Genomic DNA, 141,900 nt, shown 5'->3' with positions numbered 1-141,900 from the left:
ACGTCACTTCTTCACCTGCAAGAGACCCTGCGAGGAGCCCCGGGGGAGGGTTTTTTTTTTTTTTTAATATTTATTTATTTGACACAGAGAGAGAGAGATCACAAGTAGGCAGAGGCAGGCAGAGAGAGAGGTGGAAGCAGGCTCCCTGCCGAGCAGAGAGTCTGATGTGGGGCTCGATCCCAGGACTCTGGGATCATGACCTGAGCCGAAGGCAGAGGCTTTAACCCACTGAGCCACCCAGGCGCCCCCCCCCGGGGGGGGGAGTTTTGATGTCTTGGCTCTGGGGCCCCTCCCCTCTAACACCACACCCATGGTCTGTGCAGCAGGACGTCGACAGGAGAGCCTCGCACAGCCTGCAAGTCTTCCCGTCAGCCAGGTCTCCGGAGTAGCCAGAAGGCAGAGGTGGGCAGGAATGGCCAGTGAGGCCTGGGGAGGGGAGGAGACCTAGCCTTCGGAAGCCCTTGTTCTGGAACTTGACGGGGTGCCCTCAGGGAGGGAGGAGGCTGCGTGCTGGGGAGAGGTTGCGCCCTCTGGGGGCCTGTGGGAGCCTCCCCGGGCCTGAGCCCTGAGCAGCCTGTATGTTCCGGGTCTCCACTCTATCTCCAGCTTGCCTGGCGGGGGGCTGGTGCCCTCGCCGGGTCTGGGAGATGGGGTGTTTGTGCATGTGTGCCCGCACATAAAGGGGGCAGAGAAGGACTCAGAGAGGAAGTACACAGAATTCAGAGGGAAAGCCATAGGAGGAGAGGAAGGCAGCACGGAAGGAAGGAGTGGGGAAGGGAGAGAGGCAAGTGAAAAATAATATCCCTGCATCTTGCAGAGGGGAAGGGGACCACCCAGCATCCCGCAGCTGGGTGGGGGCGGCCGACTCTGGGCTGTCTGTGGGCTCCGCATCTGGTCTTGCAGCTTCCCCTGGAGGAAGCACCGCTGGTGGACCTGGTCATTGCTGTTCTGCTCAGAAGCAGGATGCTGCGGACCCCCAGGGGGAGACTCTTCCAGCCTACCAGGCCCAGAGCCACCAGCACCCTGGCAATGACACTGACCTAGGAACAGCAGCAGCTTCCTGTGCTTGGTTCTTGGGGTGCAGAGCGAGGGGCGAGCGGAGGCAGGGCTGAGCAGTGGGCACCATACCCATGAGCTGCTCCGTCGGAGCCCAGCCTGACCCTTCCCGCAGCCCCTGGAGAGGGGCAATGAGATCAGAGTCTTGGTGGGGGCTGAGCTTCCCACAGCCTCTTCTGGCCCGGGGCATGGCCATTAACTGGCCTGGCAGCACGGGGTCCGCTGTTGCAGGAACAGCGCAGCTCCCTTCCTCTCCAGCAGGTGTGGAAGGTCAGGAAGCAGCCCGGTGCCATGGGGAGAGCAGGGTGTGGCCAGGCAGAGCTGGAGTCAACATCCCAGCTGGACCGCCTTCTAGCTCCACATGTCACCGCACTGCCCTGAGTCCCTGCTCTCTCCTTCGTCATGGTGGGGGGGGGGGGCGTGGAGATGATCACAGTAAAAATGCATTTGCTGACATTTGTGGAATACTTATTATTCCAGATGCTGTAGGGCATTAACTCTCATTTATCCTGCTAACAAGACAGTCTGGGTTTCTATTTCTGCCGAACTTTGTGGTGTGATCCTTGTCTGCCCCACTTCTGTGGGCTGGCTGGGCTCAGCTGGTGCTCCTGGCTTGGGGTCTGCCGTGCAGGGGTGGGGTTAGATGCCCCTGTGGGGCCAGCTGAGTCTGCTCCCAGGCGCCGTGGTGCTCTTGGCCGCTCTCTGCATGGGCTCTCAGCCTTCCGGAGACCTCCCTGTGACTCTGTCACAGCATAGTGGCGTCTTCCTGTGACAGATCACCACCAGCGTAGCAGCTTCCATAATACCCATTCATCAAGTCGCAGTTCTAGAGGCCAGAAGTTTGGGTACGGCTGGCTCAGAGAGGCCGTGGTTTAGAGCCTCACAAGCCCAAAAATCAAGGTGTGGATGGGTTGTTCCTTTTGGAGCCTCTGAGAGTGAATCCACTTCAAGTCCTTACGGGTCGTTGGCTGAATACAGTAACGTAGGTGGGGTCCCTGTTTCCAGCTGGGGGCTGGCCTGGGCCCCCAGAAGCTGCCCCCCACTCCTCTCCACGTGGCCCCTCCAGCAGCAGCGGTCTGAGTCCCTTTCATGCTCCGAACTTCCCTGACTTCTCTTTCTGCTGCATGTCTGTGCTTTGAGCTAGAGAAAGTTCTCTGCTTTAAGGGCTCATCCAATAGACTGGACCCACCTGGGTGGTCAGGATACTCTCCCTAGCCGGACGTCCATAACTTTATCACATCCGGATAGCCCTTGTGTTATTTAAGGTAACATACAGAGTCTGGGGATTAATCTCCGGACGACTTTGGGGGCCATTCTGCACCCCCCCCCCTCAAGAGGTCTCTACGTAGCTGCATTTCTACCTGGCAGCAGATTTGCACACGGCCAGGCCAGTGAAAGGCTTTGTCTACGGCCCAGGGTTACTTCTGCTGTGATCTACGGGGCGGAGCATCATAGGCCCCAGGCAAATTGAGGAGGGCAGAGAGGTAGACCCTGCGTCTTGGTGGAGAGTCGCACCGCAGGAGAGCATGCAAGCGTGGGGGGGATATATTGTTGGGGCCAGCGCTAGAATACAAAACTCGCAACGCCGCCCTGGATCCTTCTTATCTCCGTCTCTAAGTGGGGAAACTGAGACCCAGAGAGGTGACAGTCCAACAGTCTGTAAATGACAGGTGGGACTTGGAACAGGCCGGCTCAGCACCCGCACACGACAGCATCAGACAGATAACGAATGCACGCGAGGGTCTGAGCACAGGGCCCGCGTGAGCCAAATGTGTGACCGTTAGCTGGAGTGTCCTTTATTAGCGTTCGCAGGCGCCTTGATTTTGGACTTCCAGCCTCCAGCACTGTGGGAGACCGAGTTTCTGTTGTTTTAAGCCACCACAAAATTTTTTTTAAAGATTTTATTTATGGGGCTCCTGGGTGGCTCAGTGGGTTAAAGCCTTTGCCTTCGGCTCAGGTTGTGATCCCAAGGTCCTGGGATGGAGGAGCCTGCTTCTGCCTCTCTCTCTGCCTGCCTCTCTGCCTCCTAGTGATCTGTGTCAAATAAATAAAATCTTTTTTTTTTTTTAAGATTTTATTTATTTATTTGACAGAGAGAGATCACAAGTAAGCAGAGAGGCAGGCAGAGAGAGAGGCGGAAGCAGGTTCCCCACCAAGCAGAGAGCCTGATTCAGGGGCTCTTGTACCCCAAGAACCAAGCCAAAGGCAGATGTTTAATGGCTGAGCCCCACAGGTGCCCAAAACTACCACACTGAGGTAATATGTTAAAGCTGCTGTGGGAGACCAGCCAATACAGCATGGCCAGAGGGCCTGTGGTTCCAGGCCTTGAGGTGGAGACAGGCAGGGCCGGGGTGTAGGGGGCGGCGGGGGTTTGCATATGAAAGGCGTTCTCTAGGGCATGTCATTTGCTATGAGGAATTAGCTCTCCCTGGCCAGGCCCATAAGATCCCAGAGGCCAGGGCATCATGAGGACAGAAAACAAGCAAATAGACTAATCCATAAGGGAGGAAGGATCCGCTTCAACTTACCCATGAGAGGACCATGAATCCAAGACTTCACCAGGGGCCATCGCTTGTAAATGAAGGTGCTGGGTCACATCTCAAGCCACTTCAAGGAAGTCCTTCCTGAATGAATAAACGTGTGAGCGAGTGAGTGTTGGGATCCCGTTCCCTGCAGAGAGTGAGGCTTCTTGGTAAATAGTGGGGCTAATTTGAGGGATATGTTGGCTATAGGTGTCTCTGCTTTGGTTAGTAAATCTCATTGGCAGAGACTGCCTTGTCTGATTTGGGTTTTGTTTTACTTTGCTAGCACAAGCTAGGTTGGGCCTATAGTCAGTGAAAAGTTTGGCTCTGTAACTCTCTCTACGTATTTTGATTCCTTGGACACCTTTGCCAATATGTCGGTTGTCTTGTTAATGTCTGTGTGGAGTAATCGTAATTATAAACATAGATATTATTGACTGAGCTTCTGTTATGTGCTAAGTGCTTCAGAAGGGTCATCTTGTCTGGTCTCTGTGTTGTGCAGTGATCTCCATAGTAATGACAGTAATATGGCCGCAGCAGTGGTTGGTACTCACAGGAGCCGTAATGACAATATTTAGGGAGCATGAGGCATGAGGCCCCGGGATGTACCCTCTTGTTGTCCCCATGCCCATGTGGACATTCGGGTGGAATCTCAGATTCTTCCCAGTGCTCTTGGCCTCCTGAATGAGATGGCGTGTTTTGCAGAAAGAGAACGGGCTATCCTTCTGCCACTGCCATCTCCCCCACCGCCCCCCCCCCCCGGGACTGGGAGGGCCCCTTCCCCGCTGGCCTCCGTCTGGAAGGTACAGAGAGACCCGCTGGACTTGGGGAGCTGCCGCTGTTCTGATCAGAGGGTGCCCTGGCTCATGGGCAGACCGCTCGGAATTTCTAATAAAAGCAAAGGGCCCCTGGGGCACCTGGATGGCTCAGTGGGGGTAAAGCCTTTACCTTTGGCTCAGGTCGTGATCCCAGGGTCCTGGGATTGAGCCCTACAACGGGCTCTCTGCTAGGCAGGGAGCCTGCTTCCCCCCTCTGCCTGCCTCTCTGCCTACTTGTGATCTCTGTCTGTCAAATAAATAAAATCTTAAAAAAAAACCCACCACCACCAAAAAAAACAAACCCCCCAAAACAAAGGTCCTTGATGCCTTAACCGCCATGTCCTCAGCCCTTGGGACTGGAGTGACTTTGGGGCTCTTGGGAGAGACCTCATGCTCTGCCCCCCTCATTCGTGGCACCAGCTCTGCTGTTCCCCAAGAAGACAGCAGGCACCAGGCTGCCTCCGCTGCTGAAGACACGGTGTCGGGGGTGAGGGAGGAGGCTAGCTGTCCTTCACTGATCCGCCGCTGATTCCATCCATGCTTACGGTGACAGGCTCTCAGAGCGACACTACAGTTTGAGAAAGAGAACCCTCTTGAGCCCTCATTCCACGGCGATCCTTCTTCCCACTTCTCTGCTTTCCTTCCCAGCCTGTTCCTGGGTAGTTAGAAAACCCATCTCGCTTTGGGCACCTGCTGTTTGCTAGCAGAGCAGGACACACATGCGGGAGCTTGGCTCTGTGGGGTCCTGGGGCTGCCGCTCCGTAGCTGTGGGACTCTGGGCAAGTGACTGGCGTCCCTGAGCCTGAGTTCGGTCACCTGCAACGTGGTGCAGCAGCATTGCCTACATCCTAGTTGCCAGAAAGGTTAAATGAGACGGGTGGGTTAACGCCTGGGCCTGGTGCCCGGTGTCACGTCAGTGACCGTGGATGGAGGCTCTCGGTGCGTGGGTAGCTGCTGGCCCCCTGCAGGCCATGGCCCACTTCCACCCCATCCACTCCACCTCTTCCTTCAGATCTCGGCTCCAGCAGCGCCTCCTGGCGGATGCCCTCCTGGTGAGGGCTGCTCCTTCACCTCTGCCCTCTCCTGGGCTGCACTCCCCTCACTGGGCGATGCTCTAGTGCCACGATGGCAGCGTTGCCTGCGGAGCTGGGCTTGGTTTGCATTCAGAGGCCATCGGCTGGGCGTGCACAGTGAAAGACCAAAAGAACCCCCCTGGCTAGAAGTGCATTTTTATCCTGTTAACCAGCTAGTTTCGCTTCTGTACGAACCCTTGCTTTTCCGCGCACGCGGGCTAACTGGCCAGTTCTGCTTCTGTAAGACTGCTTTGCTTGTTGCGCGCGCGCGCGCGGGCCCTCTGAACCAATCCGCTGGCGCCAAGTATGCCTGTTCAAACTGTCAACCAATCAGCTCAGCCCCACCCGAAACTTGTTTGTATCTGTCTATAAAAACCCTGCACCAACCCAGCTCTGGACCTCTCTGCGTTATCGGCAACGAGCGGCACAGAAGTCCAGGTTCGAACCTGCAATAAACGACCCTTGCTGCTTGGCTTTGACTCACGTCTCTGGTGGTCTTTTAAGGTGGGAGTAATACTCTGTTGGCATTTCATTTGGAGGTCCCACCGAGATCTCCCCTTCAAGCCCACCAGACAACTGGTCAACGGGTCGCTGCAACTGATCGGTAAGAAAGCCGGCTTTGTCTTTTGTCTCTGTTTTTCGTATGCTTTGTTCTTATGTCCTGACTTTGTGTTTTGTCCTTTCTGTGATTATTCCTGGGATAGAGTCCCAGGGCGGTGACTGGCAAATACGCCCTGGCGGACGCGCTATAGGGTTGCCAGCGGGCCGATGGAGACGTCCCTCGTGCCCGGCGGGAACGGCCCCTCAGAGATCGTGGGTTCAAGTCCCACCTCAGGGGCCGGCAGGGCCTCTCAGAGATCGTGGGTTCAAGTCCCACCTCAGAGGCCAACAATGTATGTCTTCATGTATGTCTCCATGTTATGTCTTTAAATGTAGTTATATGTTCCTTGTACTGGTTATGAAGGTTACATTCTGTTTAAGGGGAGGGTGTCTAACCCGTTTGAATCTGAGGAATGCCTGAATGAATGTGTTTGTGTGGCTCCACCGCCTTCGGCTACGGAGTCTGACTGGGCTGCACCCTGAGTCTCGCGGAGTGTCATACGGCATAACGGTCATCTACTCCATGGAGTAGCCTGGTCCAGGGTTTATACGGATAGACCTTAGCTAAGACGCTCCTAAGTTCCCGCGAGGGACGGGAGCAGGACAGCACCTGAAAGGTCTCCCTCCCCTTGTCTGCGACATCGTACATATCGGGAGGGAATATAAGAGATAGGTATTAAGAGCTAAAACCAGATTCAATGAGTCAATGATAGGAGAGTAAACAAATTATGAGAATCCTAACGTTCTGAATACCGCTGGTCCCTTGTGCCTTAACAGCTGCTCCTCCAGGTTGGAGGAAATTCTTTCCCTAATTATCCTGCCCACACTCTCCTAACCCATGTCACTTTCAGGTTCACCCTGGCGGACAGAGGAAAAGAATTCCTACTCTCGCCGTCCGAGGATGAAACTTGCCTAGCTCCTACCCCCAGGCCACCGAAGGCTTTCATCCACCCCTTCGGGCTGGTTGAACCGGAACCCACACCCTCAACTCGCCCTTTCGAATTCCTCACTTGCTTGTGCCTCTCGCACCCCTTACACCGGTGTCTCTGTCGCTTTCTGCCTATTCTAGGCGCCTTTCTTTTCGTCTCAACTATTATCTTGATCTGGGAACAACCTACTCTAATGGGGCAAACTCAGAGTACCCCGCTCCCCCTTCATCCTTAAGGATGTTCGGGCGAGAGGCAATAACATGAGCCTGGATATCCGGAGATCAAGACTTATCACTTTCTGTCGCTCCGAATGGCCAACCTTCGGAGTAGGATGGCCCACCCAAGGCACGTTCTGCCTCCCCATAATTCTTAAGGTTAAGGTTCAGGTATATCTCCCAGGTAAAGAGGGACATCCAGACCAAGTCCCTTACATTACAGTCTGGCAGGATCTTGTGGAACCCCCCCCCCCTTGGTTGGCCCCCTTTCTGGTCCCAGAAAGCTGCAAGGTTCTCGCAGTCAGGCCGACAGAAGCACGAGGACCTCGTGCCCCATCTGCACCCCCTCTACCCGTCCTCCCTGAGAGTCAAGACTTACTTAGTCTAGATCCGCCCCCTTATCAAACCCCTCCCCTAGCCGCCGCTGCGGCTGAGCTTTCTCCCCCTGTGCCCGCCCCTGCTGAAGGCTGAAGCCGAGGCGCCGGGCCCTGAAGCAGAAGGTCGAGAAGCAATTGCTGCAGTCCCTGCCGCTCATGGAGGGACTGACGGCCCTGCCGGGCACACTAGGGGGCGCACTCAGAAAATCCATTTCGCCCGGCAGATTCAACTGTGGCTTTGCCTCTTAGAGAGATTGCCCCCCCCCCCCCCCCATGATACTGGTAATCCCCGATCCAATATTGGCCCTTCTCAACTAGTGATCTCTACAACTGGAAAGCCCAAAACGCGCGCTTTTCAGATAATCCAAAAGATCTCATAGCCCTTCTAGATAGCATCATCTTCACCCATCAGCCCACCTGGGATGATTGTCAGCAGCGCTTGCGTATCCTATTCACTACCGAAGAAAGAGAGAGAATCCAGGTGGAAGCAAGGAAGCTGGTTCCCGGAGACGATGGCAGACCAACCGTGAATCCAGACCTCATCAGTGCGAGTTTCCCTTTAACTAGGCCTAACTGGGACTACATCACGGCCGAAGGTAGGGGACAGCTACTCATTTATCGCCAGACTCTAATGGCGGGTCTCAGGGCTGCTGCCCGCAAGCCCATCAATTTGGCCAAGGTATATGCAGTATTGCAAGGTAAGACAGAGAGTCCAGCAGCATTTCTAGAGAGATTAATGGAAGCCTTTAGGCAGTTTACCCCTATGGATCCTGAAGCCCCTGAGAATCAGGCAGCAGTAATCATGTCTTTTGTAAATCAGGCAGCATCAGACATTAAAAAGAAATTACAGAAACTAGAGGACCTAGAGGGCAAACAGATTCAAGATCTACTCCGCATTATACAACGGGTTTATAATGCCCGAGATACCCTGGAGGATAAGCAACTCAAAGTAACAAAAGAAATGTCCAAAGTCCTAACTGCCTTTGTCCAGGAAGAATCAACCCCTCGAGGGGAACCTCAAAAGGCCCAAGGGTTCCAACGCAATCTGGACCCAGATCAATGTGCATATTGTAGAGAAAAGGGACATTGGGCACGTAATTGCCCCCCCAAAAATAAGCGTAGGCCGCAATCATGGGGGACGAAACCCAACCCCACTCTGGTTACCCGAGGTTCAGACTAGAGGGGACGGGGTTCGGATCCCCTCCCCGAGCCCAGGATAACCCTATAAGTGGAGGGGAATCCTGTACAATTTCTGGTTGACACCGGAGCTCAACATTCAGTATTGACCAGACCCCATGGAGAAGTTTCAGACAAATTTTCCTGGGTCCAGGGAGCCACTGGGACTAAAAGGTACCCTTGGACAACTCAACTTAGGTACAGGAGAAGTAACTCATTCATTCCTCATCATCCCTGATAGCCCTTGCCCTCTGTTGGGAAGAGACTTACTCACCAAGATGGGAGCGCACATTTATTTTCAACCCGACGGCCCCACAGTAACTAGCTCTCAGACCTTGCCATTATCAATACTCACAGTGCGTTTGGAGGACGAACATCTACTCCACCAAACCACCCCCCCTTCCCAGGAACTCAACATCGAATCCTGGCTTCACCGATTCCCTAAAGCCTGGGCAGAAACAGGAGGCATGGGGCTGGCTAGACATCAGCCGGCCCTCTTCATAGAGCTAAAGCCTGGGGCTGACCCCGTCCGAGTCAAACAGTACCCCATGCCCATGGAAGCCAAATCGGGCATCACCCCACATATTAGACGTCTGGACTCAGGTGTGCTACGCCCCTGTCACTCGCCCTGGAACACACCTTTGTTACCGGTGTGTAAACCCAACAGTGGGGACTACCGACCTGTACAAGACCTAAGGGAAGTTAATAAACGGGTTATGGACATACACCCTACTGTCCCTAACCCCTATACTCTCCTCAGTGCCCTGGGGCCCACCAGAATATGGTACACAGTTCTTGACTTAAAGGATGCTTTTTTTAGCTTGCCTTTGGCCCCCGAGAGCCAGGATCTTTTTGCCTTTGAATGGACAGACCCTGAGAGAGGTATAAGTGGACAGCTGACATGGACTCGCCTCCCACAAGGGTTCAAAAACTCGCCCACCCTGTTTGATGAGGCCCTCCACGAGGATTTAAGTGAATATAGAAAGCAAAACCCTGATATAACATTCTTGCAATATGTAGATGATCTCTTAATAGCTGCAGATTCCCAACAGGCCTGCCTACAAGGAACTGAAAACCTCCTCCAGGCTCTCGGCGACCTGGGGTACCGGGCCTCAGCGAAAAAGGCCCAAATTTGCAAGTCTGAGGTAATGTACCTGGGATACTTATTGAAAGGGGGACAAAGATGGCTCACAGATGCCTGCAAGAACACTGTACTCCGCACTCCCCGACCTGCTACACCACGGCAGGTAAGAGAATTCTTGGGGACGGCAGGGTACTGTCGGTTGTGGATACCGGGCTTCGCTGAGATGGCCAAACCCCTGTACGTAGCCTCTAAAACTCAGCAGACCTTTGAGTGGACAGAAGAGGCAGAACGGGCTTTCCAACAGATGAAAAAGGCCCTCCTTTCAGCCCCGGCGCTAAGACTGCCGGATGTTTCCAAACCATTCTACCTATACGTGGATGAACATAATGGGGTGGCTAAGGCAGTGTTGACCCAACATCTAGGCCCCTGGCCTAGACCCATAGCATACCTGTCAAAGAAACTAGACCCGGTAGCAGCAGGCTGGACCCCTGCCTCCGAATGATAGCAGCCACCGCCTTGATGGTAAAGGACGCTGATAAACTGTCACTGGGTCAAGAATTACGAGTGACCACTCCACACGCCATTGAAAGCGTCCTCAAACAGCCCCCTGACCGATGGGTGAGCAACACTCGCATGGTCCACTACCAGGGACTATTGCTCAATCCTACGAGGATAGTCTATACTTCCCCTCAGGCCCTAAACCCCGCATCACTACTGCCTGACCCAGACCTGGATGCTCCCCTCCGTGACTGTATTGACATCTTAGCCCAGGTCCATGGGCTACGGGAAGACCTTCAGGACTATCCCCTAACAGACGCTGAAGTCGTTTGGTTCACTGACGGCAGCAGTTTCGTCCGCGAAGGACAAAGGTATGCGGGGGCCGCAGTCACCTCAGAGACGGAAATTATCTGGGCTGCTGCATTGCCTCCGGGCACCTCAGCGCAAAAAGCCGAGCTAATCGCCCTGACACAGGCCCTCAAATTAGGGCAGGGCCTCCGGGTGACTGTATATACAGACAGCCGATATGCCTTCGCCACGGCCCACGTAAGTATCCCAGATACATTACCTCAGACTTGCAAATTTGGGGCAATCTGTAGGGAGAGGGGGATCACTCACCGCCGAGGGAAAGGACATCAAAAACAAGGACGAAGTTCTGGCCTTACTAGCAGCCATCTGGGCCCCTAAGAAACTGGCCATAGTCCACTGTTCTGGACACCAAAAACCAAACGATCCAGTCTCTAGGGGAAACAATTTTGCTGATCAGACTGCTCGCCAAGTAGCCTGTAGCAAAGTCCCGACGCTACCAATACAACTACCCAACCCGGGACCCCGAGAACTGCCACCTCATCCGGAATACTCCGGAAAAGACATCGCATGGATGAGTAAACTCCCAATGGCCCAGGTTAAGGATGGCTGGTGGCGAGATATGAAAAATAACATCATCCTCCCCGAGGCCATGGGACAAGAAGTTCTAGAGCGAATTCACCAAACAACTCATTTAGGTTCCAGACGGCTACAGGACCTTATGTGACAATCCAAACTATCTATCAGAAACGTCGTTGAAAAATCAGAATTGCCACCGGATGTGCAGCTTGCCAAACTCCAAAATGCCTGCCCACACTCCTCTACAACCGGATCCCGAGAGAGGGGAACCCTGCCGGGAGCCTATTGGGAAATAGACTTTACAGAGGTAAAGCCTGGGAAATATGGCTATAAGTACTTACTGGTGTTTATAGATACCTTTTCAGGATGGACTGAGGCTTTTCCAACCAAGCATGAGACTGCACAGGTAGTGGCAAAGAAACTACTCGAAGATATTCTGCCCAGGTATGGCTTTCCTTTTATGATGGGATCAGACAATGAACCAGCCTTCATCTCTAAGGTAAGTCAGAGTCTGGCTTCCATACTTGGGGTTAATTGGAAATTACATTGTGCATATAGACCCCAGAGTTCAGGACAGGTAGAAAGAATGAACAGAACCTTAAAAGAGACCCTTGCTAAATTGACCATGGAGACTGGCGCTAACTGGGTGGCTCTGCTCCCCTACGCTCTGTATCGAGTGTATGCAACACCCCATATAAGCTGGGGTTCACACCTTATGAGATCATGTATGGTAGGCCTCCTCCCATCATACCTAAACTCAGAACTGACCTTACCCAGTCAGATCATGATAACGCCTTTTTATTCTCCCTCCAAGCTTTACAACGAGTCCATAAACGTATTTGGCCAAGACTAAGGGACTTATATGCAACAGGACCTCCGTCTGTACCCCATCAGTTCCACCCTGGAGACTGGGTTCTTGTCAAGCGACACCGAGCCGAGACCCTCGAACCTCGTTGGAAGGGACCCTTCCAGGTTATCCTGACTACCCCTACAGCCATCAAGGTGGACCACATAGCAACCTGGATACACCACACCCACGCGAAGCCAGTTGACCCACTGTCAGATCTCATCAGAAAACCCAACCAGGACATCAGTTGGACAGTGGACCGCAGTAAGGACAATCCTCTTAAACTAACCCTGCGCCGAAAACCTGACTCCCGTTTCCCCAATAATTAATATGAAACCTTCTCTCTTTGCTCTGCTGTTTACACTCCTGCCATGGTATGGGGCTTCCAGTCCCTATGCCCCAGCCATTTTGACTTGGCAAGTCACTAATAGTGTGGGCTTAGTAGTTTGGAACATGTCACACACAGCTACTCCCTACACCTGGTGGCCTAACTTATACCCTGACGTCTGTAAGTTAGCCATGGGAGCCCCAGCCAACTGGGACTTAGAAAATTACTTTGACCTACAGAAGCCCCCTTCACAACCATCCCCCCGGGGGCGACTCGGGTTAGACCCTTGGGGAGGCTGTGGGGACTGGACTCAGCGGAGCATGTTAAGCACACTTACCTTCTATGTGTGCCCCGGGTTTCACAGGCCCAGGGAATGGACCCACTCATGTAGTGGGGCAGCCCACTTTTATTGTCGCAATTGGGGCTGCGTAACCACGGGTGACACTTATTGGAAACCCACCTCAGGCTGGGACTACATAACCGTGACGGCGAATTATTCTCACGCCAGGAGCAGTCCCAAATGGACACAGAACCCAGCCTGTAAAGACCAGTGGTGTCACCCACTCAAAATAGCCTTTACTGAGTCGGGAAAAAGACAAACTAACTGGGTGAGGGGATATACCTGGGGCCTCAGATTCTATAAAGAACGTTATGACGACGGTCTAACGTTCACGATAAAACTTTCTATAGAAACCTCTAAAGCCACCATAGGGCCCAACTCCGTACTTGCCCCACCAAACGACCTATGATAAGTACTGAAAAACCTAGATCAAGAAACCCCAATGACCACCTACTTAAGTTGATCCAATATGCCTTTCAAGTCCTGAATTATACTAATCCCAGTGCCACTGAGTCCTGTTGGCTATGTTATGACATAGCGCCCCCTTTTTACGAGGGACTGGCCACTCCAGGAGGTTACAATCTATCATCCGCACCTTCCATGTGCCGGTGGACAAGTCGAAGCCCCCGCCTAACCTCAGCAGCCGTACGGGGCCGGGGGACATGCGTAGGAAAGATCCCGCCTGAACACATGCACTTATGTAGTCAGAACCTTACTATAAATAACAGAGCAATATGTAATACCTCCCCAAGATGCCTGGTGGGCCTGCGCCAGTGGGATAACTCCATGCATCCACCCAGGAGCATTAAACCGAAGTGCAGACTACTGTGTAATGGTCCACCTGATTCCTCGCTTAATCTATCATCCTTATGAAGATTTAATGTCATATTGGGAAGGAGGATTACGTAGAACTAAAAGAGAACCCGTAAGCCTAACCCTGGCACTTATGCTAGGCCTAGGGTTAGGTACCGCCGGGGTGGCTACCGGGGCATCAGCCCTAATCTCACAACAACATCACTATCAATACTTACGAGAAGCTATTGATATAGATATACAGGAATTAGAATTATCCATTTCTAAACTTCAGGAGTCTGTCAGCTCATTAGCAGAAGTTGTCCTCCAAAATAGACGGGGACTGGACCTCCTATTCCTCCAACACGGTGGCTTATGTGCTGCCCTTAAGGAAGAATGTTGCTTTTATATAGATCACTCGGGAGTAGTCAAAGACTCGATGGCTAAGGTACGGGAAGGATTGGCAAAACGAAAAAAGGGACGTGAAGCTGCGCAAGGTTGGTTCCAGTCATGGTTTAATTCATCCGCTTGGCTGACCACCTTAATATCCTCCTTACTAGGACCCCTTTGTATTCTGATCCTTTTACTGACCTTTGGCCCATGTATTTTAAATCGTCTGGTGGCCTTTGTCAATCAACGCCTTCAGACAGTACAAATCATGCTCCTAAGACAGCAGTATCAGCCCCTAGACTTGAGCAACAACGACGACCTCACTGATGACAACCAAGGACCCAAGATTGGCTCCTCAGGCACCTGAGAGAAGGGGGGAATGAAAGACCAAAAGAACCCCCCTGGCTAGAAGTGCATTTTTATCCTGTTAACCAGCTAGTTTCGCTTCTGTACGAAGGCTTGCTTTTTCGCGCGCGCGGGCTAAACGGCCAGTTCTGCTTCTGTAAGATTGCTTTGCTTGTTTCGCGCCCACGGGCCCCCTGAACCAATCCGCTGGCGCCAAGTATGCCTGTTCAAACTGTCAACCAATCAGCTCAGCCCCACCCGAAACTTGTTTGTATCTGTCTATAAAAACCCTGCACCAACCCAGCTCTGGACCTCTCTGCGTTATCGGCAACGAGCGGCGCAGAGGTCCAGGTTCGAACCTGCAATAAACGACCCTTGCTGCTTGGCTTTGACTCACGTCTCTGGTGGTCTTTTAAGGTGGGAGTAATACTCAGTTGGCATTTCACACAGCAGCCCCACCTGGGGGAAAGGCAGCCCAAGTGGGACCAAGTTGATGACTTGTTGCAGCTGACTGAGGAGAGCGTGGAGGCAGCCCTGCTCCCCCAGCTGGGGCCGGCACTGCCTTGGGCCCAGTCGGGAGACTGAAGGCAGGGCTCTTGGAGGCCCCCGGGAGAGGAGGGTGAGGAGGGAGGAAGTCGGTTCTTCATTCCTTGCCGCGACCACTCTCGAAGGGTGAGAGTCTCCTGGGTGGGCTTCATTCCCTCCCTACAGTCCTGGGAGACTGACAGGATTGGTGAAGGCTCAGTAGCTTCTACGGTGCTCCTGGGACAGACTTGCCAGGGACTGTCTCTGCTTAACGACTGATGATAATGACACCGGGTGGAGCCCAGTGCATATCACCCGTTGGTAGATTTCACTCGCAAGATCCGCTTCTCCTGCCGTCCCTTTGGTAACACGGCAGTTTGGTAGCTAAATTTTGCACCCTGGTCTTAGCCGAGTCACAGCAAACCAGTTATCCAGGTTCCTGGGGACACATTCATCCCAGCCTCCTTTGGACTGTCCTGGGAGACAGTCAAGGATCGAGGTTGTGGGCTTTGGGAGAGGGAGACTGGGTTCCAGTGTTGGCTCTTCCATGTTCCAGCAGCCTTGGACAGGTGCCTTCGTCTCTCTGAGGCCCATCTTGCTCATCTGTAAAACGGAATCATTAGCAGGAGGAGCACGGAGCAGTGAGTTCAAGAAATTCTGTTTCTTCACTGAAAAGTCAGTCAGGCTCCACTGCATCTCTTGACCAAAGGTCACAGCTTCCTGTCCAGATAGCGCTCGGCTCACACCTGTCCTTGTCTCCAGATTCTGGGAACTTCTTTCTTCCTCCTCCTCACCCCGGGATTATTGTTCAACAAACTAACTTTGTCTCTCGTATCTTTTTGCCCTCCTTACCCCCTAAGCCCTGGGTCCTTCCTCCCTCCCTCCTCTTTCCTGGGGCTCCCCCCCTGGGGTCCACACGTCGTCGTGCAGGATTTCACATCTGTCTGCATTGCTGTAGGCAGAAGGCCCATGGCGTCCACATCTCACCCCCATTCTCGAACCATAAAAATGTGAATTAAGAACCCCCAGATCTTAGGTATCTATCACTTCTCCCGGGATCATTAGATTTTTCACAGATGACTTTGAATAGCCAAAAGAATGAATCTTTAATGGTGGGAGCACAGGGATGGCAAGGCGGGGTGGGGGGGGGGGCCGCCAGGAGCCTGCTCAGTTGGTCCTACACCGGCCACGCTTGCCTGAGAGCTGTGCTCAGTAGCTTAATGTATAGCGACCAGTTTTATTATCCCAACGTGGGAAAATGGAGTCTGAGAAATTCATGTGGGATTCTAAAGAGACCAGATTTACTATTCTCTAAAACTTTCCCAGAGTGAAAGAGGACAATGCTAATAAAAAACAACAGGCTCAGTTAAATGAACCAGAGAACAGATAACAAAACAAATCTCAGAAACCAGGGACTTTGGCTGGCCGATGTAGGCTGGGGAATATTTAAGTGGGAAAAACGGGTAGAGAACAGGAAAGGGGAAGTTTCTCCCTTTTTGGCTGGGATGATGCCATCTCTGCCTCTGGAAACTAAGAAGCAGAGGGCACATACCTTCCTTTCTTAGTGACCTCAACCGGTCTGACATCAGGTGGAGGGTAGATCTTTTTTTCTGTCTCTTTGCCTTTTCCTCCTCCTCCTGCTCTCTCCTCTGTCTGTTTTCTGTTTTTATCTGTTGCAAAAAGCCCTGACAAGATGCTAGTTGTGGCGGGAGGCAGTTTTACTAACATTGTCTTCGGTTTGCCACTTGCCAGCTCCCCCGACCTTGGGCAGGTGATATTAAGGGAGCTGAGATCTAGTTTCTTTTGTGGGTGGAAGGGCTGTGGAACTTGCTAGAAATGACACATCTAAAGCCATTATATATTGTCTGGGAGCCATAGTCAATTAATAAATGTTAACTCTCCTCCTTGTAACAAAATTAGCCAGCCCCTACTGCATCTAATTAATAAAAGTGCATTTGAGTGAGAGGGACACAGTGAACAAGGCACTGTCTGTGTCTGTTTTTTGCCTCTGAAAAGAGGTACCTGGAAACAAAGGGGGTGAAGCTGCTGTTTATAAATGTTGGGTGGGATTGTGATTCTGGTTTTAAGGTGTGGAGTAGGTAGGGGTGGTTTTTGAAATGCAAATGTGCATTGTGTTGCCATGACAAAGACGTGGCAAGGAAATAGAAAATCACAGAACTTAAGTGGCAGAACAGACTTTCAAACAAAATACCTCTATTTTCTGAGCCCAGAGTGGGACAGAGGGTCGGGAAGGGTGCAAATGTTCTTATCTGGACAGCAGGACAATAAAGCCCTATTGTCTAGAGTTTGAGATGCTTTCTTTTAAACCTTTTAAGAGCTCTGAAATTAAAATGTCTTTTGTGTATATTTAATGTAGATTTTTTTTTTAAGGCTGGAAAAGCTGTTTATAATCCTCACTGTATATCTTACAGGCAATAGAATCTTAAAATCAAGCAAGATTTGGTTCTGAAACCAAAGCTGCCCCAATCAGTGATCAATCCAGAATGAGGCTCCTTTTCCTCTTCTGTGCTATAAAGAGGTAGACCAGTTGCCCGCTCAGTGTCCTCCAAGCACTAGAGGGCAGAAGGTGTTGGTGTTCTACCTCCTTTTGGCGTCCGTCTCTACATGCCTGTCTTCCTGTGTTTGTACTCTGAGGGCCCTTGGGGCCAGTGGCACGATCTGGCTGTGCATGGGAAGGCCGGAAGTGCAGGGAGTGGCCACCACTGGAAGCAGCCCCCCCACCAAGGGTGGGCAGTGGGTGGGAAGTACTGCAGATTCCTCACCCCTTCGGTGGGAGCCGGAGGGGCGTTCAGCACGGTCTGCCGAGAGTCACCCAGTGGTACTGAGCGCCATTTTGTATTCAGGGGATCTTTCTGGATAATGCATGCTTGGTTGTCTGTCTGTCTCTCTCCCGGCCTCACTTCCTTCCCCGTACACCAGCCATCCCCTTCCAGATGAACTACATTCACTAGAAAACCTGCGCAAAAGTTCATTTTATGTGTCTGCTTGATTGGGCCACCAGATGGCTGGAAAAAAACCAGGATTTCTGGGTGTGACTGAGAAAAGCAAGTGGCCTTCCTCCATGTTGATTGGGCATCACGCTGTCCATTGAGGGCCTGCACAGAACCAGAATGGTGGAGAAATGAGCTGCCTTACCGCGGAGCTGCAGCAGAGCTCTCCTGGCCTCGGTGCTCCTGGACCTGGAGTGGAATCTCCACCCTCAGCTCTCTGACCCTCAGAGCATCAGAGTACGCTGCTGACTCTCCTGGGTCTCTAGCTTGGAGATGGCGCACAGGGGGACTTCTCAGTCTCCGGAATTGTGTGAGACAGTCTGTTATCATTAATACTGTATCGTATTGATTCTGTTCTCTGGAGAGCCCTGCCTTGAACACCTTGTCTCGGGGTCTGTTCCTGGGGAACCCAGCAGAGATGGCTGGCCATCTGTGATTTTGTGGAAGCAGCTTGACCTCGGGAGCAGGTACTAGGACCTTTCTCTAGGGGTTCCTGTCGATACTGAAACAGCTGGACAGCTGTAGAGCATTAGACAGAGAGCTGCCTTTAAAGCTAGATGACTCTGTTCAGGTCCCAGAATTGCCTCTCACCACCTGTGTAAGCTTGGACATGTCTTAATCCTGGGGGAACTCAGTTTCCCCATCTGTAAAACGAAAGGAGTAACCTCCTTCACCAGGCTAGAGCAAAGCTCTGAAACAGTGTGCTTGTACGTGGAAGGACTTCATACATTGACGTGCATGCAGCACGAGCCTTGTAGTTGAGAGGCTTTGGGACTTAGGAGAAGGACACAGACCTTGGGGTCAAACACAGCCTTGTTCTGTCCCCGACTGGCTGTATCTTATCTGCATGCACTTGGTCAAGTAACTTAACCACTTTGAGACTCAGTCCCTCATCTGCCAGACAGACACACTTATTAGGGTACTAAGGCTATATTAGTTAGGGTACAAGGCTGTAACAAAGAGGCCCCTAAACACAGCGGTTTTAAGTATATAGAAGTCTATTTGGTCTCTCACACAAGAGTCAAGGTGAGTGTTTCAAGGTGGCACCTCCATGAAGCCATTCAGAGACCCAGATCCCTTCTGCTTTGTTACTCTGCTAGTATCAGCATGGCCAAGTGGGCTCCCCAGCAGTACACCAGTGGAATGGGGACTAGCAACTCCTTTGAAGAAGGGGACATGGAAACTCAGCAGCTCTGTTTAGTTCCCATTGGTCAGAGATGGTCACATGGTCATACCTGGTTGCAAGGGAGGCTGGGAAATCTCCTCTCTTACCTGAGTGCCAAAGCTATGTGTCTTGCTACAGTTTGGAGTGGGGCTCTGTTACCTCCTTGTTGTGAAGCTTAAACCAGATCTTGTCTGCCCAGAGCTGTCACATGATACATATAGCCTCGATGATTTAGTTGCTATTTGTCGTTATTATTAGAGTGGGAGACAGGAGGTTCTGGATCCTGAGGATAAGTTGAGAAGGGGCATCTGTACTAAGTCAGAGCCTCCCACTTCCCCGCCCTGCTCCTGTGCTCCAATTCCATTAGCACCCCAGCCCTGGTTCCGTGGTTTCACTTTGTGAGTCAATGTACTTTCAAGCCATGGCTGGGCAGGGCGGTGGACTAAACTGGAGGAATTCAGCGTTGGCTGGGATGATCAAGCAGAAGACATTAAATCGGGGCTTGCCTGTCTAGCCCACCAGCATCAGTGAAACCCCACCTGGGTTGGGGGGACATTTGTCCAAGCGGTGGCAGAATGAAGGAGAAAGGAGACAGATACGGTGACTAAGCCAGGAGCCTGGGAACAAACTCTGGATTCCACTCCTTCCTTAGCCTTGAACCTGCTGAGTGGCTCTAAGCATACCTTTGTGTCTCCCTTGCCCGCTCTTTCCACATCTGACTCTGGTTTTTTATGAGGCCAAGGCAGACCGACCAAAGAGTATTTATTTATTCACCTCTGCCTGGCTTTTTCCAGGTTTGTTTGGGAGGTGAAATTCACGTTTGGGTTTGGTTCAACTTCGGACTTAGGAACAGGGTCCATGTAGGCATTTATTCTAATGGTGTTTATTGAGCACCTACTGTATGCCAGGCGGTGCCGTTGTAGGTTCAAGTTGCTCATGGGTAGAGGGTGGTGAAGAAACAAGCAGGCTTCCCATGCAGTCCCATGAGTGCTGGAGGGTGGGCTGCGGGAGTCAGGGCTGACCCTGCCCAAAAGACTTAAGGCGAGGCAGCGGTTTGAATTAGCAATAGGAGGGGCTGATGTCTGCTGCATCTTTCCCATGTGCCGGTCCCTGTGGGATTGCAAGCAGTATCTCACAGGTCTTTCCTTTAGCCCCAAGAGGTAGATTCTGTTATTCACACCAGTTTACAGATGAGAAGGCTGAAGATCAGAGAGGTTAAGTAACTTGCATCAATTCACACAGCTTCTAAAGAGGCACAAATGGGATTTGAAGCCAGGCCTGCTGTCAGCACATTGCAGTCCCATAAGCCAAATCCTGGCCCATGGTTTGCTTTTATAAATGGAGTTTTGTTGGAACATAGACATGCCCATTCCTTTGCCCATTTTCTGTGGCTGCTTTTCCTCTAGCGGCAGAGCTGGCTTTGCACAGACGTTCATTGAATCCTGCTTTGTTACGTCCAGTTCTTTCATTCCCACGACGGTCTGATTATTGCCTTATACCAGATGGAGAAACTGAGGCAGCGGCACTGTTGCTCATCCGAGGTCACCCAGCAGAGTGGCGGCAGTCTGGTCCCTGAGTTGCGCAGTGACTGTCCTGTCCTTCCAGTCCTCCCTGTGAGGGCTGCTCCTTCTGTTTAATTTTCACATTTCATATAGCATGAGGAAGAGAAAAGGTACTTGTTAGAGCTGGCTATGAGCAGATGTCAAAATATTTTCTGCAGCACCAGAAATGTGCATCGGGAAGGAAAATCTCAAGGACCGGGACTTTCAATATTTTCCTTTGTGGTGACCACACGTCGGGGGCGGGGGAGCTTTGGCAGCCTGCCCCAAACGGTCTGACCACGGGAGGCTGTGAGCGGGCTGGAAGAGGCCGTGGGTGATCGCTTCGGGCGCCTGGGGTGGCTGCAGGGGTTTTAACCAAGGTGACGCGTGCAAGGAGCTCAGACCGCGTCTGACAACTCGGAGGGTCCCCACGTGCATTTGCGCTTCTGTGTACTAGAGCCATTCCCAAGGAATATTCTTCGTCGGGGGGCAGGATCTGAGTCTCTCACCTGCAAGCTTGCTCTCCCTGGTCGTGGGGCCTCAGATCGCTGTCAGGCTGCTCGTGCACGCTCCTGGTCCCCGTTCCGCTCCCCCGCCTTCCCCTCGGGGCTGTGAGCTCCCCCAGGGCTCTGGCTGTGTCTCCCTTAGCCCCAGGCTGCAGAAGGCCAGCCCCAGAAGGATTTGGCATGGCGGTGGGGCCACCTGCCTTTCTTGTCACTGTTGTTATTATTTTGCTACTATTGCTTCTACTTGGTGCAAGTGTTGTTGAAAATCTGCAGCTTTGGAAAAGGTTTATTTCCAACCCCCTCCCTGACACCCCTCCCCCACCCCATGAGCAAACACCACACTTTACATCATTACAGGAATTTAAAGAAACAAACCACAGTTCATTTCTGAAACTTTGCCCCCACCTGAAGGAGAGCCTTGGAGAAGATAAAAGGGACGCCTCTGCTGAAGCAGGGCTGTCCCCTCCCATCCTTTAGAGCGATCAGATTATGGACTGTCACAGGAGAACGGATGGCGGAGGCGGGAGGGCGCGTGCTCCCATCCGCTTCCAGATGGTGCCACTTACTAATTCACGTGTCACTGTTGTGCACGGCCCCGGGGAAGTGTCAGCCACGCTTTCATGTGCTGAGCCCGAGCAAACTGAATGGGATAAATGAGCTAAGAAGTGGACATGACTTTGCACCGTGCCAGGCCCGCAGCAAATGCTTCACACCCCCTGGTCACTATTCCTGCTCTGGACCGAAAGCGGTTCCTACCTGGGATGACTGTGTTGGGTACCCGCGATGCCTTGACAGGCAGCCCCCCCAAAAGGCCTATCCCTCCCCAGAACAAGTGAATGGGACCTTGCTTGGAGAAAGGATCTTTGCAGGGGTCATTAAGTATCTTGCAATGAGATCATTCTGGATTATCTGGTTGGTCTTGCCCCCAAATTCAATGAATGGTGAATTTGAGGGGGAGAACACACAGACATAGAGGAGGGGACACAGAAGAGACCACTGTGTGATGACAATGAAAGAGACAGGACTGGGAGGGGCATGAGCACTCAGGCCAGGGAAGGGCCAAAGATCGTGGCGGCCACCAGGCTCGAGGAGAGAAGCCTCGGAGGGAACCAGGCCTGCCGACACCTGGGTTTGGATGTCTCACCTCCAGAACCGTGAGAGAATAAGTTTCCTCTTTTGTTTTAAGCTGCCCGGTTGCTGGTCATTTGTTGCTGTGGCTACAGGAAGCCAGTGCAGTACCCAGGTTGGATGGTGCACTTTTCCTTTCAAATAAACCTGTTTTTTGCTCGACCTGGGATGTTTGGCTCCCAGTGTCACTCTTGGTCACACAGAGAGTCACTTTATTAAAAAACCCAAGGGGCATGTCCACTAAGTGCCCTGCCTTTACAGGGCTCTGGGCTGCTGGTTGACTGACTTGTGAGCTTGGTAAACTTTAAGGTGTCGTGCACATCTGAGATTCTTTGATCGAAGGGTGGAGTGGGGGCTAGGAAGGGGACATTTGAAGACTTTTCTTTTCTTTTTTTTTTTTTTAAAAGATTTTATTTATTTATTTGACAGAGAGAAATCACAAGTAGATGGAGAGGCAGGCAGAGAGAGAGAGAGAGGGAAGCAGGCTCTCCGCTGAGCAGAGAGCCCGATGTGGGACTCGATCCCAGGACTCTGAGATCATGACCTGAGCAGCGGCTTAACCCACTGAGCCACCCAGGCGCCCTTGAAGACTTTTCTTAATTCTTCATCCTCCCTTCCGTTTTCCGTCCCTGCGGACTCCCAACTTGGGGATTGTGCTACAGCTTCAGAGAGAAGCAGTCACACCGTCCAACGAAATTACAGCCCCAGCCACGGATGCAACCTGCATGTACAGTGTCTTTATTTATATAGTTTTAAAGATTTTATTTATTTATTGGAGAGGGAGAGAGAAAAAAATGAGCTGAGGCAGAGGGACAAGCAAGCTCCCGGCTGAGTGTGGAGCCCGACATGGGGTTCGATCCCAGGACTCCCAGGATCATGACCTGAGCCGAACGAAGTCCGATGCTTAACCCACTGAGCCACCCAGGCGCCCCTGCACACACAATTTAAAATTTTCTGGTGGCCACATTAAGAAAAATGAAAGGAAAAAAAAAAACCCAGGTGAGATCAACTTTTTCTGTTATCACTATGTATTCATTTTGGTTTTTCAGCGATGTGATGACCAGCTTCTCCAAGCTGATGCTAGAAGAGGTCTTTGAACATAAGGTTTGATTTTCAAAGAGAGTATTACGAAAAATAGAATGAAAGAAGTCATCCCAAATAGGAAGACTGGTGTTTCTCAAAGAGGGTAGTGTGTGCCATCCTGGGGGCACGAAGGATCATTCCAGATGGTTGTCGGACCAGACATTAAAGAACTGCAAATCTTGTGGCCGAAGATCCTTTTTCAGCTCTTTCCCCTTCCCCGATGGCTCGTAGCCGACAGTCCCGGCTCACCGTCCTCTGTCTCAAACTCCTGCTGATCTCCCATTTAAATAAGATGGAACAAGCCTCAGGCTCAGCTGCTGCTTCCTGCCGATTATGGAAAATCATGCCCGTTTTCCATTAATAGTGATAAGAGATCTTACTGGAAAAGTTATTTATTTCAGTAAGAAAAGCAATTTGGTTTGGAGGACAGTATTAGGTAAGCAATTACACGCAAATGCTGAAGGTGATATGCGCTTCACGACGTCAGATAGACGGTCCCAGTTGAAAGTGTGCGTGCGTGCATGTGTATGCACACCTTGGAGTCACACAGCCTGCAAGTTTGCTTTTCGAGCCCTAAGTCCCTGGGATGCAGGTGTTTATGAACCGAGGTAAATCATTTCGAACAGCAAACAGCAGCGCAAAATTAAAATCCCTCAGCAATTAAAGGGCAAAGCTGTCACCGGTTATGAAACACCCACTGGAATGAATAAAGCAGCACAAAGGTTATTTTAGAAAGACGTCAAAACTATACCAACAGCCCCAAACCTGAGCGAATTTTCCCTCCTCTTTGGGTAGGCAGAGGCCAGCCAGATGACCTTCCCTTGACTTTAAGCCAAGCCAGAGACACCCGCCTCGTTGTTGGCGGCCACCTCTAATGAGGGCAGTGTGTGGAGAAGAGATAGGTGCCTTGAATCCGTTTTTCACTAGAGAATCCGAATGGAGTCGGCTGTGCACAGGATGTTTACTGCAATCTCAGACTGCAGGCGGAAGAGTGGGAAAGACGTAGGGAAATCGATGTGTTCAAGCCTTCTTGAAGAGCTGTGCCCTTTCAGAAAGAGAGGGACCTTCTGCAACACCCACGACAGCTAGCCTAGAAGGAGCATCAACGCATGGAAATAAACTCAAGGCTGCCGGACCTCTCTTGGTTACGCAGACTAAGGAGACGTGATGACTAAGTGAAGTACATGAGCCTTGATTGGATTCTGGGTTAATTAATTAATTGAACGAAAAGAACATTCCTGGGCGTGTTGGGGAGATTTTCTCATGGACTGCCTGTAAGGTACTAGGATTGTCTGATTAAATCTCGTGGGCGTGCTAACAGCACTGTCGCACAGCGCTGACGCTGTTGGACGTATTCTTGAGAAATATATGCTGAGGTACTAGGGATGAAATGTCACTATGCTCCCGGTTATTTGCAAATAACTCAGCGAAAAAAAATGGTCAGAGATAATCAAATGTGGCAGTGTTAATGACTGATAAACCTAGATGAATCTTGGTGTTTCTGATCCTTTTTTTTTTTTTAAGATTTTATTTATTTATTTGACAGAGAGAGATCACAAGTAGGCAGAGAGGCAGGCAGAGAGAGAGAGAGAGAGAGGGAAGCAGGCTCCCTGCTGAGCAGAGAGCCCCATGTGGGACTCGATCCCAGGACCCCGAGATCATGACCTGAGCCGAAGGCAGCAGCTTAACCCACTGAGCCACCCAGGCACCCTCTGATCCTATTAATATTTGAACTTTTCTATGGGGTGATGATAGATTCTCGTAAAACAGAGGTGGGAAAAATGTCCCAACTGCATGAATGGGCTGCTTCGTGGTTTTCCTTGCTTCTATGGAAATGAGCATTTGGTAGGTTAAGTGTGTCAGTGGGACCCCTTAGAGGTTCTGGTTTCAGTGAATGGTTTCTTTTCTTTTCTTTTCTTTTTTTAAAGATTTTCTTTATTTATTTGACACACAGAGATCACAAGTAGGCAGAGAGGCAGGCAGAGAGAGAGAGAGAGGGAAGCAGGCTCCCCACTGAGCAGAGAGCCCATTGTGGGGCTTGATCCCAGGACCCTGAGATCATGACCTGAGCCGAAGGTAGAGGCTTAACCCATTGAGCCACCCAGGCGTCCCGAATGGTTTCTTTTTTAGTGCACTGTCTGTGCAGACAAGGCTCCTTAGGGAAAATGATTCTCTTCTGGGCTCTAGAGGCACTAACAGACCACAGAAGTTGCCTCTGCTTTGGGACTTTGTTCTCTGCTGGATGCAGGGCAAGATGATTCTGCTCTTCCTGCCTCCCATGTATCTCAGGCTGATGGCATCTCCCTCTTGAATCGGGGCAGTGATTCTGAGGGTCTAAGCTGGGTTGGCAAATAAATGGCACACCTGCTTATGCTGCTCATACTGGATCCCTGGAAGACATCACTAATCAATCCCAGCACAATGCTCCAGCGAGTCACCACTAATCAATCATGGAGAAATAATCACTTGACATTCTGGACAGCACCCTCCCCCTCAAATTTTCAAGCAAAACAAGTATAAATTTGAGTTACTCCAAACCTATTACAAATGCTGTCTTGTGGTCACTCATCCCTCCCCATAACCTTCTCCTACCAACATAATGCAACAGGACATTATCTTTCCTAAAATCACTTTTAAACATCTGGGGACTTCCGTTGAACTAATACATGCTGCGTTTCCTCTGCTAGAGCACCTCTTACCTATTTTTCTTTCTTTTTTTTCCCCCCTATTTTTCAGAAGATTTTATTTATCTGACAGAGGGATAGAGAGCACAAGTAGGCAGAGCAGCGGAGGGAGAGGGAGACGCAGGCTCCCTGCAGAGCAGGGAGCAGGGAGCCTGATGCGGGCTCAATCCCAGGACCCTGGGATCATGATCTGAGCCACAGGCAGCCACCTCACTGACTGAACCACCCAGGTGCCTCCTTATTTTTCTGATGTTGGAATTTCTCCTAGCTGATCCCCTGGGGCCCTTAAAAAGTGCCAACACTTAAAAAAAAAAAACACCTAATTGAAACATATTTTCCATACTGTATAATTCATCTGTTTCAAGTGTGTAACTCAGTGATTTTTTTTAAGTGAATTTACCAAGTTATGAAGCTACTGCCCAGCCCTAATGACAGTCCTCATGCCCATTTATTGAGGCCCTCAGACTCAGACCCGGGACTCACACGAGGGGCTCCCCTGGTTCTCAGGCTTTTGGATTTGGACTGGAACCATGCCACCGGCTTTCCTGGGCCTCCAGCTGGCAGGCGGAAGATAGTGGGACGTCTCAGCTCTAAAATCATGTGAGCCAGTCCCATGGAACAAACTTTCTTCTATATGCTTGCATATTCCCCATTGGTACTGTTCTTTTGGGGAACCCTAACTCACCCAGGGGTCACACCGGAGGACTGATCATTTCCTCTCCGTCCTACAGATGCGCTCCAGGCCTGCTTGTCTATCCTTACATGGCTGGAGTCTGCAGAAGGGCCTGGGGCTGGGCAGCTGGTGGTGTTCATAAAAGCCTCCTTTTTGCTTGTTTTTCTGTGGCTAATCCTGGGAGCAGAATGTGCCGGCGACACCCTGGCAGATGGAGGGGAAGACCTGTCAGTGCAGAGAAGTACCCAGAGGACTGCTGCGTGGAAGGGACTCAGGGTCTTCTTATCCAAAGCAAACACCATGAAATTACAGTATCTTGAAACTGGAGGACATGGAGGGCAGACTGCGGAAGCTCCACAGATCAGCCTGGAACATTCTGGAACACACAGCCCCTGCTGTGTGCTAGGCCATATAGCTTTGTTGCTCTGGGGAGCCTTCTTACGCTATCTAAGGCCAGATCATCTCTCCAGAATCCCTGAAGGATGATCTTCCTTCCTTAACTTGATCACCTCCAGAGATGGGGTGCTCACTGCCTCACCTGGGTCTGGGGAGCTGAAATGATGCGCTCCTGCTTAAATGTCACCACGTGCGGATGAGAAGCACAAGGAAAAGAATGTGTTTTTTCACCTGCTTTTCCAAATGCCAGGTTCCTATTAGAGGTGAGTGTGCAGATGGCAGGATTTGGATCCGTTTCCTCTGGCTGTGTTATTTTTTCTTCTTTTGGTAGTTTCCAGAACATTTTTTTTTTTTAAATTTTGCTGCTGCTCTTGATAATTTTCAACTCCCACCTTCTTAGAACACTTGCTTCTCTGGGTTTCAGTGTCCATTCACTCTCTTGGTTTTTTTTATCCTGTTCACTAACAGCTGCTTTATAATTCCCCTTTCCTGCTTTCCCGCCCCTGCCCCAGGCACAGATTCAGAGATTTCTGCATCGACCCCTGGTTTCTCTTGGCAGAGAGTGGTACTTAGAGCCCATAGTCTGGGTGCTAGGGGGTGCCTTTTTTGGAGATAAAAATACATCTTTAGTTTATAGGAGACTTTTAAAAATTTCTTTTAAAAATATTTATTTATTTATTTAGCACAAGTAGGCGGAGGGGGAGGGGGAGAGGGAGGGAATCTCCAGCAGACTCCCCACTGAGTGCAGAGCCCAGCGTGGGGCTCAAGCCCACAGCCATGAGATCATGAGCTGAGTCAAAAACCAAGAGGCCGATACTTAACCGACTGAGCCACCAGGTGCCCTAATACTGAGTCTTTGGGTGTCAACTCAGGACGAGCAGATTTTCTCTTAACCTCCCCAATTTTACATCCATGCTGTCTTTCTTCCATACCCAAGTTCCAGGAAAGCCTACATAATTACGCATTTGCTTTATTTTATCATGCACAGAATGGTCTCAGGAAAATAATAACATTCCCCACGATGATTTGATTAATGAAAACAGACTTTTGTTTGCTGTCCCATTTTTGTTCTTCATGTATTTCTTACTAGGGATGCTTAAAAATTAGTTTTATTTCTCCAAAGACTTTATTTATTTGAGAGAGAGAGAGAGAAATAGTGGTAGAGAGCACGAGTCGGGAGGAGAGGGGGAAGCAGGCCCCCACTAAGCAGGGAACCTGATGCAGGGCTCGCTCCCAGGACCCCGACCTCATGTCCTGAGCCGAAGGCAGATGCTTAATGACTGAGCCACCCAGACACCCCCGAAATCACTATGTTTTAAAGTCACCTGACTGGCCTTTTTTCCATATGGGGATGTCACCAAGTCGATACACAGTTAGGCTCATTGGTTTCATTTTATTTTTAATTTTGAGGAACTAAAACAATTTTGAAATTTAAATTTTTAGGGGCACCTGGATGGCTCAGTTGGTCAAGTGTCCGACTCTGGATCTGGGCTCAGGTCATGATCTCAGAATCCTGGGACTGAGCCCTGGGTGGGGCTCCACGCTCAGCAGGGGGTTTGCTTGTCATCCTCTCCCTCTGCCTCTCCCCCTGCTTGAGCGCTCGCTCTCCCTCTCTAAAATAAAATAAAATAAAATCTTAAAAAAAACACATTTAACTTTTAAGTAAAAAATGTGTTATTTATAATAGCACAATATTTTAAAGTCAAATCGAAACAATTTGTTCAGCGACATCTAGTTTCTCCCTCTTCCCCCCCCACCGTAGGAACTCATTCTTATTTTTGCTTTATCTTCCCATTAAAAAACATCTGTTCATATTCCAGCTCTTCTCTTAGGTAAATGGTAACAAAACAGACACAATTTTCTCTACCTTGCTTTTCTAATAGGACATCGTGGTGATCACTGCGTAGCAGAGCGTAAGGCTCTGCGCCTTACTTGGAGAGCTGTGTCGTGGACAGGACCGGCTCAACATACCGTGTTATTTTAACCAGCCCCCTTCTGAGGCCCCAGGACTGGGGATCCCCAATCTTGTGTCGTCATAAGTGACGCCCCAGTTGAGTAGCTTCCTGCACCCTTTGTCGTTCTGCCAGTGTATGTTGGAATAGATGGTTAGGACACGGATTTTGAGTCAGTGGACAAATGCCTATGGAATTTTGCTAAATGTTGCCAAATTCCCCTCCATAGGAGCTGGGCCCTTTTATATACTCGCCAGTAACATCCGAGAGGCCTGTTTCCCCACCACCTACCACAGGAGGTTGTAAAACTTCCGGGAAATGTTGGCCAACCGCGGCTAGGAGCAGAATCCCCTGGGCGGGCCTTGCTTTCACCCGACAGTGTGCTCTGTTTATAATGTTCCCGAGACCATGCCACTCCCTTGCCATCAAACCCCGATGGCTTCCAGTTCCAGCCTCCAGCCCTCTTGCCCTGGCAGTACAGTCCTCCGGGATCGGGTGACTTTCTCCACCTGTGACCTCATCTTGCCACTCTCTGCCCCTGGCTCTGCTCGTCCTGGCCATCCCGGCCTTGCCTCTGCTCTTCCCTCTGCAGCACTGCGGTCAGGCCTTTCTTAGGGCCTTGGCATGCGCTTTGTTCTCCTTGGGACCCCCTTCCCCCTTGACGCAGCTGCGGCCTCTCCGTGCTCATAAACCAGCACTGCTCCTCAACGAGGCCTGGCCTGACCGACCACTGAAGGCATTCCTCTAACCATATGTCCCCTCCTCACCCTATTTTTTTTTTTTTTTTGGTACTGATGTTTTGGTATTGATTGACTGATTGATTGTAAGTTGCTTGAGAGAAGAGCCTTCCTCTGACTTTGCATCATCCCAGGACCCCCGGTGCCTAGCACGTGATAGGTACTGGATGCGTGTCAGTTCAGTGGATGAATGAATTCCAGCACCTGTCTTGCCTGGGATTTGCTTCTCATGTTCATTCCCATTGTCCGCCAGCAGAGGGCGCTCCTCGAAGTCAGGCTCCCCGTTTGGATTCCTCTCCGCAGCCATACTCCCTTTCCTCCTGGCACTTAACAGGAGCTCACGGAGGGCAAATCCCCAATGCGTGCAGCCTCAAGCGTCTACAGTTTGAGGGACAACATCTCTAAGCAAAAGAGTACAGAATTACAAATAACAAAAGAGGCAGAAGGCTTTGGGAGAGACCCATCGGGGAGACAGCCCCTGAAGCTTCAAGCAGGTGACTTGCGGGGGGGGAAACCCACCTCTGGGGCTCATTCAATGCCTGTCGAATGAGTAAATGAGCCTAGGGTAGATTTGTAAATGCCTGAGTTTTACAGGTTTCGTTTTCGCTGGATAGAAGCACAAAGAAAGCTGTGGCAGCAGGACAGGGTGACCTGCTTTACTTCATCCTTGCGCGTAATTAGGGTATTTTTTATCCTTCCAATTTAAGGCTGCTTTCGACCTCAGGCTTGTACCCAATGGGGAGGAATATAATCAGGCATTGTGGCATTTCACTGAGGCCACGCTGCTAGTCTGGCCCTTCTGCCTGCCAGCCTCCTTCCTTTTGTTAAGAGCAAATCCATTTCCTTGTGGAGATTCATCCTGTGCCCCTTAATTCTGGTGGCTCAGGTGGGGGCAGAACTGCGTTCCAGGTAAAGAGGTGCAGCCTGGGCCTGCTGAAGCGGCATATTGTGACCCCCAGCTCTGGTATTTTAATTAACATTCACTTGCATAGCCTGTGGACGGTGTGTCGGTAACTGTTCTAAGCATATTACAGATGTAAAGCAACCCGTTAATTATTAATCACCGCAAGTCTTTGAAGGAAGTACTGTTATTATTCCCATTTTAGAGGTGGAAAAATGGAGGAACAGAGGTTAAGACTGTTGTCCAAGGGACACAGCGGGTCAGTGACAGAGCGGGGATTTGAACCCAGGCAGTGTGTCTCCTGACCGCCACTCTCCATTAGTTCAGGTGAGAGAGCAGAGAACTGGGGTCTCCCCCCCCACCAAGCCTTTGGACTACAGCAGAGGATTTCTCTTTTTCTCAGGAACTGCTGGCTTCACGTGGAAGCTGGAAGTGTCCCGGGTCACGGTGGAGAGCCTGAGGGGGTTGTGCTGGGTTGGAAGGAACGCGGGCACCCTCTGGGGGAGACGCTGTTGCCGCCTATTCTCAGCCCGTGAGAGAAGATCTACCACTGGGCTTCCCACACGCGTGCACCAAGATGTTCCCTTTATTGCTGAAGGGAGTTTTGAGGTGGGTTTTCCATTTTGTGCCACTAAAAACGGTGCCTCTTGGTTTCTGACCTCAGTGACCTTCCATAGAAGGATTTGAGGGCTGTTCCCCGTGGAACGCTGGAAGGGAATGATGCCTCTTACCTTCTGGGTGCCATCTTCCCGCTGGCTGCATGGTGTTCGGAGGGTATGGTTGGTGGTGGCAGGTGGCATGGGTTTGATTCGCAGCGGTGTGATGCTGGGCAGGTCACTCAAGCTCTCTGAACCCCGAGTAAAGGGCAAAACCTGGCTCTGTGGGTTGTGGGTGAGGCTTTACCAAGGTAACACAGGCAGGAGCTCATGGTGGTGGTTCATTCACATGATTCCTCTTGTCCTCTCCACCCTCTCTCTGTCTTGACTTGCTCCATTGATCTTCCAGAGAAATATATGTTATATCATATATATATAGCATTCATAAATATAAATGAAATCCAGTATATTTAAAATCTTTTTTTTTTTTTTTTAATTTTAAGGACTTGGTTCCTATTATGGTGGAGGCTGGCAAATCCCAGATCTGAAGGACAGGCCAGCGGGCTGGAAGCTCAGGCCGAAATTTTATGTTGCAGACTCGGGGCAGAATTTCTTTGCTAGGAAACTTCAGCTTTTGCTTGGAGGACCTTCGGCTGATTAGATGAGGCCCACCCACAGGCTGGACGGTAATCTTTACCTAATGTCAACATTAATCACAACTACATGATATCTTCCCAGCAACATCTAGACTAGTGTTTGACCCAAAGAAACAGGCACCACAGCTTAGTCAAGTCGACGCACAAAATTAACCATCACATTGCCAGTACACTTCCTGTGGACCTCCGTTTCCCCATCTGTTAACTGGAGAACAGACCCTCCTGGATCTTCAAGCTTGTTCCCTGCAGTGTGGGACTGATGGACTGGGAGACCCTGGAGGGATGAGTTAGGGAGAGCCTGGGAGCAGGACGGAGGTGATTTCTGGACAGCGTGTCTTCACTGTGACGGGGTGGGAGGGATCAAAAGTGCAGCCCTTTTGTTCCCCAAATCCCTGAGTTATTTCAGGGGAGGACAGTGTAACTTCAGAGCTTGAAGGTGGCTGTTGGCGTGTACCCGAGCTATTTATATGACTTTCCAGATCTTCCACGAAGACAGTTTCAGCTCCAGAAGGGAGAAAGCACAGCCCTCTTCATAGCGGCAGCTCTGAGCATGTAGACATGCACAGCTGATCTGTCATAATCCTATGAGAGGCCTCCTTTCTTGCCTGGATGCCCACGTTGGAGGGAGAGCAGGAGGAGGAGGAGGAGGAGGAGGACGAGGAGGGAAACACAGATGATTACCTATTTTGTGGTAAAGGACACACACGGATGCAGTCACACACACTTGTAAAGTGGAGACAGCAGGGTTTGCACTGGCTTCTGACATCGCCTCACTCTTCTGTCTTGGGCAGGCAAGTCAGGGGAACTCTCTGACCCTCAGTCTCTTTATCTGTGAATGGGAAGTCCCGGTAAAAACACCTAGTTTGCAGAATGGTGGTGAGGATGATGCCAGATAAAACACATGCAGGGTTTTTAGTTTCTGCTGTCTTTGCACGGCCTCATAGATAATCAGCGGATCAGAGGGTTAGGGCTGGGTTGGATCTGGTCGTGCCCACTGTCTGCCGACTCTCGTGTTCCACCCAGTGCTGCTGCTGGCCGGCTCGGGGTCAGCTTCGGCTCTCAGCCACCCTGGGTCTTGGTGTTTGTGTTTACTTTTAGCAGGGAATGTTATGGTAAAGGAGCAGAGAGCCATTAATGAACGTATCATTTAATCATGGGAGACCATGAGCAGGTGCACGAATTGTATTATGATCCTGTCACTTGAAGTTCGTACCGTGATTCAAGCTCAATGTTTGAAGTATTTTTAAGTGGGAGACCAGATTTTCAAGTACAGGGGAGGGAAAAAAAAAAGAACAATTACCTAAAAGTGGTAAAATGAGCCTCCCTTCATTCCTGGCCTACAGAAGAGCGTTCTGCCTCTGTCACTTCTGTACCTTCATGGTTCATCCAGGCCACGAGGCTTGGGGGTATGGGAGAGTTCGGGAATGGCCATGTGATCAGAAGCTGCCACAGAATAATTCTTGAGACCCGGAAAGGCCAAGTGGTGAGTGTGAACGCTTCCTGAACGGTTTGAAAGCCACAAGGCAGGTTTATCTCTGTCCCATCTGGTCCTTGCCGGGTGATGAAAATCATAAGAGGTAGATGCTCATGTGCCCATTTTTCCAAGGGTGTTCACCGAGGTTCAGAAAGGTGACATGACTTGTCTAAGGGGTAGGGGTGGTGCGGGGAGTGTCCCAACCATTCCCTGAGGCTGCCTGTGGGAGGCCCAAATACGGTGAGAACGGAGGCATTTCATCTCAGGCTGGGGAGAGTCAGGGGCAGGGGCAGGGGCAGAGGGAGAGGCAAAGACAGACTCTCAAGCAGACTCCTGGCTGCGCACAGGGACTGACATGGGGCTCGATATCATGACCCTGGGTCATGACCTGAGCTGAAATCAAGAGTCAGATTCTCAACCTTCAGAGCCATGCAGGCGTCTGTCCTATTGGCTCTTCCTCAGTGGCCCTATGTGGGGGTGGGGGGCGGGGGCGCTTGGTGTGCTTAGATCTGGCCTGGAGTTCACAGGCCAGCCATAAATCAGTTCTGAGCCCTGATTCTACCTCATCTTGTCCTTCACTGTCTCCTAGACCCTTTCCACCTGTCCAGAATGGCTGGATTTCCCTAGGGTGTCTGCATCCCGTAAGTGGGGCCTCAGCTTTCTCCAACTCAAAAAACAGGTATGCATTTATGCATTTATGTTTATAGATCCCTTCCATTTGTGGCTGTAAGCCCTGGCTCTGCAATTAGGGTAGTGATAGGCAATTTCATTTTGCAGTAAATGTGTTTATGCTTTTTAAGAATGTATAGATACAAAAATATTTAAACAGCCAGCAGGCATGGTGGCAGATACGCTAGTAACAATATGCAGAGGTTTACTGAGTGCTTGCTCTGGGCCAGGCACAACTCTCAGTGCTTTCTACGTACTGGCTCACTTAGTCTTCACGCCCATCAAGCTTGGTTTGATAATCCGTCCCACTCTGCCGCGGAGCATTCTGGAGGCGCTGCGACTTGACCATCTTGCCAAGGCTGCATGACGAGGGAGGGATGGAGTGGGATTTGAACCCAGATCCTGGCTCCAGAGTTCCACTCCTGAGTGGTTATGCATGTGGGGTATGAAGTGACGTCTGGGGAACGCTCACCGGGGCTGTGGCTGGGGTGACTGGCTTCCCTGGTTTGCCTGAGACTCCCTGTATTTTAAACCTCGAAGGTCCGTGTCCAGGAGATTCCTCAGCCTCCTCCTCCCGTCTCAAGTCTGCTGCAGACTCTAGGGAGGTGGCGTCGCTGCAGTGCCGGCACCGTGAGCCGAGCACGTGCAACCGACCCAACACGCCAGGTCTGCCCGGGTCTCGAGGCGTACACATACGTATCCAACCACATGCAGAACATCCTGAAACCCTTGCCCAAAAATAACAGAGTACAGCGCCCGATTGCTGTGACACTTGCCTTATTGGTATAAATAAGAGAGTGGAAACATCCCATATTTCTATCTACAGCAGAGGAAGAAGTGCCACATCTGCATGTGTGGAAACATGAAGCCGGGGCCTGCGGGCATGTACCATGCAGGAGAGAGAGACCTCACGGGCAGGTCGGAAGTGAGAGCGATGTTGCTAATGACAGAGCTGGAGAGAGCTGTCCTCTATTTAGCTCTGTTCCCACCGCGAGTCGAGCAGTTTATAAGTATTCTCTTAATTCATCCATACAGTCCCTGTGGTGGGCCACTAGGACAACTGTGTCTGTTTTACAGATGAGGAAACTGAGGCGCAGGAATTTTCTGACGGTCACCACGCTCACACAACTGGGAAGCTAAGAAGCAGAGACTCAGATTCAGGGAGCCTCGCTCCCGGGCTGGTGCTCCAAGCCCCAGGAGAAGGGCGGGGCCCGCTACGTAGAATTGGCAGGTAAAAATGGGCTCTTGGGCTCTGATTCCTTTTTTCCTCTTTTTTAAGATATTTTATTTATTTGACAGAGACATAGGGAGAGAGGGAACACAAGGGGTGGGGGTCAGAGAAGGAGAAGCAGGCATCCTGCTGGGCAGGGAGCCTCGTGGGGGGCTTGATCCCAGGACCCTGGGATCATGACCTGAGCTGAAGGCAGACGCCTAATGACTGAGCCACCCAGGCACCCCTCCTTGTTTTCTTCCCACACTTGTGGAATGTCCCGTTTCCTGCTGACGGACAGGCGGTGGCGGGAGGGGGGGGGGTCCTATGTTTTTCTAACTAGTTCCGCAGCCAGCACACTCGTCTCTGTCTCCTCGTGCCCATTGCGGGCTGTTTGCCTAGGACGGTGGAGGGGGCGGAGTCATAAAGATGTTCCTGGATTCCCTTTGTCCGGCTCTTCGGACACGGATCTAGGTATTGCTGGGACGGGGTATTACAGGTGCGCGCGAGTCCCGAGTCCGCTAACTTCAGACGTGAAGGTGACCCAGGCGGCCCGAGTGCATGCGCCCTTCAAGAGCCGAGCCTGTCCCCCGGCTGGGCGCAGAAGAGGAAGCGGGAAGGTGCGAATCAGGAAGCCTGAAGGGGTAGAGAACGCCACACCGGAATGAAGATGGAGGGTCCTCGTGGAGACGAGCGGCTCCAGAAGCTGAGAGCGCCCCGCAGCGGACACCCAGCGAGGACATGAGGGACCGCTTTCTGCCAGTAACAGGAATGCGCCTGGAAGAAGGTCCTGAGCTCCGGAAAAGAGCGCAGCGGCCCCGAGACCCCTCGCCTTCAGTCTGAGTGGGGACTCCGGCCGCACCAGGCTGAAAGCTCCGATCCAGGGAGCCAGGACCTGATAGGTGGGTGCTGTTTTAAGTTGTTCATTTGTTAGGCAACCACAGAAAACAAGTGCAGAGCATTTCTTAAAAAGCGAAATCAAAGGTTCTCTTGCATTTGAAATCTTGATTCTTTCAACAAAGAGGCACTGCCCATCTGGGGCAGAACTGCTCCAAACTTTGGGGGCACAGCAGGGAACAAGTAAGCCACAAAGTCCCTGCCCTCTTGGTGCTCGTGAGTGTGTGTGAAACTGTGTGTGTGTGTGTGTGTATGAAAATATGGCTCAGGATATATGTGACCTGGGACTAAACACTTAAAGGGAATGAGTCACGTGCGGAACTAGGAAAAGAGCATTCCAGGCAGAGGCGCTAGCGAGTGCAAAGGCCCTGAGGCAGGGACATTCCTGGTGATTATGAGATTTTAGGACCAAGTGAACAAGTGGGAAAGCCATAGGAACTGAGGTCAGGAAGAGAACAGCATCCAGAACGACAGTGCTCCATTCTGCCATGTTGGAGGGAAGTCCTCTCTCCATCCTCCCACGCTTGCCAAGATCTGTTGAGATCAGATGTAACATGTTTTATCAGCTGGCTGGACGATAACTGGGAATCCTTCCTGACCTCCACTGGTCATGTGCACCTCCTTTCCTCCTGGGGCAGGTCTAGCCCCAGTACATGCATCTGTGTCTAGTACAGACAAGAAAGCTTGACATTTCCGTCCGTATCTCCCAGGGCGTGCGGCACAGAGAGGCTGTCTCTAGGCTTCTTGTTCCAGTGCCCTGCTCCGGCCGTACGTGCTCGTTTTCCCTCTCCTGCTGGAGATACGTAATCAGAACGCAGGGAGTGAGGCTGATGTTCCACGGGAATAACCTTGAATCTACTTGTACATATATTGGCAACATTTGGGACTAAATTTATTCTTAGCAACAGATTACTTGGTGACACACCTCACAACTGCTCGCAACACCATACCTTGGTTGAGACTTGCTGGCAGAGCGTGGGCACTGTGGTGTGTGTGTGTGTGTGTGTGGTGCACGCGTGCATGCGCGCACGTGAGAATGGGTGAGAGAGAGAGCAGACCGGCATGACTCTTCTCCCCCAGAACCACAAGGTTGCTTCTTAGATACTGGCTATTTCAAACTGCCTCAGTAAACAGGACCGAAATGCTCTGTAACATTAGCAGTAGAATCTCTAAGAACCCACTTTAGGTGTCCTCGGGGGTGGGGGGGCTTCCCTTCGCAGCTGGCCGGGACCCTTTCTGCGAGGTCTTCCCGAAGAAGCCTCTTGGATGGGGGCCCCAAGATGTCCCTTGCCAGCGGCGGAGTGAGTACCTTGGGACCCTGGTCCTAGCTGTGTGAGGACAGAGGCGGAGATCAGTGTGAAGCCCCTACCAGCCAAGGAACACCAGAAGCCAGGAGAGAAGTCTGGAAGTGTTCATCGCCCCAGCCCTCAGAAGGACCTGACTCTGCCTCCGGCTTGATCTTAGACTCTGGTCTCCAGATCTCTAAGACAATACAGCTGTTGTTGAAATCACCCGGTTTGTGGCAGTCCTAGGAGATGAACACACAGAGAAATACAAGTAGTGGGGAAGAGGGAAAGGCAGAGTTGGGGGTTGGGTGGGGGGTGGGTCAAGGACATAAAGAAGGAGACGGGTCTGGCATGGGATCTAGAACATCAGCCCCCCATTCACAGGAAGGGGAGTTACGGAATGGGAGCAACTTGCAGGACAAAGTCCAGGCCTGGGGATCAGACTTGGATTCATATCCCGAGTCCCCTGTGTGATCTAGGGCTGCTTACTTCACTTCTGTGCGCCTCGGAGCACCCATTGTTCCTAAAAGCCTCATGTTACAAATCAAGAATTTATTCTGAAGGCCCATTGGATAACATGAAATGCTATCAAGGAACCTAATATAAAAGAGAACTCCATTATATGTTTTCACAGACATTTGGTGAGAATGGAACTGCAGGCCCTTATTATAAAGCTACAAGGTGATTGTTTCCTTTGGGGCATCTTTTCTTCTTCGATGGGCAGGGCTGCCTGCAGCATTCAAGACCGGAAATCTCCAGCCCCGTGGACTGACAACGTTGCCTTTTCTTGGTGACTCACCCCGCATCGGGAAAGTCATTTTGCATTCTGCCTTCCAGGAGTCCTTGGAACCGTGTTCAAAACTAGGGTCACCTATCTGGAACGGATCAATGTCATTCTGACATACGTGAATGTTTCTGAATGCCACAAAAGTTTTTGAATGGCAAGTGCCGGGTGGCACAGTTTCCATGGTGATGTGGGAAGCCCACGCCAGCACGGAAGGTGCTAGGAGGCGGGTATTAAACACTTGTGGTTTTTTTTTTTTTTTTTTTTTAAACTTCGGAGACTTCTTTGTAGGGAGACTAGTCCAAAAAATGTGTAGGGTCATCATTCGAGGTAGTGTGAGTTTGGGGTTCTCTTGTCCTCAGCAGCTTAGGTAGCAAGCCTCGTGTGTGTCTGTGTGCCTGTTTCCTTGTATGTATCTGTGGGTGTATGTGTACATCCCTGTGTCTCTGAGTGTGTGGGGTTGTGTATTTGGACAAGTGTGTGCATATGCCCATCTCTGCGCGTGTTCATGTGTGTGTCTCCGTGTGTATGTGTCTGTGTTCAGCGGCGTGGGTGCACGCTGTTACTCCTTCCTCCCAGAACCCAAGCAGACGTCACCGATCAATTTCATCAAGCCCCACACTCCTGTGTGGCGCGTCTCCCTATGCTAGCCACGAACTGGGTTTGACCACTAGAGGAAACCGAGGTGCTTTTCCAGGTCTCCAGTGTCTAGGTCAAGGTGCTCAGACTGACATCTCATGCTTTCAGAGCCTGTCTTTATTCCCTGCCAGAAACTTTCTGCCTCAAGCAATTCCCTGAGCTCTAAAAATGCCCATTCCTCCCTGAGCTTTTGAAGTTTTCTTCTCAGCTGACAGGGGACTTGTTAAGCATCTGCTTTCTGGAATCAGCCTCCATGGGTTTAATTCTTGCTCTGCTATCTCTGAGTCAGGCAGCTCCAAGCCCATCATTCAACGACAGAGCCTCACCTTCCTCTTCTGGAATTCGCAGAGGCTCATCCTAACACTACTTCACAGGGGTGACGAGGGCAAAACAAGATGACCCAGGTAAGGTCCCCAGCCCAGAGTCCACCCCCAGTGAGCTCCGTGTGTGGAAGTGGCAATGACTGTTCACTGTGTTCTGACACTGCATGTGGCCACTGACATACGGTCAGTCTCAGTGTGTGTGTGGGTCACCTTTACCTGCTTTGCACAAGGTGGGAGGTGCCACTGGTGACACTGCCCACATCTCCAGACATGAGGGGACCAAAGTTTGCCGGAGCTGGGAGCCTGGGTGCTCCTGAGGGCAGAGACTCTCAGCCAGCGTGTGCAGGATGAATGGGGAGCAGGAAGGGGCTGAGACGCCACTGGATCTTTCTCTTGCAGGCCTGGGGTCAGCACTGAGGGTCGGGGACCAGGAAAAATACTGGTCTAGGAGGTCAGGGAACAGCTTAACACCTGCCTGGTGGCTACCTGTAGGGCCCTCAGTGGCCAGTTACGGAGGACAGGTGTTCCAGCATCGGCTGTACTGATGTTTTGGACCGAATGATTCTCTATTGTGGGGCTGTTCTGTGCTCTGCAGATGCTTAGCAGCCCCTGAGCCTCTGCCCATCACATGACAGGAGCAGCCCCCATTGCCAGTCAGGGTAATCAGAAAGGTCTCCAGGCATTGCCAGATATTCTCTGGAAGACGCTACGCGGCCAGTTGAGAACCACTGGGTCATGACTCCAGTGATCAGCTGTGCTCCCAGATCTTGGCTGGGTGAAAGCCCCCCGTCAATAAGGCAAAGGCTGGGAAAGGTGGGCCTGTCCTTCCACCTGCAGAATAAACCAATAATCTGGAATTTTCGAGGCTTGGCATGGGGTTGCTGAGATGCATCCCACGCCCTATCCAAAATCTTAGGCACTAACTTGGACCTATGGGGACAAGGACAAAGCCTAGGAGCTCTCGACTAAGGTAATGTCCTCTTTGTGTTACCAGGTGAGTAGGGACTGGGTTGTGTTGGGAGGGGGAGGAGGAGACTTGGGATATTTCTGGGATTTGGGAGACTGTGCCGTCTGGTCTGGGGTCAGGCTGACACCTAGGGCACAGGCTTGTGTGGCCAACAAAACCTGGGTCTTCCCTTTTTCCCTTCCTTACCTGTGTAATTCAGCTCTGTGGGCCCAACTTGGTTCAGATCCTCCCGAAGGCCTCTCTGGCACCTGTCCTCTCCAGCTGCCTTAGGGTCCTTCTCTGGTTTTCCCCCATCCCCGTCCCTAAGCATAGCACGTTCTGCCTGACCAAAGAGCCACAGCCTCTGCTATCTGGTCCACTTTTGTGCACCCAGTACCTAGCAAGAGGACCTGACACAGAGGCCTCTTTATTCCCAGCAGTTGGCTGATGGCCCACTAGGGCCTAAGCCCCCCAGCCAAGCACAAATCATTTCCAGCCCCGGAAAGGGTCGCAAGGGGTGTCGGTGCATCACAGAATGGGGACATCTAGTCTGCTGGTCATGGTTGAGGTTTCGTGTCCCTCTCGTGTCCCCATAGAGGGACCAGTCGTCCCGGTTCACCCAGAACTAAGGGGTTTCTTGAGACAGGGAATGTCAACATTGAAAGAGGCAAAGTGCTGGACAAATCAGGACGAGACGGATATTCTAGTGCGTGCACCTGCCTGGAAGATTGACTCTAGCCACACAGTTTACATCCTGGAACAAGGCGCCAAGGTAGTGTCAGAGTTAAAAACCCGTTTGACAGGTGAGAACCAGGCCCCAAAGGAGAGTAGGGGCAGGGTGGGAACTGGAATCCTAGAAACTGGGAGCTGGACCCAGGGACTAAACAAAGGCAGTGACCATTTAAGGGGTTCTTTCCCCTGCGGGGGTCCTGAGTTTATCTCCATTGAGCTCCTGGAATCTTTAGAAGAATCTGAGGGTCTGGGTGGCCCCCAAGCCAGGGAATGAACCGCTAGCTCAAAAGATGTCAGATTTTTCCTTTGGATCCCCACTCAGCCTTGAGAAGCAGAAGCCATGAATACCATACCTGTTTTACCATAGAGGAAACAGACCCAGAGAGAGTCCTCGGTCTGCTCAGAATCACACAGTGAATTGGCAGCACTGTGTGGATGAACTCATGATTTTCCACTCTTAATCCATTGCTTTGTTTGAGTTCTGTGTTAACACAAAGGCTCTAGAGTTCAAATCATGGCTCTCTGCTGGTAACCAGTTTTGTGACCTTGGCTAAGTCATTGGACTTTCCCAAGCCTTGATTTTCTCACCTGTAAAATGGGTGTAACTTGTACACTTCTTCTTAGGGTTGAAGCCTCAGTGAAATGGTCCACGTAAAGAGAGATCTTAATCATACAGGAGAAAGCTCCCAAGGACACAGTAGCTGCCACCTCTAAACGCCGCACAAATACATTTTCCTTTGCAGGGCCAGGTACGGGGGCTGGAACCCAAGGGATCCATCATCTCACACCCTCATGGCCAGAACCAACCGCCAGGTTCTAGGTTCTCAGAAGCTGCCCAACTTCCTGGGAACCACGCATCCCTCCTCCCTCCCGGGAGCCCAAATTCCAAGAAATGCAGCTAAAATTGGCCCTCGAACAGCTTTTGCAGAGCACGTCGCGGCTTTTTTTGGGTCTAGAGAGCCGGTTTCCATGATGAAAGTGGCACAGAAGGAGAGACCCAGCTAAAAACAGCCACCGCCCAGACTGGTTGTTCGCAGGATGCCGCCTCCCCAGCCTCTTGCGGGGTTTGGACGCCTCACTTCCGCAGCCGCCGCCGCCGCCCGTCGCCACTAGGTGGCAGCATCGCAGCGCGCGGCGGGGACGGCGCCCCGGGCCGGCGGCCGAGAGCCGCTCCTGAAAATGCTGCCCATAAAATACGCACCAGCCACAAAATTCTCCACTAAATTATTTCCCTTTCATTTGGGGTCATTTGTGTGCTTTGCAGGAGCTCCGTGGAAGGGTCTCTTCGACGGGCCGACCTAGTGCCGCCCAGGCACCGCTGGAGTCTGCTCCCTGCGCCCCGGGGTGTCCCTGACGCGGGCCGATCCCCCCACCAGCCCCCCGGACTTAGCAGGGTCATCTTGCCTCGGGTCCCACGTCGCAGCAGAAGTTTGAAATTTTCCAGAAGAAGTGGCGTAGCCCTGGGGGAGGGGAACGCCCCCATTTGGGGCCTGTGGTCCTGCCCTGCAGAGCCCCTGGCTTCCCTGTGTGGGCCTCAGGGATGGAGTTTTGGCTCAGGAGTGTGACTGCCTTGCTCTTAGGTCCCCAAATCGTGGGGGGAACAGGGCCCCGGGGGCACCCACCTCTGAGGCCACGGTGATGTGAACGGGACGGTGCCTGCCGCCTCTCAAGGGCTCCCAGTCCGAACTACTTGTCATGGTTCCTCAGCGTCCCCAGGGGCTGGTATGATGGTCGCCCCACAAAGAGTAACTCAGTGGGTCTCACGGCCCTTGTTTCAGAGGCAAGAGGGGGAGGTGGAGATCATCTCCAAGGCCTTGCTTCTCAAAGCCTAGTTCGAGGCTGGCAGCAGGCAACACAGGTATCCTCCTTCGAAACGGGGTCTTGGCCCCATCAGGCCCACGGAGCCAGACCCTCCCTTCACAGCACCCACAGGGGCTTCGTGGCACCCTGAGGTTGAAGCTCCAAGGCACCTTCCAGCCTCGGTGGGCTGGGATTCCGCACCCACGTCCCAGGTGAGTTCTGTCTCCCAGATTCACAGCCATCAGAACAGCAACCAAGCCCAGCGTTTGAACACTTTCTCCTGCTTTTCTGGAAAGCTTTCTGCAGCTGCCTGGGTGCTCTGGTGTGACGGGAGGTGACAGGCTGCGGTGGGCCTGGCTGGGCTCCTTGCACTCCCGCAAGCGCCCAGATCTGGCTCACCACGTGCCTGCAGATCCTGCTGGCTCCCTCCGGCCTGGCCACAGCAGTCTCCATCCTCCCAGTGACTCTGGGACCACGAACTGACACTGTCTGTGAGTCCCCCGCTCCCCACCCCGCTCCTGACCCTCAGCCCTGCAGATCCCTTGGCCAGAGCGTTTCCTCACTCGGGCTCCCTGTCCTCCACAGCTCTCTGGGGAACCATCCCCACGTCTGCCTGGCCCCCTGCCTGTCTCCCCTCCCCAGCTCCCCAGCTCCCCTGACTCGCTTCTTCCCACTTCGCTCCCCGCAAGCTGGCCTCCGAGCCCAGCCGATCACTGCACGCTCCGAAGTCCCGCACCCGCTTGCCACTCCTGTTTCAAGGTCTGCTCCCCCTCGGCCTGCTAGCGACCTCCGATTTACCCTGTGTGCCCCACCTCCGCCTGCCTGCCCCTCTTGCTCTAGACCAGCGGCCGGCTCGCCGCCGCGGCCCCACACAGCCCACCGCCTGTTGCTGGAGATAAACTGGTCCGGCCCACGGCAGGCCTGTTTACAGATCAACAACCACATGGCGGGAGAGAGCTGAGCGACCACACGGTCTGCAAAGCCTCAAATATTTACTCTCTGGCCCTCTGCACGCTCCAGCCTCTGACCTCCCCTGAGTCCTCTCCCATTTCCGCCCGCAGTGACCCTGTCCACCCTGGAAGGTCCGGCTCCAAAGCAGCGGCACTGGGCATGGCTCGTCAGCACTGATAGAACCCGCCGTGTGCCGGGATGGTGTCCTTGTTCCCGGGCCGCTCACGAGTGACTAACCCAGCCTGCTGGGATCCGAAGCACCTCGAGAGCTTTCAAGGTGACAGCTCGAGGCTCCTTGTTTTATTATTGTAGCGTTTGGATGGGCTGAGGTCAGCTGCCTGCCCCGATTCCCTAGCACTGCGCCCAGCAGGTGTCTGTCCCACACGGAGGGTCACGGTCACGGTCACGGTCACATCGTGAGGGTCACACACTGTGGGTCCTTACAGTCCACTTGGATGAACAAAGGAATCTCTCTCCTCCCCGGGCCTGTTTCTGAGTTCTCCCCCATGCTTCTGGCATCTGCCGGCCAGATGATACTTGACAGCACGCCTCAAACTTTCACAGGCGCCACGAGAATCACCCGAGAGCTTGTCGGGATGCAGATGCGGATTCTCCAGGTCTGGGATGGAGCCCAACCAAGACTCTGCATTTCTAACGTGCTCCGGAGGCTGCCGAGCCGCAGGCCCACATTCAGAGCCACAGAGATTGGTTCTCACCTGAGGATCCCCTGGGGGCTTTTGCATGCCCCTGTCTGGGTCCCACCCCAGACCATCTGAATCAGGCCGTGTCTCCGGGTGATTTCGGTGGGCAGCCACAGCCACCAGCCCAGGAGCGAGTAGAAAGGCCGGTGCTCGGGCTCTTCTCCAGAGCCACGGAAGCAGAAACACTAGGAGTAAGGCACGAGAACCACAAGAACCACCAAAGCCATGAGAGCCACGAAAACCACAAGAAACCACAAGATCCACGAGAACCACGGTCCTAGGTGTGCCTGACCTTGGCTCCACCCATCATCTCCTACCTGGTCTTCCTGCCTCTGGCCACACCCATCCAGCTCATTCTTTATTTGGCCTGAATAGTACGGATCCAGAAATGACGATTTGTCTAGAGGCCTCTTCTGCTTAAAACATTCCTAGGCTCGCTGTCGCCCTCAAACCTGCGGAAGAAGAGAGGCTCTCTGAGGTCTGAACCTTCCCAGCTCTCCTCCTACAGCATCCTGGGTCCTGTTCCTCCCTCCATGCCCCCCTGCCCCACCCAGCCCAGCCCAGTGAGACATGGAACCATGCATAGTCCCCAAAGTCAGAACGCTTTTCCTCTTGCATGTTGGTATTAAAAATGCCTGGTCTCAGGGGCACCTGGTGGCCCATTTGGTTAAACAGCTGCCTTCAGCTCAGGTCATGATCTCGGGGTTCTGGGATCAAACCCCACATCAGGCTCCCTGCTCAGCAGAGAGCTTAGCTTCTCTCCCTCTGCTACTCCCACTCCTTGTGCTATCTCTCTCCCTCTGTGTCAAATGAATAAATAAAATCTTAAAAAAAAAAAAAAGTGCCTGGTCTTGAAGGACAAAAGTCAATGAAGGGATTTCTTATGGGACGGGGGCTCGGATCTGCTGACCAAGGCAGAGATTGAAATCATGCCTTTTTGGCGATCTGGAAAGAGCTGGTTGCCTGACCTTGCCTGTGCTAACTAGAAAGCCCACTTCGGCAGAACACCTATTGTCTTGCTTCCGGCAAGTGTTTTTGGGGGAAAATCTGTTTTTTTTTTTTTAAAGATTTTATTTATTTGACAGAGATCACAAGTAGGCAGAGAGGCAGGCAGAGAGAGAGAGAGGAAGAGAAGCAAGCCCCCTGCTGAGCAGAGAGCCCTATGTGGGGCTCGATATGGGACTCGATGTGGTGCTTGATCCCAGGACCCTGGGATCATGACCTGAGCCAAAAGCAGAGGCTTTAACCCACTGAGCCACCCAGGCGCCCCTCTGGTTCCTTTACTTCTTGTTCATATTACCCTTCAAGCTGGTAGCAGATGCTTTGGGGGACACATGTAGGGATAAGCCATCCACCCAATTCTGCAACCTCCAGCTTTGTTTCTCTACCACCCGTTAGCTCCAGATGTTCGAAACCTGGTCTGTCCATTGGAATCCCCAGGGAGCTTATAAAAAAAATGTTGACATCTGGCACCCATGCCCAGAGAGTCTGTTTTAATTGGTTTTGGGGGCAGCCCAGGCATTTTTTTTTTTAAGAACCTCACCCCCTACTTCTGATGATACCAATGAACCGCCACAGTTGAGATCTGAATTTGGCTAGAGACCTGTTCTTTGAGTCCAGAAAGCCCATTTGATATGCGAGAGAACAATGATTTGCTGTGCCTGAGAAATGAGGGGCCTGGGTCCCGCTGCCTGAACCCCAGTGCAGTTGCCAATTCAACACAAAGCTGGGGCTCCCGATCTTGGAGGCATTTGTGCAAGCCCACCCCCAGGGGCGGTGGCTGGATCTAGCAGTAACTGCATCCCACATATATTTACTCTTGATCTTTATGGACACTTGGCCAGGTAGAGACTATCTCGGTATCTCAGGCTGGTGAACCAGGGTTTGGAGAGCTTTCTGAAAGTTCCCTTTCATCAGCAACTCCAACCTGTGCTAAGTGCTCTACGTTCAATTCCTTATTAAATTACCCCAGGAAATAGACATATTCTCACTGAATAGGAGCTCAGAGAAGCAAAGTTACATGACTAAGGTCACACAGCTCTTAGAGACCAATGAACCTAGACTTTGGATCCCTTTTAAAAATAACCCCCAACTCTACTTCTCTAGACCGCTCTAACCTTCATCTCCAATATGGAGCAAACATTAGGAAAAAAAAAAAAAAACCAACACTTAATGTGAACCCAAGAGATCTGCAACTTAGCGTCAGGCTATCTGCATACAAATTTCCCCTTTGCAGTTTCAGCTATCAGGAGAGAGTCTAATCCTCGCCAAAGCACGCCTTCGAGGTTGTGTTGGTAAAAATTACTTTATGTAATGAACTCTTAGATCAATTCTTATTGAAATGAGCTGGAATTAGATTTTTGCTCTTCCCATATGTAATGCTTTCAATTCGGTGATGAATTACCCGAGTCGGCAGCAAGCTGACATTTCAATGCGGAGCACACCGTGTGAAACCTGCTTGTTTGCTGGCCCTTTGCGCAGCGAAAGCAGACCTACTGGAGTGCATTTTTTAATTTAGCGGGGTTGTTTGATAGAGGTGTTCCCCCTCCCTTTCTTTATTCAGGGGATATTTGCCATTTTGCCATTTGGATTCATTTCTTTTCAGAATCTCTCCTGGGTCACTGTGTGGATATGACCGATCATAGAGGCACACGGATACCTCATCCATGTGTGTGACTTACCACATCCCTGCAATCGCCTCCCTGCACGCGTTCTTCATCTTTGAAACTGAAGGACCACATCAGGTCACCGTTTGCCCAAATCCTCCAGATCCTGAGGTGCTGAGAACAAAATGCAAGAAATGTTGGATTGAGCAAAGTCAGGACCTCCGCCTTCTGAAGGCGACCTGCCCTTTCTTTCTTCTCCGTGTTTCCGTCCCCAGCCCGTAAAGGGAGGACTCATCCCAACACGCCGGGCCTCTCCCCCCGAGTGTGGCAAGCAGCTCTGACTCCAGCTCCTGGTTCCTTAGGTGCCCGGAGAGCTGAGGAGAGCCTGCCCGTCCACGGATCCTCTTCTCTGGCCGTGGACGGCCGCAGCCAAAGGCTGAGCTGGGTGTCCACAGGCAGGACCCTCCGCGGGGAAAGTGGAGAAGCACCTGCGGCACTTGGTGCCAAGTTGTTTGCTTGGGCGCCCGCTGTCTTCCAACCGTCTCTTCCCGGTGAAGTGACCCTCTCTATCCTGAGTCATTTCTTTTTTTGACTTCGAGACCGTTTTATCCAGCACGAATATGGCTACTCTATCTTTATTCCGCGAGTGTTTGCCTGATGTGACTTTCTTCATCCCTTTACCTTTCATCTTCTCACGTTTTAATGGATTAGCTTTTTTGGGGGGGTTTGTTTGGTTTTGTTATTTGTAAATAGCATGTAGCTGGGTTTCTCCTTCTGCAGTCTGACCATCTCTTTAATTGGGATGGTTATCCCATTTACATTCCTTGTGAACTGTCTCTTTCTTTCCTTCATCTATCATCTATTCATCCTCTCTATCTACTCTGTCCGTCTATCATCTATCTATCTATTCTGTCTACCTACCTGCCTTATCATTTATCCATCCATCCATCCACCCATCTACCTACCTACCTACCTATATATCTGATCTATTCTATCTACATCCATCCATCCATCCATCCAACCATCCATCCATCCAACCAACCATCCAACCATCCATCCATCCATCCAACCAACCATCCAACCATCCATCCATCCAACCAACCATCTAACCATCCATCCATCCAACCATCCATCCATCCATCCAACCATCCATCCATCCATCCATCCATCCATCCATCCAACCATCCATCCATCCATCCAACCATCCATCCATCCATCCAACCATCCATCCATTCATCCAACCATCCAACCATCCATCCATCCATCTACCCATCCAATCTACCTATCTATCAATTGGTTAATCTATATATAATTGTTTTTCCTGGTCTGTAAAAATTTGAAATTTTTTTTATTACTTCTTTCTCTCTCTCAAAGCCCCTATGTTTACTCTTTACACGATTACCTTGGGAATTTTACTCTGCACCTGCAACTCGATGCTCTTGCGTGACGATCTTAACCGTTAACCACCTCCCTGAGCTGCCCGAATGCGCAGGCACCATGGACTATTTTAACCCGGGTCACCTTCTTGCTAATTCACATGCTCTTCGGGTGTGGGTGTTAGTTCTGTTCCCATGGAGGCTGCGTATGAGGCGGATACGCTCAGTGCCCAGCGACCGTCCAGATTCACTGGCGCCTGCTTTTCTGCCCCACCTCGCAGGCCTTCCTGCATCTCGGACCTTCCTATGCGGGGGTCACTCTCATTCCTCCTGAACTGTTTCCTTTAGAAGGTCTTTCATTTGGGCTACTGGCAGCTAAAGGTTTCAGTTTTTTTTTTTTTTTTTTTAAGATCTTATTTATTTATTTGGCAGACAGACATCACAAGTAGGCAGAGAGACAGGTGGGGCGGGGCGGGGCGGGGGAAGCAGGCTCCCCACCGAGCAGAGAGCCCGATGTGGGGCTCGATCCCAGGACCCTGAGATTATGACCTGAGCCGAAGGCAGAGGCTTTAACCCACTGAGCCCCCCAGGCGCCCCTAAAGTTTTCAGTTTTTGTTCTTCTGAAAATGCCCTTATTTAACCTTTGTTCTCGAGACAGAATTCTGTTAAATGTGCCGCCATACATTGAATGTCTGTGTCCCCCCAAAAGTTCTTATTTCCAAGCCTAATCCCTAATGCGCTGGTGTTAGAGGTGGTTCTTTGGGAGGTGATTAGGTTGCAAGGGTGGAACCCCCATGATGGGCTCCGTGCCCCTCTGCCCCATGGGGCTCCCTACCCACTCTGCCATGTGAGGACACAAGGAGAAGGTGGCCGTCCATGAACAAGAGAACGGTATTGATATTTCTAGGATATTCTTCTATTTACACTAGAGATTAGCCGAAAAACTCCCTGCTAGCTCTTGAGAGACAATGATTTAGACTTAAACACTGACTACAACAATGCGCCAGGGAGGAAAATACTATACGGCTGAGGCCCTGGACCCTGCAGCTAGACGTGCGGAAGTTGCGGGCGGGGGTTGGGGTGGGGGAGGCTGTGGAGCCAGGGGCACCCTTTGCTCCTTTCATGGAACATTCTCAAGTGGGTGATGCCGAAGTGGGCTGGGGAATCCTGTTTCTAAGCAGCCTCAGAGCTCCATGCGGCATCCGGGGACACAGAGAGTTTATCTTTTTTTTTTTCTGAGCTTACCTCGTACCTGGCCATGGTTCTACGTGCGGTGCGGGAAGGATGTTCTCGCAGAGGAGATGGACACTGTCAAGGAAGGAAATAAGTCACGGGGTGATTTTAGATGGTGGTCGTGTGGGGCGGGAGGGAAGGGCGTTTCTCGTGGCGCTGGGGGCTGGAGGCTGAAGGCGGGGAGGGAGAAGAAAACCACAGTGAAGGCAGGGGAAGAGGATAAAAGTGGGGACCCCGAGATGGGAAGGCCTCCGGTGGTCCCCCCTTCTCTGTGCTCTCTCTTCCTGTGGTTTCAGTGGCCTGCAGTCGACCGCGGTCTGGAAGCAGACGATTCTGGTCACGATCCCCATAAGAAGGTCCGTGGGAGCCTGATGCTGCGTCAGAGGCCTACGTCACCCCCCTCGCTTCCTCCTGTCCTCTGAGCATTGTGGCATGTCATGTGCTCACAAGAAGCAGGGTGAGTAGGGGACAGGCAGATATTTTGAGAGAGAGAGAGAGAGAGAGCACATTCACGATAGGGCACTACAGTGTTATAATGGTCCCATGTTATTGTTATTGCTGGTCATCTCTTACTGGGGTTATTTATAAATTAAACTTTATTATACAAAGGTATGTCTAGGAAAAAACCTGGTATGTACAGGGTTTAGTGCTGGGCGTGGTTTCAGGCACCCACTGGGGGTCTCAGAACGCACCCCTGTGGAGGGGGGCAGGGGTTCCTCTGTACTTGCAACCAAGTGACAGACGGAAGACCCATGTCAGAGGCTGCTGGGAAGATGGCGGAGTAGGAGGACCCTGAGCTCACCTCTTACTGCGTGGCCGCCTCGAGAGCACCCGCACTGGCATAAATAACCCAGAAAGCAACCTGATAACTGGCAGAACAGACTGTGAAGCAGATCCGCCCCCTCTAGTCGCTCTTGGCAAGATCCCATCAAAGTAGGGCCCCAAGACTGGCTGTGTGCCAGCAGCCCGGACAAGGGTCAGCATCGCTCCCAAGTGAGTCATGCTCCGGGGAGAGGGGACGATAACCATACGCACCAGTCTGACTGTGACCCCAGCAGTGGGTTGAGGGTAGGCAGCTGGTCAGACTGCAGGCCCCGCCCACGGACAGAAGCTTCTTGAGGGACGGTGCCTGCGGTTTGCTGCTACTTCATCTCTGGTAAACATCTGCTCTGACTCAACTCAAACCCGGGGCAGCTCTGGACTGGCCACTAGCACCACAAGCGCCAGACTCTGCCCGCAACAGGCAAGGAGCCATTGCAGCCTGGACTGAGGGCACACACAGTCTGCCACGGTGGTAGGACACCCGTGTGACATGCAGGAGACACCCTTGAAGCCCCATTTTCTGGTGGAAAGGGGACACTGGGCTGTAGGACTTCTTCATAAAGCTGCTGCTTTCAAGTACGGGAGATGCAGCTGACCTTTTGGACACAGAAACAGATGCCACAATAGACAAAATGGGGAGACAGAGGAATATATCCCGAATGAAAAGCAGAACAAAATCAGAGCAAGAGACCTGAGCAAGATGGAGATATGCAGTATGTCCAAAACTGAATTCAAAGTAAAGCTCATAAAGATACTTGCTAGCATTCAGAAAACAGTTCAGGGCCTCTACAAGACCCGCCACCAAGAGACAGGCAATGTGAAAAGAACCAATGAGTGCATTTTTGGGAGGAGCAAGATGGGGGAGAAGCAGGCTGCCTAAATTTCGTCGGGTCCCAGGAACTCAGCTAGAGAGTGATAAAATCATTTCGCACACCTACAAACTCAACAGGAGATTGGAGAAGAGCAGCAGCTCCATGAACAGAAAAGCCATCACTTTCTAGAAGTCATATTCTATCCCTTCATTGTATTTAACCTTATTTTTTGTATGTATGTGTTTTTCTTTCTTTAAAATTTCGGTATACAGTTCCTTCTAACAGACCAAAATACATCTAAAATCTAGTGTGTGGCTCTGTTCTATTCACCAGCCCAATCATACTTTTTTTTTCTTTCCTTTCTTTCCCCCAGTTTTGGGTCTCTTCTGATTTGTTTAGTGTATTTTTTTCTGGGGTCTTTGTTACCCTGTTAGCATTTTGTTCGCTCATTCATCTACTCTTCTCTGGACAAGATGACAAAACAGAAAAACTCACCTCAAAAATAAAAAGAACAAGGGGCACCTGGGTGGCTCAGTGGGTTAAGCCTCTGCCTTCGGCTCAGGTTATGATCCCAGGGTTCTGGGATCGAGCCCCGAATCAGGCTCTCTTCTCAGTAGGAAGCCTGCTCCCCACCCCCACCTGCCTCTCTGCCTACTTGTGATCTCTATCAAATAAATGAATAAAATCTTAAAAAAAAAAAAAAGAACAAGAGGCAGGACTGACTGCCAGGGGCATAATCAGTACAGACGTTAGTAAGCTTAAGTTGTTGGACCTGGAGTCAGAATGACGATTACAAAGATACTAGCTGGGCTTGAAGAAAGCAGAGAAGATACTAGAGAATCCCCTTCTGGAGAAATAAAAGAACTAAAATATAACCAAGTTGAAATCTGAAAGGCTATTCATGAGGTGCAATAAAAAATGGAGGCTCTTACTGCTAGGATAAATGAGGCAGAAGAGAGAATTAGTGACATAGAAGACCAAATGACAGAGAATAAAGAAGCTGAGCAAAAGAGACACAAACAACTACTGGACCACGAGGGGAGAATTTGGGAGATAAGTGATACCACAAGATGAAACAGTGTTATAATACTTGGGATCCCAGAAGAAGAGGAGAGGGGCAGAAGGTATACTGGGGGAGAACTTTTCCAATCTGGGGAAGGAAACAAGCATCAAAATCCAGGAGGCACAGAGAACCCCCCTCAGAATCAATAAAAATAGGTCCACACCCTGTCATCTAATAGTAAAACTTGCAAGTCTCAAAGACAAAAAATATTGAAAGCAGCTCGGGACAAGAGGACTGTATCATTTAACAGTAGAAACATTAGACTGACAGGAGACCTATCCACAGAGACCTGGCAGGCCAGAAAGAACTGGCATGATATATTCAGAGCACTAATGAGAAAAATGTGCAGCCAAGAATATATACAGCTAGGCTGTCACTGGAAATAGGAGAGATAAAAAGCTTCCAGGACAAACAAAAACTAAAAGAATTTGCAAATACCAAACCAGCCCTACAGGAAATATTGAAAGGGGTTCTCTAAGCAAAGAGAGAGTCTAAAAGTAACAGACCAGAAACGAAGAGCGATAATATACAGTAATAGTCACCTTACAGGCAATTCAATGGCACTAAATTCCTATCTCTCAATAGTTACCCTGGATGTAAATGGGTTAAGTGCCCCAATCAAAAGACACAGGGTATCAAAATGGATAAAAAACCAAAACCCATTGATATGCTGTCTGCAACAGACTCATTTTAGACCCAAAGACACCTCCAGATTTAAGGTAAGGGGGTCGAAAACAATCTACCATGCTAATGGACATCAAAAGAAAGCTGGCAATCCTTATATCAGAGAAATTAGGTTTTAAGCCAAAGACTATAATAAGAGATGAGGAAGGACACTGTATCATACTTAAAGGATCTATCCAACAGGAAGATCTAACAATTTTAAATATCTCTGCCCCTAACATGGGAGCAGCCAATCATATAAGCCAATTAATAACAAAATGAAAGAAACATTGAAAATAATATAATAATAGTAGGGGACTTTAACACTCCTCTCACTGAAATGGACAGATCATCTAAGCAAAAGATCAACAAGGAAATAAATATTTTAAATGACACACTGGACCATATGGACTTCACAGATATCTTCAGAACATTCTATCCCAAAGTAACAGAATACACATTCTTTTAGAGTGCATGGAACATGTGCATGGAACATTCTCCAGAAGAGATCACATCCTGGGTCACAAATCAGGTCTCAACTGGTACTAAAAGATTGGGATCACTCCCTACATATTTTCAGACCACAATGCTCTGAAGCTAGAACTCAAGCACAAGAGGAAAGTTGGAAAGAATCCAGATACATGGAGACTAAAGAGCATCCTACTAAAAAATTAATGGGTCAACCAGGAAATTAAAGGAGAATTTTAAAAATTCATGGAAACAAATTAAAAATGAAAACAGAACTGTTTAAAATCTTTGGGACGCAGCAAAGGCGGTCCTAAAACTAAAGTATAGAGCAATATATACAAGCCTTTCTCAAGAAACAAGAAAGGTCTCAAATATACAACCTAACTCTACACCTAAAGGAGCTGTAGAAAGAACAGCAAATAAAGCCTAAACCCGGCAGAAGAAGAGAAATAATAAAGATCAGAGCAAAAATCAATGAAATAGAAACCAAAAGAACAGTAGAACAGATCAATGAAACTACGAGCTGGTTCTTTGAAAGAATTAAAAAGATCGATACCCACCCCCACCCCTGGCCAGACTTATCAAAAAGAAAAGAGAAAGGACCCAAATTAATAAAATCATGAATGAAAGTGGAGAGATTACAATCAACACGATTATAAGAACATATTATGAGCAACTATATGCCAGCAAATTTGACAATCTGGAAGAAATAGATGCATTCCTAGAGACATAAAAACTACCAAAACTGAATCAGGAAGAAATAGAAAACCTGAAAAGACCCATAGCCAGTAAGGAGATTGAAACAGTCATCAAAAATGTCCCAACAAACAAGAGCCCAGGGCCAGATGGCTTCCCAGGGGAATTCTACCAAATATTTAGGGAAGAATTAATACCTATTCTTCTGAAACTGTTCTAAAAATAGAAATGGAAGGAAAACTTCCAAACTCATTTTATGAGGCCAGCATTACCTTGATCTCAAAATCAGACAAAGACCCCATCAAAAAGGAGATTTACAGATTAATATCCCTGATGAACATGGATGCAAAAATTCTTACCAAAATACTAGCCAATAGGATCCAATAGTACATTTCAAAAGGATTATTCACCACGACCAAGTGGGATTTAGTCCAGGGCTGCCAGGTTGGTTCAACATCCGCAAATCAATCAATGTGATACAATACATTAATAAAAGAAAGAACAAGAACCATATGATACTCTCAATAGATGCAGAAAAAGCATTTGACAAAGTACAGCATCCTTTCTTGATCAAAACTCTTCACAGTGTAGGGATAGAGGGCACACACTTCAATATCATAAAAGCCATCTATGAAAAACCCACAGCGACTATCATTTCAATGGGGAAAAATGGGGAGCTTTTCCCCTAAGGTCAGGAACACAGCAGGGCTGTCCACTATGACCGCTGCTATTCAACATATCACTAGAAGTCCTAGCCTTGGAAATCAGACAACAAAAATAAAGGGCATCTGAATCGGCAAAGAAGAAGTCAAACACTCACTCTTTGCAGATGATATGACACTTTATGTGGAAAACACAAAAGACTCCACTCCAAAATTGCTAGAACTCATCCAGGAATTCAGTTAAGTGTCAGGATATAAAATCAATGCACAGAAATCAGTTGCATTTCTACACAACAACAACAAAACAGAAGAAAGAGAAATTAAGGAGTGGATCCCATTTACAATTGCAACCAAAACCGTAAGTCACCTAGGAATAAATCTAACCAACGAGCAAAGAATATGTAGTCAGAAAACTAGAGAATACTCATGAAAGAAATTGAGCAAGACACAAAGAAATGAAAAAACCTCCATGCTCATGGATTGGAAGAACAAATATTGTGAAAATGTCTACACTACTACCTAAAGCAATCTACACATGCAATGCAATCCCTATCAAAATATAATCAACTTTTTTCAAAGAAATGGAACAAATAATCCTAAAATTTGTATGGAACCAGAGAAGACCCCACATAGCCAGAGGAATGCTGAAAAAGAAAACCAATGCTGGTGGCATCAGAATTCTGGACTTCAAGCTCTATTACGAAGCTGTCATTATCAAGATGGTATGGTACTGGCACAAAAACAGACACATAGATCCATGGAACAGAACAAAGAGCCCAGAAATGGACCCTCAACTCTATGGTCAACTAATCTTCGACAAAGCAGGAAAGAATGCCCAATGGAAAAAAGATAGTCTCTTCAACAAATGGTGTTGGGAAAATTGGACAGCCACATGCAGAAGAATGAAACTGGACCATACACACACAAAAATAGACTCCAAATGGATGAAAGACCTCAATGTGAGACAGGAATCCATCAAAATCCTTGAGAAGAACACAGGCAACAACCTCTTCAACCTCAGCTGCCCCAACTTTTTCCTAGAAACATAGCCAAAGGCAAGGGACGCAAGGGCAAAAATGAACTCTTGGGATTTCATTAAGATCAAAAGCTTTTGCACAGCATAGGAAGCAGTCAACAAAACCAAAAGACAACTGACGGAATGGAAGAAGGTATTTGCAAATGACATATCAGATAAAGGGCTAGCATTCAAAATCTATAAAGAACTTATCAAACTCAATTTCCAAAGAACAAATAATCTGATCAAGAAATGGGCAGAAGACATGAAGAGACATTTCTGCCAAGAAGACATCCAGATGGCCAACAGACACATGAAAAAGTGCTCAACATCATCTGCGATCATGGAAATCCAAATAAAAAAACCTCAATGAGATACCACCTCACACCAGTCAGAAGGGCTAAAATTAGTAAGTCAGGGAATGACAGACATTGGCGAGGTTGTGGAGAAAGCGGAACCCTCTTACACTGTTGGTAGGAATGCAAGCTGGTGCAGCCACTCGAGAAAACAGCATGGCGGTTCCTCAAGAAGTTGCAAATAGAGCTACCCTATGACCCAGCAATCACTACTGGGTATTTACCCCAAAAATACAAGTGTAGTGATCTGAAGGGGCACCTGCACCCCAATGTTTATATCAGTAATGTCCATAATAGCCAAACTATAGAAAGAGACTAGATGTCTATCAACAGATGAATGGATAAAGAAGACAGGTACACACACACACAGGAATATTACGCAGCCATCAAAAATGAATCTTGGGGCGCCCGGGTGGCTCAGTTGGTTAAGCGGCTGCCTTCGGCTCGGGTCATGATTCCAGGGTCCTGGGATCGAGCCCCGCATCAGGCTCTCAGCAGAGAGCCTGCTTCTCTCTCTGCCCCTCTCCCTGCCACTCTGCTTACTTGTGCTCTCTCTCTAGCTGTCAAATAAACAAATAAAATATTAAAAAAAAAAGAAATCTTGCCATTTGCAACCATGTGGTTGGAACTAGAGGGTATTATACAAAGCAGAAGAAGTCCATCAGAGAAAGACAATTATCATATTATCTCACTGATATGAGGAATTTGAGAAACAAGACAGGAGACTGTGGGGGAAGGGAGGGAAAAATGAAACAAGACGAAACCAGAGAGGGAGACAAACCATAAGAGACTCTTAATCTCAGGAAACAAACTGAGGGTTGCTGGGGGGTCAGCAGGAGAGGGATGGGGTGGCTGGGTGAGGGACGTTGGGTAGGGTATGTGCTATGGTGAGTGCTGTGAATTGTGTAAGACTGATGAATCACAGATCCGTACACCTGAAACAAATAATACATTATATGTTAATAAAAAAAAGAGAGCCAAGTAGAGTGATTGGCCTCACTAAATAGAAAGAAAAATAGACCACCTGGAATACATAGCAAACAATAGGAAGTAGAAGAATGGATCAGCCACCCGGAAGACAGCGTACTGGAAAGTAATCAAGCTAAGGTGATGGGGGAGGTGGGAAATACACAAAATGAGAAAAGACCCAGGGAACTCATTGACACAGTCAAGCATAACAGTCTCATGATAGGGATCTCAGAAAGAGAAAAGCAAGAAATTGGGGCAGAAGATTTTTCTGAAGAAATAATAGCTGAAAACTTATTCAATCTGGGGAAGGAAAGAGAGATCCAGATCCAGGATGCACAGAAAGCCCCCAACAACCCAAAAGATCTGCACCAAGACACAAAGTAAATAAGATGGCCAAAAGTAGTAATAGAGAATTTTAAAAGCAGTAATAGAGAATTTTAAAAGCAGTAAGAGTGACATACAGGGGAAACCCCATACAGCTATCAGTGGATTTTTCAGTAGAAACTTGGCGGGCCAGAAGAGAGCGGCATGATAAATTCGAAGAGCTAGAAGGAAAAAAATCTACACTCATGAATACTCTATCCAGCAAGGTATTCATTTAGAATAGAAGGAGAGATAGAGTTTCCACAAAAACCAAAAGTTAAAATCAAAACCAGCCATGTCCCTGTCACACATGAGGCCATGGACCTGTGGGTCCCCAATTCATAGTCCAGCCTCACTCGGCCCGAGTCACCATGCACAGCCTGCCACCTGCTCAACACCAAGTCAACACACCTTCACCACAGATTGCCAAGGGCTCAAACGGACACTCTTTGCCCCAAATACCAGCTCCTTTGCTCAAGTTTGTGCAAAAAAGTGGGCATAATTATAACAGCAACCCAAACTGTGATACTAATTGTGTGGAATATATAATGTTTAAAAGGAGCATGCTAGGCTGAGAACATCTCCAACGCGCACATCAAAGGACAACGCATACAGCAGGATTCTGGTTAGTAAAAGAAACAAACCTGGGAAAAATAAAATAAGATGAAGACAGAGAGGGTGACAAACCACGAGACTCCTAACTACAGGAAACAAACTGAGGGTTGCTGGGGGGGGGTGGATGAGGGGATGCGGTAACTAGGGGGATGGGCATGAAGGGGGGCACTTGATGGAATGAACACTGGGTGTGATATGCAGCCGATGAATCACTGAACTCTACCTCTGAAACTCTAATACACTGTATGTTAATTAATTAAATTTAAATGAAAAAAAGGAATCCCCCCCTACCCACCAAACAAGAAAAGAAAAAAGAGCTGTGTGTTTGGCACTGTATTCCTTATCTGTTTCTTCCTAACACATTACGGCAATCTTGGCAGCTCAAAGCCACACACACTTATTACCTCGTTGAGGGCCAGCGGGTCAGAAATTTGATCAGGGCTCAGCTGGGTCCTCTGCTCGGGGTCTCACTGGGCTGCTGCTGGGGCGTCAGCCAGATGGCATTTTCATCGCAAGGCTTAACTGGGAAGGATCCTCTTCCAACCTCATTTAGGTTGTTGGCAGAGTCGGTTTCCTTATGGATGCATGACCGAAGGCTCTGGCTTTTTGCTGGCCTGCTGGCTGGGGGCAGCTCTCAGGTTTTAGAGTCTGAAGTTCTACATCCACCCCGCAGCCACTTGCTCTATGGTCTTCCCCAATAAGACTATCCACCTCATCATGCTGCCAAGGAGGGTCTCTGCTCACGAAGACCCCAGCCCTTCTTTTAAGGACTTTCACCTCATTAAGCTAGGCCCACCCAAGAAGACCTGGCTTTTGATGAACTCAGAATCAACTGGTTTGGGACCTTAATTATACCTGCAAAATCTCTTCATCGTGACCCTGTTCTACTGGCCACGGCAAGTCCTGCCCATCCTCAAAGGGAGGAGACTAGACAGGATGTGAGCATCAGGGGGCAGAGGTCACAGGTCCTGTCTTCCAATTCTGCCCCCATGGGCACACTGTGAAGCAGAATGGCGGCCATGTGGCAGGGGCTTCTGGTGTGGTGGTCTGCCCAGTGTCTACATCCCCTTTCTTCTGTGTCAGTAAAGCCTGACTTTTTTCAAGGAGGCAAAGTGCCCATCTTCCCAGGCTCCTTTGGGGCCACCACTGGTGATGTGATTGAGTTCTCGCCAATGACCTGTAATAATGTGAGGAAAAGTTATCCATTTCCTGATTTTATTTTTTTTAAGATTTTGTTTTTATTTATTTGACAGAGATCACAAGTAGGCAGAGAGGCAGGCAGAGAGAGAGAGGAAGGGAAGCAGGCTCCCTGCTGAGCAGAGAGCCCGATGCGGGGCTTGATCCCAGGACCCTGAGACCATGACCTGAGCAGAAGGCAGAGGCTTAACCCACTGAGCCACCCAGGCGCCCCATTTCCTGATTTTAAAAAAGACCCAATTGGCTTGTTTTTTTTTTTTTGTTTCTGTTTTTTTCTTTTTTGTTTTTGTTTTTTTTCTTTTTTTTTTTTTTTTTTTTGCTTTGCTTCTTTCCTTTCTTCCTGCCTGGAATGTAGACACAAAACATAGAGGTTGAGCCGCCATCTTATGACCATGAGGCTTCTTATTTTCTGAGGATGGCAGAGCAGGAAGATAGAAAAATGCCTCGATCTCCAAGGGCATTTTGGAACTTTTCTGGGACCACTCTAGGACTTCTTGTCATGCAAGAAAAATATCTCCCTGTATTTGGTAATATATGCAAATATACTTAAATTTCTGTTACACGGAACCAAACACAATACCTAACATGCAACCATATCAAGCAAAAGTCAGGTCATGGAGGTCCTTGTTGGATGCATTATGGAGTGTGCGTTTTGTTCTTTATCCATTAAATGGCAAGACGTTGAATCAGTCAGGTGCCTGGATAGATTTGTATTTTGGAAAAATCTCCTGGCTCCGTGGCAAAGAATGAAGCTCGAGATGGGACCTGTGTGCAAGACTGGAAGCGGAGGCTCCGGGAAGGTGAACAGGTGAGTAAGGGGTCCAAGGTAACACAGTGAGAGAAGGCAAAAATGGGATCCAAAGTGCACGTTTGTTTGTCTTGACAATCCTGGCTTTGGCTGTTGTCTCGGATTTTGATCAAGGCTCCTTGTCTGCCTGCTCTTGCTGGAGGAGCCCCAAAGCTACCACCTTGCTGGATTGATCTCTGGGTGTTTCATTCTCTGAAAAATCTCATGATTTTCACAATCATAAAAGAAACTCATTCTGGGCCTGGAAATGCTTCCAGATCAATCTGGGTCAACCTAATTAAAGCTAATGAAAGAAAGAAGTGTGTGTGTGTGTGTGTGTCTGCATGTGTGTGTGGGAGAGAACTTCTCTTTCCATTATGATTTGCTTATGATTTCTTTTAAGTCCCTATTAACTAATACCACCTGATACGAAATTACTTAAGCTTGGAAATAAAAATGATTCTGCATCCTAATCAGAACTCTAATCAGCCTTAACTGATGCTGAATGCCAAATGAGCCCGAAATGGGACACCTCCCTTGACATGGTGTTGAATTTCATCCAGGGGTCTCCAAGGGAACCATGCAAAATTTGACACCGTAAGGCGGGGTAGTGTCAAAGTATATTGGACTTCAGACCCCAGTCCCCACTGATTTACAGGGTGACCCTGGTTAGACACTTCCCCTCTCTGGTCTTCAGTTTTCCCATCTTCCAAGTGCTGCTCCCAAGCCAGAACAGAGTTTTCTAGTCTGTGTTCCCCAGAGCCCTGGGGCTTCAGGGATTGCTCCTGAGAAGGGGGCGGCCTCTTTGGATCAGCTGAGTCTGGAACTCAAGGTCGCTAGAGGACAAGGAAGGAGCTTCCGAAGTAGACACCTACAACCTTGTCCCCGAGAGAGCTCATTTGCTGTCACAGCTCCGGTGTTTTGCTCCAGAGGAAGAGGTGGGGAAGGAGAACAAAGCTCTGTAAGTCACAGAAAAAAGCATCTGCTCTAATTAGACCCTTCATGGGCGAGCAGGTGGCCTCTCTCCAGTCCTCCCAGGGGGTTGGAGGCTAGCCATCTGCTCACTTCCCATGAGCAACGTCTCCTTTGCTCTCCTGGAACTGTGGGCAAAGCTGACCTGGTGAGTCAGTGGGGAGCTGGGGCAGCTCCTGGAGAAGAGGAACGAGGAAATAATGGAGAGATACAGTGAGAGGGCTTGGAAGAAATGCCCTAGACCTTGGAAACATTAAGCCCGGAGGAGAGAAGCCTGGGAAATGGGGGTGGGGTAGATATATGGGCCGGTCCCCTGCAGGACACCAGCTCTGGAAGGTTCTGAGGGTATCATTCACTTCCTTCCTGAGTTTGATCTGGTCATGTAAAGCCAACCCAACCAACCTAACCCAACCCGCACTAACCCAACCATCCCAACCCAATCTGTTCATGCATCCACCTACTTATCCATCCATCCATCCATCCATCCATCCATCCAACCTTCCTTCCAACCACCCATCTCTCATTTCTCCACTCACGTATTCACTTATCCACTGGTCCATCCATCCGTGCATTTGCTCATTTGGTTCCCCTCCCTGCCTTATGCATTTATTATTTCAACCATTGCAAAAATACCTGCTGAGCACCTACTAGTACACCTGGGAAGGCAGAGGAGAATGAGCTCTTTGGGCAGCACATAATTCAGTGCTATAAACACACAGGCAAGCAAGTCTGCGAAGTGACTGTAATAAAGGGAGGGGCAAAGTGCCATTAAGTTTGGAAGAGGGAGGAACGGTTCAGGGAAGTGAATCAGGGAGGGCTTCAAGGAGGCCACAACCGCTAACCTGGTTCCTGAAGGAGGGGCTTCAGTTTACTGGCCGCACAACCAAGAAGAGGGTAACGTTGTGGGGGCGTGGCCAGTTTGAGGAGAGGAGGTCGTGCTCACTCTTTGCAGAGAGTATCAACGCTAGCTCCCTTCTTCCCTCCTTCCAAACTTCAAAAAAAGTCTCGGTTATTCAACTCAAATTTCTAGGCTGTTGCAATTCAGGTTTAATTCAACAGCTGATGGTTCTTGTTCAAAACACTGGAGCGGGGGGAAAAAAAACCTATTCAATGAAAAATCATAGAATCCCATAGCAGGAAGTCACCTAAGCAAACCTCTCTCTCTGTGCGGCATCCCCAGCAAGTGAGAAGCCAACGTAACAGCCACCAGACATTCATCGCGCTGAGAGGCCAGATCTGTGTGCACGTGTGTCTGTGTGTGCGTGCACGCGTGTTTCTGAGCTGTTTCTGCTTCCATCAGACTGTTTTGTAGGGTCTGGTACTATCCCATCAAAGGTGTCCCCTTTTATACTAGCATGTCACATTGTCACCAAACGTGACTCTTCAGCACACTCAACACTCACCTGTCCGCCCACTTGTCAATGTTCATTAAGTCTCTTCTGTTTTCCAGGCTTGGCACTGGATGCTGACGGCTATACATCGCTGGACAAGAAGCAGAGTTTGCCCTTAGAGAGCCCAAGGTCTAGTGCAAGGATCAGCAACCTTTTTCTGCAACGGGCCACACATTACATACTTTAGGTCTTGTAGGTCACGTGGTCTTGGTCACCACCATTTACTTCTGCTGCGGTCCAAGTTCTGCCGACTTCCCAGCCCTTGTACTTCCTCTTCCTGCACGGAGAGGCCAGTGGTTTCCGCCTTGGGATTTCGCGGCCAGAGCACAAATGCTGTGGAAGTTGAACCCGGACAGACCCACATGGCTCTGCTTTCTGCAGTGTTAAGTGAAGTTTCTGATTCAGCTCTTCAAGGCCTGATGGCCCCTCGTGAGAACGAGGCATGCAGGACAAGCGTTTCCAGAAGGGGCTTTTCAGAGCAACGCTCCTTTGAGAAGCAGCTCCGGCCCTGGTTCGGATGTCCTTGTGCAGCAAGGTCGGCCTCATCCAACACAAGCTCCGGTGGTGGAGCTGCTTTCCTGCAGGAGAACAGCAGCTCCTGCTATTAACCTGGCCCTGGGGCCCTGGGGCCCTTTTGGCCACATAGCCAGTCCTTACTCTGAGATGGGGCAGCGTCGCAGGCTTAGGGTCTGTCCTGAGATGTTGGCTTCCTGATGCCTCTTGAGAGAAAGAGGTTTGGGGGCCAGGCTCTTCAGGCACAAAGTCCAGTCCCACTCCTTGTCGCTGGGTGACTCAGTCTCTGCATCTGCCCAATGGGGGGCACCCTTCCTGGGTGAGGACCAAAGGAATCCAAGGCAAGCTGTGCTCCCAGCAGTGTCCAGCCCATCGTAAATGCTCAGTACGCCCCATCCGTTGTTACGGACCACAGACGCCGGACCTCACCTCGACTCACATCTCAGCTCGGCTTCTCCTTCTCCTTGCCTGTGTGACCCTGGGAGAATGACTTGACCGCTCTGAGCTACAACACCCTATCAGACAAGCGAACAGAATGACGATACGTGGTTTTGGGTTTTTGCATCTTCTTGGGACAAACGGGGGCATTTACATGAAGCCCACACCGCTGCTTTTTCTGTGTGGGTTTGGGTTTTTTTGTTTTGTTTTGTTTTTTAATATCAGCTGAAGCAAGGCCACCCTTACATCTGTGCGAGGATGGCGCTTGGCAAACCGCTCCTCTCCGGGAGGGTCTCCGCTTTTGTCTACAGGCACTGCTTGTGCCAAGGCCTTTAATATTTTATTGCATTTTTGCAATTACTGTACAAAACCAAGCAGAAAGAAGTGCTGATCCTACTGGTGAAGGGGCCCAGGTCTCATAAACTAAATGCAACGGAGCCAAAAAGAGAAAAAAAAAATATAGAGAGAGAAATCACAGAAACCCCCAGCCCAGCAGATCTTCACCTTTAGCTGGAAGACCTTTGGGCTCAGCTGTCTGTCACTCAGCTTGGAAAGACAAGGATAAAACAGAAGAACAAAGATGGAAATGCCAGAACTCTACGGTCGAAGGCAGCACCCGAAAAATGAGGTGGATTGAAGCGTGTGTGCAGAGCTGAGCTTTCGTTCCCTCCCCCGACAGGAACTGCCTGTCATGTCTGTACACGTTTGCAGCTGGGCATTGCCTACGTAAGAGCGCTGAAGACTGCTCTGCAGGTCGAGGCCCCCCCAGCAGTGCACGGTATGGAGGGGTGTGCCCCCGAGCCTATGAGGTGGGATCCCCATCCTCATCCTCATCCTGCTTTTCTGAAAAGATCCAGGATGAGCAGAGTACAGCTTGGAAGCATCAGCACATCAGCCATTACTTCGGTAATTCAGACACTAATGCTGATTTCCCCGACGAGTGTTCCCTCACCTTCTGCTTGGACTCCCGCAGTCTCGGGGAGCTCCTTACCTGCTCTGCGGAGTGTACTCACTTGGTGCTGGCATAGGGCTCTGGGACATTTACCAGCTCGTGAGTTTTAGGCTCCTTAGGGAGCCACGGAATTAGTGAGACCTCCTTCCACACAGGAGGACACCTTAGACAGGCTACCCTTCCCTGAAAGGCACCTTCACTCACTCACAAAACCTTCCTGAGCGCCTGCCCCTGGGCTCAGTTTTGAAGAAGCTCCAGGGCCCTCCTCTGGAGGAGACAGACAGCGGCAAACTGGAACGGTAGCAACGGGGCAGTTTCAATCTGGAAAGGGAGGGCAGCCCCGTGGAAAATCCCAAAGAGGCTCCGAGGCCAGCCGGGGGTGGGGGGTGGCGGTGGTTACAGAAGGCTTCCTGGAGGAAGGGGCATCTGAGCTGAGTTTCAAGCCACGGAGGGGGAGGCCGGGGGAGGGAAGAGGAAGGCATTTCAGATGGCCCAGAGAGTATGTGCAAACAGACGAGTAGCTCACAGACTAGTGACAATGGACACAAATGCAGGTTCAGAGTGTGTGTGTGTGTGTGTGTGTGTGTGTGTGTGCGTGCGTGCATGCGTGTGTGTCTGCATGTGTGTGCGTGCGTGATTCTGGAGGGTGCAGAGTGCCTGAGGAACAAGCCACTGAGGTCGAAAGGTCCAGGAGAGGCCTCAGCCTGGCTCCCGGCTCCCCGGAAACTTTAGTCTCCTTGCTTGTAAGGCGGGGGCCACAGCAAAAGCAGCAAACTTTACAGGCAGTTGCACTGTTCTAATCATTTTACAAGAGTTACTCACCGAGGGACGCCTGGGTGGCTGAGTGGGTTAAACGTCTGCCTTTGGCTCAGGCCATGATCTCCGGGTCCTGGGATCAAATCCGACGTCAGGCTCCTCGCTTGGCAGGGAGCCTGCTTCCTCTCTCCCTCTGGCCTCGCTCATACGGTTTCTTTCTCTCTCTTCAATAAACAAATAAAATCCTAAAAAAGAAAAAAAAAAAAGAATTACTGCATCTTCACAACAACTCCGTGAGTTCGGTACTATTATTATTCCCCTTTTACAGATGAGAAGACAGAGGCTCAGAGCCCCGAGCCTTCCCTCTGGTGAGCCGCAGGGCTGGAGACCACTAGAACCTGTCTGCTAGGGTTGACCTGAAGATCAGAGGAGCTAACACGAGCAGGGTCCTCGACGATGTGCGGCCTGGCACAGCAGGTAAGAAGTGACGACGGTCATCGTCGCGAGCGCGCCGAGAAACATACAGAATGACGTCATCAAGGACAGAGCAGTCCCCAGAGTGAAGCAAATTCTCTCCATCCAGGGGAACCCATAGAAGGCCCACTTCAAGCTGACTCCTTAACTCCAGACAATAGAAAATGACAGGTCGGGGCTTTGATGAAAAGATTGGGGGCCGCCCAGGTGGCTCAGTGGGTTAAGCCGCTGCCTTCAGCTCAGGTCATGATCTCAGGGTCCTGGGATGGAGCCCCGCTTCAGGCTCTCTGCTTGGCAGGGAGCCTGCTTCCTCCTCTCTCTCTCTGCCTACTTGAGATCTCTGTCTAATAAACAAATAAAATATTAAAAAAAAAAAAAAAAAGATTGGAAGAGCCACTGATTAGGAGCCAGACTTGTTTCTTTCCTCCCCAGCGGACTGAGCGGCTTCTGAGGGCTCTTCCCGTGGAAGTGGGGAGCTAACCGAGAGGTCAGGCATGTTCCCTCCATCGGTCACCCTCACGATGGTGGGAAGGACACGTGACGCAGCACGGAGTTCCTCCTGCCTGGTCCCGCGGCTGTAACCCAGCAAAGCCCTGCCAGGCGGGAAGAGATCTCGCACCAGGAACTGAGTTTGTCTCTACCTTGACCTTGCCCTTCCCAGCCTCCCAAACCGGGAGGCATAAACGTCTCTATTTAAGCTACGTGCTCTGTGGCGTTTAGTTAGAGCAGCTCAGCTCGGGCTGAGACAGACCGCTTCAAATAAGAATCCTGCAACAGCTCGCCCTTTCGGGGAGCTCGTGGAGCAGGCTTTTCTCCTTTCCCTTAACCCCTAATGTGCTCTCCCCATGAGAGAAAGAGGGGCTTTTCCACTAGCTAGAGACTGACGTCCGTGGGTCACACTAGCAGTGGGAGCAGAAACGGTCCCCGATGGTCGGGGGATGAGAAGCAGAGCAAGGTGCTGTCTCCCTCCGTCTCCTCCTCCCCTAGGCATGGGCGGGTGGGGATCCCGGATAATGCGGGGGCCTCATCCAATCGGCTGGACGCCTTGAGAGCGAAAGGAGATTTTTTGGAAAAGAGAAGATTCTGCCTTACGACCTGAGTTTCCAACCTCTTGGCCTGCCCTGCAGAGTGAAGATGAGTCTCTTCCAACGGCCGTCGGTTTCCTGCCTTTGGATCACTTTGCCCGATCACTTTGTTCAATGTTCTTGGCTTGAGAGATTGACAGGCCAGAGTCAAGGACCCACCCCTAGGAGTGACCCTGGATGGACAGCCTCAGAAAGGCTGCGTAGCCCTGTGCAGGGAGAAGTCCCCGAAGGAAATGGAATTCTCTGATAAGTGACGTGGGGAAGCTGGCTGAGTTAGGTTAACCCGTCCTCCAGACATTTAAAAAAAAATTTTATTTATTTATTTATTTGAGAGAGAGAGAGAGAGAGAGCCCACAAGCAGGGGGAGCAGCAGGCAGAGGGAGAAGCAGGTTCCCTGCTGAGCAAGGAGCCCGATGCGGGACCTGATCCCAGGACCCTGGGATCGTAACCTGAGCCTAAGGCAGATGTTTAGCAGACTGAGCCAGCCAGGTACCCCCTCCTAAACCTTTCTGACCTCTCTGCTGTGGAATTAATTTTTTCCTTCTTCTGGTCTTTACCTTGTACATACAAAAGGTTAATACTGTGCACACGATTTCACTGACCATATGGAATTACGTTTCTTTACGTACTTTGCTCTCACACGTGACTCCATCTTTGAGAGCCGGGTTCTGAATGCTGTACCTAGCATGCAGTAGGTACTCAGAATTGCTTGCGGCATCGAAAGAAAGAGCGGTAAAATGAAACCTCAAAATCTGGCTGTGTTCAAGGTCCGCCTTTACATATGGGCTTCTCTGAAGAGCAAAGTCTGGTTTTGACTTTGAGAGAGCAGCTTTTAAATCTGTTTTTTTTTTTTTTTTAGGAGGCTTCGGGTCTTGAAACGTCTATAAGGAGTTGGGTTTAACAAAATCGATTTGCTGAATGGTTTTAACGATTATAACTAGATGTATCGTCCCCTGCAAAAGATAATGCCTGAAGACAGAAGAAGAAATTAGGCCTTGTTCATATCAGAGAATTAAGGGAAATTTAAAGGGAATTTAAAGGAAAAAGGATCATTTTGGATACAATATGTAATAATGATGCAAAAAAAGTGATAGGCTGTAAATGCAAAGAAACCTGCGTTTATGTTGTGCTTGGAGGGAAAAGGAAGAGAAAAAAAGGAAAACCCAAGATCAAGTCTGTAAGTGGTTAGAGCACTTGCCTTGAAAACATCCTTTCTAGGGGTGCCTGGGTGTCTCAGTGGGATGAAGCCTCTGCCTTCGGCTCAGGTCATGTTCCCAGAGTCCTGGGATGGAGCCCCGCATGGGGCTCTCTGCTCAGCAGGGAGCCTGCTTCCTCCTCTCTCTCTGCTTGCCTCTCTGCCTACTTGTGATCTCTGTCTGTCCAATAAATAAATAAAATCTCAAAAAAAAAATCCTCTCTCTATCCCAACAGCCACTGACGTCTACTATGCAGTGGACATTAAGTCAAGCACTTACACACATGATCGCCTTTAATCCTGACAAATCCCATTTTACAAGTGAGGACACTCAAAATTCAGCATAGTTAGCTGGTCGGCCCCAAGGTCACGGAGCTAGGAAGTGGCAGAGGCAGGATTCGAACTCGGGTCTTCATGATGTCAAAGGCCCCAGGTTAGGGATGGAGCACTTCCCCAAAGGGGGGACCAGCAGGCTGACTCCTCGAAGAGCCCCAGATGTTGGGCCTGGGCTCCTCCAATCCAGGGCCAGGACTGGCCTCACCGTCCTGGGAGGGGTGAGCTTTCCTGTTTAGGTCGAGGGAACCACTGGAAAATTCTTGGTGGGATTTGCAGCTGAAATGGCTGAACTCGGAGGAAAAATCCTGCCGGAGAAAATCCCCTCCTGGTAGGGAGAGGATTTCTCTCTGCCTGCCTGGCGTTGATGACAGCGAGTGAGCGTGTGTAAGCGCGCAAGCGCGTGTGTTTGCATGTGTGTGTAAGCCCACGTGGGCCTGCACAAGAGGGCACGCGTGTCTCTCTGGGAATATCTATGTGTCTCCATTTGTATACTTCCGTGTGTTTCTTGGTGGTGTACATTTCAGGATCATTTACGCCCGTGTATGTGTGTGTGTGTGCGCGCATGTGTGTGTGCACGTGCAGAAAAACTTACAATGAGGAAAGGTGTACGCAGACACCTCTGACTTCCTGCCAACCTGTTTAACCGGTGCCGGAGAGCGTCCGTTCACCTCTTCCTGGAAATGCTGTCCTCTGCTCTGCAATTTCATTTTCCATTTGACCAAATGGGTTTTGTTTATCTTCCATAAATCTCGCTTTGGCAACTCCAGCCCCGCCGACTCCCTTCTCTCTCGTGGTTCTCAACCCTGGAGTGTCTTTCACGAGGGTTACTGTTCTGCCCTAACCTTCCTGGGCTGCTCGCTGCCTTCTGGGCTGTGGTTCCGTTTTGTTGGCCTGGACATGGAGGAGCCTGGCTTCCCCAGCTGCTGTCCGGACCTGTCCGATTCCCTCTCTGGACGCACAGAGGTGTGACCTTGGCCTTTGGCGCTTCCGGCGTCATAGAAGGCAGCATGATACGAGGCACAAAGACGGGTTTTTGCATTAAACGAAGCTATTTCCAATTCCGGCTCTGGAATTTACCACGAGTGACTTCGGGCAAGTTCTTTTTGTTTTCTTCCTGCAGTGAAACTTCTTATAAGAAAGAGGATTATAAATTCTTAGTCGCGGGGCTCTGAATAATATATTGGAAACACCATTAATGGGAAGGGTACTGGACAGATACGGCTAGGCGACAAACCATCTCAAACCTTAGTGGCTCCCCAAACCACAAACATTTCTTTTTGCTCCGGATTCTGCGTGCTGGAAAGCTGCTGCTAGTTGGGGTGCAGGGGCTGTCTGCCGGGCGGTCGTCCTTCTCCCAGTGGGGCTCCCTCTCATGTCTGCGATCCGCTGAGCATGTGCTTGCTGGCTTTTTCTGGGGGCCGGCCTGCCGGTGGCTGACGTGGTCTCTGGATTCCCTTCGGCAAATTCTCAGCCTCCAGAGGGTTCGCTTGCGAGTGAGGCAAGGGCCCAAGCCAGGCAGTGGAAACCTGCAAATCCTCTGGACTTCCGCTCAGATCCCCTGGCCTCTACTGGCAGATCAGGCATATGGCCAGGGAACTAAGGGGAAAGAGACTCTACCCCTTGATGGGAGAAGCCGCAAAATCACACTGGAAAGCTCTGGAAGGAGGGAGGCCATTGGGCAATCAGTGCAATCCGTCCACAGCCACGGGCACTCAGTGTGGAACCGCCTGGAAGCAAGGAGGCACTTCATAAACATGAATTAATGGCACTTAGGGTAACCTGTGTAAATTTGAACATGCATGTGGTCTAGTCTCAGCACAGATTTGTATTCGGACGAACTGAATTAAATGAATTTATGGAAGAAAATTTCATCAAGAAAAATAAAACTGGGGCGCCTGGGTGGCTCAGTGAACGGTTAAGCTTCTGCCTTCGGCTCAGGTCATGATCTCAGGGTCCTGGGATCGAGCTCCGCATCAGGCTCTCTGCTTGGCCTGCTTCCTCCCCTCTTTCTCTACCTACTTGTGATCTCTCTCTGTGAAATAAATAAATAAAATCTTAAAAAAAAAAAAGAGAGAAACAAAACTATTTCCTTGGTCTTTAAAAAGCTTTGGGGTGCCTGGATGGGGCTCAGCTGGTTAAGCGGCGGACTCCTAGTTCTTTTTTTTTAAAAAGATTTAAAAAAAATTTATTTGACAGAGAGAGGGATCGCAAGTAGGCAGAGAGGCAGGCAGAGAAAGAGGAGGAAGCAGGCTCCCCACTAAGCAGAGAGCCCGATGCGGGGCTCGATCCCAGGATCCTGGGATCATGACCTGAGCCGAAGGCAGAGGCTTTAACCCACTGAGCCACTCAGGCACTCCTACATTCCTAGATTCTTAAAATAAAATGCTTCTGACAATCATCACTCACAAACGTCCAGGCGAATCGAGGACTACAAAGCTTGAGGCCCCCGGCTCTCTCCCACAGACAGCGGGCAGACCAGCCTGGTGAACACGGAGCATGCCTAGAAAGAGAAAAAGGGACGCCGGCTGTCCCCGAACGCTGACTTAGCGAGTGTAGAAGCACAAGAGGACAGACCGCTCAGAAACGCAAACCCAGACGGCACTGCTGCAGAGCCCACGGAATGTGCCCTGTTCCAAATCAGAGGCCTCCCTCTGTCCAGCGTCTGCAAGCTCGGCCTCCTTGGGATTTCGAAGGTACCCAGCGGAGCGTGGGGGGAAGAAGCCCTCCCCTGTGTGTCAGCCACGGCCATGACTTTTCCGTACTCGACGTCTGTAACAAAGACATCGGAGGGAACAAGTGGAGGGACCAAAACCAAACGACGCAGGCACTCCGATGGCTTGGAGGCGGACAGTGAACCAGAGCCTCCGTGCCTCTCGCTGCTGGAGGCTGGTGGGCACCTGCGATATGTAGCAGAGTCAAATCAATATTCCCCCGGAGAAACAAATCAGGAAGGAGCAGTTCCATACTTAGCCAGGCATGCCAAGCTCTCCGAGGAGGTAAAAAAATGAATGATTTCCTTAGTCCTGTGTGCACACATGCCCCAAAGAACCCCGAACAGCTCCCTAGGGTTAACCCGGGAATAATGAAGACCTTTGGCCGTCGTGATGTGGTGAGAATTTCCATGAGATAAACTTAATGGGATCCGCAAAGTACTTTTTAGTCCTGATGAGGTCCGTGCTGGGAAAATAATGGGGAAAAAAAACAAAAAAAATGCTTTCCAGGGGCACCTGGGTGGCTCAGTGGGTTAAGCCGCTGCCTTCGGTTCAGGTCATGATCTCAGGGTCCTGGGATCGAGTCCCGCATCGGGCTCTCTGCTCGGCAGGGAGCCTGCTTCCTCCTCTCTCTCTCTCTGCCTGCCTCTCTGCCTACTTGTGATCTCTCTCTGTCAAATGAATAAATAAAATCTTAAAAAAAAAATGCTTTCCAAAAATTAATGAGAAAAAAATACTAGGAAGAAAAAAAAAAATTCCCTGCCGAGGAGAGCATGTTTCCGGAGCTGGCCGTCGTGCTGGGTGGCTTCTCCGTCAGCCCCGTTATGAGTATGGGTGGTTTCAAGAGGGATTGGGAATAGCAACCAATGGGAATGAAAAGAGCTGTCTGGTCACCAGAGCCCAGGGAACGGGGGATTCTTGGCAAACATCCTCTCCCTTTGGCTGCAAGTCAGCTTACGTGTTTGGTGTGTGCCTCCTGTCCCACACTGAGAACCAGAGTCACAATTTCCAGATGGGTGGGAAGTTGGACGTTGGCAGTCTTGCTTGTTCTCCAACATGGCTGCCCATCACAAGTCCTTTGGATGATTTAAAAAACGCATTCTCAGAAATCGCCGCCAACGCCCCGAGTCAAGGTCTTTGGGGTTGAGGCCCAGCAATCAATACTTTAAAAAAATTACTATGGGGGCTCCTGGGTGGCTCGGTGGGTTAAGGCCTCTGCCTTCAGCTCGGGTTGTGATCCCAGGGTCCTGGGATCGAGCCCCGCATCAGGTTCTCTGCTCAGTGGAGAGTCTGCTTCTCCCCCTCTCTCTGTCTGCCTCTCTCCCTACTTGTGATCTCTCTCTGTCAAGTAAATAAATAAAATCTTAAAAAAAATTATTATGTCAAAAGAGTCACTCCCTGGGGAGTTGTGTGTGTATGTGTGGGCTGTGTGTACCGCATGGTATATTTCAATTTAAGTAAACAATCCGGGTGATTCCACAGCACGAGCAGGTCTTTGGAAAAACAGAGCTGGTCTCTTTTACCAATAAGGAAACTAAGTCGTCAAGAGAAAGGGACTTGCTTAATACCCCCCTCACAAAGCCATAACTACAGGCTTGTACTTCAGCTCAAAGTGAAGGCCTTCTCCTGTAGGCCAGGCCACAGCTCATGTAGCAGTTCCAAAAATTTCTGGAAAATTATGCCACTCTCCACAGAGGCCCCAAAACAAACATCCATGCAGAAGCTGGCTTATCTGGCAGAATATAACGGTGTTATCAACTCTGAGAGCCGTTCTACCGGATCATTCTCCAGAAGCCCCCAAATACAGAGATATGACCTCCTCCTGCCTCTGAGTGCTCTCCATGGGCAACTGGACAAAACATACTTCTGCAGCAGCGGATGGATTAGCCTATGACATTTATCGAGCAATTACTGCCTAACACAGTTTTCTATCCCCTTGAGTATCCTTAGGATTAGGAATTGTGAACACTATTTCACGAAGAGGCTCATTGTATAAAACTTACAGAACAGAGGATCAGAGAGGTAGAGAACCTCACCCAAGATCACACAGCTCAAAGATTTCTCAGATCATTATGTTGTACATCTGACGTTAATATATTATATATTAATGATATCTCTTGGAAACAAAAGAACCTGTTTTAAAAAGCCCCACCCAACACTACCAAGGATTCAAGCCCACGTCCTACAGCTTCCTTGCCCCTCCTATATGGTCCCCTTCCTAAATCTGTCATTACACTCAAAGGATTCCAGTGACTCTCGCCTAGTTTAGAATTCAATCCACTCTCTGGGTTAAGAAAAAAAACCAAAAACTCTGCGTCTCTTTTTCAGGTGAAAACAAGCTCCAAAGATGTTATTTAATACTTTATAAAACGGGCACATGTATTGAAGCAAGAAAGGAATTGTGACCACACGGTGACCTCTTCCTAGTGGATCTCAAAGAGCTTTGAAATAAGAGAACTCTCGATGGTGAGCAGGGCCCGGTGAGCTCGGCACCCGCATTAATGAAGTTTTTCATGCTCACGACATTTTTTGAGTATCAGGGGTCAAGTTCAGGCATGTGTAATCACTTGATAAAAGACATGTGTGTGCAGCCACGTGGGAAATCTGTGCATATTATCAAATAATGATGTAGAGTATAATTAAGGTTGAGCTATTAAGCCCTTATTAATTAAGCTGTCAGATTTTAATCAAGGAATTGATTGTTTCTGTAGAGAGCAGGGATGGTTCTGCATCCTTGCAGAGGTCTGGAGCCCTGATTTGCAAAAATGAACCCATTAAAGGGCCACTCCAAGAAGCAGGGAGCGTCTGCTTCCCAGCGTACAACCCTACGATTCTTCCAGAAAGTCAAAGAGGCGAGTGGGCTCTCTTGGTTTAAATCTGGTTTTCCTACTTACTGGCTGTGAGAACTTGAACACATTCTCTTCCCTGAGAACTCAGCCTTCTCATCGGTTCAGTGGGAACCACACCACCATCTTGCAGAGAAGGAAATGCTGGAATTGCCACACGCTACTGAGCGTCCCCCGTCTGCCGGGCACGGGGCTACGTGTGGACCTTCATCCGTGCATTTGATCTTCACAGAATCCTCCGAGATGCTGTTGCCCCACAGAATGGCCCGCCCTGACGGAAGCATCCTGCACGGCTGCCCTGTCCAATATGGTAGCCGTTAGCCACGTGGGGCCCATGAGCACTTAAAATGTGTCTCCTGCAACCGAGGGATGGAACTTTAAATTTCTTTCGATTTTAGTGGATTGATGTTCAGGAGTATCCACATTTGGCTGGTGGTGGCTGTGTTAGCATGGTTCTAACGACGGGCACTCCTGTCCTTATTTGCCAGATAGAGGCTAAGAGAAGCCATGGGACGTGCCTACAGTCCTACGGCCTATAAGTGGCGAAGCTGGGATTTGAACACCGGCGAGGTGGCTTCTTACCACTGCACAGTACCCAGTGGGAGCTCTTCAGGAGGTCAGGGCTTATGGAAGCAGGGGTCAAAACATGCCTTTGTGGCCCTGGGTTGATGCACTGGGCCTCCGCCTGCTGTCGCCAGTGCTCTGGCCCTTCAACGGGGCTGAGGGACCCAGCAGGAGCCAGGCCACCATCCTTGTCCGCCCTGGGTGGGCCCTCTGTGCAGCAGAGGGGATGGACGTGGGCGGCGGGTTGGCTGCCAGGGTGGAGATGAACTGCGTGGGCTGAGTGTGCTTCCTGGCAGGGATACCCCATGCTTTGACTTTCAGTCCACTGGGGAAGGGACCTGGTGTCGAGTGAATGTTGGGTGTGTGCCAGGTGCCACGTGGGTCTTGTCCACGGACGATCTCACGGAATGCTCTATGGCAGGTGCCCCAGAGATGAGACAACCAATGCTCTAAGAGGCTCAACGACTTGCCCACCGCGTGGCAGGGTCAACGTACGGGTCTGAAGGCAGGCATTTGGCTCTGTAATAGTTTACGTCTTCACCTGCTTTATTCTTTTTTGCTGAACTTTTCATCTCGGCTGCCTGTCGCTATCAGCCTAGGTCTAGCTTAGGGTGGGGTCGGTCTTTGGGGTCCATCTCCGTAGGCAGGAGAGCAACAGAGGAAATGGGGTTTTGTTGAACTTGGCCGTGGGAGCTGTGAGCAGGGCAGGAGGAAGGAGGTGGGAGCTGAGAAGGAGCGTGAGAGATAGGGAAAAACACCAAAGGCAGTCATTATTACAGTAATAATGATAATTACGCTGATTCCCCAGCCCTCTCCCTGGAAACCTGTGGCTCCCCCGTGGTCCCACGCAGTGGCCCCCTCTGGAGCTGTCTGCAGGGACGGTAGCTGTCATCCTCCAAGGGATTATTATATAAGATCGGCTGTCATATCCGGAGCCCAGAGAATCGAAACCGCCAAGATCTAAGAAAACGCGGCTGCGTGGAATCCTTCGTTGCTTTTATGAAGAAATAGGAATGCCAAGATTTACACATTTCGGGATTCCTAATTGAATTGTTTAAGTGTGGAAAATGGGAGCTCTGGGAATCTTTGGAAACGCAGGCGGGTGGTTTGTCAATGTCAGATTGCCACCGCTGCCACCGCTGCCTCATTCTTGGATGGCTTGGGGGCCGCGCTGGTGCCTGGTGGAGAGTCTTGTGCACTGAGGCGTGTCTGTTCTGGCCCGTCGCCTCCCAGGCTGCGCTGTCCCCCTGCGGGGACACTCTTAGGAAACAAGGAGAGCAAGACAGGCTTTCCGGCCCTTGGTAGGTGGTGTCGCCCCTTCTAGCCACATCTGACTTCCAGAGCTACGGTTTTCCGAGATGTTGAGGTGGTGGGTGAGGCGTCAAAGCCTTGGGGGCTGGGACGCTGCCTCTGCTTTGTCCTGCTGCGTGACCTTGCCCAAGTTCCTAAACCTCTCTGAGACTCGCTATCCGATTCTGTACAGTGAGGAGCATTAGGGGTTGTGGCAAGTGAGAGGGCGTCCCTCCAAATGGTCTGCAGAAGTCCTAACCCCTGGGACTGGTGAATGTGACCTTATTTAGAAAAAAGGTCTTTGCAGATGGAATTTCGTGCAGATGAGGTCATGCTGGGGTAAGGTGGTCCCTTAGTCCCTTAGGTGACTGGTGTCCTTTTAAGGGGAGAAGGTGCACAGAGGACACGAGGGGAGATGGCCGTGGGAAGACGAGATAGATACGAGGGCCTGGAGGCTGCAGCCACAGGCCAAGGAAAGCCTGGGGCCACCGGAAGCTGGGAGAGGCAGGGAAGGATCCCTTCCGTTGATGACAGCAGGTGGAGGCCCAGTGCATCAACCCAGGGCCACAAAGGTGTGCTTTGACCCCTGCTTCCATAAGCCCTGACCTCCTGAAGAGTTCTCATTGGGTATTGTGCGGTGGTAAGAAGCCACCTTGCCGGTGTTCAAATCCCAACTCGACTACTTACAAGCTGTAGGACTGTAGGCACATCCCATGGCTTCTCTTAGCCTCTATCTGGCTTGGCCCTTCTTGTCTCATGTTCTGAGAAAGAGCAGAGTAGCCCCTGACACCCGGGAGCTGGCCAGTACGAGCTGCTCGGAGCTGGCTCCGTGCTCACAGCCGGAGCCTGGAATGTTCTGAGCATGAACTCCATGGAGCATCAACCTCAGGAAAGGACCCCCTGTTTTTGTGCCAGTACCGTGCTGTCTTGGTGATCACAGCTCTGTAATATAGCATGAACCTGATGCCCCAGCTTTGTTTTTCTTTTTCAACATTCCCTTGGCCATTTGGGGTCTTTTCTGGTTCCATACAGGATTATTTGTCCCAGCTCTGTGAAAATTGCCAACGGTATTATCGTAGGCCTGGCGTTCAAAGTGTAGATTTCTCTGGGCAGCAGAGACATTTTAACAATATTCATTCTTCCAGTCCGTGAGCATGGAATGTCTTCCCATCTTTTTGTGTCTTCCTCAATTTCTTTCATAAGTGTTCTGTAGTTCCTAGAGGAAAAATCCTTTACCTCTTTGGTTAGCTTTATTCCTAGGTATCTTAGGGTTTTTGGTGCTATTGTGCATGGAATCAATTTCTTTAATTTCTCTTTCTACAGTAACATGGTTAGTGTATAGAAAAGCAGCTGATTTTGTATCCTGCCACATCGCTGAACTACTTGCTGTATGAGTTCTAGTAATTTGGGGGTGGAGTCTTTTGGGTTTTCCACATAAAGTCTCATGTCATCTGCGAAGAGAGAGAGTTAGATTTCTTCTCTGCCAATGTGGATGCCTTTTCTTTCTGTTGTCCCAATGTGGAGGCCAGGACTGCTTGTACTATGATGAACAATTATGTTGTGAGGACAGCCCTGCTGTGTTCCTGACCTTAAGGGAAAGGCTCTCAGCTTTTCCCCAGTGAGAATGATATTTGCTGTGGGCTTTTCCTAGATGGGTTTTAGGATACCGAGGAATGTTCCCTCTATCCCTATACTCCGAAGAGTTTTAATCAGGAACGATGTTGTATTTTGTCAAATGCTTTTTCTGCATCAATTGAGAGATCATATGGTTCTTGTCTTTTCTTTTATTAATGTGTTCTGTCACACTGCTTGATTTGCGAATGTCTCCAAAGGCAAGGGAAACAAAAGCAAAAATGAACTTTTGGAACTTCATCAAGATAAAAAGCTTCTGCACCGCCAAGGAAACAGCCAGCAAAACTAAGGCAGCTCATGGAATGGGAGAAAATATTTGCAAATGTCATTACAGATAAAGGGCTGAGATCCAGAATTGGTAGAGAACGTCTCAAACTCAACACTCAAAAAAACAAATAACAGTCAAAAAATGGTCAGGAGACATGAACAGACACTTCTATACAAGACATACACATGGCTAATAGACACATAAAAATGCTCAACATGACTAGCCATCAGGGAAATTTAAATCAAAACCACAACGAAAGACCACCTTACACCTGTCAGAATGGCAAAAATGAACAAAACAGGAAACAACAGATGCTGGCGAGGATGTGGAGAAATGGGAACCGTCTTACACTGTTGGTGGGAATGCAGACTGGTGTAGACACTCTGGAAAACAGAATGGAGGTTCCTCGAGATGTTAAAAATAGAGCTACCCTATGACCCAGCAATTGCTCTATTAGGTACTGATCCCAAAGATACAGATGTCGTGAGAAGAAGGGGGGCATGCACCCCAATGTTCTAGCAGCCATGTCCACAACAGCCAGACTGTGGAAGGAGCTGAGATGCCCTTCAACAAATGAACAGATAAAAATGTGGTCCATATACACAATGGAGTGTTACTCAGCCATCAGAAAGGATGAATACCCAGTTTTTGCACCGACATGGATGGAACTGGAGGGGATTATGCCAAGTGAAATAAGTCAAGCAGAGAAAGACAATTATCGTGTGGAACAGAAGGAACAGCACGGAGGACCACAGGGGAAGGGAGGGAAATCTGAGTGGGGAGAAATCCGAGAGGGAGAGGAACCCTGAGAGACTGCGGACCCCAGGAAGCAAACTGAGGGTTTCAGAGGGGAGGGGGTAGCCGGGTGGTGGGCATGAAGGAGGCACGTGTTGCGATGAGCCCTGGGTGTCATACGTAACCAAAGAATCACTGAACGCTGCATCCAAAACTAATGATGTACTATCCAGTGGCGAACATAATTAAAAAAAAAAAAAAGAAAGAAAGAAAAGGGCCCCTGTAGCTTGTAATAACAGCCTTGAGTGGTGGTTACCAGGAGCTGGAGGGTGGGGGGGCCTGGGGTGATGCCGTTTCAAGGTACAAATGTTCAACTAGTGTGTAAATGAGTTCTGGAGACATTACACACAGCCTGCTGATTACGGCCAACACCACCGCACTGTCCACTTCAGAGTTGCTAAGAGACTAGGTCTTAATTGTTCTCTCTGCAAGAAAGAAATGGTAATGATGTGATCCCACCATAGGTGTGAGCTACGCCACCACGCTCATCCCAAGGCAGGACAGAAAGGTATGGAACCAGCATGGATGCCTCCCCTTGCGCTTCCCTATTATTACAGGTCCAGCATATCTCCGTAAGAGAAATAAATTAAAAAAGGAAAGGGCGCTCTGTAAGTCTGATAGCTCAAGGCAAAAGAAGCCAGACTTTGTGGTCCCCTCTAAACATGGACAAAACATAAGCATTGTCCAAACCACAGAAATGACCAAACAATTCCTTCTCCTGGCTGATAGGAGGCACTGCCTTTTTTACCCATCCCAGCCTCGGGCTTGGTTTGCCCTTCTCAGCTTCTAGATGAGACTAATGAAAATAATCATAGAATATGTCCACTTCCCGACAGCATCCAGCTCAGCACAAAGCCTGGCTTCCTTATACTCTTCCCCAAATCACCCAACAGGAGCCCAGATCCTACCACACCCGCTCCCAACAGCCCCTTCCTGAGCTCCGCCCCGATGCCCTCGTTGCCAGGACTCAACAAGCCTGCCCGTCTCAGCGGCAGGTGCTGGGTGGTCTTTGGTCCTTGTGGGGACCGGTGGGTTGGCACGCTCGTCACTCAGAGTGGTGCTTGGCACATGTCCAGTGCTACGCCAGTGTCCCCTGGAAAGGTGACTTTTGCAGTCCGGGCGCTCCGGCATGCTTCCTTCTCTTTCGGTGATGGTGCCCGCCTCTTTCGTGTCTCATGCTCTGGGGGGCTGTGGAGCCTCTTGCTGACTCCTCCACCTTGTGGCAATGACCTAAGCTCGATTTTGTCCTCTGCGTGATGGGGACGAAGGAAGGGTCGCTGTGAGGCTTGTCCGTGGCAGCAGCTTGGGAGACGCACGCCACATTGTGCTGGTGCAGACTCGCTCCCCGAGGAACAGCTCTGACTCCAGCTGCTAAGGGGTCCATTTCCTTCTGGAAATGCCAGCGATCACGCTCATGTTGGTCAGACGCTGTGGGTCATCTCTGGAGGGTTCTGGATGTGCTCTTGCCTCCAGCACAATTCCTCTGGCTAGCTGGGAGCAGGTGTGAGGGCCGGTGCTCCCCTGATGTCCTCCGCCTGCCCAGTGGCTCTGTGACCTGCCTCGTGACTCTTGGATCCAACCTACCAAAGGGCGTGGGAGGAGCTGGAGCCGGCTGCGTCCCCAGAACTCCAGAGGAGCCCAGGCACGTAGAGGGGCCGGGCCAGCTCACGGCCCTCGGACGGCCCACCTGACCCCACCTCTGCCTTCCTCCCCATGATTTGTGGCCATAAGCCCCCCAGCCCTCTTATGCCGCCTGTAGAATATTCCAGACATGCTCTTGACCCTCTGTCTTTCAGTGTGTATTCTCTCTGCCCGGAACATTCTCCCTTTGGCTTTTCCCAGGACCCCCTCTCCATGCTTCAGCTCTGGGCTCCAACGTCGCCTCTGTAGGCAAGATTTCCGCAAGCCCTGCGGAGTTCCTTGCTGCCTCCCGCCAGGCGCGGTGCTTAGGGCAAGTGCTAATCAGAGATGTGTTTGCTGACCGTCTGCCTCCCTGAACAGGCAGGAACCGTGCCTGCTTCTGCTGTCCACTGCGGTCCCAGCACTAAGCACACAGCCTGGGGCGTGTGCCCGTGTACCCACGTCCGTGAGCGTGTGTCTGTCTGTCCATGCATCTATCTTTCTATGCGTCTGTCGTAAGGTGTGCAACCTGGTGATTTGATGTATGCATACACTGGAGAATCGTCACTCCGGCCAAGCTAATTAACACATCCATCAACTTACAAAGTTACGTGTGTGTGTGTGTGTTGAGGACACGTAAGATCTTCTCTCAGCAAATTTCAAGGGCACATGGAGGATTATTAACCGTAGCATCCACTGTGCACTGGATCTCTACAACTTATTCACGTTATACCTGGAAGTTTGCACCTTTTGACCGACCTCACCCCGGCTTTGCCTGGCGCTGACGTTTGACAACCACATTCTGGTCTCTGCTTCTGTGAGTTCGGCTTTTTAAGACTGTTCAGGTGAGTAAGACCACGCCGTATTTGTCCCGCTGTGGCTGGTTCACCTCGCTTTGCACAGTATCCTCCAGGTTCCTCCTTGGTGTTGCAAAAGGCAGATTTCCTGCTTTTTTATGGCTGAATAATATTCTCCTGTATGTATGTATGTATATATACATATACATATACGTATACATATATGTATATATACATACACATACACACTGCATCATCTTTATTGAACTCGGCACTGGGAAACTATGGCCCGTGGGCTGGCTGGTCCTTTTTGTAAATAAAGACTTATTGGCACCTGCCCACACCCATTCGTTTACAAACGGTCCATGGCGGCTTGTATGTTTCCGTGGCAGCGCCCAGAGGTCGTACCAGAAGGCCAAAGGCAGGCAAAGCCTAAAATGTTTGGCCTTCAACCAAAAAAGTTTGGTGACCCTGGGCAGGGAACACGGGTCTCTTTCCACCGAGGCTGAGCAGAAGATTTGGTGGAGCAGGAAGGATGAGGCCGTGCTGTCGGCCGCGCCGATGCTGGAGAAGGCCGGGTTCGGGCCCGTCGGCCGCGCCGATGCTGGAGAAGGCCGGGTTCGGGCCCGTCGGCCGCGCCGATGCTGGAGAAGGCCGGGTTCGGGCCCGTCGGCCGCGCCGATGCTGGAGAAGGCCGGGTTCGGGCCCGTCGGCCGCGCCGATGCTGGAGAAGGCCGGGTTCGGGCCCGTCGGCCGCGCCGATGCTGGAGAAGGCCGGGTTCGGGCCCGTCGGCCGCGCCGATGCTGGAGAAGGCCGGGTTCGGGCCCGTCGGCCGCGCCGATGCTGGAGAAGGCCGGGTTCGGGCCCGTCGGCCGCGCCGATGCTGGAGAAGGCCGGGTTCGGGCCCGTCGGCCGCGCCGATGCTGGAGAAGGCCGGGTTCGGGCCCGTCGGCCGCGCCGATGCTGGAGAAGGCCGGGTTCGGGCCCGTCGGCCGCGCCGATGCTGGAGAAGGCCGGGTTCGGGCCCGTCGGCCGCGCCGATGCTGGAGAAGGCCGGGTTCGGGCCCGTCGGCCGCGCCGATGCTGGAGAAGGCCGGGTTCGGGCCCGTCGGCCGCGCCGATGCTGGAGAAGGCCGGGTTCGGGCCCGTCGGCCGCGCCGGATGCTGGAGAAGGCCGGGTTCGGGCCCGTCGGCCGCGCCGATGCTGGAGAAGGCCGGGTTCGGGCCCGTCGGCCGCGCCGATGCTGGAGAAGGCCGGGTTCGGGGCCCGTCGGCCGCGCCGATGCTGGAGAAGGCCGGGTTCGGGCCCGTCGGCCGCGCCGATGCTGGAGAAGGCCGGGTTCGGGCCCGTCGGCCGCGCCGATGCTGGAGAAGGCCGGGGTTCGGGCCCGTCGGCCGCGCCGATGCTGGAGAAGGCCGGGTTCGGGCCCGTCGGCCGCGCCGATGCTGGAGAAGGCCGGGTTCGGGCCCGTCGGCCGCGCCGATGCTGGAGAAGGCCGGGTTCGGGCCCGTCGGCCGCGCCGATGCTGGAGAAGGCCGGGTTCGGGCCCGTCGGCCGCGCCGATGCTGGAGAAGGCCGGGTTCGGGCCCGTCGGCCGCGCCGATGCTGGAGAAGGCCGGGTTCGGGCCCGTCGGCCGCGCCGATGCTGGAGAAGGCCGGGTTCGGGCCCGTCGGCCGCGCCGATGCTGGAGAAGGCCGGGTTCGGGCCCGTCGGCCGCGCCGATGCTGGAGAAGGCCGGGTTCGGGCCCGTCGGCCGCGCCGATGCTGGAGAAGGCCGGGTTCGGGCCCGTCGGCCGCGCCGATGCTGGAGAAGGCCGGGTTCGGGCCCGTCGGCCGCGCCGATGCTGGAGAAGGCCGGGTTCGGGCCCGTCGGCCGCGCCGATGCTGGAGAAGGCCGGGTTCGGGCCCGTCGGCCGCGCCGATGCTGGAGAAGGCCGGGTTCGGGCCCGTCGGCCGCGCCGATGCTGGAGAAGGCCGGGTTCGGGCCCGTCGGCCGCGCCGATGCTGGAGAAGGCCGGGTTCGGGCCCGTCGGCCTCGCCGATGCTGGAGAAGGCCGGGTTCGGGCCCGTCGGCCGCGCCGATGCTGGAGAAGGCCGGGTTCGGGCCCGTCGGCCGCGCCGATGCTGGAGACGGCCGGGTTCGGGCCCGTCGGCCGCGCCGATGCTGGAGAAGGCCGGGTTCGGGCCCGTCGGCCGCGCCGATGCTGGAGAAGGCCGGGTTCGGGCCCGTCGGCCGCGCCGATGCTGGAGAAGGCCGGGTTCGGGCCCGTCGGCCGCGCCGATGCTGGAGAAGGCCGGGTTCGGGCCCGTCGGCCTCGCCGATGCTGGAGAAGGCCGGGTTCGGGCCCGTCGGCCGCGCCGATGCTGGAGAAGGCCGGGTTCGGGCCCGTCGGCCGCGCCGATGCTGGAGAAGGCCGGGTTCGGGCCCGTCGGCCGCGCCGATGCTGGAGAAGGCCGGGTTCGGGCCCGTCGGCCGCGCCGATGCTGGAGAAGGCCGGGTTCGGGCCCGTCGGCCGCGCCGATGCTGGAGAAGGCCGGGTTCGGGCCCGTCGGCCGCGCCGATGCTGGAGAAGGCCGGGTTCGGGCCCGTCGGCCGCGCCGATGCTGGAGAAGGCCGGGTTCGGGCCCGTCGGCCGCGCCGATGCTGGAGAAGGCCGGGTTCGGGCCCGTCGGCCGCGCCGATGCTGGAGAAGGCCGGGTTCGGGCCCGTCGGCCGCGCCGATGCTGGAGAAGGCCGGGTTCGGGTCCGTCGGCCGCGCTGATGCTGGAGAAGGCCAGGTTCAGGTTCCCGGAAACAGGCTGGGATGTGTGCCCTGAGAAGGTTCTCGGGTGTCCACAATGGGGGTCAGAACGAGGACTGTCCCACCCTGGGGAGAGCTGAGAGCGGCTCTTTGGTTCAGTGGATGGGGTGAGGGTGTGACGGGTTATAAACCCGCTCATGGTGAAACTCCCTTTGAACAAGGGCGATCACAGTATCGAAATTCCAGTGTGATCACCAGAACTCGTGTCTAGTTTCTGCCTTCGAGACTCCCTTCTCCAGATGAGAATCCTTCTGGGGGACACAATGTGCTTCTCAGACCGGGGTCCGTAAAGCAGGACACAGCAGTGCCTGGTCCAGATGAGAGGTTCTCAGACGGGTGACTTTGCCACCCAGGACATCTGGTAATGTCTGGAGACATCTCGGGTTGTCACGACTCAGGGAGGAGAGGCGTTACCAGCATGTGGCCAGAGGCCAGGGACTCTGCTAACCACTCCCCTGCCCGCCAGCGCCTGAGACGGCCCCTACAACAATCACATGGCCCCAAATGTCGACAGTGTAGGGGCGGATACCGCGGACAATGGGACAAGGGACACATCTTGTGTTGTCACCTTTGCTCGATGGTAAAAGGTTTCAAACATCATATTTATGACAGATGCAAACATATTACAGAGGAGGAAGCACCATTTGCATGGCTTTTTAAACAGAAAACCTGATATTTCCAAAAATTACATTCTGGGAGTGGGCTGCTTTGGGCTCTGCTCCCTGATTCCCCCACCTCCTGCGACTAGGAATGCTGTGAAAGATGCTGTCGTACGGATGGATGAATTCTAAATCCGTAACACGGCCTAGGTGTCTTCCACACCCAGCCCTTTGTTCCTCTCCCCAGCCTCGTCTGCCCTCAGGAATATTCTGTGGCCCCTCTATGTCATACAATGATAGGAACTGACATGTTTTCTATGGGACAGGCACAAGCTAAGCATTTTATGCACGCTTTGTCCTTTTTCCAAATACAAGGAGTGCCCCCAAACAGAAATCACTTTTCTGCCTTTCAGCTCCAAAGTCCTCCATGCTCCCTTTCTTGAGCAAGTAAACTCCTATTCATCCCTCAAAACCCAGTTCAGCCAAACCCTCCTCTGCCAAGTGGTTTCGAGCACGGGCCCGAAGCCAGCTGTCTAGATTTACGTCCTCCTTGGCCTCTTACCGGCTGTGTGTTCTTGGGCAGACTGCTTTATATCTCTTTGCATCGGTTTTCCTTCTAACGAATGAGATGATGATATTACTATTTCCCTTACAGCACCGCTGTGAGAATTAAAAGATAACGTGTGTACATGTGCTTAGAAGCATAGGTGGCATGTAACAGCTGCCTAATAAATGGGAGGCTTTCTTTGACCTCTTTCCCCATCACCCACACCATCACAACTCATAGACCCTGGTCTCAAAGGGCATTTCTGGATTTGTCAGCAAGTGCCTGTAAGTGGTTGTGGGAAGAAACAGTGGGATAGGGAGGCGATATCACGGAGCCATGTGTTATAGGAGTGAGAACAAACCCCAACCTTAAACAAACTTCTGAGCCCCAAAGAGACACACTGGGCACCGCTGAGGACACCCTATGACAGAATTGGCGAGAACGGTGCATAATCTGCCCTTGAGGGCCAGCCCCAGCACCGGTGGTTAAACCTCATCGAAGAACGCTATGTGGCTAGTTGGTGCCGTCCCTGTCGTGTGGTGTTGAGAAAGCTTCTGAGGCTGTGTCTGGGCCCGGAGGAAAAGAGTGACGGAATCACGGCTGTCTTCCAGGGGCGGTGCGGGAGGGACGGCACGTACACGCGGGCGCCTACTATCTCTGGAGCGATGAGACTTTCTGGCAAATTCCTCCTAGGGTCCGGCGCTGGGTAGACGGGACACACTGAAACTGGGGAGAGCCATCTCTTGTTGTTCTTACGCAGACACCTGCTGACTCCAGGTGGCCCCATCAGTTGTCCCCACAGTGGACAGACACCACAAAGGCACACGGCAGCGTGGCATAAAGCAGACAAATTCGGGGTTTGGCATCCAGCTTGTTAGATGCACCGCCGTGGGACCCTTTCCTCCCGCGGCTCTGTTTGTCGCTGCGAATGCCCTCCTCGCGCGGCGGCCGAGTTGGCATCATAAACTCTGAAAATGCCGGGACTGATTTCCAAGCCACGACAGAACTCAAAATCGCTCCCAAGGCTTCTCGCTCCGCTTAAAACATCCCCGAGGGATTCGTTTCCTTTTGCAAATAGAAAAAATAAAACAGAGGTGGGGGGAGAAAAAAATGCTCCCTACCCACACTCTGCGGGTAAAGATCCGTAAGTCGCTCAATTGCGGGCACAGTCTTTAGCGAAGAACGGCGCGGGCTGGCCAGAGTCCCACGCTGCGTTCAAGATAATCCCCGGACAAAGCAGGTTCCCTGAGAAATGCTGACACAGGCTGTTTCCGTGTGGCTGTGTGTGATACATACAAATGCGGGGTACACGCAGGGACTGGACCCTGAAACACGGAAGCTGAGCTTGGGGTGACCAAGCCTGTCTGTTCGGCGAGCGCACACCGGTCCCTGTGCCCCGCTGAGGGCCACCGTCTGCTTCCTGGATGGCTAACCAGCCTCCCTGATGGTCCCCACAATTTAGCCTCTTTCCACTTGGAAGATGTGAGCAGCAGCTTGGAGGCGAGCAGAGGAGGCAGTGCCTCGGTCGAAGCGGTGCTCAGAGGCACAGCCCCAGGCAGCGATGGGTCCAGCGTGCATGCTTGCTGTTTCGCTGTGTGTCTCTAGACAGGTCGCTTGGCGGTTCTGGTTACAATGAACCAGAGCCTTTCACCTCCGCAAATCGGATTCTGGGTCCTAAGGTCGTGTCTCTTGAGTTCTGATGTGCACATAAATCACACGGGGGATCTTGTTAGAATGCAGATTCTGAGCGAGTGGGACCCGACACTCTGTACATTTTCACCTACAAATGATGATACTGTTGGTCCCTTGTCGCGACTCTTGACGAGCTGCGTTTGCAGACGCAGGGAGGTGCTCAGCACACAGAGCGTCTGGGCTCTTGTCTGGTGCTTTACGTGGGAAAGAGAGATGCGGAACTTTTGTCAGCTGTTCCGTGAGGCAATGCTTATCCGGCACCTTGGAGCTACCTAATGGTGCCCCAAATTCAGAAGAAATGGCCTGAGGGTAAGACACTGCCTCCCCCAGCACGGTGATGGGGGAGAGCCAGCACAAAGCTGTCGGTCCCAGCAGACCTCACTCGGTCTGCATCCCAGCTCTGTTCTTTCAAGGTTGTGTGGTGGGAAGCAAGTCAGCTCACCTGTCATGGCCTCAGTGGCCCCATCTGCTAAATGGGAATGACATCACCATCCCGGGGTGGGGGGCAGAGAGGCTGAGGCAAGACGACGCAAGCAGGCATGGGGCCCGGCCCAGCACCAGGCATGAGGCAGATACGCCTTTTGCATGGGTCACGGGCACACACCAGGGTGACAGTGCCGACCCTCTGGGATCCTGCTTCCTCAGGCCAGCGGTAAAAGGGGAGAAGGCGGTAATATCCCCAAGGCATTTTTCAGCTCTCATGGCCTTGGCCCCAGCCTGGGCGCTCCCATGGAGACCAGCAACGCTCACACCTAAGGCAACAGCCTTTGGGAGGGGACAACACGGCTTTCCGAGCCACACACACCCGGGCTCAATCCTCATCCGAGCCACTCAGTCTTCTCATCTGTAAAATGGGTTCCCCCTGCCTCCCTTGCAGAATTAGGCGAGGATCAGAGAGAACAATGATGACAATCAGGGCCGCTCCCTCCTTACGTGCCAGCCTGGGCTCCCGGCACTGGAAGAAGCAGAGTCCTCCCAACCCCCACGGCCCCGGGCTCATGAAGCCACTCAGCTACCAGTCAGGAAACTGAGGCCCAGAGAGATTCAGGAACACGCGTGTGGGCATACAGCCAGCAAGAGGCAGAGTCACCACGTGAACGCCAGGAGCCCCGGAGTTCGAAATCTCAGCCACATTCCACTGCCTCTGCATGAGTTTTCTCCAGAATTTACCCTGGGGCGGGGCTGGGCCGGGGAGGAGCTGGGACCACTGCTTGATGGGGTCCTGGGGTCACAGGCAAGTCGCCTCCCCCACCTCCTGCGGCTTTGGCTTCCCATCCACCCGTGGGCACGACGTCACCCTCGAAACACGGCCGACAGGGCTGAGCAGTACAGTGGACGCCAAGTGCCTGGCCGGTGACACAAAGGTATCACCAGTGCTTCCTTACTCTCCCCTGCCCTGGACCCCAGTCCCCCCAGATGACACTTCTGTTCCCTCCATGTGTCTAAGAGGCTGTCTGGGGCACGGCGAGGAGCAATTCCAAGTTAAGTGACCTGGGCAGCAAGACCGGCACCCTGGGTGTCTCTAGTCCTGACCGGATCCTGTACTGTCAGGGGTTGGAGGGAGAGGGCCGGTTTCCGGAGGCCCTATTGATCTTTCTGGAAAAGAAGAGAAAAAGCCTTGAGATGGCTAGGTGGTGGGCAAGGCTGCCGCAGAAACCAGCTCTCTGTGCAGCCACGAGGCAGTGGCTACGGCTTCCCAATGCTAAGGAGGTTGTGCTTCCCAGAGCCTGTGCATTGCAGCAAATCGTGACTAATAAAGCTGTCCGGGATGGGCTTCCTCCTGCTCTCTCGGAAGCCTCGCCTGCCCCAGGCTGACCACTGTGTGTGTGCCTCTGCACCCCCATCTCGCCTCTGACTCGCCTTCAGGAACCCGCAGCAAACAGGAAACATCACCACGCCGCTGGGATTTGGCTGGTGTGGGGGTTGCACTAGGCCAGTATGTAGAGCAGCCGGGGTGCAGGGCAGAGGACAGCGGACTCGGAGACCGACTCCAAGGGGCTTAACTCTATGTGGCCTCAGCTCTCTCCTCTGCAAAATGGGATCACAGACCTTGATTCCGGAAGGCAGGGCGGTAGAGGGCAGGAGCTCGGTGCGTCTGGACTTGGACCTTGGCTCGGCCACTTGTAAGCTGTGCCTTCCTGGGAAAGCGCCCTCATCTCTCCCGTCCTCGGACCTGCTGTTCGGCCAGAAGGGAGGGGACAATGGTATGAGATCTCGTAGAGTCACCGCACAGATTCAAACACAATAACGCGTGCGACGCGCGTGGTCTGTCACGCGGCAGACTGCGAATGCTTGGAAGTGTTCATTGAGTCCTTCCGGGTGGCTCGTCGGAGCTGGAGACGCAAAAGCTAAAAGGCCCCTAAGTGAACGGATGCCTTTAGCATCATCAGAGCGATTCACTGAGAGGCTGCACGGGGAGGACCCAGCTCCTGTGCTCAGGAAGTGCGTCTCCCCCTCACCCACTGTCCCCTGCTGACAACCCAACAATTACCCTTCTGGGGCTTGCTCTATGTGCCAGGCATTGTTTCCTGCACTTTATAAATGCTAATTCACCGAATTCCACATCATAAGAGGTGCGGATCACTATTATCCCCATTTGAGAGATGAGGAGACTGAGTCTCAGGGTAGTGGGGTTGCTGGCGAGGGGTACACAGCTGCTGAAAGGTGTAGCCAGGATTACGAACCTGCTGGTCCAGTTGCTGGGTCGTGCACTGAGCTGCTGCACCAGAGGCAGAGTCCATTATTTCCGCATCGCCCCTTCTGCCTCCTGCCCACAAGACCATGCTGTCCACACCATTACAGCCCGAGGAGCTGCTTGCCCCAACTCAGCTCATTACCTGACCCAGGTCCACGTGACTCAGCTAGACCCAACTCAGTTCAACCCAAGCAGGACCATGTGCCCAGGGGACCTTAGACCAGAAGTGAGAGACTCCAAGGAATGATGCAGAATTTGGGGACTGTCTTCCATGCTTGTTCCATTCCCAAGGGTCTGATGGGAACCCTACGTCCCCCATTCATACAGAAGAATACCAAGACATGATGTGCACCAAGTTTTTGAAATCCTTTTATGTGTGAAGCTTTACAACACGTGTGCTACGCCAAACCCGCTCACAGGTAGAGAAAACCAGGAGGCTAGCCAGAGCTCGGTTGATAAAAATACCTACTCTTCGCTGGGCAGCCCCTATGTTCCAGACAGAGCGCTAGGTGTTTAGCAAACATTATCTCATTTAACCTGGCAGCTCGGGGAATGAGAGGACTCTGGGTATTTTTCCGGGTGAGGCATCTGAGCTCTGGAGAGGCTGAGCAACATTTCCAAGTCACAAAGCTGGCTGGAGGCTGAGTCGTCTCTGAAGGCTGTGTCCTTCCAGAGCCCCCCTGCCTCCACGGGCTGGCCACATTCAGGGAAACCAGTCTTTAGGTCTCCTCAAGAAACTGAGGCAAAGGAATGACAAGTGGTGTGTCCTTCCATCACCGGCCACGAGCCAAGACCGAAAGGAGCTGGGAGCTCTGGGACAGCTGGAAGCAGGTTTCCCGGCCCTAATGCAAAGGTGCTTTATGGACCTACTAGTCTGTCTTCACTCCTCACTTGAGGGTATGATTCTTGCTGAGTAGATACGATGCCTCTGTTTGTGCTGCGGACGTCTTCATGTTTGGGTTGGAAGGAGGCCACAGACCAGCGCCCTTGACCTCTTGCCTTGGGCTTTGCAGACGACGGTCACGAGAGAGGAGCCCTCGGAGCCAGGGAGCCGAGACACCAGAGCCCAGACCTCCCCGCAGCGTTCGCTGGGGTTAATGCAATCAAAAGCTTTAGAAGGAAGGAGCGCCGAGGTTTGGCTTTTTTAAAAATGAACATCCATCACATTATTGATCCTTTCTTCTTTTTGTTTCCTTCCTCTTTGTCTTTGGGGTCCCCGGGCTGTGCTCGCTGCCGGCTGCACAGACGATAAAGGGGATGGTCATTAAAGGGCCAGCGCGGACGGCGAAGGGGGAGCTCGCTGTGGGAAGGGGTGGAGAGTCCATCGAGTTGAGCCCAGAAGCGGCGCGCCGCTGGCTTTGAGCCCCTCCTGCTTCAAAGGGAGGTGGTTTCTGCTGAGAACAGCTGCTCCAAGGCCGATCCACTTTAAAAAAAAAAAAAAAAAATTCTTTTGTCTGGATCCAAGTTCTCATTTTTCATTTGCTTTGAGACGTGGGCTCCGGGAGGTGGCAGGACTTGGCGGAAGAGCCACTCCGAATCCCTCGCGCACTGCCCTCCGCCCACGGGATCTTGACCATGGTTCTCACCTTCACTCGAACTTACGATTCATTAAAGGAGGATGAGCCCCCCCCCCCGCCACATGCTGGATGTCAAGGCCTGTATGATTCAACAGTTGGTCATTCATTATTAATATTAAGGCGGGGGGGAAGTGCATCTTAACAGCTCTAGCCCAACTTGATAGTGATGAGAACAGACATGCCCTTGCTGAATATTCGGAAGTTCCCTCTCAGCTCCTGAATTCTGGAACGTCTCGTTCCCTGCCAGGGCACCGAACAACGTGGCGGGGCTTCCGACCTCACAGGGCCCCAGACAGGAGACAGAGTTGTCGGTGACCAGGCCTGACTCAATGCCACAGGGGTCCGGCGGGGGCTGGAGATGCACCCCGGCTGTGCGCCTGGCTTTTCCCCAAGTTATGGGGGCTCAGCCTCCTGCTGTTTGGAGAGGTCATGGTCCCTTAGCTCTCGGCTCACGGGCGATGCCTGGTTCTCCCTCCGGTTCGGCAAGCAATCTTCTTGATTCTCAACCTGCCCACAGCTATTCTGCTCAGGCACAGAAGTTAGAGAGCCGGGGAAGGCATGTGCTATAGCGAGGCCCGGCAGAGCCTGCCCCCAGCTTCCAGCCCCGCCTGTGAGCTCTGTTACCATGGAGCCTCTGAGTGATAAAATAAGGCAGAGGAGTCCGACCTTCCCCACAGCTTCGTCCTGGGGAGTATATGAAAAGCATGTCAGACAAGCGCTTAGCTTAAGGCCTACACGCTACCTGTTATTATGACGGTCTTTTTTTTTTTTTTTTTTAATCGAGAAACTATTTCCAACTGTTTCTTTGTCCACCTTGGTAAAATCTTCTGAACACAGAGAGATCCCCTAAAAGAACGGGCCAGCAGGACCTCACTCTGCCATTGTCCTCGTGAAGAAAAGAACATTCCAAGTGGGCCGGTGCTTTTGGACAGGATGGCAAGTGTTATTTGCGGGATAAATCAGCACAGAAGAGATGTCAATGTCTTTGGCTTGCTTTGCGAGGCCTTCGTGATCTGGCCCTCACCTGCCGTTTGGCCTCCTTGCCCTCCGCTCCCACTCACGGGCACACAGAGCGACTGCAGTGGAAGGGGTCGCACGTTCCCACCCCCCTCTGTGTTGGGGTCACCCCCTGGAAAGTCGTTTTTCATCTCAGCTTTCGTAAACCCAAATGGACCCATCCCACCGTCTCTGTGTCTTCCCAGGCCTTCCCACGCAGAGGGGGCATCTGTCACACTGGCCTTGCGAAGTCCTTCTTTTGGAAACAACCCTCCCCCAGGGAATCAGCCTGGCACTGACCCCCATCTCTAGCTTGCTGGAGTGAGCCCCATCAAAACATTCCAATCCTATGGCAGCAGGAAAAGGGATGAGGGGAAAGAGCAAAGGGGGATCTTTTCGCTCAACTCCTTCTAAAGAACCTTCCGGGAACTCCCTCTCACTTCCTGCCCCGGCCCCACAGCTGCTTACATCTCACTGGCCAGAACGTGGTCATGTGGCCACCCCTGGCAAGGGAGTCTGGGAAATGTAGTCTTCTCGCTGAGAGCTGAATCTAGGTGTTGATAGTGGCCCATAGGGGAAATCAAAGAGGCACCACGAGTTGACACCACACAGAGAGCTGGAACGGTGGTAAAGGTCGGGAGCAAAGCACTTGACTTTGGAGACTGGCTGGGGAGAGAAGCCCTCTGCAGCTGGTGACTTGGCCTGGAATCTTCCTTTTCCTGTGCATGAACCTGGGGGTAGGGGAGGGTGTACACTCAACAGGAGGGACGGCTGGTGGCCTCTTCGGTTCTTTCCATCATTCTGGGATTCTAATGGAAGCACCACTGCCTATCCTGGTTCCAAGTTTCTGTTGTCCCTAAGCTTCTTACCATTGTCTTTGCCTCCCACTTATAAATGTTTAAAAATATTCACTTGACGCACAGTGGGATTATAGACTCTCTCATTTCCGAAATGAAAAGCAGCTCATGCATTATTCACGAAAAATATTGTATTATTGAACAAAGGATGTGTGCGTTCATCCCTCATTATGCATTCCAGTCTTTGCTATCTTATTAGTAGCCGTGTTCTGTGAGGATTTTACTGATGGGGATTGTAAACAAAGGCAGAGGTCAAACGTGGGTGTATTTCGATAGCCAGATTAAGAGACGATCATAAAATGATCAGATTGCAGTGCCTGGGTTCCTTCTCCATGTTCCTACCAGGTGGAAGTTCGCCCTTGCCTTAAACTCTTCCAGTGACAGGAAACTCACTACCCTGATTTCATCTTCGTGGAGTGTATGAGGAGGTTCATCTTTTTTTTTTTTTTTTTTTAAAGATTTTATTTATTTATTTGACAGAGAACACAAGTAGGCAGAGAGGCAGGCAGAGAGAGAGGAGGAAGCAGGCTCCCTGCTGAGCAGAGAGCCCGATGCGGGACTCGATCCCAGGACCCTGAGATCATGACCCGAGCCGAAGGCAGCGGCTTAACCCACTGAGCCACCCAGGCGCCCGAGGAGGTTCATCTTTTGGTGGGCTGGAATCTTTCCTCCTGGGGCTTATGCTTGGTTACTACACACAACCAGCCTGTTTCCTTTTCTCCATGACCGCTTGCACGTGTGGATGGTGACTACCATAACCCGTCCAGGTCCTTTGGAAGACTAACTATCCCTTGATTCTTCAATCACCTGCCCTTTGCAAAAAAGGAGAGTTGACTGGACCCACCAAAGAGTCAAAGAGCCGGCTCTTTGTGTTCCAGGAACACAGATAAGCGTGTGGGTAGCTTCTCACACTCTGTCATTCAGGGGAGAATTTGGATTCAACTAGCTGGGTTCAAAATTCACGGCCACTCCGTATCTCTGCAGCCCTGTCCTCCAGCACTCTCCCCTCATCCTCCTTCTTCAGCCTCCCTGACTTTCTAGTGCTCCAACACATGGAGTTTCTCCACTGAGCTCAGGGCCTTTGCACATGCTCTTCTCACTGCCTGGGATGCTTTCCCAAACTCTTCATATCTGCTGCCCGCTTCTCACCATGCAGGTGTCAACTGAAAGGACACCTACTCCGAGAAGCCTTCTTGGACTTCTGTCGAAACCAGAGTCTCAGTCTTCATTCTGCCCCATCGCTCTCCACCCTGTTACCCTGCTTCGTTTTCCTGTAGCACTCTGCTTTAAATCAGTCTGTTCCATGAATCTTTACTGAGCACCTACTATGTGCCAGCACTCGTTAGGAATCTGGGCTACACTGGTGAACGTAACAGTGATTCTAACCTTCACGAAGCTTCCATGCTCTCAGGAGGGACAGAAAATACACAGTAAACATGGATGGATGAATGATCATTTCATCATTCCAGAGATGGGTTGTGAGTCAGGACAACTTTGATATATGAAATAATCTTTTTTATCTGTTGATATATTTACTGTTTGTCTCTCCTCCCTAGAACACAGGAGCTGCACAGGCAGGAAACTTGTCTGTCTAGTTCCCATCTGTACCTGGAGCCCGGTGCATTGTAGGCATTCAGCGGACGTTCTGTTGCATGACTGTCGAATGTCTATACGATGAGATAAGAGGTTGTGGTGGACGTTTGTGTCCAAGGTACGATGTAAAATCCACGGGATATCTGTATCCTCTGCTTCTCCCTGGGAACGGTTTATTTATTTCTAAAAGGTGTTGCTTCTCTCCTTCCTTTCCCATAGAATGGCCCGAAGAAAGGAACTACAGCCACTTGTGACTGGCATATCCTGGGATGTGGCTACACAGACAAAGGCTAGCATTCCCATTCTGCAGATGAAGAAACTGAGGCCAGAGAGGTCAAGGTCACGCAGGCTCCAGTGGCAGAGTGTGGACCTGAACCAGCATCCTTTCCACCAACCGGAAGACCAGCAGTGAGCCCACTCCCACCGGCTTTTCTGCCCCCTCCGCAGACCAGAGCTTCCGTGAGCAGCGGGAACAGTGGACCCTGCACAGGGGACTCTCAGGAGAGTGGCCTCTCGGCACCTCTTCCGAGTCAAGCAGCGAGATGGAATTTTCCCGAGAGTGAACCTGCTGCTTCCGGGCTCCCTCTGAACCAATCCGGTCAGGACAAATACTGCTCAGTCTGGTGGATCCTCTTAAACAGATCCAAATAAATAAGCAGGAGGCTTTGAATAATTGGCTTTTGCTTCTCAAAGCCAACTGCTATCAATATGAATCCTCCATCAGCCTCTTTCATTACGTTTCACTAAATTGTCTTTGGGGCTCGGCAAAAAGCTTAACTCTTTCCTTCCCGGCTGTTTTTAGGGCAACCCTCCCTTCCCTGTCTACAGAATTTTATGATCAACACAACACGTCCACACCGACGGTATGATTTCAGTCCAGACAGCACGCCATCCTGCGAAGTCCACAGGCGCTTTGAAAACCTGGGAACCCATGGATGGGTGCGTAGTTCATTTTCCAGCAACAGAAAGCTCATCTCCAGTGGACATAAAAATAAAGGGAATCAACTGAGAGAGAACTGAAATATGCAAAGGGAGTACCAGTTTTGGGTGCACTGTGATCACTACGATGGCTTAATTTCTCTGTCTCTGTCTCTCTCTCTTTTTTTTTAAAGTTATTTTGCAAGTCAGATTCATTCTCAAGCTGGTTTCTTTCACGACTATAATGGGGATACAACCAAGTGATGCTTCCCGCTTTTCTCATCCGCATCTCATCCCTGGGGCAGAGGGAGCACTGTTGTTCCCAACGTGCCACGGCAGAGGCTGGGGACTCGGCTCCAAGCACCTGCGTGGGTCACATGCCCACCCCTGACCTGGGCACCGCGGTTGGGGACTGACAGACGCTGGTGGGCTTCCTCCAGCCCGTTCCAGGGTTTGGAGTCAATTTCCCCCCAAAGCCCACTGATGCTGTCAGGGCGAGGGGAGAGGGTACAGATGCTGGAGAGGTGGTCGTCACATCTGTACCTCAGATTGATGTGAGGACAGGGAAAAACAGTGGGGGGGGGTGTGGAATTTCTCCAAGGGCGTTTGGTTACTTGGTCGTGGGGCGAAGACTAGAAGCCAGATTCAAGCCTTTGCATTCAGAGATCTGTCCAGACACCCATTTCTCCTCGTCCTTCGCCGGTGCTGATGTGTATCTTCCTTTTGGTCAGGAGCTGGGCAGTATCAGCAGAGTAAGATACTAGGGGCGAGGGAAGGCTCCCTTTGTGCCTTGTGGAGACCAAAAATCCCACGGAATTACCTTCTTCTGGGTTATAGCATGGCTCATTCAGTCACCAGAATTTACCCATGGAGCTGGGAACGCTGCTGGCCTTGGCCATCTGGAAACCTGTCTTTTTAATCAAGCATCTTTCAGTTACAAGTAGTAGAAATTTATTCAAGCCCGTTGGAGAGGGGGAAAAAAAAAAGGAGGGGCTTTATTCTAAGTATAGGATTCTCCATCTCATCCCCTATTCTCCTAGGAAATGACAACACAACCTTCTAGGCTGAAATATTTACTGTGGGAGACTGACTGACCTCGAGGCCTCTGTAGCCTGTGGGGTGGCTCACATGGGTCTTTCGGGGGGAGACTCTGTTCCTGTCACTCTCTCTGGGTTTAGGCGACTTCATGTAAGACCCAACCCCATTAGCATCCCTTCCGGCTAGCTCCCTTAGACTGAGTTTGATGGATGCGTTTAAGAGGAGAGGACAGCCAGAAAGCCTTTTCGGGGAGTGAAGGGAGGGATGAAGCAGAAATCTGGGAGACGACGTTTGCTCATGTCCTTATCCGCCTCGGATTCTCCGGAGCCCAGGCCCCAACGGTGAGTCACTTTCTGCAGAGCTGGCTTTCTGGTTCCGGTCCCACTGGGGCAAGCAGGAGGCTACTCCGGGCTGCCGGGAGGCACGTTGGCTTTATAAAGTCTCCTTCACTCACTTTCATGCAAGAGCTGGGACCATGGAGAGCTTCTTGGCTCTTCAAGTAGCCAAACACCACCAAGACAGGTGAGGGGGCACATCCTTAGGAAGATACCGGACAGCCCTCTGTGGCTGCCTTCCCCTACCATTGGACTAAATCATTTTGAATGACCTTTCCAGTTCACGGACTCCATAATTCCCTTCTCCTCCCAGAAGGATTCCCAAGGTTGAGATAACCCTATGAGAAAAGCAGATGCCTTCCCCCAGGAAGGAGTTAGTCCCTCCTTTGCTTCCCCAATGAATTCTGTAGAGTTTCCTCACTCCAATGTGTAGCATCGGTGTTAATTAAGAACTTTCTGGAAATGCAGACTCTTGGAGCCCATCCTAGACTCCAAAGCAGAATGTGGATTTTAGTAATATTCTCTGAGTCACTCATCTGCCCACTGAACTTTTGAAATGCACGCAATGCTGTAGTCAAGGCATCTCTAACCCACAATCTTCTATTGCACTCATTGGATTGCTTACCCGTGTCCAGGAGAACAGCCAAGGTCATGTCTATTCACCAGTGTATCCCCTTCTCCGTGGAAACGCTGGTCTCTAGGGCGTATGCCATAGCTCTTGGCGGGATGGGTGGATGATGGATGGATGGATGGACGGATGGATGGATGGATAGACGGATGGATGAGGCAAGTTTCACTGCCAGTCACGGAGGCCACCTGCCCTGGTGGAAGAAGCAAAGGGACCGGTCACTGAGCAGTTTGGCTGCCATCACTGTTTCTTGAACATCCAAATTCTGTGAGGTGGTTTGCCGACGTTTGACCATGAACTCCGCACAGAGCATTAGCAGGGGGGTTCGGATACGACCGTTTTCACACCTGACTAAGCGACGGAGCTGCTACGACAACCTGGAACTATGTGCTTTCTCCCCCGCCGCGCTGCCGCTCAGAGTACGCGCAAGCTCGCATTGGCCACCCAACGCCCAGGACTCTCTTTTCTGCTCTGGTGCACGGGCTCGTCTCTATCCCGGCGCTTACAGTTCCTGACAACAGCTTCTGCCCTCGGGGAGAGCACAGCGCGGCCTGAGGGCACTCTCCCGGTCCTGGGAGCACGACGAGTGGCCAGAGAGCAAGGCAGGTCGGGACTGTGCGGGGAGAGAACATTGCCAGGAGAAGCCCTCCACAAACAGGAGTGGGAGTCGGTGGGAAAACTCTGGGCACGTGCTCTACCTTGCCTCCCAGAGTCTCTTTTGGGATGGAGCCCCACTAGCCCACAAGGGGGACCAACTCAAAAAATAACTCAAAAAATACCCTTGGTTCTCTTTCCTTCTCTTACTACCCTCGGATGCTTCCTAGGATCGCCTCACAAATGCACGGTATTTAAACCCTTATCTTACAATCTTCTCGGAAACCACATCTGAGATGGCGTCTTCTAATGAACACCACTGCTGCCAGCAGGCTCTGATGGTCTGACACTGTGACAAGCACCTGTGCGCCTGATCTGCAGTTTTGGCAACAGCCCTGGGAGGTGGGCACGGCTGGATCTCCAGACAAAGACGATGTGGCCTGGGCGGACAGAGCGATGTGGGAAAACTCCCAGTGGGTAATGCGCCGAGTCAAGGTTTGGACCTATTTAGGCTTGGAGTCAAATCTCACGGTCTTCCTATACTCACTTCCCAAGACTATCTGACTCATGACCTGAGATCACGGATGTGAGGATGCTTGGTGACGAGGAGGAGCTCAACTCTCATTAACGTGTTTCTACAATAGGCGAACTTTGTCAAAATCTTTCTCTCCAGGGGGTTAGGACAAGCTGGCCAGGGCTTGAGTTGCAAGGGGTGTGACGCTTGGGTGTTGGGGCAAAGCCAAAGCCTGTGACAGAGGAGAGTGGAGATAGGAAGCAGGATTTTATGTCATCCACGGCAGTCAAAGCTGAGCGCCTGGTATGAGTAGGTATTCCATGGCAGGCTGGCAACCAGCCTTTATCTCACACCTCAGCTCTCAGTGGGCCACAGTGGCTTCCCGGAGCCCTGCACAGCGGGCAACTCTGAGGCTGCTTCCCCACCTCTGAGCGAAGGCAAGTCGCAATCGATTAGTGATGTCTGCCAAGGGTAGAGGCGTGGGGAGCGGTGGTACGCACGCGGCATGGAGGCACAGACTGGATTCCAGCGTGAGTCAGAAGTCTTCCTTTGGTGGGGACGGAAGCAACATTTACATTTCAAGTAGGCTTCCACTTTTGAAAGGGATGATTTCCCCTTGAAGAGAGTTTATCTTTAATTTGAACATATGTGGCGAAACCCAGGCACTATGCAAAATTAGAGCTTGATGATAACTCTCGAGGGGCAAGGCAGAGAGAAATCAGCACACGATTTACTGAGTAGGAAGCACAGGGAAGAGGAACCCATATGCACTGGGTGACTTGCTTTCTCTCCCTCTCTCCTTCCTTCCTTCTTGCCTTTATTCCTCCGCACAGTGTCCCCTGTGCTCTGGTGGGGGAGAAGAGGGGGCTCGGATGATACGGAGTCTTATCACAGCCCGTTCCAAGTCTGGGCTCTGCACCTCCAGACCCTCCAGATCCTTGGTCTCACTCAAGCAGCACCGACAGGTCCGGAGTCCTGTTTTCTCAACTTGCTGCGGCTGGGGGCGGGAGGCAAAGTACCTCCCCAACAGGTCACGGTGAATGGTGCAATCCGCCCATGAGGCGTGCTGAAGGGGAACTATAAATAATGCAGCCCCTTCTGCCCTTGAGTTTGGAGCTCCCGTATAGAGTCTGCCGCGTCACATCACTGAACCTCGGCACAGACCTGCGTGGCGGGGAGGTTCAGGCTTAACGCTCCCAATCTGACCCAGGACTGGTGCCCTTGACTGCAAAGGGACCTTGGCCACGAGCCGTTCAGGCCCTCCTGTGTGCGATGCTTTAGAATTCGGCTCAAATTTCCAAAGGGAATTCAAATATTTAGGTGAAATCCCATGGTATGGGCTTGTGAGGAATTCACCTTGGGATGATTTCTGTTCCTATTTAATTAATCATGGCCAGGTTACATGGTTTCACAGCGGAGATTCTCTAATAGGAAGTGGCTTTTCTTTTCTTTCTTTTTTTTTAATTTTTTATTTTTTATAAACATATATATATATATATTTTTAAATATTTTATTTATTTATTTGCAGAGAGAGAGAGAGTGAGAGCGAGCACAGGCAGACAGAGTGGAAGGCAGAGGCAGAGGGAGAAGCAGGCTCCCTGCGGAGCAAGGAGCCCGATGTGGGACTCGATCCCAGGACGCTGGGATCATGACCTGAGCCAAAGGCAGCTGCTTAACCAACTGAGCCACCCAGGCGTCCCTATAAACATATATTTTTATCCCCAGGGGTACAGGTCTGTGAATCGCCAGGTTTACACACTTCACAGCACTCACCATAGCACATACCCTCCCCAATGTCCATAACCCCACCGCCCTTCTCCCAACTTCCCTCCCCCCAGCAACCCTCAGTTTGTTTTGTGAGATTAGGATTCACTTATGGTTTGTCTCCCTCCCAATCCCATCTTGTTTCATTGATTCTTCTCCTACCCACTTAAGCCCCCATGTTGCATCACCACTTCCTCATATCAGGGAGATCATATGATAGTTGTCTTTCTCTGCTTGACTTATTTCGCTAAGCATGATACGCCCTAGTTCCATCCATGTTGTCGCAAATGGCAAGATTTCATTTCTTTTGATGGCTGCATAGTATTCCACTGTGTATATATACCACATCTTCTTAATCCACTCATCTGTTGATGGACATCCATCTGTTGATGGACTTCTTTCCATAGTTTGGCTATTGTGGACATTGCTGCTATAAACATTTGGGTGCACATGCCCCTTTGGATCACCACGTTTGTATCTTTAGGGTAAATACCCAGTAGTGCAATTGCTGGGTCATAGGACAGTTCTATTTTCAACATTTTGAGGAACCTCCATGCTGTTTTCCAGAGTGGTTGCACCAGCTTGCATTCCCACCAACAGTGTAGGAGGGTTCCCCTTTCTCCGCATCCTCGCCAGCATCCGACATATCAGATAAAGGACTAGTGTCCAAAATCTATAAAGAACTTAGCAAACTCAACACCCGAAGAACAAATAATCCAATCAAGAAATGGGCAGAGGACATGAACAGACATTTCTGCAAAGAAGACATCCAGATGGCCAACAGACACATGAAAAAGTGCTCCATATCACTCGGCATCAGGGAAATACAAATCAAAACCACAATGAGATATCACCTCACAGCAGTCAGAATGGCTAAAATCAACAAGTCAGGAAGTGGCTTTTCTAAGCTGAGTCTTGCATTCAGCCGATTAACGGGAGAGAGGGGAGATATATATTGTTCTTCTGGGGCAAAGGCTGGTTTGGAAGCTCGGCTTGATGCAACAGTGCCACAGAAGGAGGACGGGAAGTGGATTTCCTTGGTTGGCAGGAGATGGTTGGTGCTTGAGTACCTGAAGACTGAGGCGGAGGCCAGGATCTGGGGGATGCAATGCCGAGATTGATTACACATGTCTGTCATGGGCCACGCTGGGGAAGCAACGGTAGCCGTGCATATGTGCCATCTCTTCTCCAAAAGGAAGTTGTCTAGAAAAACAGGGCATGTGGAACAGACACCAACCATCCTGGAAGTGAAGGAAAAAAAAAAAAAAAAAACTGGACAAGGTCCATCCTGACCACCCGTTACTGGAGGGAGAAATTTTGATTTAGACGTTGGCAGTCTCCAGAAAGAGCTAGTCTCTCCGTCCTCCACTGTTTCCTAAGAGGATGAGCCAAAAGTATTGTTTCAGACCTCATGCAAATGAGGTTTCCAGGCAGAGGAGAGACAAGAGAGAGAAAAGCAAATGCTGCCTTTTGGCACCGGGTGCTGACTAGCAGAGCCGTGAAAGAAACCGCTTTGTGGGACCACCTTAAGAATGCGGTTGTGATTTTCCCTGGCACTTGCATTTCTTCTAAAGCAGGGCGGTGGGAAGAGTTCATTCAGCTTCAGATACAGATTCAAATACTGACTCCGTCATCTATGGCCTGAGCAACCTTGGACAGGCCACTTGAACTTTTTCTTTTTTTCTTTCCTTTTTAATGATCTGTTTATTGTCTTGAGGGTGAGCGTGCGCACACAACACCAGTGTGGGCAGGGGGAGGGGCTGGGGGAGAGGGAGAGAAAAAGGATCCCGGCTGAGCATGGAGCCCGACCTGGGGCTCAATCCCATGACCTGAGATCATGACCAGAGCCGAAATCAAGAGTCAGAGTTTCAAGAGACCGGGCTACCCGGGCGCCCTGTCACTTGAATGTTCTCAGTCTAGTTTTCTTCTCGTGAAAATTGAGACTAAAAAACAAAAAAACAAAAAACATTTAAGGGACAAGATTTTCCCCAAAGTAGAATATTAATACCTTCCATGTGCAGTCAACAGGTGTGGACGCAACGAGCGAGGTGTCAGGTGCCCGGAAGGTACACAGCAGTGTGGATTCCCAAAGGGAAAATACTGGCTAATTAGGGCCAGGCCGCCCTGGTTTTACCCTCCTCTTTTGCTCCTACCCTTGAGGTTCTGGATCCCTTCTTTTCAGAGGTCATGCTTTCCAGAACGTCTCTAGAGAAAAGAAAAAGAGCTTCCGATCTTGTGGCTTTGGTCATTTTACCACCTCCCACGGATTTGGAAGACTCTGTGGGACACAGTGGTGAGTTGGTTTAAGCTTATCTCGGCGGCGATGATTCGGGTCACCAGATCTCCTTCTGCATGGATGTCCTGGATTTTCTGCGGTTGGGAGAGGGAGACTGGGGCTGCCTTCTACCCAGATCTCTATGAAGCTCCCAGGCAAAGGGTCAGTGCCCCGATGTTTTCCCACCGTCTCGTTCTTTCTGAAGTTCAAGTTCTGCATATCATTTTTGAAGGGTCTGGAATCACGCAGCCCCTTCAGACCCAAGGAGAATGAGGTTTCCGTCGGAGCCACTGAGGGCCTCAGACAGGAAGGACCTGGGGGGACTGGCAGGCCGTCCTTACCCAAACATCTCTGCTAGCAGAAGGAAAGTCTGTGCAGATGTCTGGGCCCACAACCTTCTCGGTCTCAAGGTGAGCCACGACTCTCCAGCAGCCCGTGGATGGGGAATTCAAGCATTTCTAGCTTGTGTTTTTACCACCCTCCATTCTGGTTCAATATAGCTAAGCTTCTGTGGTAGGAACACATCCAAATGGTACATCTGTCTGCTAATTCTGCACCCAAGACCCCCCCGCCCCCCCATCATCCTTCCATCCTTGGCCCCAGCTGTGTAGACACCTGGTCTACCAGGGTCCTTCCTTACTTTGGAATTTAAACCACAGTAGTTCTGTTTCTGTTTTATTTTTCCCCCAGCCTGGCTACTAAGAGAAGATCAAGGCTGGTGCCTGGCTGGCCCCAGATTCTCCTCTTGCAAGCTGAGAGGCTGGAAGTCTACGTCCAGAGTGAGGCAGCGACTGGGATGTGCGGTTGGCCTTATGCAAATGTCTTGCTCACGCAATGGAAAGGTCCCGGTCTCTGGGCCTTTTTCAGAGCCCTGAGACATGGAGCCCGGGAGGCATCTCCCCACAGGCAATCAAGGGAGAAGCTTAAGCCGATTCTTCTGTTTTCTGGCAGCAGCCTTTGCTTGCCTTCTCCCTCTGGGGAAATTAGCTTGCTGGCTCAGAGAGAGGGAAAATAAACAAGTCTAACCTGAAATATGCATTAGAGTTTAGCTATTTTTGGAGGTTCCCGAGATTGAAAATGGCTGAAAGGCTGACCACTTGGCATCTGTCCTGCATGAGCTCTCGGAGGCTCTGCAGGGAGAGAGAGGGGAGAGACGTGCCCATCACAGGGCTGAGGCGGGCGGGGGGATCTGTGCAGCTGGTCAACAGAACTGGGGCCTGGACCAGCCTGTTCCTCTTAGCGCCTGGCTCCGAGAAGAGGTGAAGGGAGGTGAGTCAGGATGGGTGTGTAAGTTTGTGATTCAGCGGGCGGCTGGGCTCTCCACCGTGATGAGTGTGTCTCCCCCGAGTGACGGAGCCGGAACTTTGGGCATGTTCCGGTCCTTCCGCATCAGAAGGGAGGGGAGGTCTCGTTCAGCCACATTAGACTGTGAGTTTGCCAAATGGGGGGGAACGGCTTCCACTGTGGACTGAAGCCTGGTCTCCCCAAAACTCCTACGTTGAAGCCCCTCAGGTATGGGGAGGTGGGCCTTTGGGAGGTGATCAGGTCGTGCCGGCGAAGCCCCCTGTGGTGGAGAAGAGAACTAACCCTTTCTCCTTCTCTTCCGTGGGGGCACCCAGTGAGAAGGCGGCCGTCTTCAAACCAGGACGAGCTTCTTCCCAGAGACCAGATCTGCCACCACCCTGACCTTGGACTTCCAGCCTCCAGAACCACAACAAATCAATGTTTGTGGTTTAAGCGCCTCCCCCCCAACCCGTCTGTGGTATTTTGTCACTGCAGCCCGAATGGACTAAGACCACCCGTCATCTCTCTCTGCATCCACAGCCCTCAGTAGGACGCCTGGCACACAGCAGGTGCTCAATATATGCTTGTTGCGTAAACGGACCTTTATCCATGACCTCACCTGCAGATCCTCTCACGGAGAAGGAAACAGAGGTGAGAGCAGGTTATGTCAGTGCCCATGCCCTCGCCTCGTGGCTCTCTGCGTGAGAGCCACATCCCCACCCACAGGCAGCATGGGGTTAAAGCCCCAGGAGCCCCGACGGGTGGGGGATTGGAGGGTGAACACCCCAGTGTCTTTTCCCTACAAGTGGGGCAACCCAGGGGCGCCATCTTGCAGAGATGCCTGCTGGGGACCAGACTGGGCACCCCCCCGGTTCCTCTCCTTCCCTGCCTCTCTTCCCTGCACCCTCCCTCGGGCTCCTGGGGTCCCCTCCTGAAGGTCTCGCCTTGCTTGCTCCTGAGGGCTCTGGCTTGAGATTCGGGGTGGGGGGGGGCTGTGTGGGCTGGCCCAGGGCAGGGAGCTGATGGACAAGGGGTCAGAACGTGGCCCGGGTGCGCTTCTCACTCTCCACCTGCGTCCTCCCCACGCGGCAGCCGAGCAGATGCGATGCCTCCCGGTGCACACAGAGCTGGCCCTCAGGGGCCCCTTTCAACTCAGCAGGGGCCTGATACACCCACCGGGCTGCTGACACACTCATCAGGGAGCAGACACACTCATGGGGAGGCAGGGGAGTCAGAGGCGAGCTTGTGTGGGAATCAAGAGACAAGGGTCCGCTCCCCGGTCTGCTTCCAGAGCCGTGTGACTCTTGGGAGCCTCCTGGGCTCACTGCACCTCCCTTCCCTGCTTTCATAGGAGGTGACGAACAGCAACCCAGAGGTCTGCCAGCAACCCAGAGGTCCGCGGACAGGCGAGTGCATAAACAGAATGCGGTAGCTCTGTACCTGGGAGACCCGCCCCCGGAGAAGGAATGACGTCCTGACACAGGCTGCCACGTGTGTGAACCTTGAAGACACGAGACCCCTGAAGGCGCCGGACAGGGAAGGTCCCAGGCTGTGTGACGTCGTCCCGGTGGGATTTCCGGAGCAGGTGAATCCACAGAGATAGAACATAGATGAGAGATTCCCGGCGGTTGGGGCAAAAGGGAACTGGGGCTGCCTGCTGAGTGGGTATGGGGTTTCCTTTCGGGGATGCCGGACGAGTCTGGGAATGAGGCAGAGGTAGTGGTTACACGACACTGCGGGATACACGGACGGCCATCGAGCAGCTCGCGTCATAACGGCTCATGGTCAATGTGACGTTAGGCATGTTTCCCCTTAAAAAGGAGGAGGATGTTGGGGGTTAACCCACTGGTGCTCCTTCTGCAGCTGCACAGTCAGGTCTCCAGGGAGCTTTAAAAATACCGACAGTGGGCCCCATTCCAGAAAGTCTGATTCCGTTAGAAATTTTTATAAAACTTCTCCCGGAGATCCTAACCTGCCACAAGGTTCAGAATCCCCGAACGGTATTGGAGGTTCCTGCCGTCTCGGCGCCTCCCGGCGTAGCATGGATTTGAGTCCCCAGACCTCTGTTTTGGTGCTATTTTAAATCTTCTTTGCTGATTGTGGAGTAAAAGCCTGAAGAACAATTCTTGTTGTAAAGACGTTAGAGGCACAGGCTCATAGGAGAGGGAAGTTTTGCCACAGGGGGTGGTTTCAGAGGAGATGAATTCTGGGCATCTGGAACCATCTCTCTAGCCCCTGGCCCCGGACGGCCAGCCACCTTCCGCCACAACAAAGTGTCCCTCCCAGTGGTGCCCTGACCCTCTGCAGAGCTAACACGTAAGGTCACACGGGCAACTCCAACCACTTAAAGATGTTAAGGCTACAATGGATTCTGTTCCATCCAAACACCCACTCTGAGGACCTACTGTGTGCCAGGCCAGCCTGGGTGAGGACCTACTGTGTGCTGGGTGGTGGAGATGAACAGGAGAGAGCCACCAAGAGTTGGGCCGGACAGAAGCGTTGTACGAGAGAGCAACAATGTTCCGAACGGTGGTTAACCTGGGTAGCATCCAAATCAGCTGAGTAAGAAGATTGCCTTCACCCATGTGGGGGGCATCGTCTGCTGTGCTGAGGGCCCAAGTAGAACAAAAAGGCAGAGGAAGGGCAGACTTGCTCTCTGTGCCAGAGCTCAGATGGCCGTCTTCTCCTGCCCTCAGACATGGGCAAGTCTGGTTCTTGGCCTTTGCAGTTGGACTCGACAGGTGCCTTTGGCTCCTGGGTTTCTCAGGCCTTTGGGTTTGGGCTGGAACAACATCTCTTGCCTCTGTGGGTCTCCAGCTTGTAGACAGCAGATCAAGGGACTCCTCAGCCTCCTTAATTGCATGAGCCAATCCCTTTTAATAAACCCCTCTCTCTCCCCACTGTCTCTCTCTCTCTTTCTCTACCGATTTGGTTCTGTTTCTCTGGGGAGCTGTAGTTACATGGCTAGGAAGTGGTCATCACAGAAACCCGGTCCCTGACCACCACGTCTGCCCTCACGGGTTTCAGGGCACACCTTGACCTTGCTGCTTGGAGACACGGGTGGTGTCGCAAAGAGAGAGGAACAGATGATTTGCTCCCCCTGAGGGAGACCTTCCTCCGCTCTCCTACCCCCCAGCCACCCACTGTGTACTCACCTGGAGCTTTGCTGTGCAAGAGGGTGGCCACGGGCAGGTGGGAGGCAAGGCTTGGTGATTTTAAAAGTGGGTGTAGGGCGGACAGAGGGAAGTCTTTCTGGAGTCAGCCGGCCTGAGTCTGAGTCTTACTTGGTGACCTCGGACGAACATCTCTGAGCACCCGCGGCTTCACCTGGAAATGGAAAAGACGAGAGTCATCATCATGGTAAAAACGAGAAGAGAGAATTCATGTCGAAGCTTGGCAGATTGTAAACCCTCAAATGTCAGTTACCATTTGGAAGCTAAAAATGCCTTCCCATTACGGTCTGAATGCGTTCTAGCTTTGGAAATAGCTCCAAATTCCATTTATGTTAAGAATCGCCTTCTGTTCTCCAGGCCTGTGTGTGTGATGGTCCCTGGGACTTGGGTGACCATCAACTGTGGCCGGGATGAGGTCCTGCGTGCTCTGGAGGCCACGGAGGGAGACTGGGGGACCCCGAGCGACTCCCTTCTGCTCTGTGCTAATGGATTTGGAGACCTGGAGGTCAAAAGCCTGCGATGCTTCGACACATCTAAGAGACACTCTTTCCGCATCTTGAGTGCGATGGAATTAGCTGGTGCGGATGTATTTCAGGAAATTCCTAGAATTCCCGGGTTATAGGAGAATATATTTGGACCATTCTAACAATGCTTGCGCATTCTTTGTGATAGTCTGCTGAAACAGTCATCCCTGTTTAAAAGGCCCAGAGATAGCAACTGTACTCTCTTTTAAATTAAGAAAAAAATGAATAGGTAATCCATGCACATGGCGTAAAATTTAAAAGGGTTCGCAGCCTCCGCACGGCAGCTTCCCTGTCCAGAGTCAACTACTGATGCTGGTCTCTCCTATGTCTTTCCAGAAACAGCTGCGCACGCGTGCGTTATCCGCTGCCCGCCCTCCCTCCCTCCCCCGCGCCCGGCGGACGCTGACTACAGTCACCATTCTGTACTGGCCCCCTCCCACCCTGGTCAATTTTAACAATATGTCTGGGGGATTGTTCTATATTGCTCCAAAGCAGTATTCCATTTCCAGGATGTACCATAATCTATCTTCCCCAAAACTTATTTATAGCTTTTAGGTTATCCTTGCTGTTTCGCTCCTGCCAGCAATACCGCCCATAACCTTTGTCTTTGCAGCATCTCCCACGAGTCCGAGTGGGACTGCAGGATAACTTTCCCCGGGGGAGTTTCTGGGTCACCGAGTATGTGCATTTTTTAATTTCGAGAGTTTGGGCCACTGTTGGTAGGACTGCAAACCGGTGCAGCCACCATGGGAAACAGTATGGAGGTTCCTCAAGGAAGTAAAAATAAAACGGCCCTATGATGCAGCAATCCCACTTCTGGGCATTTATGTAAAGGAAACGAAATCACTCTGTTGGAGAGCGATCGGTAGCCCCCATGTCTACATTATTCCCAATAGTCAAGACACGGAGACAATGTCAGTTGTCCATCACCAGATGCGCGGATAAAGAAAACGTGATAGACACGCACACAGAGACAGACAATGGAGTATAATTCAGCCATAAAAGAAGCAATTGCTAGGGGCACCTGGTGGATCAGTGGGTTAAAGCCTCTGCCTTCTGCTCAGGTCATGATCCCAGGGTCTTGGGATCGAGCCCCGAGTTGGGCTCTCTGCTCAGCGGGAAGCCTACTTCCTCCTTTCTGCCTACTTATGATCTCTCTGTCAAATAAATAAATAAAATCTTTAAAAAGAAAAAAAGAAGGAATTGTGACCATTTGCGACAACACGGCTGGACCTTGAGGGTATGAGGCTAAGTGAGATAAGTCAAAGACAAATACTGTATGATTTCACTTACACGGGGAATCTAAAAAAAAAAAAAAAAAGCCAAACTTACAGAAACAGAGTAAAATGGCAGTTGCCAGGGGTAGGGGTGAGGGAAGTGGGGAGAGCGTGGTACAAACTGCAAGTTCTAAGATCAACGCGTTAGGGAATCTAGTGCAGAACACAGTGGCAACGGAGAAGTTCGAGATGAGATTCCAGCTTTGATATCTATGTGTCTTAAAACTTAGCGAGTGAGCGTATTTTCAGGTGTTAAAGAGCTATTAATATTTTATTTTAGTTTTTAGAGATTTTGTTTATTTATTAGACAGAGCTCACAAGTAGGCAGAGAGGCAGGCAGAGAGAGAGGAGGAAGCAGGCTCCCTGCTGAGCAGAGAGCCCGATGCGGGACTCGATCCCAGGACCCTGAGATCATGACCTGAGCTGAAGGCAGAGGCTTAACCCACTGAGCCACCAAGGAGCCCTGATATTTTATTTTTAAACGAAGGACATTTGGTCCATTTTTTCATTGAGCTGCTGGCCTTTTTTGAACGGATGTACAGGATTTCTTTCCATTTAGCAAATGACCTTTCCTTCCGCTTTGCATAAATATTTTCCCCACTATGTCGTAAATCTTTTTAAACTCGGTGGCTTTTAAAGGCAGACATTGCTTATCTATTTGTTCAAAGGCATCTCTCTTTTATAAATGGATGCTAACGTGTAGTAGTGCTTCATGTTTTCTTTTCAACAAGATTTTATTAAAAAAAAAAAGAAAAAAAGAAAACCCTTTCTGTTTTCTGTTCGTATTTTAATGGCTGCATTATGTTATGTTTAGGTCTCGGCTCTCCATCGGGGATTTCAGTGCAAGGTGCGGAATGAGGATCCCCCTTTCTCTCTCTCCAGATGCTTTCCCAGTTGTTACCTTTATGGAGTAATCAGTCTCTCTCCCACTGATGGGAGTGTGATATCCGTATACGCTAATGTCCTGTACGTACTGGGGTCTGCTGCTGGCGTTTCTCCTCTGACATTCTCCACCCTTGGTCTCTACAGATCTCCCGTCTTTTCGTCCCGACTCCTCTCAAACATGAGAAAGGAAGTTCCTGCCTATTTGCCTGGATTCTGCTTTTGCGATGGCTTCTATCTGGGACCCAACTCAGGTGAGAAAGGAGGACATTCATCAAGAAATGCATCCCCTCCGTTAGGCGCAACCACAGTCTCTCAGAATTCAGAGGTTCCAAACTGCTGCACTGGACTGGAAAGACAGGATGAAAAACGGGCTGACCTCCTCTCTTGCAGAGAACCAGCTAATGATAATAATGATGACGTCAATGATTATAAACTACCATCCCGGGGTGCTCGGCAGGCTAAATATGTTATTTCATCGATCCCTCGGGCAACTGGCAAGTTCGCGTTTTTGTATCCGCATAGCACAGAAGAGAGAAGTGAAGGGACGGGTGCCCAAGACAATGCGACATAGAGATGGCGTCTGGACGTAGGTGTAACTGATTCCAAAGCGAGGGTCTTCCTCTTTCTGGAATGTGGGATCTCGGGTGCAACACAGCCAAGGAGATCACTTTCATTTACTTGTCCCCTCCTTCATAAATCTATCCCCCCCTTTTTAAAGATTTTATTTATTTGAGAGAGACAGAGACAGAGACAAGGACAGTGAGGGGGAGCACAGATGGGGAGGAGAGGGAGAAACAGACACCCTGCTGAGCAGGGAGCCCAAACGTAGGGCTCAAGCCCAGGACTCTGGGATCATGACCTGAGTCAAAGGCAGATGCTTAACCGGCTGAGCCACCCAAGCGCCCCTTATGATCACTTTGGAGCACTTGGTCACTACTGACAAGAGTCAGAAAATCATCTACCTTTGGGGCAGACAGGGGACGTAAATGAATGAAGTTGCCCAGACGGGATCAGTAGGGAGCTTTGAGGACCACAGGAAGATGAGGAGAGGGAGAAGCAGGCTCCCTGCCGAGCATGGACCTGACACAGGGCTTGATCCCATGACCCATGAGATCATGACCTGAGCCCAAACCAAGAGTCAGACGCTCAACCGACTGAGCTACCCAGGGCCCCCTCTAGATTTTTTTGTGAAAGCTCCCAATTTTTAGATGTCAGTGAATTAGAAAAACACTCAATGTATGTTCTTTAATTGGGGCGCCTGGGTGGCTCAGTGGGTTAAGCCGCTGCCTTCGGCTCAGGTCATGATCTCAGGGTCCTGGGATCGAGTCCCGCATCAGCCCCTCTGCTCATCAGGGAGCCTGCTTTTCTCTCTCTCTCTCTCTGCCTTTCCGTCTACTTGTGATCTCTGTCTGTCAAATAAATAAAATCTTTAAAAAATAAAATAAAATAAAATGTAACGCTTAATTCTGAAAGTTGCCTTGTAGAAAGTGCATTAAACAAACATTTATTCCACCAAACATGACTCAGCAACGGAAGGGAACGAATTACTGGTACACTTAGAAAATGAATGACTCTTGGAAACAAAGTGCTGAGCAGAAGGCAGGCACATAAAAGGACATGTGGAGTACATCCACTTCTTTGAAATTCTAGAACAAGCAACACTCAGCAGTGACAAGGGCAAGGATTGACCGGGAAGGGAGAGAGGACCCTTTCAGATCTCCCGTATCTTCAGAGGGGTTTGGATTATGTTGATAGATGGTTTTGTCAAAGCCGAGGGAATGTATGCCTGACACGTGTCTATTTCAACGGATGTAAATTCTGCACACAAAAAAAATGCAGAGACAAACATTAAACTCTACTGAACGACGATCGTGCCGTCGTGTTTAGGAGGAAGGATCCTGATGTCTGCAACTTACTTTGAAATGAACGAAGAATTAGAGGGACTCAGGGATGGACAGATGCACGGAGGGAAGGACCGATCAGTACCAGATCATGATTAGGAGAATGTTAATGAATCAACATTGCTGTGCACTTGACATAATAACCTGGTGGGGAAAATGAGCCGAACGAATGAAACTACCTGTGGGCTGGTACGCACCCCTGAACCTCTCTGACTTGTCTCCGTCACACGTCCCCACCATCCCATGACATTACGTCATCGCAGCAAGTTCATCACCCACGGACTTTCCCTGAAGCCAAGCTCTTTGTCCTTCCATCCACCTTGCACAAGGCTTGACAGAGCCGGCACGGTTCAGTGAGCGAAGGAACGAGAAAATCCATGCCCCGATCACATCACGAACGCTTGTCCACCACGACCTGCCTCAGACGGAAGCGAGCCCGGCCACCTTCTCATTCATCAGCGGGAAAGAAGAAAACCATTCTGGCCACAGCTCCCCAGCTCCTTCTGCTAACCCAGCTTGCCACATCGGCATTCTCTCTCCATGGGGCATTTCAGTTCAGAGGGGACAGGGATGAGCCCAGAGCAGTCCCTTCGTTAGAGATCAGGGTTCAGGAAGAGTGTCTGCTGGGCGGGTGTGGATGCTGCCTTCAGAGGGTGAGCAAATGGGCAGCATTTCGGGGCGAGTGGCTGTGTCTATGTTGCACGGCCACTGTGTGTCCTGGGCCATGGTTGGGACAACAGAGACGACGAACCAGGAGTATTAAGAGTCTCGTATCAGAGTCTCAGAGGTGCCACCTGTCAGAGCCGAGGGGAGAAGGGAACAGGGGAGGAGCTTTCTGCTCTAAACACACTCTCTGAAAGTGGCAATAATTTTAAAGATTTTATTTATTTATTTGACAGAGAGAGATCACAAGTAGACAGAGAGGCACAGAGAGAAAGAGAGGGGGAAGCAGCCTCCTTGCCGAGCAGAGAGCCCAATGCAGGGGCTCGATCCCAGGACCCTGAGATCATGACCTGAGCTGAAGGCAGAGGCTTTAACCCACTGAGCCACCCAGGCGCCCCTGAAAGCGGCAATAATTTTAAAAGGCAATTTGCCGTCATCACAGTTGTTAAGGTTATGATGCACGCAGATCAGAGGCAGCAGGGTCGGTCTTGTAAATATGGGATTGATCGCCGGAGGTCAAACCTGCAGCCATCTAGCTTGTAGTCAGAAGGGAGCCCCTTTCTCTGTGCTTTCCCCCAAACTAGTTGCATCACTTACTAGCATCTTGGCTTCCTTGCCCTCCCCCCAAAATACCACACTTTGGACTTGCCTTGGCCAATGAAACATGAGTAGGAGTACCCCGAGTCCCGTCCGAGCGGAAGGTTTAAGAGCCAAGTTCTTTTTTCTCCTCGGCCAAAAGATTGTGGCTGAGATTGTGCCCCCGATTGTGAGGGCTTGTAGGTCCTAGAGAGAAGCCACAGAACACAGCCCCGGCGGGCTCTGAGAGACACGGAACATGAGCGAGAGACAAATATTTTTGCTGTCAAGTCTTTGGGCTTTTGGGGTCATTTGTTTTTGCAGCATACCTCACGGGTCCTAACTGATATGCTCTAGCCAGCCAAGACAGCTCCTGCCCCAGTGCCATGGACATGGTCCTCTAGATATTAAGACTTCCCCATCAAACTTCGGTCTCCTTCTATGAAAACTGCACAGAATAAACCACCTTGGATAAAGATAAAGATAAGCCAATTTGGGTGTCACGACGCTCTGGGAGGGTGGCTGTTAAGCAGAGAGACCAGGCGGGCTGGTGAGGATAGGATGGCTGCCAGAGGCCAGAGGGCCACGGGGCAACGTGGAGCCCTGGACCTACTCGTCGCTAGCTGTGTAGCTTGGGCCCAAACCCTTGGCCTCTTTAGTACTCTAAACCCGCCAGACGGGGTGGATGTGAGCTCCTAGGGAAGAACTAGGTCAGCTGCAAGGCGTACTGTTGGGGTTCTTGTTGCTTTTTTTTCCCCCCCTCCTTCTCCTCCTCCTCCTCCTCTTAATTGGCCTGGATAACATGGAGGAAGGGCAGGAGATGGTAAGTGAAGCATGAACAAGGCGGGACGAGCTTGGAGACTGAGGGGGCCCCAGGAAGGGGCCCCGTGCTCTGAGTTCCTGGCAGACACATTCGGAAGGCAGCGTAGCCTTTCGCTAATGTTAACTTTTCTTGGCAGCATGGGGCAAAGGTAAGAGGGGTGAAGACAGATCTCTTCTCAAAAAAGTTCTTTTTTAAAAAAATGCATAAAATAAAAGAATCACAATCACATAGGGAACCAATTTTACTGCTGCCGAAGTATTTAAAAATACCAATTTGTGACAGAATTAATATACATACTTCCTCGCTAGTGCATTAAACGACTAGATCCATTGACAGATCTAATAAATACCAAGACTTCAGAGCTGTACTGAGCACAGACGATGTTTTACAATGTCTACAACTATTTTAACGTGACGGGAAGGTGTGTTGGCTTTCCCTTGGGAACAAAGTCATGATAAAGTAAGTCCTACCATGCCTGGTTGTCTCTGTTCAGTTGAAGGAAATGGAAACATCCAGGTAGAGGTCACTGAAAATTTTTTCCTAATTTGTTCCCATTCAAGTCCATGGACTCCCAAAATTAGAGCCAGGACACCTAGAGGCTCTGTGGATCCCAGGGGAAGGAACCCTGTTCTAGATGCATTTTCTCAAGGGGTTCACATCCTTTCTCTGAAGCCTCAAGGTCTTCATGACCAAGATGGCGTTCTCTGTTCCTGGTGTTCTTCTTAGGGGTGGAATTTATTTATCCTACAGTGAGCTGCCCTCGTGGGGGCCTTATTCTCTGGCTCATCGGTTTCAGGGGATAGCACCAAGATAAGGAAGGAGCACACCCAGCCCCTCCTCCTCTTCCCTGAGGTCCCAAAGAGGGACAAGAGACGGGGAGGGACAGGAGAAGCAGTGAGAGTACACGGAACAACAGACCAGGGAACAAGCAAGCGCCGACACCCACAAAGCAGAATTCTTGAGGCATTCCTGACAGATCAAAACCACATCACATACTTCTGGAAGGCCAGCCATTGGAAATCACGGCCTAGAATATATTTCAAAGAATATCTAACAGTAGGGAGCATTTCCATCACGCCAAAGCTTCTGAATTGGAATCCTCGTAATAAGTCCTTTGCCTGAGATCACACAACCAGGCATCTTCAAAGCCCCATAATCTTGTCTCCTGCCCTCTGCTGGCAGGCAACTCCTGCATTTAATTCTTACTCAGGAAGAACCTTTCCTTTCTCCTTCTCTTATTTTTTAAAGTCCTTCTAGCATCTGGAGGCTTCAGAATGAGGATATAAACTCTTCGGGCTCCCTTCTGGGCTGGGAAAAGCTTAAGCAGCTCCGTTCCATTTTAAGGGGGTGATGCTAATGAACCCCTCTCCAGGTCAGCACTGCAGGCTAGAGCCCACTGCCTTTGGGGACCGGGTGTGTGGGGGTGGCTGGGGCGTTGAGGTAGGAACCCCCCGCTAATCCATTTGGGAATATCCACGCTTGAACACAACTTCCTCACTGTTTCTCTTCATCTCTCCTCTGAACACCATTTTCCCTAAAAATACTCCTTAACATTATGCACAAACATTGGAGAGATACTTACTTGGCCCCGACCTTTGCCTGCTTCCTGCTGAAAGAGATTCAGTGACACACAAATGGGGCTGAATTATTTATAGGCCTGAGGGGAAACCAAAGTTGCTTTTATTCCTACAGGAAGTGTAGGAGGAAGGCCAAAAGGCACCAAATTAGCTTTGGCTCCTCCCAGAGGGACTCCAGCCAGGCCCAAGGGTGGCTGGGCGCACTCCATGGCTGGGTCTTTGGAAACCTCCATCAATCCGGGCTGTTCTTTTCCCATGTCTTGTTGGGTGACAGTGGTCCGCACCCTCCTTGGCCAAAAGCTACCAAGAAAAGAGAGTAGAGGCCTCAAGAGTGTCTGTGAGCTCAACACGCCCACGAGGTGGGTCACTTATGAATGTCAAGTGATACGGATATGGATTGAGCATCTGCTCGAGGCTGGGTGATGGAGAGGGACAGAGAAGTTCTTCAACTCATCTGTCCAATGATTCAACAAATATTTCTATGGCATCTTCTCTTGTGAGGGACTGTTCCAGGTGCCTGGGAAGGTAGGGCAAGACTGATGAGGTCCTACGCTTGTAAGACACTGTTCCTGTCCTCAGGGAACACAGCTTAATGATGCCTCTTCCTTCTCCTTGCCAGGCACCATCTTGATCCCATTCATCACCATCACCAACATCATCACCATCATCACCATCATCACCATCATCACCACTACCATCATCATCACTACCATCACCACCATCATCACCACTACCATCATCATCACTACCATCACCACCATCATCACCACCATCATCACCATCACCATCACCACCACCATCACCACCATCATCATGACCATCATGAACATCACCACCATCATCAATACCACCATCACCATCATCACCATCATCACCATCATCATCACCATCACCACCATCAAGACCACCATCACCACCATCATCATGACCATCATCACCATCACCACCATCATCATCACCATCATTACCATCACCACCATCACCATCACCACCATCACCATCATCATGACCATCATGAACGTCACCACCATCATCATCAACACCATCACCATCATCACCATCACCACCATCATCATGACCATCATGAACATCACCACCATCATCACCATCATCACCACCATCATCACCATCATCACCACCATCATCATCACCATCACCACCCCACCATCATCACCATCATCACCATCATCATCATCTTCGATGTTTACTCAATCCTTACTACTTCTCAGGCCCCCGTAAGGTTCTTAAAAGGAATAAATGAGAAACCAGGACAGTCATGCTTTCTTGGAGGTGCGTGAAGGCAGGGGCTGAGGAGCCCACTGTCCCCCTCTCTCTGTTCCTCTGTGATGTGTTCGGTCCCGAGCCGGATGCCCACCAGCATGCCACACTCAGCCTCAGATTCCAATCCTCTTGGCCCACAGGGCTGCCGGGCTTTGCATGAAGATTCTGATTCTCTACCTGAGCCGTATGTGGAAAGCCCTAACGGGAAAACAGAAGGCACCCCGTTCGTGCTTTCTGAGTGTTTATTTCTCTTAGAAGCACAGGGCGGTGCAGAAATTTGCGACGGGATCAAAGTCTTGGCTCTGTCAATGGGGGGGGGCCTGACCGGAGCTGGACTGGGGCAGTCAACATGTGCCTTTGAGCTCACCAGCTTGGGTGACCATTCTAGGCTAAGCCCCTCTGACACCAGGTTTGGGCTTCATTCCATTTGGCTTTTTGGTGAACACAGATCAGAACAATGGGGGTTTCTTTCTGGAAAATCGCACTGCGTTTCCAGTCATTTCCATGCACCAAAACAGAGCTTCCTGGGGAGGGATGGGGGCCGGCCCTGAGCTCCAGAGAAGTGTGTACGTGCAGACTTGAAGCATCAGTTCATGACAGAGACGGGGTGACGACTAATCCTGGGCTTCTATTTTGTGGGTGAGCAGCAATGTGAAGGGACAGAACTCGGGTCTTTTCTCCCAAAGCAGGAAGAGAACCCAAGTTCTTTGCATGGATGTGGGGGTACCTGTTGGGGTGAAACACCACCCAGTCATCTTTCTGGGGAAACCCAGAGAGAAGGGTTTCATCCAGGCTGGCACTCCTTTGAGACAAGGGGTCTGAGAATTATGCCCGTTTTGCCCCGTTGCTTTTGGCCGAAGTACCAGGGAGTGGGAACTTCATGAGAGCTGGTGTTTTGTGTGTGTTAGGGGTGGGGTGAGGGTGACCCAGGAGGAAGCAGAGTTACCAAGGACTAGAGTGTGTAAATATGTATGTGTGGCAATTCCAAAATAAAATCAAGATAACACACACCGGGGCACCTGGGTGGCTCAGTGGGTTAAAGCCTCTGCCTTCAGCTCAGGTCATGATCTCAGGGTCCTGGGATCGAGTCCCACATTGGGCTCTCTGCTCAGCAGGGGGCCTGCTTCCCTTCCTCTCTCTCTGCCTGCCTCTCTGCCTATTTGTGATCTCTCTCTCTATATCAAATAAATAAATAAAATCTTTAAAAAAAAAAAGATAACACACACCAAGCTGTGGTCAAGAAACACTTTCCTGGGGGCGCCTGGGTGGCTCAGTGGATTAAGCTGCTGTCTTTAGCTCAGGTCATGATTTCAGGGTCCTGGGATCGAGCCCTGCATCGGGCTCTTTGCTCAGCGGGAAGCCTGCTTCCCCCTCTCTCTCTCTGCCTACTTGTGATCTCTATCTGTCAAATAAATAAATAAAGTATTAAAAAAAAAAAAACCGAGAAACATTTTCCTGGTCTCTCCTGGTACGTTGCAGGCATTCAAACATGTCTTGAATGAATGAATGGTTAGAACAGCACAAAGGGATAATCACATTAGTGAATTAGTGTTACAGTTCTCAGATGCACTAGGAATTGTGTAACATGCTCACTCCTGGGTGACCCCATGAAGCGTTATTATCAGCGCCGTGTGAGAGACGTTGAAACGGAAGCTCAGAGACTTTACAGGCCGCACCCGAGGGCCGCGGAGCTCGAGCGTGGGCTGGGTTTCCACCCCCGGCTCGTCTGACTCTAGAATTCTGCTCTTTGCTGCCAGGCCACAAGGCAGAACAGATACAACCGGAAACAGATCTAATTTCAGATGAATCGAGGAGCTACACCCAACATAAAAACCCGCCTGAAAGCCCTTACCTGTGACTAGGAAGGTAAGAAGGAACTACAGAAAAGTGTAAGGAGGATTGTACGTGACTTAATTTATTCTATTTTTTTTTTTTTAAATAAGCACCTGTTTTGAAACTGGGAAAGACACAGCAGCCCATCCCCCCTTCCGTTTCTCCCTGTTGCCTTCTTCCGTTCCAATCCCTGCTCCTGGTTCTTCCCTCTTTTTCCTGCTTGCCCTGTCCTGATAGGAAACGAGCCCCCAGAAGCTCTGGGAGCGGGGTCTGGACACCGGCCGAGAGATGGAGCAGGAGGAGGGCGGCAGGGGGCGCGGAGCCCCTCGTTGGGTGTTTTATGCTTTTCTCATTGACGTCCCAACCCTGCAGTTTCCTGGCCCCTGTTCACAGCCCCCTTTCTTCTAGCAGCCGAGGGCTTGGAGGCTAAGGGTGGGACACCTTTCCGATGACCAGCAGAAGAGCCTCTGTACCCTGGTCTTGGCACCACAGACCCTGTGCTGTCCTCACTCCTCAAAGGCTGACAGCCCTGGGAGCCTCTCAGTCCCGGCTCCTGAGAGCTGCGATCCTCCGGAGCAAGTCCCCCTTCTTCCGGCGTACACACGTGGTCCCTACCTGCCTGTCGGCCTCGCCCGTGCGAGGTCCCGCTCCTCCTCCTCGAGCGTGGGGCTCCTGGATTTGATCCGACAGTTTGACCGTAATGTTTACATCTCAGCTAAAAATGAAAAAAAAAAAAAAAAAAAAAAGGTGTAAATCTCCCTGAACAGATAGTTGGCCTAGATTGTTCCAGGCAGGGACCAGCCCACATAGAAATGCTGTCAGAGAGCAGGGCCTGAATGGGAGCGACCAAGGGACGGGAGGAGAAAGTGTCCCGCTGGCCGGGCGTGGGACCACTGGGAGGGTGGTTTCTGCGCAACGCGGGGGCTCATCTATTTACGGGGTGTCTATCCTTGATTGATTTACTGTCTGTGACAGCCGGCCACCATGGCCTGACTCCCAGCCTCTGGGGGAGGGTAGCCCAGTAACTTCCAGAAGCTTCAGGAAGCAAACCCACACGGGTTCCTACGGACCGACGACCTCCCTTCCCTCTTCGTATACATTTTCACTTCCCCGTCTCTGCTCAAGCTCCTGCCATTTCCCGGCCACCTCGGCACAACCGGGAGTAGACCCGGCTCTTCCCCTACTGACAGTGGTTTCGGAATGAAATCCGTTCCCACCACTTCAGCTCATGTCCACGCCTTTGATCCCTGCTGGGGGACAGCGTGGTCAGGAAGGATGTGTGAAGGAAGGAATGCCAAACTGGGGCCCCCGGCGGGGGTGGGGTGGGGTGGGGAGAACATTCTGGGCAGAGGCTAGCTCGTGCGCATGGCATGGGGAGTCCGCGGAACTGGAAGACATTTGATGAGGGCGAGTTGGGAAGAGGATCCTCCGGCTTCCCCAGCACGTGATTCCCTGTGAGTTCATTTTCCCCTTTCTGTTCGCCATGCCAGCTACCACGAGGGGCCCTGCGGACTCCTTCTGGCTCGTCTGCACCAGAAGGGGGACTTGGGATCCATGGAGTTCCTTGCTCTTCTTGGAGAGCCTCTTGTCACACTTCTCTTGGCATGCCCAATCCTAGGGTGCCCTTGACTACTGTACTCGGCTTGACTAAGCTTCTGCTGAATTTCTTCCCGGTATTTTCAGACATGCGCGCTCCTCATTTTAAGAAAACCACATTTAAGAAAACCACGTTGTGAAGGATGAGCCTGTGGAATTGGTAACTAGGCCTTAGAACTCTTTTTTACACACACTGAAGCAATTTGGGGACTGGAACACATTTTTACAAGGTGGTCCCTCCCGGCAAAGTGTGATATTAGTGCCCACTTCTGGCAGTGCTAGCAAATTATGTAAGCAGAGAGAGAGAGAGAGAGAGCCGAACTCCAGAATTTGAAAATGGGAGTGCCAGGAGACTTGTGGCCTGCGAGATAATTTTGTTGCATGAATAAGATAATTCTTTTCCTGGCAAGAGAGAAAAGGGATTTTGGAATTCATGCAAGATAGTGCAACGCTCTGGAAAAGTCCTCCAAATCACCTGTTCTATTAACACCACCAACAAAAGAGCCGGAAACCTGGCCGCCCATGGTAATTTTTTTTTTTTTAATTGATGTTGAATTGTTTTTGGGCTTTGTTTCTGCAGGGAAAACCTATCTACAATTTCATAAGAACGTCAACAGAGAAGCTGGATTTACTTTACAGATCACTTTCCGAAAATACATCTCTTTGCTAAGGCAACAACAAGCCTACACGGAGATGAATAGAAATCAGTTGCTCCAAAGTCAACATTATCGAAACTGTCTGAAGCAGTGTCTTTTGATTGTCACTTCTTCTCCAAGCTGTTCTGCAGACCCGGTGAGGGAACCAGGGCACTCCTTAAGGGGACGTCCTGCTGCGAACATCAAGTTAACATCTGGCTATGTTCAGAGATCAGCTGCTAAAAATACCTCCAGTCACCCATGTTGGGAGCATGTCAGGTTCCTCTTCAATAACACCCTGGGCTTGAAGCGTGCAGGGGACAACTGAAATTCTACTGGTGGTCCAAGAACCAAGAGCCCAAGGAACCCAGGGAGCATCATTGCTGGCGCCCCCTGGAGGATGGCGTGCAGTTCTGCAGATGTAATTGGTCTCCTGTGACTTCTTTTTCTCCCCCCACTATGGGGCCCATACATAGGTCCTGCCTTAGAGCTCCCGTGGGATTTGATGATGTCTCCCACTGTGGGCTGTGAGCTTCATGGAATTTTGGGATCATTTCCAGCTAGGATTCCACTGGCCAATGAGCTGTTCACCCCTAGGGTGCTGTGCTTAGTATCTGATACGTACCATCCCGTTTAACTCTGCCTCTATCTAAAGGGTTAGCTGTTTATGTTACCTCCATCTTACAGACAAGAACATGGAGGGACCAAGAGATTAAGGACTGTGACTCAGAGGTACAGCTGCAGCTGGAACATGGCTCATTCCGACTTCAGAGAAAAGGTACTGCGTGCGTAGGGCTATCCAATTTTTCCATAAATATCCATTAAGTGAAGTTGGCTGATGGCATTCTTCAAATCCTCTAATACCTTTGAAATTTCCTGTCTACTTGTCACATTAATTACTGAGAAGACCTCTGAGTATAATTATAGATTTGTCTATTTTTCTTGTAATTCTATCAGTTTTGGTTCATATGTTTTGAGCTCCATTTTTGGGAATGATAGCTTAGTACTGTTATGTCCTCTTGACGAAGCGACCCTTCCATCTTTCTGGAATGAACTTTTTTCTCCCAGGTAATGGGCTTTACTCTGAAATCTACATCGTGTGATATTCTGACTCTCTTCTTTTTTTTTTTTTAATTTTTTAAAAAAAGATTTTATTTATTTATTTGACAGAGATCACAAGTAGGCAGAGAGAGAGGGGGAAGCAGGCTCCCTGCAGAGCAGAGAGCCCTATGGAGGGCTCAATCCCAGGACCCTGGGATCATGACCTGAGCCAAAAGCAGAGGCTTTAACCCACTGAGCCACCCAGGCGCCCCAATATTCTGACTCTCTTGTTGGGAGATCTTTTCCTGTTCTTTTACCTTTATATTTATCGTTTCATTCTTGTAGGCAGCATGTAGTTAAGGTGTTTTTTTTTTTTTTTTTAAACCCAATCTGATAATCTCTGCCCTTTAACTAGGGTTTTTAGACTATTTACATTAATGTGATTATTGGTATTCCAGGTCTGTTCTATCTTCTATTTATTTTCTATTCAGCTCACCTAGGGACTGTTCATTTCCTTTTTCTATTTTTCTGCCTCACTTGGGGTACCCTTTATGATTTGATTTTATTTCCTTTGTTGGCTTCTTAGCTATAATGCTGTCATTTTATGGTTACACTTCTGACATGAGAACAGTCTGGTCTCCAGTAGCCGGAACCTCACTCTTCACCTTGACAACGCCCAGCGAGTGGCAGGCTGGCTTCCGGTCCTGCTGACCTCACCCCCACACCCGCCCATGTACAGTTATTAAAATGTTGCCATGTTTCCTCTGAGTCCCATCAAAGCTCTCCTTAACGTCCTATGTTTTCACTGTTTTTCTAGAGCGACTTTTCACCACTGTGACATTTTGTTTCTCCTTTCCCCCAGAGCCTTCCCTATCCTTCAGTTTTTCCTCTTTCATGGTTACACAGACTTTTCTTGGAACTTTTCCTTACTTCTAATGTTAAGGTATCTCTTATCGCCATCATTTTGTGGGGATCGCAGAGAACTCATCTTCTGTTTCCTTGGTTGATTTTTCTTGAAATTGATATTTTTAAAGAAGTTCCTTTCATCGTGCCCCCCCCACTTTTTTTTGGGGGGGGATAGATGTCATGATCTTTATTCTCTTATTGATTGTAAACTTGAACACCCAGAGCTGGATCAATGTGCAGCTCCGATTTCTTCTGACATCTCAAACTCTCCCATGAAAAACTCTGGTTGCTTTTCTACTTTTTGGCTCTGCAGCCGTGTTCTCCACCATGTTCTGTGCTCACTGCCGAGCTGTTTTGTTCCCAACCTCTCCGTGTGATCACGTGGCAATGTCTGTGCCTCCTGTGCGCCTCATTCACCTCCAGCCCAGCGGTGTCTCTGGCTCGGTCGCGGGCCATGAAAATGGCCCGTCTGCTACGTCTCACCTTCAACGTCACCTTCCTGACCACCTGGAAGGGTCCACTGGGTCAGCCCAGGACCCATTCCAGGGACTTAACCATTCTCCTGGGTGTCATCCTGATTTGAGATTTTGTATTTATTTTTGGATCAGCCCTTTCATATCTGTGACATTTATTTTCAAGGAAATTGGTTTCCTGCTCCATGTCTGAGAAGGTATTTGCTGAGACTCAGCTTCACCAAAAATAATAATAACGGCCATTGCGTCTGCCAGGTGCTTTGCCTACATTATCTCTAATTCCCCCAGCAGCCTCGCGTGGTAAATATTATCTCTGTTCTGCAGATACATTTTATTTATACCGCACCACGTTCCAGGAAGGCTTCTAGAAGACTTTATAAGGATTCACAAAATACAGCATCGTCATGAAAGGTAAAGGTAGAGAAAAGAGTTTTATAAAAAAAATCAGTGTGAAAATGGATTCTCATTGCATTTAATAATCTCGCCTGCAACCACAGGAAATGTTAAGAAGGAGGATTGTGATTTGAACCTGGCTCTTGTGGCAGCTCAACTCTCCGGGGTTTGTGCAAGGCTGGACTGATTCAGACTGAGTCACAGGAAGGCACAGGCAAACGTCGGGGGTCAAAGCTCATGGGGGACAGTCTGAAGGTGTGCTGTGAGGCATGCGAGACACGCTGGGGTCTGGCATCACTCCAGCACTGTTGACCACAGCCGTGAGCAGGGTGGCTATTTCTCCTGTGCACTGGGCTGGGCTGGGTCTCAGGAGACCCAGCTCTGCACATCCCTGGAACGAATAATCCCCGAGTTCCTTTTTTTTTTTTTTTTAAGATTTTATTTATTCATTTGATACAGAGAGAGAGAGATCATGAGCAGGCAGAGAAGGAGGGAGAAACAGGCTCCCTGCTGAGCAGAGAGCCCGATGCGGGGCTCAATCCCAAGACCCTGAGACCATGACCAGAGCCAAAGGCAGAGGCCTAACCCTCTGAGCCACCCAGGCACCTCCCGAGTTCCTTTATAAAAGCCAGGCAACGGGGGCCCCAGGGGGGCTCAGGTCATGATCTCAGGGTCCTGGGATCGAGCCCCGCGTCAGGCTCTCTGCTCACCAGGGAGCCTGCTTTCCTCAACCTGTCTCTGCCTGCCTCTCTGCCTACTTGTGATCTCTGTCAAATGGATAAATAAAATCTTAAAAAAAAAAAAAAAGCCGGGCAACGATCGAGTGGCTACTGTGGTCTAAGCATGTGCTGACACGGGTGGGCTCCAGAGGTGAAGGCATCGCCTCTGTCTTCAGGGAGCTCATAGTTCAGTAGGTAAGGCAGGTGGTAGAGAAAGAAATATGAGCACAATAAACAAGTTACAGGTGCTTATGAGGGAAAAGAAGTGGATTCACGGGACGAACACAGGGCTGAACGGCGATAAGAACGGAGGTCAGGGGAGGGCTCTCTGAAGACATACCATAGGACTGGACTTTTTGGTTAACACCTAATTTTTGCTCGAACCTTCTCCCTTTCTTTGATAACAGAGGTTCTTTTAGGGAGACTCCTTCCTTCCCTGTGGACTAGGTGAAGCTGTCTGTTCTCAGCTGTAGGAATGTGACGCAGACCTGGTCTAGCACGATCATCCTCTGGCCATGGTGATGGTCCAGGCAGACACACATGGTCTGAGAGAAGTCGGAATCCATTCTAGGCTCTTCCTTCAGAGCCAATGGGGGAGGATGTTGCCTTTCCCCTGTGGTTCCACCATAACCATGGGCCTGGGGCTTCGGACAACAATCCTGGACCCACATGTCTGAGAGTCAGAGAAAGACTGAACACCGAGGGCATGCTTCAAATCCCCAAATCCAGCCTTCCCTGGAGGCTTTTTAGTTACGAGAACCAATGAGCTTCCTCTTTGGGGGGGGGGGGGGGGCTAAACTACTGTGAATTGGGTTTCTGTTCCTTGTAACCGAAAGGAGCCTACGACAGATCTGAAGCGGCAGAGACTAGCCTTGTGGATATTAGGAGGAAGCACTCACAGGCAGAGGGAACAGCACGTGCGAGGGGATGTCACGGAGTTGAGGAGGCCAGTGTGGCTAGAGGGAGTGGATGGTGGAGCAGGACAGCTGTTGGCCTTGCGCACTCTACAAGGCTGCCTGGGTAAGGGGCAAGGGGGTTGGTGGAGGTATGCAGGGTTGAATGGTATCCCCCCCCCCCCGCTGCAAATTCATGTCCTCTGCAGCCAGAGAGTGTCATTTGGCAATAGGTCTTGGAGATACCATTAGTTCAGAGAAAGTCACTTGGTGTTTGATGTGATGTCATTCGCTGTGATGTCTGGTGTTTGGAGGCGGCAGTGGGAAGACAGAGAGGGACTCATGGGGTGGGGTAGTGGGGGGTATGCCGTGTGTCACAGAGACATAGACGGGTGCGGTATGGCTGCATGCCCAGGAACACCCAGAATTTTCAGCAACTGCCAGACCCTCGAAGAGGTCAAGGATGGGCCCCACCCCGCCCCCAACCCCCGGAGCCTCCAGAGGGAGAAAGGCCCTGCCAACAGCTTAACTTCTAACCTCCAGAGCTGAGAGAGAAGTTGCTTTAAGCCACCATGTTAGTGGTACTTTGTGGGCAGTCCTGGGAAATGACAACGGTGGGTAGATATCCCAGACTCCTTGTGCCCTGGTGGGAGGACTCTGAGGCCTGGCTGTAGTCACGGTCATGGTCTCCAGCAGGACCCAGAGGGGAGCCTGCTCGTCACTGCATCTGATGCTGACTCTTCTTTCTTCTGCATCACTGTGTCTCCTGAGATCACTTCCCGAACAAATGACTCCTGTCCAAATCCTTGTCCCAGGGTCTGCTTTCAGGGAATCCCAAACTCAGAGTGAGGCCACGGAAGCCAGCAGTGGCCTGGTGGAGAGGGGCTCAGGAGGAAGCTTGGGCAGTTGGCAGGAGACACATCACAGACAGATTAATGAGCTTGGCTTTAATCCTGAGTGTTTTCAGGAGAGCGGGTGCAGGGAGGGATGTTGGATGCTCCTTCCTCAAGGAGCTCATTGGCGGTTATTCCAACAATGGCTTGGCGGGCGGTGAAGCCTCGGCAGGAGACCAATCACACTGGCTCTTCTCCTTTTTCTAATTCAAGATCCAAGGTCAAGGTCCCCACTGGGGATGGAGTGAGATGCTCAGGAGGCTCTCAGCAGGATGTAATTTTCTCCCCATGAATCTTGGGGACCTCTCGTTCTGCCGCAGACTCTCTTAGTTAACACTCAATTGCTGAGTATTTCTCATCGTCTCTCCTCACCGACAACGGGCAGCTGTCAAGCTTGTCTTACAAAACAAGACAATTTTTTTCCCCCTGTGAACGTGGCTTAGGATCGGAGCAAGAGGGGGAGCCCACATGGCCGTCATGAACCGCTCCTGCAGTGTCTCTGTTTTCAGGTGATGGATAATTTCCCTGCTGTCGAGGGGACGCAGAGGGGACCTGGGTGCGAGGCAGAGGTGACCTTTTGGATCTGCTTCCCCGCTCTGGTTCCTGTTGCCCTTTTAGAAAGGAACCTCGTTGCAACCCCTTTGGAATTTGTGGTGAATTTGCATTTGTGGCCACATGGGACGTGTGGGACCCACTTTGACCTGAGACTGTACTTGAATTGCAAGTAGATGGAAAAGGTCTGATTCAGTGTCTAAATCCAGAAGGGGACAGAAAGGTAATGCGGCCATCGACGGAGGCCCAGAGCACAGTGGGCACACAGTAAGTCTGTCTGTCTGTCCTTCTCTTCCTCTGTTCTTTGCTTTCTCCCCGCCTCCAAACTTTATTTCTGAGGCCTCAATCACCTCTACAATAGACCTGTGCAATGGCATCCAGTCTCAGTTTGATTATTGCCAGTGACAGGGAAGTCACTCCTCTCATTTCCTTCCAGTTTGGCTCTGACAATGAGAACATTCAGTTTTTAGATGCTGAGGGGTTATTTATCTCTCCGTATCTCCCACCTACTGGCTCTAATCGTACTTCCCAGTGGAGCCACAAAATAAATCTTGTTTCTCTTCCCTTAGTGCCACTCAGGCATATGAAGACAGTGCTTATATCCCTGACAAGTCTTTTTTTTTTGTGGGTGAGGGGTATAAAAGAATAAGGACAATGCCTCAACCTTTCTGTCTGGTATTCTACAAATAAATTCCAATCATCTTTATCTTTTTTGAAATGGTGGCCTTGACTTCAGGTGTAAGACCTCACAGTGCTGACCAGACATGGAATATAACCTCCTTTTTCCTGGACAACATACCTCTATTGATGCAACCCAAAATACACTTAAGTCTTTCAAATGTTTCATGTTTCGTTTTTATGTGGCAGCCACATTATACTGCTTAAATCAGGAGCTGAAAAGATCCTTGAATCTGGAGCTGAAAAATCAAATACTGTCAGAGGCCAAGCAGGTAAAACAAATGAGTAAAACATTATGCGTGAGGCCTGTGGTGACCTGAAGAATTCATCCCCCTTTCAAAAATGGGCAGCAGCTCTTAGCTACAGCTGATTGCTGCCATGCAGGGTGTAGGCTTGGTGTTAAAAATTAGGAACTTTCACATAAAAATCCAGACTTGCAACTTCTTTAAAAGGAAAAAAAAAACAAAACCCAAACATCTGGCAACTTTGTGCTCAGATTCTAACGTGACTAGGGCTGAGCTGTGGCTGCCAGAGGCTCCTGGGCGATCCTTCAGAAGCAGCCAAGACGGCACCGGACACTTGCATGTGACCACACTGACCTCTTCTGTCAAATGGCGTGGGTCAAACTGTACCCAGTCTCCCGGTGCAGCAAGGTTCAGATGCTCTGTTTTCAGAAGTCATTTATGGAAGTGATAACAAAGGGGGAGGCCCCATCTGGAAGGTTTTGGAGGCTTACCATCTTGCACTATATTATGAAAACTTCTGCAAGCTCATTACTTCAGTATCTCTGGTACAAAAAGGTTTATGGAACACAAAACCAGAGAGGAGGAGGGAGTAGGGGTGGCGTAGGGGCACTATGCAGTTAGAGAGGTCAGGGAAGGCTGCTCTGACAAGGTGACTTTGACTAACTAGAAGCCTGACTGAAGAGAGCAAATAAGCCATGAGGATGGTGGGGAAGAGAATGTTCAGGCAGCTAGTGCAAAGGTCCTGAGGTCAGAGTATTCTTGGCATGTTTGAGAAGCGGCGAGGGATCTGTGACTGTGGAGCACAAGGAGGGCTGAGCAGTGCTGGAGGATCAGATGAGGGGAGAAGGTGGGGGGCTGTGTCATGTATGGCTGACGGGCCACGTGGGGATCTGGGCTGTCAGTGCGATGTCAGTATTCAACAAAGATGCATGAGCTCCTTCTACGTGCTAGGTATCGTGCAAGGTGTTAGAGACCTATCGGTGAACAAAATGGATAAAATCCTTCAACTCACAGGGCTTAAATTCTAGTGGAGGGAATGCACGTGTGTGTGTGTGTGTGTGTGTGTGTGTGTGTGTGTGTGTGATATAAAATAAACAAGGAGCTTATGTAGTATGCACACAGAGAAAAATAAAGCATGGAGGGGAGACCGGCATGACCTAAGGTCAGTGTTTCTGACTCTCGGAAACCCAGTGTACTAATTTTTGAGAGTTTCCCCTTGCTGTCAGGTCTACCCGACTCTGAAGACTTGTGTTCATCCTTCCAAGATCCAGCAGACCTCCGCATCAGGGGTTCTCAATGGCGGCATCCTTGCCATCTGGGGCTGGATCGTTCTCGGCGGTGGGGCCACCCTGAGCTCCGCAGGAGGGTGAGCAGTGTCTCTGGGCCACCCCGTTGATGCCAGGAGCACCTCCCCGCTCTGCGCGGACGACCAGAAATGCGTCCGTCTATCTCCACGTGTTCAGACGCGGCTGAAACCAGCCCCTTTGAGAAGCACCGGCCTACGGGGAACTGTTTCTGACTTTCCACGGGTCATTATAAAATCAGGTGGGTCTCAAGTTGTCCACAGAGTGGACAGTACGTCCCCTACTCCTGCCTGTCCCTGGAGAGCCTGGTGTCTTTCCAGGGAGTGGGAAGGAGATGAAAGTACCAACACGTCATCAGGGGGTTAACAAGAAAACAATCGCTTCTTGATTCGACATCCCGGGGACACTGCCTTCCCCCTCCGGGAATGGTGCCTCTTCTAATGTCTATCGTGGAAACTTCCAAACACACACAACGACGACGGAGTGAACATGGCCCAGCGCCGACCGCGATCATCGTAGGGCCAATCTTGTTTCGCTCCCATCCCTTCTCCGCCTCCCCCGCCGCCAAAGCCTTCCTCTCCCACGTTATCTTGGAGTTTCATCTCAGCACTCGATCTTTTAATTTATAAAGCTTTCAGGACGGACCTCTAAAAGGTAAGGACAATTAAGAACGTAGCCACAATACCATGATCACAGCTAAGGGATTAATAATTCTTTAAGACCATCCAATATCCTGTCAGTGTCTAGGAGCTATAATCGCTTCCTCTTTCTTCTCCGTCCTCCTACACGCAATCTGGGAGCCCCGTCATCCTGTCAACTCCAGACCCATCCCGAGCCCGGCCGTTCTGCCGCCTTTCGGCAAATGCCAAGCCAGCCTCGTCCAGGACACTCTCTGGCCTCTGTCCACTTCCTGAGCCCACCTGCTGTCTCTGCTCCTCCCTACCCCCCCCCCCCCCCCCAGCCAGCCACACTGGGCTCCTTGCCGGTCCCCAAACGCGCCCAGTGCTCTCTCTCTCTCTCTCCTTGGGGCCTCACACTGGCTCTCACGTGCTCCCTGGTGCCCAAACTCTCTTCAATCAGGGCCTGTCCCCAGTTTATTCAGTCTCTAGAGCACATCAGGGGTTCATGGTGTAAGCAACAGACTCTCCCAGGAAATCCATTGAAAAACGCAGTGGCTCCAACTGCCCGCCTCAGACACAGGCCCAGGGGACTCATGCAGGGGTCTCTGCGTGGAGCCGGTGCCCCGGAGCCTGCTGAGCTAAGTGGTCCCCCGACCCCACGGTGAGAAACCACGGACCGGAGCCAGTTCTGAGAGGGCGTCCCGTCTCTGTGCAACGCTGCCTCCCAGCAAACACAGGAGACGAATTTTGCAGTGCTGTAGAGACCTTCCAGAGATGCTCAGCTACCTTGTTAATCGAAGCTCAACAAAACTGGGGCCGGAGGTTGGGATAAAAATAGCTTTGTGCAGGTTAAAAGGTAAAATGAGCCTTTGGCATCAGGGATTTACTTCTCAAGTGTGGGGGGGAGGTTGGGGGTTGGTCTGAGGCGTGAATACTCGTGTCCTAGTATTTGAGTTGGTCATTTGAACCAGCTACGCTGTGTTGCACACGCTGCCCTGACAATGAGATCATCTCAGCAACGTCACGTAGGAGTTTCCAGGGGCTGCCATGACAAATGACCAGGAATGGCTGAGAGCAACAGAAATTTTTTCTGTCACAGCTGTGCAGGTTGGAAGCCTGAAAGAAGGGGCTGGGAGGGCCCTGCTTTTTTTGAAGCCTCGAGGGAAGACTGTGCTCCGTGTTTCTTGCTTAATTTCTGGTGCTGCTGGAAATCCAGGGGGTTCCTTGGCTTGCAGACACATCATTCACTCCAATCTCTGCCTGCTGTCCCCAAGTGGCTTGATTTATCCTGATGTGTTTGCATCTGTGTCCAGATGCCCCTCTTCTTGTGGGATCAAGGCTTTCCCTAATGATTGTGTCTTCACCAGATCCCCTCTGTGGCAACCCTATTTCCAGCAAGGTCCTGTCATAGGTGCGGGCGCAGGTGCGGGGTTACAGGCTGGGGCTGTGTGTGGCGCCCTTATGTACACGGGGAACCTTGCTCAGCCCCACCCCCTCACAGGTGGGCAAAATCCCCTGTCACACCCACCTGGGTTTGCAGCCACTTGGGCTCTGGTCCCGAGATCTTGGGAGTCTCAAAATTGAAGGCAGATGATTCAATGTCAGTGTCTTAGGAGATTTTGGTAATTACATGACAGCCCTCCCATCGGGAAACTCAAAGTTGGGTTCTGGACTAAACCATAAGGAAGTAGGGGCTTTTCCAAAGACTGTACATTTCCAAATTCGGTCATTTCTCGGGTTCTCCCCCACCGTTCTGTGCCCTTCCCCAAAGAAGATCCTATGACGAGACCGGTGGGAGGTGTGTGTGGCGGGGAAGATGAGGGCTTGTCCGAACCCTCCAGCTACGTGGCCTTGTGTGATCTAACCCTTGTCTAATTCTGTTACTCTCTATTTATCGCTGAACTGATTCATTCAACGTTGGCCCAGGAACGAGGCGAGCTTTTGCTCTAGGCCACCTGCTAGGTAGCCCCATGGGGGCTGAGGCTACAGACTAGAGTGAACAGAACACACCAAATCTGTCTACTTACGGAGCCTTCATTATGGAGGAGCAGACGGGGAACCAAGGAATGAATCAGCCGCCGCTGTCGGCTTCCACTGCGTCTTTTGGTTCTAAGAAGTCTGACATTCCAACAGGCCATGACCATGGGTCCCATATCGTCCAGACCTGAGAGGGGGGAAGAGACATGAGTCTCTTGCACACACACCTAGATGTGGGGAGGGCTGTGTGCCAGCCCTGTTCCAGCCCCAGGCAGGGCTGTCCGTGCAAAGGACAGCCAGTAAGCAGGGGCTCTCTCTTCGAAGACACCTTTCCTTAAAGCGACTAGCAGCCAGTTGGGAGCAGGGACCCAAGGACGAATGTTTTACATCTTCTCTAATTTCACTATCGATTCTGTTTTCCATCCCAGAACTCATTCCGATTCGTAACGTTCCAACCGCACAGGAGACGGCGGGCAGGGAGAGGCGGGGAGAGGCAGGAGCGCACCTGCTCTTCAATGCGCCCCTCCTGGGGCTGAGTCGAGGGTGAGGTGCGTGAGGCACTTGTCTGGGGTGCAGAATTTAAGAGGGTGCCCCCAAACACAGCAATCACGGGAAGTACTATTTTAACGCGGTATTTTAACAGATCAATATTAACGCAGAACACCTCGAAAGAGAGACTGTATCAGCAAAACTCCTACCCCCAGGCCTAGCACATAGTAGGCATTCAGGAAATCAAACACAGGAAGGGGGAGACAGTAATCATGCTAAGTCCGTCCAGTGTTCTTTTAAAAACTCTGCTTCTCTATGTTCATCTAATCCCCATGATAATACCCGTGAGGTGACTTTCACCCCATTTTACAGATGGGGAAAATGAAGGCACGCAGATGGGAAAGGATAATTTACATTCCTGCAGCGAACAAGGGCTGGAACCTTCCTAGGTACAGGGGATTAGGGCTTTAATGTATTTTTGGGGAGAAAGCACCCCACGGCACGAAGATTTTCCCTGGAGAAAGATGGGAATGGAACCCCGGGTCATCTGGTGCCAGCATCTGTGGGAAGAACCATTTTCACCACTGACCCTCAAAGCGGAAGAAAAGGGACCCCAATGTTTCCACTGTTTCTCTGAGTCTTGTTTTGGGCTCACCTGAACAGACTAAGGCCTACGGGGACATTTCCTAATGCTCATGAATAAATAAAATTAAATAAGAGAAGCCATCTCTCTGGGACCCGAGAGCTTCAGAATACCTGTTCAACGTGGAAGGAAGAAAAACCAGCTCCTCGGCTCCTCTTGGGCTCAACGTCAGCCTCACTGATGACACTACTGATCTGATTCACTGTGAGGCCCATGGCAGCCGGAAAGATGACACCAGCCCGGAGAAGGAGGAGGGGGCAAAGTGGGAGGGCACCCCTGATGTCACCGCTCTTGACGGCAATTCCTGGGGAGACATGACCAGCTCTCCTCAGGAAAGATCCTTCGGACGACTCCAGCAGCCCTTTAGGTGGCCCTAAAGCAATGAGGACAAAAGAAAGAGGTGTCAGAACCAATAAGTCTCTGAGATCAATAACACGGCTTAATTTGGATGGAAAAATTCTATTATGGCCTCTTTGGAAAGCAGAGCGCTATACAGAGCTAGGAGCTTAAACGGGATGTCCCTATCTCTCTGTCGGAGCTCCCCACTTAGCAACTTCCCAGAACCCCCGGCGTTATGACTCAACCTAATGCGATTTCTTCACCTGCTTGCTGGTCTCCTGACCACGCTACCCACAAGCATCTTCCCAATGCTCTCATGGGGGGGATGGGCAGCTCCGGACGCTGCCTGGGAGCCTTTACACCTTGGCCATTGGACGTGCTACTGCTCAGGCTCCGCCCCCTTAGATGCCCCACCCCCTGCCGTCCATAAGGATGTGAACGATCCTTCCGTGGTTGCGTAACTGAGCTCCTGGGGAATGGGCAGCACATCCTCTTGTCTTCTGGGTGCTGCTTTGCCTCTGGCTTAGGGCCAGGCATGCGATCGGTGCTTGGGGACGTATCCAAGTCAGGGGGCTTGAAAAGGCCACCGGAGGAGGGTTTGGACCGTGGAGATCAGCAACCCGACAGATGGCTCATTTGGCCCTGCACATTCCCTCCCCACATCTGGCAAGGTTAGTAACCCAGCGCAAGTGCATCACAGCCCTGATGCTTCTGCACTGGGAACTGTGGCTTTCAGTCACCGGGACATTTGGGCAGCACAAAGACAAAGCCACACATATACGCACACACACATATATATACACACTGGCAGAACTCGCACACAAGCACATACACAGAAACACACACAAGAGATAGCAGGTCTCACGCTTTTTTGAACGGGCAGGGAAATATCCAAGGCATGACAGGAACAGTGAAAAGGGAGGCTCTAAGTCCGGGAAGACTCAGAGACGCCCGGTGGTGGCACTAAGCCTGGCCTTTGTCTTCAGGGGTGAGAATGTGATCACTGGGCTGGGGTTCAAGGACACGGCCTGGCTGTGCCAGATGTTATCTGCACCTGCCCCAGTATTGTGTAGCGGACTGGAATTCACACATCAAGGCGACTTCTTCCCAAGACGCCCTCAGTAAATCACAGGTAGATGGGTGGGCATGGAAAAAAAGATAGAGACCTGTGTCTGGTAAGGTGCTGACTTCCCAGAGCTTTTCCCAGGGGCTGGAGGCACGTCTGGGTCTCCTTGGTGCCTTCCGTGGTCTATTTCTGTCTTCTGCTTAGAAAATGGGAAGTCGACAGCAGGGCAAGTCCCAGAGCACCCTAGATCAGGAAAAGGAAAAAAATAAAAAGCTCTTTATAGCCGAGTTCTTTTCCTACCTTATATAAATCAACTCCAAAGATTTGCTCTCCGTGATTTCTCACTGGGGCTGAGCTGGGCACCTTGGCCTCTCATGTCTGGTCTTGAGTAAACAGGTCATCGCCACAAAGACAGAGCCCGTTCCAATGCAGCTTGCATTTCTTCTCCTGGTCCCCCTTTGGCTGCCACCTCCCACACACTGGCACAAGGATCACGTGAGCCACGGTGCACAGGCACCCGAGGGCCTGGATCCAGTCCCAGCCCCACTGCCGCCAAGCTGTGAGAATTTGGGTGATTCACTTAACCTGTCTGAGCCTCTGTCCACCCACTGGGAAAACAGTGTGTCTACTTCACAGGGTCCTGGTTAGGATTAAATCAAACAACAAGCCAGTAAACTGTTGGACGCAGAGCTGAGGCTCAATAAATGGTGATTATTATGATTACCGATAAATGCTTCTATCAATCTCAAACCAACTGCTTGGTGTAGTAGAAAGACACCACCACTGCTGTCAGATGGGCCTGAGTGAGAATCCAGACTCTACCATTTATTAGGTAGGTGAGTCACTTAACAACTCTGGACCTCGGTTTCTTCATCTGTAAAGTGGGTAGGATAACCTCTCGCCCCAGGACAGATATGTCCCCTCCCCTTCCTCATCACTTGCTCTGGGGAAACCAGCTGCCATATTGTGAAAAGCAAACAGGTAGCCTATGCAGAGTCCCCCTTGCAGAGGTGAGGAAATGACCTCTCCAGCCAGCCGGTGAGATCTCCAGTCCTGCCAACAGCCACGTGACTCATCTGGGAAGCACACGGCTTCCCAGTGGAGCCTTCAAATGGTTACAGCTCCGGCTGACATCTTGAACTGAAACCTTATGAGACACTCTGAGCCTCAACCACCCTGCTAAGTTGCTTCCAGATCCCTGCCCCACAGAAACCGTGAGATAGTAACTATCTATTATTTCAAGCTGCTGGGTTTTGAGGGTGCTTTGTTATGCAGCAACAGATAACTAACACATGCACCCATTAACTTCTGCTTCCTTCTTATTGGTTGGCCTGTGTCACATGGTCATTCCAGCCTCAAGGGAGGCTGGGAAACGTAGTTTTAAACCAGGCAGAAGGCCAACGGGATCAAACAGAGGGCTCTGCTTAGCAAGGAAGAAGAGGAGAATGGATATTGCATCAGGCTATTTCTTTCCTGCTGCTTTATTACATTTCTTATAGCATAAAGTGACAGGGAGTTGAAATTTTCTCTCCCTCCCCCTTTTTTTCTTTTCCTTTACTAGTTTGGGGTAGAGAGGCAGTAATTCAGTTTATATAAAATGGGAGCATTATGGCTTCAGTTGCATTGTTTCAAATAAATTTTGGGGACAAGAAAAGTATGCAGAAGTCTTATCTCCCCCCTGTAAATACGTCAGTTACAAAAGACATCTGCGTCATCCATCAACCATTTAATTTCTTAAGAGGATGTTAATTTAAGAACCTTTCTACTGGCCAACTGTACGGCTGTGCACAGATTTGGAAGGAAGGATTTATAGTCTCTTAATTTTTCTAACTGGCACATTCTCTTTTATTCCTTTTCAAGAGGAGAAGACCAAGATGCCATCATAATATTTTATGTCATATACTTGAATATCTGCCACAAGAACATTTTACTTTCTTTTCCTAATTAAATAAGGGAGTGCAATCCAGTTTTTAATGTTCTCATAAAACACATTCATCACACCAAAAGCCTTTTTGTACTGCTTTCCAGTGGGAAGGAAACTAACATTCACTGAAGACCTACTGTGCACCAGGTGCTTTACGTGTATTAGCTGCTTTATATGCACATAGTAGGCCTACAATAGAGGTCACTATTGTTATGTCTATTTTGGGGGTGAAATTCACAGAATTTCTTGCCCAGGGGAGAGTTGAGGTTTGCATCCATCTGGTTTCTTTCTTTTCTCTCTCTCTCTCTTTTTCTTTCTTTTTTTAAAAAGATTTTGTTTATTTGAGAGAGAGTGAGTGAGAAAGAGATTGCGCACAAGCAGGAGGAGTGGCAGAAGGAGAGGGAGAAGAGGTGTCCCCTCTGAGCAGGAAGCCTGACGTGGGTCCTGATCCCAGGACCCCAGGATCATGACCTGAGCTGAAGGCAGATGCTTAACCGATTGAGCCACTCAGGTGCCCCAGAGGGCTCTGGTTTCAAAGTCTTTCCATGCCACTAAATTGTCACTTACCCCTGCTCTCTCTAGGCACCCCCCAACACTTAAGAAGGACAAATCGATCCTTCATGACTAACATTTAACTTCCTTCTATTTGTTGGTTCTTTGACCCAGTTAAAAGAAAAGTTAATGCCAAAACTTTTAGGCACTTACACAGTGCCTAATTGGATTTTTAATATTTGATGTGCTCAGAAACCTATGAAGAATTTGTGCTAATTCTGAGCTGATTATCACATTCTGACATGTTTTATGGTTTGTGAACTGTAGCCTTCAGGACATTCTTGAACTTTTCCCTCTAATTATCACTGTGTGACTGTGAATGATGCCACTGTCCAAGGATCCTGTCAGGACTTCATTTTTCGTCATTTTTTTTTTTAAAGGAATTTAGGGGAAGACGGATCTGGCTTTTCTGAAGATGTTGGCTCAATGACTAATTGGTGGTATTCTGTTGCCCATGATGGGTTTTCACTGGATTCCATCAAAAGTCAACCAGTGACCACAATGAATTTGGGTGACAGGGTCATCTTCAGTCAAGATTTTGTTTTCTACTCTTTTTTTAAAATTAGAAATTGTTGGGGAGGTTATTTTAGATTCACATTCAGTTGTAAGAAATAATACAGAGCGATCCCTTGGATCTTCTACCCAGATTCCCTCAATAGCAACATCCTGCAAAAGTAGGACAATATCACGACCAGGATATTGGCACTGATTGAGTCCAGATACAGAATAACTCCATCACCACGGAGGTTCCTCCTGTTCTCCTTTTATGGCCATATCCAGTGAAGGGATTTTGACTGCAAAGAATGAAGTCAACTGGGGAGAGTTTCAGTTAAAAAAAAAATGTCTTGGACGTAGTTAATACCTGCTGTTGTCTGCACATGATTTCCTGTTCCGTCTCTTCTTTTTCCATCATGTGACTCTGATGCAGCTGTCAGTCACAGACCCTGGTTCAGAGACCAGTTGGGTGACCCCAGCCCAGCCAACCACAGTAGACCATGTCTCAGTTCACAGGGATTGGTGGTGGGCGACCACGTCTTTGATTCTGGCCTAAAGACATTCCTTGGGGCTTTCTGACGTGGAGCTGGAAAAGGGGTTTGCTTCTGGGGTCCTGGAGCTAAAATGATGGGGAGCTGTGGCTTGCAACCTATTTCCTACCATGTAGGAAAATTCTGGAGGAAAAGAGAATGAAGTCCCCCACACAAATACTGGGAACATGGGAGATGAGCCAGTGACAGAGAAGGCGACATTGTTTCCTCTCCGGGCACAGTCCTGCCTGAGGTCACCTCCTTCTCTGTACTTACTGGTATATAAATCAGTAACATCCTTATTTTAAGTTGGTTTGAGTTCTAGCACTTTCCACCCAAAGAATGCCATGAAGGCGGGAGAGTCCCAGGAAGTTTCCTGGGCCCAAGCACTGTGAGGCTTCTCGAAGGTTTGGAATCAGGAACTGAAGGCATGAGGACCCAGCAGGTCTCTCTACCTGGTTGTGTCCTGCTTCTTCTTCCTGGGTACCACTCTCTTCCCTTTCTCAGCAGTCCGGCCTTTTCTTTTCCTCCAGGCTCATGGCTGGCAGAAGGTGCCCACTCCCTCAGCCTCTTCCAAGTGGCTGTCCCCTAGTCCAGATTCCATTCTCCTGGGGGAGACAATCTACGTGGCCCAGCTACAGCTGGATGTCCACCCCCGGTGAGGTAGTTGCAGACAGGGGGCAGGGCCACGTGCGGCTAGCTGGCCCACCTTAGAGGGCTGCTGGGGACCCGTCTGATATTTGCTCTAGAGGGATCCCTACCCCAGTCTTGGGGTGCAGAGTTCTCCCATGTTGGCCATGCATATTAAAACCCATCGGGGAATCTGAAAATATTTATTTTGGTCACCACCACCAGAGACTCTCATTTTATTGATCTGGGCTGGGGTCTAGAAACCAGTGTTTTTAAACAGAACTTCCAAGATGATACCTGTAGGAGGCCATGGTAGAGAGTCACAGGGGTAGGTTTAAAGGGGATCCAGTGGTAAATCTGGACCTGGCCTGGACCACCTGGTAAAGCCACGGGGAGCCTGAGTGCATGCTCCTGGTTCAACTTTTCTTCTTTTCTCAGTTTAGAGGATGAACACAGATAACCACGATTAAAGATGGCCAACTGGTACTCCTGCGTCTTCTATAACTCCTTCTCCACGGCTTCTTTCGGCCAACTTGTGTGATTTATGTAATTTGGGCGTTCTATCTATTACTGCTGCTGGAACCAACATTTCAAGCAACATCCCGGTCCACCAGGAATGATGGGAGCTCAGAGGGTTCGAAGAGCTCATAAGAAGGAGAAATAAATCATTAGATGAGATTTCCAGGTACCCATACCCCTGAGATGAAAACAAAGGTCGTATTTCCAAGGTAGGGTCTCTCTTCTGATCATGCCTCTGCTGGTTTTCATGGGATGTTGGTTGTTATGGCGATGGAGTGCAGACCGAACCAGGAAGGGACCGCGAGAAGTGGTTTTCAGAAACTGATGTGTGCCTTGTCCAAATTCAGCTCCCCGAGATAGGCATGGCCCAGCCATAGCTGGGCCTATGGTGTTTACTTACTTGATGTCTTCTATGACGGAGGAAGGACTGGGGTTCGTTTAGTTGTGTGACTCAGGTGGCTGGGATGCCTTGTTTGAAGCTGTCTGTCTGGAGGGATGTACGTCTGAGGCTACGTGTGAGAGACAGGCTACAGGTAGGGCTAGAATGCCCATAGGACGTCTTCAGACGCTCATCTGGAGCCTGGGCTGGGCTTGATGGAAGAGCAGGGAGACTGGCCGCCACTGCCCTCTCTCCCACAGCCTCCTGACATGGTGGGGTCAGGACACCTGGACTTGTCACGTGGCAGCCGGCTCCCTCCAGACCAGTCATTCCAACACCAAGGAAGTGGAAGTTGCCAGTCTCTTCAAATCAAGGGCCAGAAACTAGGACCCTATCACCGCCATAATGTATTGGTCACATGGCCCCAGAAACCACCCAAAGTCTGGGCAGACTCCTCCCATATCTTGAAGAGAAAAATGTGAAAGATTTTGTAGCCCCTTAAAACCAATCTTTACCACTTAGGAAAGGACTTTCATAAAACACTCATGTGTTTCTGTTGAGTGGGGGATTCGGAAGGTCCACAAATGCCCCACATACTAGGAGCTGGCCTGGGCTTTATCTCTGTCGTGTCATCTCAATCCTCCAGGAGACCACGATCCCCAAGGGGGTGGGGGAGTTCTCGTGCCAAAGGAGAAGGGAAGGCTTTGGGGTCCTATTGACCACGGGTCTGATACTCATTTCTCGTGTAACTTGGTGGAAATCACATCGGCACTCAACGCCCCAGTTTCTTCAAAATGAAATGAAGATAATGATGGTGACCTCTCAGCGCTGTGCGGGTGAAGTAAGGTCATATACAGAGAGCCCCAAGCTTCTAGAATCTCTGGTGGGTTGAACGCATCAAAGCCACTGCTCTATCTACCGGCTGCTTCCCAACAAGGCAAATGACCGGACTTCTCTGAGTCTCTGTTTCCCCATCTGCAAAACAGGTGTAGGGGGAGGGCTGCTGTGACGACAACGTGGGGTGGAATTTGGAGTGTCCCCATCCAGCCACACTTCTCTCTTTCTCAGTGTACCCTCAGCGCCTCCGCACCTCCTAACCTTGTTTTATAAATGGTCACCAACCTAACGTGGTATTGGTTATCAAGAATGTAAGGCGGAGGGGCGCCTGGGTGGCTCAGTGGGTTAAAGCCTCTGCCTTCGGCTCAGGTCATGATCCCAGGGTCCTGGGATCGAGCCCCGCATCGGGCTCTCTGCTCAGCGGGGAGCCTGCTTCCTCCTCTCTCTCTGCCTGCCTCTCAGCCTACTTGTGATCTCTGCCTGTCAAATAAATAAATAAAATCTTAAAAAAAAAAAAAAAGAATGTAAGACGGAAACTTCCCTTTCTGAAAATGGAGACTCATTAAACGTGTCCTTGTTGCTACTGACTCCCTTGACACCAACTAGTAACTGACAGGCCATCTGGAGACTGGCCAAGGGGCACCTCTCTACCGCGGACTGTGATACGCGGTGTTGGGTTCCACCAAGCCCTTAAAAATGGTCAGGTTCCCCTCCTTCTCTCTTTTCTTCCTCTCTCCCCTTCCTCCCTGCACCCCTCCACCCGCCCCTCCCTGCACCCCTCCATCTCTTTCCTCCATCTCTTCCTCTTCCTTCCTACTCACCCGTCCAACAAAAGCATCTCTTCAGCTGTCCTGGACATTCTGAGTAAGAAACAGAGTCCAGAAATGACAAAGGTAGAGGTGGACGGAGTAGGGCAGCAGAAGGACAGGAGGGAGACACTTGCCCATTTATTAGGGTATAAGGACAAGGGCTTCCTTCTCCCCCACAACAAGAAGGAGCCCTTTCCTCACCACAGACAACCACTATTGCTATAAATTGATAAATTCTTTTTTTTTTTTTTTAAGATTTTATTTATTTATTTGACAGGCAGAGATCACCGGTAGGCAGAGAGGCAGGCAGAGAGAGAGAGCAGGAAGCAGGCTCCCTGAGGAGCGGAGAGCCCGATGCGGGGCCTGATCCCAGGACCATGGGATCATGACCTGAGCCAAAGGCAGAGGCTTTATCCCACTGAGCCACTCAGGCGCCCCTAAATTGATAAATTCTTTAACAGAGATTAGTCCTTCCCTGGGTGTTCAGGAGACACGTATCCACTGGGTCCCCTTGGCTCTGGTGGGGAACCATTTTTATTTAAAAGAATCAAGTGGGGGGGGGCGTGTTTGCCTTTTCTCTGCTGTCCAAAGGAATGTGAAGCTGGCTTTCTAGTCTACTCCCGCACCAGGGATATAACTGGGTTCCATTCCTGATAAGGATATTTTAAGAAATTCTAAAAATCAGTAATGAAAACTGTTCCCCTTTCTCTAAAGTTCTGCAGCGAAAACAATTTTTTTTTTTTTTCCTGGCCAACCAGACTACATGTGGCTGAGTTTGGGATTTTCTTATTGTGCCCCAATCCCAGTCCTGTTTAAACAACACGTTCCGTGTTTACTGGCAGCAAACACAGACCCAAAGCCTTCACACACGGGCAGGGGTGAGACTGCATGAATCACCTTACCTCGGGAGGAAAATGCGTTAGTGCTTGGTGCTGAGCTTCAGAAATGGGGCCCCTGGGAACGAGGAGATGGCCAGAGGTGGGGCCTCCAGGCCTGGAGAAATGCCCACACCAGCCCTCTGCGCCCGTCTTCTTCCCAGGGTCCCACCTGCCCAGAACACCGAGGAAGCATCTTTCAGCAGAGCAAAGGCTAGGAGATGCCAGGCTCCTTTATCCCGTGGTTACACCACCAGGGGCAGCAGACACAGCGAGATACACGGACTTATGTGTATACACTCACCTACGATATGCCAGGCACTGTGCTAAATCCCAGGGATCCCCGGGAGGGACTCTCCAGCCTGACGGGCGAGACTTGGGAGGCAGGCGCTGAGTCTGAAAATGGACTTTGCTTGTGCTGTCCTCATGGCTGGCGCGCCCGCCCCAGTCCAGCCTAGGGAGCTTCTATTTACTTTAAAAACCTCACTTGACATCACTTCCTCCCTGAGAAATTTCCCCTGACGCGGGGAACATTCCTCTTCTTCCTTCCTTTTCCTGTGTCCCACCACGGACTCGGATCCATTCTCTTTCCCTGTCTCCCTGTCTCTGTCTCTGTCTCTCTCTCTCTCTCTCTCACACACGGTGCCGTTCATACTCTGTGGCATCTGTTTGCTTACATGTCAGTCTCCGCCACGAGGCTTCCATGGGCTTTTTGAGGACAAGGCTAGTCTCTTATTTATTTCTGTATCCCTATTTTTAAAACTCGGTTCCTGGGATGTAGCAGGCACTCAAAAATGTTTGTTAAAGGAATGAATAAAAGTGTAATTTTGGATCCGTCCCATCCATTTCTGGATTTTTATGTCCTCAACTGCCCCAAATAAAACTTGTGATAATGCTGAGGCCCTTGTAAGGCCCAACATTCTCTGACTTTACAGAGTGCCGGCTTACGGGGCACTGTTGTGTGCTGGAGTCAACGGGGATGCGTTCGTGGATCCAGGAGGACAGGAGACATTTCGGTTTGTGATGGCGAAAAACAAAGAAAAAGATGGTGCTGTGGGGTGACCTCAGGCTTAGTGATGCCTCCTG

General features: G+C 50.9%; 1 protein-coding gene and 6 long non-coding RNA genes across 14 annotated transcripts; 4 read left to right on the top strand and 3 right to left on the bottom strand.

Annotated features, from left to right (window-relative positions):
• The first annotated feature begins 10,315 nt into the window (after positions 1–10,315).
• Positions 10,316–11,232, top strand: LOC116581447. Its single transcript, XM_032328625.1, has 2 exons — positions 10,316–10,894; positions 11,131–11,232. The coding sequence occupies exons 1-2, from the start codon at positions 10,349–10,351 to the stop codon at positions 11,230–11,232; spliced, it is 648 nt and encodes a 215-aa protein (XP_032184516.1). The 5' UTR covers positions 10,316–10,348.
• Positions 11,233–33,181: 21,949 nt separating this feature from the next.
• Positions 33,182–34,995, top strand: LOC116581100. Its single transcript, XR_004281887.1, has 3 exons — positions 33,182–33,312; positions 33,893–33,982; positions 34,799–34,995. It is a non-coding gene; the product is annotated as an uncharacterized LOC116581100 (long non-coding RNA).
• Positions 34,996–38,633: 3,638 nt separating this feature from the next.
• Positions 38,634–44,190, top strand: LOC116581096. 2 transcript variants are annotated; one of them, XR_004281884.1, is made up of 6 exons: positions 38,634–39,924; positions 40,028–40,860; positions 41,533–42,801; positions 42,886–43,080; positions 43,651–43,817; positions 44,105–44,190. It is a non-coding gene; the product is annotated as an uncharacterized LOC116581096 (long non-coding RNA). The 2 variants fall into 2 exon arrangements; XR_004281883.1 differs by having other exon boundaries at positions 38,634–40,860.
• A 413-nt stretch (positions 44,191–44,603) lies between these two features.
• On the bottom strand, positions 44,604–49,510 carry LOC116581098. The gene is made up of 3 exons (XR_004281885.1): positions 49,476–49,510; positions 46,923–47,021; positions 44,604–44,693 (listed from the first exon to the last, which is right to left on the bottom strand). It is a non-coding gene; the product is annotated as an uncharacterized LOC116581098 (long non-coding RNA).
• LOC116581099 lies at positions 49,501–65,071 on the bottom strand. The gene is made up of 3 exons (XR_004281886.1): positions 65,033–65,071; positions 62,320–63,335; positions 49,501–49,531 (listed from the first exon to the last, which is right to left on the bottom strand). It is a non-coding gene; the product is annotated as an uncharacterized LOC116581099 (long non-coding RNA).
• A 102-nt stretch (positions 65,072–65,173) lies between these two features.
• Positions 65,174–141,287, bottom strand: LOC116581082. 7 transcript variants are annotated; one of them, XR_004281875.1, is made up of 11 exons: positions 141,119–141,287; positions 139,952–139,990; positions 139,213–139,268; positions 133,365–133,507; positions 131,973–132,232; positions 130,778–130,914; positions 118,418–118,517; positions 106,445–106,616; positions 96,856–97,051; positions 88,271–88,397; positions 65,174–65,211 (listed from the first exon to the last, which is right to left on the bottom strand). It is a non-coding gene; the product is annotated as an uncharacterized LOC116581082 (long non-coding RNA). The 7 variants fall into 7 exon arrangements; XR_004281874.1 differs by lacking the exon at positions 139,952–139,990; XR_004281878.1 differs by lacking the exon at positions 139,952–139,990 and having other exon boundaries at positions 96,856–97,046.
• LOC116581083 lies at positions 102,725–109,915 on the top strand. Its single transcript, XR_004281881.1, has 4 exons — positions 102,725–103,274; positions 103,625–103,940; positions 104,641–104,874; positions 109,293–109,915. It is a non-coding gene; the product is annotated as an uncharacterized LOC116581083 (long non-coding RNA).
• Positions 141,288–141,900: the final 613 nt, after the last annotated feature.

The sequence above is a fragment of the Mustela erminea genome, chromosome 20, assembly GCF_009829155.1.
Source record: "Mustela erminea isolate mMusErm1 chromosome 20, mMusErm1.Pri, whole genome shotgun sequence".
NCBI classification, from domain to species: Eukaryota; Metazoa; Chordata; class Mammalia; order Carnivora; family Mustelidae; genus Mustela; species Mustela erminea.
The sequence above is the reverse complement of the archived record's forward strand: the minus strand, read 5'-3'. Positions and strand labels throughout refer to the sequence as shown.

Bases quoted from the DNA above. Each gene is read 5' to 3' on its own strand.
- LOC116581447 (XM_032328625.1), top strand. From the start codon at position 10,349: ATGATAGCAGCCACCGCCTTGATGGTAAAGGACGCTGATAAACTGTCA. The intron at 10,895-11,130 runs GTAAGTATCCCA...CTCGCCAAGTAG, and splicing joins ATGCCTTCGCCACGGCCCAC to CCTGTAGCAAAGTCCCGACG.